The following is a 142,721-nucleotide window of genomic DNA, read 5'->3' as shown; positions in this document are numbered from 1 at the left end:
CCTTCTGTATGTGCTTTTCTCACTGTCCTTTATGTTTTTGGGGACATGAAAGTGGCCTTTAGTGGGAAGTTTAGGTGGGCCAGCAAGTGGCTGAACTCTCAGAAACTATACTAATACTATTATTTACAACCCCAACATGTTTACAAAGAAAACACTGCTCAAAAGGCAAGAGAAAGGCAGTGAAAAGCCCTTGGAATTAATGCGTAAATGTTCGAGGAGTTACGGTCCAAAATAGTTTGGCATCCTGTTTGCCTGTTACTTTCTGTCGCCAGCGACAGGCTCCGTACTAACATTAAAGACATCTCTATTTAACAGATATTTCCTCAGACCTGCATGTGTGACAGCTTTGCACCTTTGTACAGAATGAAGCTTGGGTTTCTGCTTCTGTGAGCTCAGCCAGTGCAGATGATACAACACAGGTGTCAGTGCATGTTCCACCTTTATAACACAGGTGCACTGCTTAAAAAGCTTCAAACATTATGTTGTCTCAAATTGGCATTTACTGTGACCTGCAACACATTGAACATTTCTGGGACCTCAAACTGAAACATATGAGTAATTAATATATCAGCACAGTACTTGTGTGCTGTATTTCTCAAAACTAATCACACTGGGATTTCATTTTTTTCTGTGCATTCGTAGCACACAACTATGATTTACTGCAATCAGTTGTTTAGACCCAAACAATGAAGTGATGAGGAATACATTAGAGCCGTAGCATGCTGCTGTGACTGAACATGGCAACAGCGAAATGAAACAGAACCCCCGGGTCAATGAACAATGATACATTTAAACAGCATCACATGTAATTACAGTAGATCGATTTTTTTCTATCACTGTCAAAATAAGAGACGGTCAATAATGGATATTGCTTGTGAGAACAAGCGTTTTACTCACAACAGTGTTACTGCCTCATGACAAAGGCTTCTCAAAAATGACCTCATGTGAGGAACACGACTTAAAGTTATGCTGGAAAAAATGAGCTCATAATTCGATTGTATTACAGCTTTCATTATATTTGAGTATAAAGACTATTCCCCTTTAAATAAATCCGCGTGCAAATTGCATACTACAATGTGTATGCTTAAGTTGAGTTGATATACCTTCATTAATTCTCCACAGTCCGGAATGTGAACTCAGGTCCTCTGTGCAGTTGGGTTTATTCACGTCGATAATGTACCAGTAATCAGTCCCAATAGCCACTGCGAGGAGGCTGAAGCTGAGCAGACCTGTAAACCCAGCAGCAAGAACCACCAATCCGTACCTCATTGTGCAGTCCACAACGCAGAGCGCACTTACTCTAAAAGTCTGTGCAGTTTCTATATATATATATATTTTGTTTTTACTGTGTCCTGTACCGACGCTCAAAGATGTGCGATGCGTAAAAGCTCTCTCCTCCCCGTAGTGCTGTGCTCCATGGCAAACACGGTCCTGAAACGTAGTTTAGGATGGCAACTGAGCAAAACGTAATCCCGGAATTTTTTTTACTTAAAAAGGAAAATGGAATTAAAAAAAATAATAGAAGACATGCAGGTACATATCGAGCTCACCACGGGTTCACACGGAGGAGCCTGGAGGTACAGCGCTCTTGGATTGATCCACAATGTCCAGTTAACAAAATGAAACGGCACACTTGCGGTGTGGAATTCCAAAATAAAAGCTCGATCGCGAAACATCTGTTGTGAAGGTGTTTGGCTTTTTCTTACATTTATTTTTTTATACAAACTAGTCCACATCCGGCCAAGGTTCATCTTATATTTGCTTGACTCTTATCGTAACTTAATTGGAGACTATTTTCAGAGTGGTTGCTGCCAGAGGAGCACATTTGTAGTGAAAACGGCGGCATACGATGAGGTGAAATAAAAAACAATATAAAAAAGCTGATTCAACAAATAAAAACATTTATGGTGAAGCAAATTGCGTGTACTTACGCCTACTAAGAAAATGTAAAAGCTTTAAGATGAAAACATATACGATGTTAGTTTGCATGGCATCATGGTTCCAACAACCAGTTTAAAATACTTTATGAGCAGGCATTTAGAGACACATGTCATGTCGAAGGCTCCTGTGGGCGGGGCCTCTGAGATAATTGACGCGGTAAAAAAAAAGACAAAATACAATAGGCCTATGCTGTATCGGGAGCTTTGCAAACAACGGATGCCACCAAGCTTTTATTTTGTCACCGACCCACGAAAAAAAAGTCTCAGTTTTAAAATGTAAACAAATTGATATACATCAAGAAAAACAATTAACATGGCAGAGCCTGCACCGCTCTAAATCCGAGCCTGGAAGTCTGTGATGTGGATACGGTAGGTATTTTAGCTTGCACATTTTAGACCACCAATTTCCCCATTGTACCGTGTAAAATGCCCAATTTCTGTCAAATGTCATGGGTACTGTGAGTAAAAAGCAATTTCAAGTACTGCAACAAAAAAAAAGCTCAATTGAAGTGAGAACTTCGCCAGAGGCCACTGCTCCAGCTGTATTTTGGAGTACTCACTGTGTGTAGCTTTATGTTCCCCCCCTCGACACGGCTTCCTTGCACACTGCAGCAGCGTTTCCTCATTCTCTGTGTTCACCAGCAAACAGCTATCGATGTGTTCCATGTTTCAGTTTGCAGAAATGTATGGATGGTCGTTTGTTGCGGTGTAAAAAACAAACACTAAACGATTTGAAACAGAATGGGGAGCCTAATTTGAAGTGTAATGAAGAAAGTCTCTACTTAAAACTAGGGTGTGATAGGAACCAGTTGCAGATTGTTTTGCAAATGGCAATTACTTTTATTGGATGAGTTAATCAACTGATCAGAATCAGAACCAGAAGCATTTATTGCCATGTATGTTTTTACTTACAAGGAATTTGTCCTGACAGAGTGCAGTAAATGGGAGCATGACATATACATTTAAATCTACAATAAAATTAAGATAAAGTGCATAGACGAAACATAACATTTAACATTTGTTGTGACGTTACATAAAAGTCACATTACATATAAGTCATCCCTGCACACAATTTGTGTCATCCAAAGTGAGAGTCAATGGGGCAACTGGACACGGCAGTAATTGTAAGAGGATGTGATACCATTATAAAGCTAAAAAAACGATGTCCTGCATAGCCTCGTATAGTCTTAATTTTGTGAACTCTGCGTTATAAATGAAGGTAGGTAGAGGAGAATATGGATGTAACAGGTGTAGGAGGGGAAATTGATGGGCTCCTCTGGATCACTGCAATTTTCTGATCCCTCAAAATCTGTGCTGGCATTGAAATTTGCACTTGAATTGCATTTCAGTTTCCACAGATGGATCTGCTGCAGCATGGAGAATCAGAAGCGTACACTGTAACAATTAAACTGTCTACTGAAGTAGAATTAATTTAATTGCTTGGTTTAGTTCATAGCAAATTAACAAACCCGTGTGTGAGATAATCAATGTCATCTTCTCAGGTCTCCATGCACATTCTCTCTTTGGGAGATTTATTTTGTTAATTATGTGATCTTTTAAATTGCTCGCAAGTATTTTGACCCAGAACATCAGTGACCTGTTAATGTTTACATCGTATTTTGCAACCTTCAGAAATTAGCTTTTTACCTCAGACAATATTTTTGCCATTAAATTATCAATCGTAGAATATTCTAGCCATATTGATTCATGCTTGATGTAAGCAGGATAACACCTAGCTTACTTTTATTGGCAAGATGACTTGCCTCTTGAATTTGAAGCACAATTAATATCTCATAATCTCTGCAGAGGGATTGCTTTGACTAATGTGAAATAACATGACCCAGTTCACGGTTCACCTCTGCTCTCTCACAACATCTGACTTTCTGACATTGAAGTTTTCACACCATTTTTCCACACTCGACGTCGTCCATCAGCATGTTCTACACATGTCACATAGCACTTACAGTACGGTTGAGGAGGTGGACATGAAGTTGGAGGTTTGTCATTTAGCTTTTGTTCTGTTTTCATGTTTGCATGTTGTGCTGCAACAGTTTGTTCAACTAACCTGATGCAATCAATTCATTATTGGTCTGTTTTTGCAGATTCATTTACAGAATGCAGGAGGAAGGGACTCAGTCACATGAATTTCAAACTGGGAGAGGCAATACGAAGATGCAAGAGCAGCGTGATGAACCAACACAGCTTCAGAAGGTAGGACAAGTTCAAAGTTAACCTCTCCTTGTGTCAGTTATGCCTTTTGCAGGTTCGTGTATCCACCAGTTTCAATAGCCAGATTGTGGTCATTCATGTATTTTCCATTGATTACAGTGACCAGATTTTTCTCTGTATTAGCTGGTACACTAAATAACATTTAAGTTTACTTTAAGGTCCATCTAAAATCTGCAGTGTTTGATGTCCTTGTCTTTGGCTATAAGTTGGCCGGTCTAGTTTTTGTGAGGTCTGTACACTGTAGATGAGAGAAGCAGCATTCCTCTGAAATGGTAGGAGCTGGACTCATCGGCTTTATGTTGTTTGTGTTGCTCTTTTAAAAAAACAATCCTAATTAAAAGTGGCACTTAGTCTATTTTGGCTCGGCTTCGATTGTGTGTTTCTGTGGACTCAACACTGGGTGTTGAATCCGTTTTCAATAGCCTTGTTTTGTCAGGGTGTTTCCACACATCACAAGCAAAATGGTTCAGTTATAGATTTTGATTTTTGTAGCTAGGTTCAGGGTGGTCCTATATAGGTAAGTGGCCAGATTGTCTGGTATATAGTTTTTCTATAGCTATGTTGTAAACCCTTATTGGGATTGCACTGACATTTAGGATTTTTCCTTGAAAATAATGTTCTTGCTCCTTTCCAGATGCACTGCCAAGGTTCTGTTTTGGCAGACTATCTGAAAAATGTAGCTATGGTTGTACAGTAATGCCTTTTAAAATTTGGCTGCAAAATCAGGTACTTTGCAAACAAAAGTAAATATTTCAGATTTTCGAACAGATGGAACAGGCATCATGTTAAATTTGTTTTGCAGTTGGTTGTTAAGTATTCAGTATAATCTGTCATAAAGCTATTTACACATACTATGCTAACTTATGTCAAAGTTGTTTCCAGTTTTGAAAATTGGTATGGCATTGTTGTGGAATTTCTTTTTTTATCTTATATTTCAGTTAAATACTCTAACTTAAGTAAAGTATGTACAGCAGTACATTTGATGTAATTATTGTGTATATAAGTACAAACTATTTTGTGTATTATTCCTTTACAAGCCAGTGCTGCAATACAACACACAGAGGAGAGAATCTTTGCCAGTTATACATATTGACCTTTGGCCATCCATTCTCACCAGAGATCTACACTTTTCTGCTTCACATACAAACAGAAAGGGGAACTCAGGTTAAAATAATTTATTACTTTATACGAGCAATGAAAACTTATTTAGTTTTATTTGGAGTTTTTTTTGCTTTGCTCAACTCTTTGGCAATCTTATTCTTATGCATATTTGAATGCTTTGCCAAAGCCAAAGCGAAGTCACATTAGACCCACGTTTTAACATCTCCAGTTCAGTGAGTTGTAAAAGCTGTAAAAGACTTCCTGTACATTATGCAAAATCATGTACTGTTATCTTTAAGTCAAATATGCGTTGTTTGCTGGAAGTGAGAGCTGATGTCAGTACCAGTTAAAAACGTGGAGTCGTTGAAAGTGTGTGAACAGATGCAGGTGCAGTGTGGGGAATTGCTAACAGGTGTTGTGCTTCTTGTGATTGCAGCAGGAAATGTTACTTTCACAGCACTTGTCACTGACTATTACTCTAGCGGAGCATGAGCTGAGAGAGGTACACACTGCCATCCAGTGTAGTGAATGAGAAAATTCTATTAGCAATACCACACTGATCAAAGAGTCTGCTCTGACTTGAATTTAAAGATGAATGCCGACAAGCTTGGCCTGTGCGTTTTTTTTAAAATTATTTTCTTGACAGAGTAAAGGCCATGGGCAGAAATATTCTTGGGAGTTACTGGGCTTTGTGTCGCAATAAAAGCAATTAATAATATATCAGGAGCCTGGAGCCTGCCCACCTATATTGAATAATATTTAAGTTGTTGTCTTCAGTTTATTAATTACCTTTCCTTTCCTACTGAGCCAAAATCTGTCCTGTTGGGAAAGGCCTTCATTGCTACCTTTATTGCCTAAGTATATGTACTCGTATCTACACACGTTTACAAGGAATTTGACTCAATAAGCAACCATGGCATAAAATATAATCTATGTGCAAATTGAGTGTTCTGGAAGGTGCAAAGTGTACAAAGAAATATATACTGGATTGATTTACATAGACTGGATTACTATGTACATGATATACTGAACATGTTAAATTGTCTCCATACATACTCATGACGGTTATAGTATACCTTCACATAATAAAAAAAGTTGCATTAAAAACTGCAAAATATAATCTGTAATGGCAGCAATGGATGTTTTGGTGTTGAGGGTTATTGACAGTGTATGACCAATGTTAAGTGTTCAGAGTGACGGCCTGTTGGAAGACAATGTTCTTGAGGATAGGCTGGCACCAATGATTTTTTTTTGACAGTCGACTCTTGTGCCGGATTAGGCCGGAACCGTTACATTTCAAATATGACATTTATTGTCAAATGATGTGTCTATTTCAAACACCGCGAGAAAAGCAAAGGTGATGAAAATAATAATTTTGAGCAACAAATTACATGCTTCATGTACAGAACGTCATAAATAATTTGCGCGCAACAGCATTTTTTTTCTCCCCATGACAAAGTGCCCTTAAGCAAGACGATAAACCCGACGCTGCTTCCCATGGGCAGGCCAGCCTGGCAAGGCAGCGCTGGCCTCACAATTTGTATAAAGTGAATGGTGAATTATTTACATAATGTAAATCACTTTTGTTTAGGTAAAAAGAAGCTTTGTAAGTTGTATGTGCAGTCCATTTACCGGCCCTACAATATTGGGTAAAAAGGTCTGCTATAAAAATGGCCATTGAGGCATCTGATCATTGATGGATAATAATGAATAATTCATAGTCCTGGATGTTCTGGACATTACGTTACAGTTGTTTGCTGGAGCCGGGGTTGCGACCCCCTCGACCATCTGAACTACTAAACCACAAATTCCTCTCCTGCTTTCTTACCTTGGCATACAATCCTGGTCCCAAGTCAACAAAGATATTGACACGTTTTTATTGTTATCGATATTTTCAAAATTTATATCATAAAACAAATATAATAAAACAAAACAAACATTTATATTTTTGTTATATTCTAAAATATGGCTGGGGGGCTGATACAGGGTGCATAAGTGACTAAGCCTTTTAGACCCTGCTTCATACAATGGCTCTCTAGTAATTGCAAATTGCACACAACACAAAACCACTGGTTTAGAAATTACACTTGGACTATTGCAGATTGTATTTCTTCCTTGTATATAACACAACACCAACATCTGTGCCAATAACGTTTCGGCAGCTTGTGCCATTGATGGGTGTCAGGAGAATTTAATTAATTCAGTGAGATCAAGATACAAAAATGTCCTTGTTAAAGGTCTGTAATGGCTAAGGCGCAACTACAGGCTACAGATCACATTTTACAAAAGCAGTGTTTGGTAGATGACTGACAGCAACCGTCCACCATTTCTTGAAATACAGTTGTTTGCTGTTTTGTTCAGTTAGATGAGAAGATTCATATCAGTTCCAGTGGGATGTTCTTGGTCTAGCCAAGCACGGAGACTGGGCACATTGGAAAGACAGATATCCCAGCTTTGTGAAGAGTGAAACCTAACATGTTTTCCAAAGCTGAAGTAGTAGTTTGCTGCCAAATTGGCTCCAGGTTTTGACGAACACCACAAACTCTACAGAGCACTCCCTTTTTACAGTAGAAATTCACTACTCTTTCTCATCCGACTGTGTGCAAACAGATGGAAAACAAATGAGCAATATTTTGAGATTTATATTCAAACACATTTGCTTTTTTATTATGTAATATACGAAGTCGCTGTTGTAATTACCTAATGTATTCCAGTAGGATTTATTTTTCAAATCTGTTATCTAAACCCATTATATTTTCTAATCATACCACCTAACTCTGAACATCAGAACAATGTATAAAGGGATAGATAGTGCAGTATTGTTTAAGGCCCCTAGGCAGAACACCAGAGAAGCATTTTCTGAGTCCATACCTGGTACATTAAAATGATGTATAGTCCATTAAATTGCTCTAAATGTGCCCTGATATGGATATATGGCATTACTACTTGTCCCTGAACATGTCCTGTCTCTGTATTTCCATATGTGTTACACAAAAACATATTTCAGTGTTTGCAGTGATGATGAGTTAAGTCCTCTTAGGATATTGCTCCGTATTGCAGTGGTGCCTGAGACAGTACAGTCTATTTGCTCTAGTCCACCCCCTTTACCTCATAAGGTGCTGTAAATGGTCTATTAAGATAAATGAAAACATCATTGGCACCAGCCGTCCGCTGTCCTCAAAGAGTGATGTCAATGATCACACCAATACAACGTGTCAAAGTGTTGAAATCATTGGAAATCTGTAAACAAGCCCAGTAGGATTATTAGTAGGATAGAGGTTACGAAGGTATCCTGATAAATATATTGAATTAAGGTTTTTTCTATAAGTAAACATATGAATGCAGCCACACTGATCCTTCCTTTTTCATTGATTTTCAGTTAACATGTGAATGTTGTTCAGGACCAATTTGTCCTTCTCTGCCAGATTTTTAACAGTTTGAAAGACAGAGAAGTCGTCACATGTTTGGAGGGCTGCACGGTGCTGTAGTGGCTAGCACTGACGCCTCACAGCAAGAGGGTCTGTGGTTCGTGAATGTGAGAGTGAATGGTTGTCTGTCTATATGTCTGCCCTGTGATGGACTAGCGACTTGTCCAGGGTGTACCCTGCCTTAGCCCCTTGACAGCTGGGATCGGCTCCAGCGCCCCGCGACCCTAATGAGGATAAGCGGTTAAGATAATGGATGGATGGATGGATGGAGGAGCAGAGGGATTAAATGTCCCTAATGTACCGAGTGAGGCAGCAATATGCTTTACAAGCTACAACACCTACGTTGATATTATTTTCACCTTTCAGTCAAAATGACGAAATGTTGTCATTGAGACACCCGCTGCAGCGGGAACTACCGAAGAAACAGTTTTGAGTATTTGCCAGGTGTTTATATTTATGTGTACAGGTCTTGTGACCGTAATAGCAAAGCAACTGTAGAAGATGCAGTAATGCAACTTCACATGTTTGTAGCTGAGATCCAAATGGAGGTGGAGTCGAAAATGGATGTGCCTCCCCAATTTACGCCTAATTAACATTGCAGCTGGTGATGATTATTATTTATTTTTGTGCATAGACTGATCAGTGTGGCTGCCCTCAAAGATAATTTGGTTGTCGCTGCACCTATATTGAACAAAGTGGGATGGAATTGGGACAGCCTTTGTCTTATTCTGTATTTGTGAATTGACACTTTTTCACACTGTAAGTGTTGGTTGATGCATTGTCATTTTAAAGACAAAACACTTACAGTGAAAAACACACACATCTTTCTAATGTGTTCACGTATTCCCAATAAGAACAAAAAACAAAACAAAACAAAAAACAAAACATGGGCTTGGGCACCTGGCAGCTAGTATAAAAAGTCAGGAAAATGTTACCAGGTCAGTCCTCTTCATTTGAGCTGATAGAAGCGGGTCCTACTTTTTTTCTTCATCTTTGAGGACCCTGATCAAAACTCCCATAGAGAAGATACATCAACAGTTGTACCGCCACCCATAAGCGTGCCTCCCTGGTCTCCACGGAGGTACTTGCCATCAGAACCTTTGATGGCGACGCGTCCATGCTCCAGGAACTCAAGGAAAAAGTCCTCTGGCTTTTCTCCATCTGAGCACACAAAGCCACTGCTTGAGATGTACCAGAACTTTCCATTTACACCTGCAGAAGGATATGAGTAGATTTTATGTTAGGTATTTGTTTGAATTGATTTAGTATATGCTAAATATATCAACACGGGATATGTGTATATACATTTTGACTGTGTTATGCATACATGTAGTATGTTGCGACGTGCACACTGACTTTTAATGTTATAGGCGCCATCATTGAAGATCAATGAGAAAATGTCATAGACGGATCGATTGGCATTCAGAGAGTTGGAGTTCTTGTGATGACACACAAAGCCATTCTCTCCACAAAGGATCAGCATAGGGCGGTTGATGAGCTTCATCAGGAATAATTCATCATCACCTGCAATGAGGAAACACATGCTGTTCTTTTCTCTTTTACATGGGATAATGAAGCTGCACCTGTGGCTCAGCATTGAATCTCCAGTGTCTGGCCTGGAAGTTCTTACCCACGGTATCGCTGACTGCTGAGAGCTGCCCGTTCTTCTTTGTACAAACATACTTTCCATTACTTGCTTTAAGTGCCACCCTTTGTCCTCGCCATTCAATGTCAAACATTGTGTTGACCTCGCTGGGAACCAAATCATGGAGAGGTTAGTGAGAGACAAGTTAAGAACAGAGATGAAAGCTCCTTTTTGAAAGCTATGAGCTACTTACACTTCTGTGGCAGTGGATTGGATCTCCCCGTGAGTCACGAGAGTCCAGTAGGATCCACCATTGGTCCTGAACATGGACCTTTTGCTCTCCTTATCAATCTCCATCTGGAAGGTCTCCATGTCTGTCTCCACGTCCTGATTGGCTGAAATACTCACTCCTGGCGATAAGGGAAGAAAAGACAGCAATAAGTATGCCTTTGTTCAATATAAATAATGGATTAAAATGTTGGGTAGCACTTTATAAAAACTACACACTATTTAGCATTAATAAAGCATGAATAAAGCCATAATTCATCATTCATAAAGCATTGTTACAACATGAACACTTAGGGTAATAGACAAAACACAAAGTGATAAAGAACATTAATATGATGGTGATGGGGGGCAATGCCCATCAGTGGCACGAGTCTTTCATAGTTTGCTGGCTCATTATGAGTATCTAATTAGCTAGCTGTGACTTGTTTGCCAGGTAGCTAGCAAACAAGCTAGCAAGCTTGAGGTCCTGAGACATGTTAGCCTCTCATACAATAAGGGTTTGTCCATGTATCAATGACCTTCATTTATTTATGGCATTCAATCAGACTAATTACATCATGCTTTACTGTCTGTACAAAAGTAGAGTTTCAAGAACATTTGGAGACTGCAATGTTTGCTAACTTTTAATCTTTCGATATTAATCATTTATTGAAAATATGTTTTCCTAAAATCTATCTCTAAAGTAGCCTAAAAAACATTCACTCCAGCTAGATTTTAAAGGGTACGATTTTAAAAAAAAAAAGAAAAGAAAAAAAAAGTGTTTTGCCTCATCATGTAGCTGGCTTTTCCCTTTCATAATGTTGAAGTGGATTATACTACAGAATGTCCATATCGGAATATATTCACGTTGTGTGAGTGTTTCATAGAGTTTATGCAGAAGATCACTTTAAACAGTTAACCTGCTTTCTGGGCATGGGTGAGCTTTGGATGGTCCCATGTGCCACTTTGTGAACTTGTTGTTCACCAACCAAAATCATGTGATCAACCCATTGCATACAAAAGCAAGTGTATAAGTAAAGATTGACTAAACACATAATATCATCAAGAATTTGCATAAAAGTGTGCCCATCTTTTCTCTTAGTCAGTTAGTGCTTTGAACTTCAATCACAACCAGCCCATCTCGTGTTGTACACTTAATCCACATGTATTAACTCTAACTGGTGGGGCGTGTCAGGCGACAGAGAATACTCAGACATATAGCCTATAACTGAACTGTCTGCTGTAGTTCAAATTAGATGCCACAAATGTCCTTCAACCTTTCTCTTAAGCTTGTTACAACTCTAATCCCCCATAGTCACCCCTCCACCCTTCCTGTTCATTCGCTTGCTGTAATTCCCTGAGTGGTGAAATGCAAATCTGCACTGCAGGGCCCACTAAGCAGCTTTCAGTGCCTTGTTCCTTAAAAAAACATGGAACTGCCACAAGGCCAAACACTACAGTTAAAAGTGTAATTATTTGCCCTATACTATGTGAATAGAGTGCTAAGTTGTTGAAATATTTCCTTGATGGTGACCTTATTTTTAATTAATGCAACATTCGAGTCATGCACAATCATGGTGAGTGCAGTCTAACGTTAGTTTGAGAACCTCGTTCCTAAAATTTGCTCAAGTATAACAAGAGCACGGTGCAACTAGACAAGGCTGTTAGTTGTTTTAATTACATTTTAAAGCTTAAGAAATATGCAACAGAACACAATTTGCTCCCCTGTCCTTCAACATTGTTTGCTTGAATAATTATGCAGGACATAGAAAAGGACATTGCGTAGGCTGACTTTGTAACTCATCTGTGTGGTAAGGCCTGACTGTAGCTCTGTTTGGCTGCCACCTCACTGCCACACTGGCTGACCATGAAGCCACACGATTGGGAGAACTTCCCTCGATCGTTGAGGGTAAAGAGTGAGTCGCCAAGGCTTAACGTCCATTCATGGTAATTGACACCCGTTGGGCACAGGTCTGCCCTTAGGTATTTGCATGCTGCTTAATCTTCAATGGACACACAGTGGAAATGACAAAGCCCATTACCACAATTACCACACTATGGCTGTCAACAATTCTTGATCCAGCAAGTAGACAAGTAAGGTAGCACTTTCCCCTATTCGCTGCCTAAGCTGCAGAGTTTTTGAAAATGTAAACATTTATTCAACAAATGAACTGTATTTTTATTTGTCAACATGCTCATTCTGCACTCCACTATGTGTTTGAACATCAATACCTAAACCTGAAACATGTAACATCGGTTTTCTCCTTGTTCTGTTTTTAGTAGCTTTGAGATACTCTTGTTGAGATTAAACTGAGAAATGCAAGGAAATCAATTACTGAGAAAATATACACAGAACAACTAATATGACATTAACATGCTTGGAAGATGACTATTGCATTTAACCACAGACAGTGAAGATAACACCATTTACCCTACCAAGTGGTTCGCAAAGCGTCGTTTAATGCACACACTATTTTAACAAAATATATTCTGCACTGCTCTGTGAAGGATCTGAAAATGGTCTCACCTAGGCGCTGACATTGGTAAAGTGCACAAGGACGTTAGTCACAAAGTGATTGCAAAACTACAGTGGTGGTAATTACTGTGTCTGTCTGTCAAGATTTTCTAAATCAGTTCTTTCCCCACGTGTGAACTCAGCGTGGAGCCTCTGAGAGGACTTCTAGCTATATTTAGCTCGCTAAATGGCCATGCTGATTTCATTCCATTTTTTTTAACTATATCAACACTTTTACTTTGCCTCCTTTTGAATAGATTTAAGGTTCTTTACATGCAAACAATCAAATCTCATCCCCTGCTCTCGATGATTGTCAACAATGAACATAATTTGTACTTCAAAGTTCCTTTTTGATGGATTGGGAACATAATACTGTAGGTGCAGCACTATTCAATTTGAGATAATTTTTGTTTTCTCTCAAGACTGCAACACAGACTGATTACCTTGCTTGACCGAGACAAATCTTTTATTGGCGGCTTGAAAAACTACTTGAGGATGACTCTCCTCAAGATCAAACAGCTCATCTTTTCCCGGCTTGGAGCATCGGCCGGACCGCAGCGTCCCTGTGGGACCCACAGGGGTCAGATATTTTCCCTCACAGTCCTTAAAGGCCAGCTTGCCAGATTTCAGCTCCAGTGTGAAGCTTGTAGTATTGGTGTTCTCTTTCACCAGTTTGCCATCATTTCTGAGGAAACGGCTGTCACAGGTCTTCAGGCTGTACTTGCCATCGAGGTATACCAAGGTGACCAGAGAGTCCACTCCCCAGGGAATGTTGCTATCCACTGAGATCTCTCCGTCTGAAGCAGACAGATGGGCGTAGCGCTTACGGGCCACACTGAGCAGGCTGGCCTGCGGGTGTAAAGCTAAATGGACGGCCCAGAGCTCCTGTTCCCCAATGGCTTGGGCAAAGCAGGACAGGTAGTCAGCCGAGCCTCCGAAGTAACGCAGGTAAGGCTCTGACTGCAGTGCCCAGCGACCATCAGATTGAGGCACAATAAGAAAACGGCAGTCAGGGTCAGGCTTCTCTGCCCCACATGTGATCTTCCCGTCTTTGTCGGAGGCAAGATAGCGTCCCAGGTGGCTGCGGAGGAACACTACTTGGCCATCTTGCTCGTCCTGCTCAAGAGTCCAGATCTGCTTCTTCTTCATGCTGACGCCTGAGGCATTCACCTTGAAGCCGAAAGCCTCAGCCGTCAGGTAGCGGCTCTCGTAGTTGATGAGACCAAACTGCAGTTTCAGGGCCCTATTTATTCCGTTGGTGGGCATGCTTGAACAGGCCAGTCGCAAAGCAGGCATGAATCTGAAAAGAAAAAAGAAGATGCTTGCTTTCTATTCTTTCCCGTTTTTAAAGCTGTAAATTACTCTCTTGGTGGAATGTTTAGAATTGGTTTCTTCTCCCGTCACTTTCCCTCTTTCCCCTGAGGGCTTGCACAGGCGCTTGCTCTCTGTTCCTTAATGAGTTAGGATTAAAATCAGCAGGACAAAGCACCTCAATCCAACAAGCCGCTGACGTCATATCTCAGTGCACCAACCGCGAACATCCCCTCCTCCTTCACCTTCTCCAGTTCACGCTCAGACTCCTTCTCTATCTCTTCCACTTCTGCCCCTTACGCTCATGTCTTTCTTTTTCCCTCGTCTTCCTTCACTGTAACTTACACTCGCGCACTCATTTGTGAAACCTGACTCCCTATTGGTTAATACATTCATATTTAGGTTAATTTACTAGTAGCCAGGCCACCCAGGCCTAGGATTATCCTGGCTTTGATCTGCTGGCGAGCCACAACCTATTTGGAACATGTCCAGAGAAGTGCTTTTGGTTGCTCCCCATTGCTTCTACTTTTCTTTCAAGTCCTTTCAAGTTGTTCATGGGTCAGCTTGTGTAAATATATGTGCATTTTTATTGACATTTCCTATGCATGAATAAACCTCCTTCTTGTTGACTCGATTTAAAGATTAAAACCATATTCACAAAGAGCCTCTGTCACATTGCATTGGACCAAGATTAATGTACATGGCTGATTAAGAGGCAGAGTCTTAACTCCCAAACTGATAGAAAGGTTTCTTTCTTTCCTCTGTTTCCCACATGCAGGTACAAAGGAGCTTCATAGCAACGTTATATTTGCTTCAAGTCTTTGGAGATATTTAAATTTGTAGAAAGCTTAGCTTAGAGGGATTTGAATATTACATATTTGAATATACACGCATTGCCCTTTTTCCTTTGCTCCATTTCCACCTTAGTTGATTCTCAAATATACACATGACAAACTCTTTAACCACCAACTCTTTTTTTTCTCTCAGTCAATTGATAATAGATGGCACAACTCCATAACCTTTGTTTCAGTGCACACCAAGGGCAACCTTTTGTAAGAGCATTACCACCCGCTTTTCCTGAGGTTCCTGGAAATGTTCAAGGTAATGCCAAGGAGAACAAATGGGAAACCACGAGTGTGTTTTGAACACTATAGCACAAAGCTAAATCCTTGGGGTATTATACTTGATACTCTATAAAGGTTCTTATCTCTTGACTTGCCAGATTAGAGTAATTAGCATTGTGATCCCAGACCACCGTTAGAGGTTGATGTTTAAAAGGTAATTTAATGACAGAGGTTGGTAAAAGCCCAAAGCTAAAAAGAAGCTGTTTTTGGAGCACAAACATTTGTACATTGATTTATTGAGTTTATGCAGGGTGAGGAGCTCAGGCTCTCAGAAGGAGCTTTGAATAAAACTTCTGCATGAATCAGTTCCTTTTTTTTAAAGATGCTAGTTTACGTCACCAGATTTCCTCTGTGTGCGTGTGCGTGTAGCAGTGTGTGTGAATATAGACTTTTCATGTGAAAAATAAAAAGTCATTTTGTGAAGGATTAAAAAAGGGATGCTTGAGAGGAATATAAATGGAGATGATGTCACTATCGTATTATGAAATGTAGTACAAATTAAAGCAAAATATTCCTATACAGGCATGTGCACATGTGTAACCCTGCTGTGGTTTTGCAGTAGCTCATATTTCCTTCCAGCTCGGTGTTTGACATATTGTTGGATTTTAAACTAATTGAAGTTCATCAAATACTTTTTGATCTGCTTTTATTCGCCTTGAATTGTGATTAAAACATCTCCACATTAACGCCAACCCATGTTCACAAATGCAGTGTACATTATTTATCATGCGTTTTCACTCTGTGGTCACTGGGGGGCGGCATTGCCTTGTACAAGTACACAATAGTGGTTTACTATTAAAGGTAGATGCAGAGTTACCATTAATATAGGTCTAAATTACAATGTAATATTACTGGTATAAATGTGTATAACTATTTCAGAAATACATTTCAGCGTCTAGTTGGGAATATCCTAAATTCATCCATTTGAACATGAATTTTCTCATTACCTAGTGTGTGAGAATGGAGGTATTGCTAATTGTGTCACATAAGGTTGTATAACTTTATAACAAATGGTTTGGCAGTCCATTCATATTAGAATATTTGCAAATACTGGCTGAGCTAGTTGTTTCATAGGGAAAGCAAGAGCAGACTTTCTTAAAGGGCCGGCCACTCCACCAATTTTACATCCCAAAGTAAATTTACTGGGTACATGCTGAGAGGAATATTACACAATCTGTGAAGACAGATAATGTATTTATTCTCTGACTCTGCTTTCTCAAGTCTTGGAAAAATGTTTGCAGAAATTAATTAGAATTTGAAAACTTTGGCAAGCAGAGTCTAAAGGACACGGGTTTATGATCCATTGTGTGTTAAGCTTCACTTATAGTAGGAAATACAAGTCAGGATATCTTCTCAACCCGTTTATTTGCCAACAATGACAATTTTAGGATAAATGGAATAACAATCTTGGAGAGGTGTAGAGATGTTGCGTTATTCGTAATACCAGAGTGTATAAACAATGCAATTGACTGGTGAGATCATAATCAATACTGGAATGAATTTGAACCTTAAGACACTTTAAGTCCCTATATGAATAATATTTGCTTTTGGCTGGTGATTAAATTATCTATTTTGAGACAAGGCCCAACCTTATTAACTTACACACAGAGGCGCTTCTGTTGTTGGTACAATTCTTCCATCTCCAGTAGATGGCAGTGTTGACTATACATTAAAACAAATGTGTTTTCTCAAATCACTAATATTGATTTCTGTGTTCACTAGATCATGTTGTAAAATGAGAATCATTTCATAAGAAGACTGTCTCATTTTCTCAAACATCCTATTGGCGAGAAGTCGTTTGTCGTCAAAAGCAAAGCAAAAAACACAGCAAAAGCCTTAGTTATTCCTGACAGACATTTCTGAAAGTGTACAAAAGATGTCTTGCTTTTCTCTTCGATGGGCCAGAGTCTCAGTTAAACAATGTATGCACATATTCATCAGTCTGAAGTCACTTGAGCAATTGTATTACACTTTAATAAATGGTAGGCTAGTAGAACAGGGGGAAATAGATGATTGGTAGTATTGTAACATTCTACAAATGACTGCTTACACTATTAATGGAGATAAAGGAGTAGTACATGGCCTGCAAAAACCATGGGGAACTGTTGAAGATGACGAGCAACAATACGTTGTAAAATATATAGAGTTTAGATTGTCATTAGTGTCCGGTGTATCGGTCCAAAATATGACAGTAAGAAAATTTAATGTCTACAGTCACATAAAAGATCAAAGAAACCGTAACAATAGACTTTCACAATCTTTTGTGATGCAAATATTATTCAACAAATAAGGACAGTCTCTATCCCGTCCTCAAGAGGCTCCCACTCCCTTGCAAGTCTGGGTTGCATCGCACTCCAAGAACCATATGAGCACTAACCGTGCGTCATTTAGACTGGAGTGGTCCAGTGGGTGTGCCAAATTTCATATTGTTACTTAAATGTCTTTAATTTCTCTCCCTCTCTATCTTTCTTGGTTGTGCTCCCGTCTTTCTATCTTCTCTTTCCACTATTTCTCCCTCCGCCCTCTTCTCACCATATCCCATTATTAAGTTTCTGGTTAAAAGCAAGTCAGAAAGTAAAATGAAACACTGTTAGCTCTAAAAGAATACGCATATGCTGTATACACACTCACACACAGATCAAATGGCGAGCAGAGGTCTCCCCCTAGGGCATGAACATGGATTAATGTGCCCTGCGCGATTATTTCATTTATAACTGTACTGGACCTTTTCAGATAAGACCATTTTTCAGGTTGCCATCCACTAGCACCTTTTAGACTGCATCTATTAGCCTGCCAAGCACTCAGCGCTCAGTTTAAAGGGCCAGCACCATCCCTGTTTAGCTTACATTGGAAATCCTTTTCAGAGCGGAGTCAAGGTTGTCTCGTGGCGATGAACTCCCAAAGGACTGAAGTGTAAATGTTTTAAGTAATTAAAAAAAATGACACCCAAGACACAGGGTGGACGTGAAGACAGTACCTCTCTTCACTATGATATATTTATCAGAAAGGTGTATCTGCCAATTCAGGTCTCCTCACTGCCTGAAAAATTAAATAATTTTACATTGTCTTTCTAATTGCAGAAGTCAGCATACATTTATGGTGTCCTTGAAATGGCTGGTTCATAAAATCATGACTGTATGACTAGTACCCCCACTGTCATGTCCTATATAAAGTACACAGATCCAAAAATGTCCTTTCTTTGCTCTCTTGTACCTCATGGGACCCTCCGGCTGCCCCCTCTAAAACCAGCAGAGGAAAACGGTCCATGAGACGTGCAGTAAAAGTAAAACGTAAAATGGCTGCCTTGGCTGGGATTCTCCTTTCTCAGCAGCTTGGTGTTCGCTGACCCATTAATCCAGGTGTTCATTCATCTACAGGACTATCCTCCCACAGGCCGTTAACGGCTCACCCCACTCTGTTTGCCCGGCCCCAACCCAGCCCCGCCCCGGCCTTCGCACTCCTGCTCTACCCAGTGTAATGGGGGCTGCCAATGAGCTAAGTATGGGCAGCCATATAAATGAGCCTTGGTAAATGTCAAGCCTTTTAATACTCAATTGTAATGCCACATTTGTTTTGTGGGCTGTCATTTGTTTTTAGAGTGAGCCAAACCCCGCCCATCCTCATTCCCCAAGGAGTAAGACAGGGAGCTGGTCACGCAGAGGGAGAAGGTTGTATAACTTAATTGGAGGTTACATTGCTGTCAGTGCAATACTTTATTGACAAAGATATGTTCACTCTCAGCAAAACCAGCCTGTAAACAGGTAAGCAATAAAATCAGTTTCTCATTGATTAAACTGAAGTCTGGTGGACACTGCTCACAGCCATGCACAGACTGAGCTCTTGTGTCGATGCAGACAGGGTGAGCTTTAAGGGACAGCAGCGCTCATGTTAATGTCATCCTTTGCTCAATGGCTCTGACAGCAGGGCTAATATGAGGCCTCAGCTTCTGCCATTCTGACAATTCCCTGTCTCTTTCATATAAAGAGAATGATCATGTGAATTGCAATGACAGGTGTGTGTGTGTGTGTGTGTGTGTGTGTGTGTGTGTGTGTGTGTGTGTGTCTCTGTAAAACTGTGTGTGTGAGTGTCTAAGTGGATGTGAGCTTGCATGCATAGCTGGTCCTTGTGTGTGTTTTTGTTTGTTGCCTGTGCGTGCGTATGCATGCATACATGGTAATTTATGTGCAAACACATGTGTCTCAGCGTCTCCAAATGTTGGTCTGTTCACTCAGAGGTTTATATACAAGCTCCATGATTCTGCAAGAGCCAGACATGGGGTGCGTTGCATTTCTTATCCCTCACTTTTTACTGCATTCCCACACACAGAGACTGTAAAAGAGAGTGATTTACACACAAGTGCATAAATACTGTGAGCTGGCGATACAGTCAATGCACTATACCCTTCCCCCTGCTGATTCAAAAGCTCCAGTTAGTCCCAGGTTCCTTTTTAAGAGGGTCAGAAAAGCATGTTTGTTTAGCATCCCAGCTAAATCTGTTCTTGAGATTGTTAACACAGTAGCCAGGGGGTAAGAAAAGAGGAATTATCTAAAACAGTGCAAGTGCAAAACCTGAGGGATCATCACAAGCGATTACAAACAGGGATCAAAGTCAATGATATGATGTCTACTTATGGCAAAATGTGAGGTCAATATTGATGCTGATATCTAATGATATTAAGGCAGCAGCTTAGACCAGCCGTTGGAATAGAGGGAACAATTTAGGGAGTAAAGAGAGTGATGGAGGAAGGAAAAGGAGCCCTTATTATGTATCGTGAACTCAGTCAAGCGTCATATCCAACGTCTGTCTCCATAAGCCCTGAGCACTTGCTGTGTATTCATCTATACAGAGAAATGCCATTTGCCCTAACACACACACACACACACACACACACACACACACACACACACACGCACACACACACGCACACACACCTCAAACAGACTATGGTAGCTTGTCAGACAAATTGAGCACATTTGTTAACCAGCGAAATTTTCATTGAGCGACTGGGTCTTCTCGCCGTCTCCTGTTGTTTCTCATTCTGAGGTTTCTTCCCCTCTTTCTCCGTCTGTGGGTAGATTGTTTACAGCAGGAAGTGCCTGGCATCCTCTCACTTGGCATTGGGAGACAGTGACTTGGCTGGTGCTTGTAGCCCAACATCATTCACAGTCCCAGCGCCTGCTTCAATATAATTCATGTGCGTTTGGGAGACATCCTTACCGGAATAGAGAGCATTTTTGTTGATTATTCCGTCTGTTTTTGATTACATCCTGGCTGGCCTCAGAGAGCTAGCGGGCAATTTAGCTATCATTGCTAGATGGGTTAATGGGGCCCGAGCTGGTGGTTTATGTTGGGGTTGAAAACAGTAGGTTGGCGGAGATTTTCAGTTGTTACAGCAATGATTACAGCACATAAATGTTTGTGTGGTATTTCTCCTCCATGCATGTGTGCATACTCACATGCGCCTAGAGGTTCACTTGTACAGTTCTGTAGTGAAAGGATTGCCATGGAATTTGGTACACATATCCATTTGGGATGAATCGTGATTATTTTTGGGGATCCCCTGACTTCTGTTTTTCTATTATACCATCATCAGGTCAACCGTTCAAGTTGCCCAATTATTAGATTTTTAGGAAAAAACGGCTCAACTAATCAGATTTCCATCAGCCTCGGTTGTACTTTATGTTTAGGGCCAATTAGCAGATGCCATGCTAACACGCTAAACTAAAATGATGGTCATGGAAATCAATAGACCTGAACAGTAAGTTTGCATTGTCACTGTAATTGTGTTATCATGCTAAATGTTATCATTTGAGCTTCTAGCTTGGCCACACACCCTTGTCTTATTTTGTCATCCCTTCAAATCATGACCACACCGGTCTGTGTCGTTCGTCCAGCAGAAATGTCGAGCACCCTGATATTGGTGTCTTCAAGGTGTAAACAAAGTGTGTGCCCTTTGACCCTTGAGATGGATGTAGCATGGTCTGAATAGTGCTAGCTCCTACATAAGTACTCCAATTGCTCTCTGTTGACGTGCTAAGCCTACTGGGGCTGTTTGCGCTGGGTAAGCTTGTATTTCCTTGAGCATGCACCACCTGTCAGTAAGCAACACAACTGTGTGCGTGCGTGTGTGTGTGTGTGTGTTTGTTTATATGTTCATGCATGAACCTTACAAGCGTGTCACAAGCCATGACTAGTGGGACAAGTCAAACCCATATGTTGTTATTTCGACTGTATAACAGTAAGAGGTTGGCACTCTTATTTTTAAGGAGCTTTTAGACGATGTAACTGTATTCCAATAGCTTGGGCTATTGTACTTATGTTAGTGCATGCAACTTTCCCAGGGGGCCACCTGATCCTATTACATTATCCAGCGCACATCAAAGGGTTAAGAGCTGTCTGGCTCTATAGTCATTAAGCCCTCTCTTAGCCACAGTAAATCAACGCTGTGCCGGCAACAGCTGCTCTGATCACCTATTAAAACTTCCATAATGTGCCGTGTGTACAGAGTGAGGCCTGTAAGCTGACACTGGTCAATAGACCCCCAAATAAAGGCCATCTGATGTGGTTCCTATGGTCAGGATAGCAAGGGAAGTGGATCCGAGTGGGAGGAGATGACAGAAAAGCCTTGTCATTAAGGACAACTGCCTCAAGGCTTGAAACCATGCAGGATACAAAACTGATATCCCCTGTACTGAAGACATATTTATATCTTAAGGCACCAGACTATCAGATCTTATCAAGCTTTTAGCCCAGTTGGTTGAAGTCTTTAAAACGTAATATATTCAAAGCTGGAGATTTCCCCGGCAAATGCCTGGTAGCAGCTGAGAAAATACTTTATCTGATGCGAAGCAAGCCATACATTAGAGCTCAGTCAAGGAATGCATCAAGCACATGTGACAAGGCAAAAACTATTGAATGTCAATGATTGACTGTAAAGAAACATGCAAAGAAATGAATCTAAACACAGCAGCTTTAGATATATATCTATATCTATATATAGATAGATGTATACGATGGATGGATGGATGGATGGATGGATACTGTATTCATCCTCAAGGGGAAATTTGTTTGTGGTAAGCAAAGTTACAAAGAAGACACAAACATATTAGGTATGAAAAATAGCAAAACAGCAGAGCGTATTAAATTTAAGAAAATTAAACAATATGGAAGGTGCAAAAATGCAAAGTATATGCAGTGTATATATATTCAGTCAGTTATCCCATTCACTGATCTGGTCATGGACATTGTGTGGAAATCAATAGCCGGACTAGCTCGCTGGACTCACTTTGTGTACAGAAGTGCACACTCAGGAGGCCCGTCTCTATGGAGACACAAACAGGGCATGATACTGCCCTTAGGTGAAATCTCTGTGTGGCTCCACCAGCTGAATTGAACCATTTAGGTTTCATTTTCTTCCGTGTCTCCATCTTTCTCTTTCTCTCTTTCTTTCACTTTCTCCCCTACTGAGCAGCAGCGGGCCCCGGCCCCGACTCTTCTATCTCTTTCTTTCACACACTCGCTCTCTGTTTCTCTCCCACGACAGGTAGCGGGGCTGAAATGCAGGAGAAGTTATCAGGTGAAATTGGGTCTCTGTACATAACTGTCACAGGCGAGTCGGAGAGGGTGGATGCTGATTTGCCTTTGCCAAGGTTGCAGAGATGTTTGTCAGTTGATCTCATAGCGAGGCCCGTTCATGCTGCGCTCACCTCTCTGACTGTTTTCTCTTTTTTTTCCGGTTTTCATCTCTCTCCAACATTTTCTTTTCTTCTCCTCATCACTTAAATACATATTGTTTTCCAGCCTTCTCACCTCTTCATTAATCAGACCATATATATATAGCTGTGCCTGTGTTTCCAGCCATCATAAGGTACATTTAGTGCTTTGAGTTTGTTTCGAATTTAGCACACCAACCCCAATGGATTTGTTTGAAGAAAATGAGAGATGTCTCCAAAATGTCTGATCAAAGCTTGGCTTAGTTGCCCAGGGGCTTCAACTCATGTTGATAAGATGTCAAAGTGCCAGTCACGGAGCTTATGACTGCCTAGTATCTAAGCAGATTGTATATTTTTAAAGTGCGAGATATATTCGAGGACGAGAGGAGAGCAGAGCCATCCAGGGAAAGGCATGGATGTGTTTAAGAGCTCTGGCAACCGGCACTGGGGGCCTGGCAGCTGGGCAGAATTATTTTATATCCCGCTATGACTGGCGTTTTTATACACACACACAGGCATGCATGAGTTCATGCTCTCTCCCTCTGCATGTCTCTCTTTAATACGCTCACTCACCACTCGTGTCATTATGCATGCTGATATCCCTTTTCATCGTGGGTGAGGCTACTACAGAGCAGGGCTAGAGTGGAGAAAGAGGTTCTGTGTGTGTGCGTGCGCACGTGTGTGCGTGTCTGTGTGTGTGTGTGTGTGTGTGTGGGGCAGCTTAAACTGCTGCACACGTGTCTTTATCGCTGTCGGAGCTTGCAGAGAGTGTGCCACAGAGCATTAGTTGTTTTAACCACCTGCATCCCAGGATGGGGGAGATTTTCCTCTTTTTTTTCTTTTGTAATTTTCTTTGCCTACTTTTAAAATCTCTGGAAGCTTTCATACCAGAATACAATAGATCAACCTAAATGTTAATCAAATATAGGATTGAAAAATCAGGATGCTTTAATGGTGTCCTCGTCACTGTTCTGTACAAATCCATGTTAGTGTATATCCCAGCGATCAGTGTTGTATTGGCTTGTGTGAAACATGATTGGTGTTTGTGGACCATGAACTGGTCATTCATGATACTCGGGTCACACTTTCTCGACATTGACATTACGTTGAACCAGTTCTTTCAACGTGTAATTTACTTAGTGACTGACATTTAATCAGTTTTATATTTATACTTGGCGAGATGTCATGCTTTATGAAACAAATCCTATCTTGAACACAACTTGCGAGAACGAGACAAGACCCCCCCCCACACACACACACACACACACACACACACACACACACACACACACACACACACACACACACACACACACACACACACACACACCAATGCCAAATCACACGTTTGCACTCGTATACACATGAAGGGACATATAGACACAGACAGGCCCATATTCCACTGGCCCCAAGCAGTAGCTATTGTATTGTGATGAATGGAGTGTCTCCTGTCCATGTAGCCACAGGGCCCTGCAGCGGTCCACTGGGAGCCTGGGGATGCTCGGTGGCCTTTCTCCCTGGTTTCCTGTCTCCTGACTCAGCACCAGCTGTGCATACCAGCAGGAAAAAGAACATGCAAAGGGCAAAAATAATTCACCGGAGATTCATGATATAGTATGACCCCTAAGGCAGTCGGTTAGACAATAGTCTTTCTTTTACCTGACAGCGAGCCAGGCGTTTCGGTGGAAGGATCATTCATACGCTGCGGGATAATAGCCCCCATGGATGATGTCATGGAGAAGCAGGATATATAGGGTACTCAGAAAATGCTGCAAAATGATGGAAATGCTGAGTGTTTTGTAATGACATACTAAAAAAAGCCCTGTTTCAGTGTAAAGATGTTCGTGGCAGTTTATTCTAGATCATCTGGATATGATTGCTGCTTGTTTAAATCACAACAGAACCGCATCCCGTACAGTGACACTTATTTCAAGCTGAACTTTGCAAATTTGTCTTGCGGTTTAAAGACAAACTCTGACAGTCGCCCCGGCTGACTCTATGCCCAGAAGCCACTTTGGCATTGAAGGAAGCTGAGCTTCACGGCAACAATGGCAGGCGTGCCAGCGGAGCCAGGCAGTCATCATGGTAGCGACCACGGTGGGTTGTCGGAGAGAGCTGTGTGGCAGCACTGTGTGGTGGAGACGCCTGCTCTTCCCATATTGGAACAGCTGTTTGGAGCGCGGTGCGCCTGGGCGCTGGAGCACAGAGCAAATAGAGGAGAAGAGCAATGTAAACAGAGATGGGATGGCGGGAGTTGCTTCCCTGCTGCCGTGAAAGGGGGTAAACACCCCAGAGAACTAGAAGGAGGGGTTGTCGACACAGGAATGCACAAACACCACTACATGGAGGGCGTGGAAAGAAAGGAGGGTGTCTTGAAGAAGGAAACCGTCATTTTCTATACCAGCTTCTGGTTTCCATACAATACCCAAACTGATGGTTAATTATGAGTCATACCTGGTACCCTGAAGACCAATCCCACTCTCTCATATTGGAAATCTGAATACTAGCCTATGGGTTAATTATCAACCACATGCCTTAATTTAATAAGATTTCGGGTGCAAGTGATTAATTGAGCTCACAGCTGATCGCCAAAGGCCTTTCTTTGTTATTCATGAGATAAAGACCGTTTCCAGCTGTCCTGCACTTAAAAATGGGATAGTGAGAGAAGGCATCTCACCCTTTTTATGACAGGCTGTAACTTTTCCTGCTGTTGGGTCAGTAGAGTACTGTGGACAATACTGCGGCTGTTGGCACACTTTCGTTTTGGCCACAGGAAGAGATTCATACATGTTGGATCAAACCCAGTTTCATGTCGGTGTTGAGGACAGACTTTTGGAAAACAAAAGAGGGATTTCAGAAAGAAGCAGACAGAAGGGTCTACAATATGAAAATTAAGGACATGTCCATTGTCCAGGATTCTGCAGCAAAAACAAGTTAAAAAGATAAAGCTTTTGCCTAAAGACTACATATCACAGGGTGAAAGTGTATTAGCAATCGAGGCAGGAGACAATTTAAGAACAACACTGTTCGTAGCATGGTAGGACTTTATTAACTGTTACAATCATCAAAAGCAGCATGTGTATACATTCAGTATTCTGCTGCTGCAAACAGACTCAGCTCACTGCTGTACTCTCCCCATCATTTGTCCTTTTTCTACAGCGAGGTGTGCACAGAATTTAAGCTCTTTTGGATTCAGAGACCCATTTACAGACTGCATCCATCTTCTGATTACGCAGTAATCTGTGATTGCTGCTAAACTGGGTAAATACACTATGCATTGCCAGTTTAGGTCAGACACATATCTGAGATGGTTTGAGACTGCATGGCTATTAAATCTCCTTTTTCCCCAAACCTAAACTCTTGTGAGTAAATTACCACCATTCTTCTTAAACTGTATACTCGTGAGCATGCTAATTTCTCCATTTTAAGCCTGTGCTTTCTTTTTGTATTTCATTTTCCATGTTTATTCATTACGGCGGAATCACACAACAGAAGGAAGGATATGGAAATATATTAAGGGGATGATTTTTCGATAAAAGGTGACGTGACACAATTTAATCCACAAACAAAAGGAGCAAAAAGACCCAGATGATGAGTCATTCGTTTGTTATTTTGTCAGCTCCATGTAAACAGAGTGGGAATATTACATCAGTTTGTGAGCAACATATGTAGCGAGGAGCAACAGTAATCCCATGTAATACTGTGAAAAGCTGCTTCAGCATAGCTGATACAGAATCTTTACAAGCCACTTATAATGAGCAAAAGAGAAATGGATTAGGGGTGGCACGGCTGGATCCGGGCCACCACAAGCGGCGCACAGGCAGCACAGTTCGTGATTTGGCTGTGAGTTGTGTCTATGCAACACAGGTGTATGCATTATTAGTCCAATGTATCCCTATTAGGAAGTGTAGGTATTACTATTTTCTAATGTGTGTGTAATTCCCTTATGTGCAAGTTAATATATCCAATGTGGTCTAGTTGTTGTACTTATTGCTCAGATTTAGTTTGAATTCAAACTCATATTATTTTATTTATTTTATTATATCTGACTGACAATGTAAGTGCACAAAGGATAACCTAATCAGCTCAGTGTGGCATACAGCACTTCTCCATCTGCACCATCTTAATCTTTTCTAATTTTATAAGCATGATTTATAACATCGAAATAAATGCTCAAAGGCTTTTTATGTATGTGCAGATATTTTTGATCAGCTCCATTTCCTCTTGCACTGCCTGCATTTTGTCATTACTCTCCATTCTCCAACAGCTTCAGCATGTGATCGTGTCCCTTCCCAACTCTGATCTCATTCACTTTCAAATCCTTTTTCTCCGAGGACACTGCTGACCCCACATGGTGATTCCCCACACATTGCAGGCCTGTTTTTCTTCTTCTTTGCACTCCTCCTAACATTAATTGTCTTGCCCATATCCGTCACATCTTCTGACTCCTTTACATACTGTAAACAAGAATTCAGGTGCATCACTAACTTTGAGACGGATGTAACTTTCAGTGTCACTGTGGGAACTGTAATCATTGTTTGGCAAGTGGAAAATTGCATTTAATGTGTTGTAGGCCTATAACTGATTTGGAGATATTTAAACTGGTATTTAAACAAGTACTGGGTTGGTTCTAAATAGGGCCCAGAGCAGATAAAGTAATGCAAAATTCAATGAAATGTATTTTGTATCACCCAAAATCACAAATTTGTTTGTGAGGGCGTTTCAATCCGTACACATACTCTGTCCCGGTCCTTGACATCTGCACAGAAAAGCAACCATGATACAATATTGACATTGCATTGGTCCAATGATGATCCTCACATTTCATCTTCAATACCTTACCACTGTATTGTGTGCAACGAACTGGCAGTAAAGCAACATATGCATAATGTAACATATATTACAAAATACATTATAACGTGTATATTGTGAACTACTTTTAAACACATATTTTACTTTCTTCAGATATACATTTCCATTTTTTTTGGAGCAGTTTACTTGCATTTACCAATGCAACAGTTAGCTTGTTGTAGCAGCTCTGAATGATCTGTTTGTCCTGCTCTCTTTTCTCAGCACCTTGTTAAGATCCAAGACCTCACCTCAACCACACACACACACACACACACACACACACACACACACACACACACACACACACACACACACACACACACACACACACACACACACACACACACACACGCCAGGCTGCCTGTCCCCTGTTCAACCCCCTCACAGTCAAAGGCCAGACAGGGTCGAGCAGAGGGCGAGACATTTATGAGGTGCAGATATTTGTGCAGGAAAGCATTCCTCCTGTTGACACTGAGCAACACAGTCTGGATGCTGAGCGAGTTGAACCAGACCGGCACTGAAAAGTAAGGCAGACCGATCTATTGAGTGAGAGGTAACACAAAACAGTTTACAGACTTTAAAATGAGGTCCAAATGATGAAAGCAATAGACAACCTTTGAGCATTGACTGTTTTTAGTGACAATATGTTTCCAGTGGATATAGCATGTTTGTTTGGCTTAATTTGTTAAAAATATCAACCTAAATTCTGCTTATTCGGTTACTTATGAATACTATCTTGACTGTCTGTATCTTAGCACAGACGAGTAATGAAGCAAAACATGAGAATCACCCTGAGACTGCCACACACCCACTCATAAACTCATCCTCCATTCCAGTGTTGAGGAGAAGCCCTCCTACCTCCTTGCGGATGATGCGGGAAGGGCCGTGGCCCAGACACGGGGCAGTGGCCAGACGACACAAAAGGTTGTGGTGGTAAACAGAGCTGTTTGTATTCACTGGGCCACTGTTGGAGATGACTGATGTGCCCATTAGACCCTGTCTGGGCATTAGGGGGAAGGGTGGCGGCACTCAAGCTCCATGCAGGACAAAAAGACCCCTGGGCCTGCAGAGAAAGGTTACTGACCCATATTGTGTCTGCTTTAGGGCCCAGCCAGTGGTTATTGAACTAATTCAGGTTCCAGAGATTGGCTTCGTCAAAGTTGATGAGCATGTATATGCAAAATGTTTAAACGCAGAACATTAAGAATGATGCTGTGGGATAGTGGCACGTACCTGCTGCCCCAGGCTCTGAATGAAGAAGGTTTCATGTGGCTGCTGGCATTTTGTGAGCTGTTGTAGACAAAGTAAATCCACAAGCTCGTTCTATGTAATGTAGTGTGATTTAACTTCGACTAGAGTGCCGTCCTTTACATCTATTCTTCATTTAAGAGAAGTGAAAATGCACTTACATCTCCCTTTATTTCAATGAGAAACCAACATTTATTTGAATAAAGTCTTACATTCTTTGTTATGGTATTTTTATTATATATTTTATATTAAAAGTATTGATCCTATACCAGAAACTTATTTGTAGAAAATGCAGCACAAATACAGAAATTACATATGTACAAATCTTGAGAACATTAACACACTCAATGCAGACAGATTTGTTGAAGGGCTTGGGACAAAATTGTAATTTGAGTTAGCTTTTTGGTGCCCGTCTTAAAGACGTCTACCGCCCCACAGATACAACGAGAGAGAACCAATTCATTGAAAAAGAAAATAGGCAAATTTACTTTCTCTTGAATCACAAAAATTCACATCTATCTCTGATCAGTCAACATCATATTTACAGAGCTTGGCAGCTAAACCCAGTAGGCTTTATTTGATGCTGTGACAGATTTGTCTCTATTTACTTAGCAACTCAAAGCTCACATAAACTTAGTTTAGCCAGAGACACTTACATCAAAGGATTTATTGCAACAAATAAAAGATTTTGGCAGAAAAAGGGCCGTTTGCTTGGGGTGCTTAACAAATGAATCCAAGTAGCCTCAATATTCGAAGGGAAGCACATTAATACTCCCTAATATAAATAACAGAGCCCAGCACGTATATATAAATGAGATATGTGATGTACATAACACAAAACAAGTGAAGAGCTGCCATCCTCTAATCTAGTAATAATAAACTACAATAGGTTGGGGGATGGTTAAGTTAGAAATCTGTCGTGTGATATAGGTACGACTAAACAGTAGAGCCAGTATCTGAAGAATTAGTGCAGAGTTGTCATAAAGACTCCTTGTTGACTCATCTAGTGAGAGTCAAATGCCACTAATAATCTTATGTATCTGTCTTGACTAGTTACTCCCATTTGTGTAAGATTTAGTTTTAAACTCACTTTTTAAAACATCAACCTGTGACAATTGTGAAAAATGCACCAGGTTAGTCTGTTCTGCAAAACATTGTCTCTTTGGTATAATTGTGTCTCAGTCCCATTTTGATGAGAACATTAAATGTATTCCGTCTTTCAAAGACAATATCTTGGTCAATAAAAAAAACAGTTTAACATAAATGTGTTGATGGAAAAAAGGCAGATGCAGTGAGATGAAGAGGACAGCCAGTATAATAGAATTAATTCACAGAGGTTTTCAGATGAGAAGAATCCAGTGTTGCTTTATTTCTTTTTACTAGATGGCCTCTACAAGACCAGTTTTTTTTTTTTTTGAAGAAATGCAAATGTGACATCACACCAAGAAAAACAATGTCACATTCTCATAAAGCGCTCTTGGCATGAACAAACAGCAACATTGACAATAAATAAAATGTTGGCGAACAAAATAAAACTTTGTGAACAAAAAATACTCAGGATTGCATATCAAACAAGACAAAATATAGACAAAATGTACTTGGCACAAATTAAATAAATTTAAGTAATTTTCAGATTGAGTGAACCTACTCTGTCCATTGCTTTGTGAATCTGATTGTCCTTCACAGTTAGCATTGAGTATGTGCGTGTACTGTACAAAATAGTCACAGATGGCTGATGAAACTAAAATAGACTAATTCCAACAAATTGCCAGAACTCAGTATCTTACTTTGTTAGTACCTTGACCTTCATAGTCACAGACCCAGGTGAACTTTTGCTGCATGTTTGCACGAAACAAAACTGCAGGTACATGTGCAAGAAACCATGGTCACAATGCTAAGCCATTATGTATGCACATATTGGAGGACAAGTATTCAATAAGTTACCAGTGATGTCTGATTTGAGTTCACTACAGGTGCTTGGCATGTGTTCAATTTAAAGGAAGGAAATAAAGAGAATAAAAGACACTTTGGTATTTTGTGGATCATGGTGTTGAACTATGCATTCTTTTAACACATTTTCAGATCCAGTCTTGTTCTAAATTGATTTTGGACATGATTATAGTGATGCCAGGACACTCATCACACACAAATATTGTGTCAAAAGGTTATACTTATATCATTGATCTTAAATTATTTTTGACCCGTGATTGCAGTCCAGTGGGATCTGCCTTGTGATGATGACCAACTGAGAGGTACATAAATAAAAAATATGTTTTTAAAATAGGAAAACAACAATGCAGAGTAACAGAACACATTTACAAAAAAAAGCCACTTGACCTATTTTTTTAAACAGGACAACTCCTATCTCTCAGAAAGTGAGTCTTCTGTTATAGACTTATAGACTAAATCCTTCTGTCTTTGTTTGTGCTCTGTCTGTCTCTCCATCTATCTCAGCAGGGCATATGCAGTGCAACACTAACATCTCCAATCTTGACTTCCCAAAGCAAAGGAAAAACGACGTAATGTATTCTACACCCATATAAAAATAAATCAATCGCAAACATGGAAAGAGACATCTCATATATACAATAAACTCCTATATAAAATAGCTTTTATGTACATATAGACAACAGACAACAATACAATAATTGACCTGTACAATGTACACCTGAACAGTTAAGACAGGCGAGAGGTACTGAAGTGTATGGCTTGATTGGGAACATTTTTTATATTTACAGACATCAACTTTACATCCTTTACATGTTTTCAACTTCCCTGGAATGAAGAGGTCTATGGATAGCTCCATGCCTCACTTTTTGTTTCCATTCCCTTAGGTAAGGCTACCTTTTGAAGAATTGGTCCGCAGAACATATTCAGCCTCATAATACTTTGCAGTCAAATGCACTCTCAGTTCTCCTTTGGTGACATATATGATAGGAGCAGGAGGCATGAGTCCTGAAACCATTTATGAAGCTGTCTATCACATGGATCCATTAAAAAGAGATTAGTTGGACTATCGAACTTTGTGAAGGCCTAGACTTTCTTATATTCCCCATGAAAGGAACAACCAGTTATGGACATCGCCTTTAATTCCACAAAGGTTAGATGCCAATAGACTCCAGTGTGTAACCTCAGACAACCCTGCTTTGGTGCTGACATTTAGTCCATCGGTCCTTGAGGCATACCCAAGGTGCACTTTGTATCTTCCCAGGCCGGAGGGTCTTGTAGGTAAAGTCATGGACTTTTATCCTTCCTCCAATGGAGTCCTTCAGTAGTGTCCTCGTGGAGGTTCAGCACAGGATGGAAAGCCCTTCAGTAGTGACCAATTGACCAGCAGTGGGGTCATACGTCCCTGCCAGGTAGTAGAGGTCTGGGGAGGTACTGTTCGGCTTCTGATTGCGAGTCAGACACTCGTACTCCTCCCTGCTCACCACCTGGCACTTATGAGAGATTGTCTGGACGTCATTTTCATCCTCATGACACGACTGGTAAAGGGCATGCTGGATAGAGAAACAACAGAGTAAGTTGCATCATTATATTTAGGATATTTAGAATATTGTCATTTGAATCCCACTGCGCTACAAATGACTAACAGTTCCCATAAAATTTTAACCTACATCACGGCTCACCTTCCCATCTCGATGCCTCTTGCCGAGCTTGGTCTCTTCAGGGTGGTAGAACCACTTGACTTTGACCACCATACTGGAGGTCCAAGATTCCCAGAAGTTCTCAATTCGACCTACGTATGGGAGGTTAGGACGTCCAGCTGAAAGGAACACAGCGCAATCTCCCACTTTCACCGTGTCTCTGCCTCGCTCGATGGCCTTATAAAAAAGCTTCCTGGCCTTGCCTTTTAGACCTCGCCGCTGTGGAAAACCAAACACTTTTCATTCAATCTTGTTTAATAATAATAATAATAATGATTAATGAGTATTACCTCTCTTGACTTCTAGTTTAGTATCCTAAGATAACTGCACCGATATTATGAAAGAAAAGGACAAATACAGTATATGCTACATTGATGCAGGAGAAACATGGATGATCTTACCTGTGTGGGGTTTCCTGACCACCTCCACATTTGTCGTCCTGCCATGAATGCAGACAGCTTAGGCCTTGGAATAAATGAGGTGTTATCTGGAAGCATCCTAGGTTTTTTCACACAATCCTTTGATGTTTTAGAGGAGGAGCTGGTGCATTCTTTCCTCTTCAGGGCCTTGCTGTTGGAGATCTGGTCAGAGGGGTCTCCTTTGGCATTGGCAACTGCCACAGCTTTGGCCACAAAAGAGTGCTGGTGTGACCTTGAAGATGTGGACGGTTCAGAAGGTTGAAGGAGGCCCCGGTGGGAAGACATACAACTCTGAAGCATCAATGTAGAACTGTCCTCATCCTCTGAGCTGTAAGAGGAATCATTATCCGAGGAGCACAAGCTGGAACTGGAGATAGACCCTGAAGAGGAGGAGCTTGAAGAACCAGAAGACGAGGAGGAGACCGAGAGACGAGACAGGAAACGGCCGGCCGTCCTTAGTCCTCCTGAGGCTGCAGCCAGTGCAGCCGTCCTTAGTCCGCCTGGGGCTGCAGCCAGTGCAGCCGTCCTTAGTCCCCCGGATGTTGCAGCCAGTGCATGCGTCCTTAGCCCTCCTGATGCTGCAGCCAGTGCAGCTGTCCTTAGTCCTCCTGATGTTGCAGCCAGTGCAGGCGTCCTTATTCCTCCTGATGCTACAGCCAGTGCAGGCGTCCTTATTCCTCCTGATGCTACAGCCAGTGCAGCCGTCCTTAGCCCACCTGATGCTGCACCCCGTGCAGCCCTCCTTCTCTCTTCTTCTTCATCATCCAGATCAGAGTAGGAGCTGTTACAGTCTCTGTGGGCGCTGAAGCCCAAGTCACCATATTCATCCAGACGCAGAGAATAGGAGGGCTTTCTTTGGGGTGTGGTTCCTTTCCGGAGAAGTTCTACTTTGGAGGCACCGCCCTTTTTGTTGTCTTTAACCAGCAGGACTGGGTGAGAGTAAGCCTCTGTCCTGGGCATGCCAACCACACTGGAAGAGCCACTTTGCAACAACAGAGCTTTGCTGTTCTTTGTCTTGGGGGAGGTCACTCCTTCATGATCTAACTTGACTAAGAACTCTTGTCCAGACTTCCTGCTTTTTGGCACAATAAGCTCATCTTGCCTGCGCCTCTGGCCATATGTCCCACCCCTGGGGGCCAGAGATAAACCTTGATTTGGCCCTGTAGACTGAGTACAAAAGGAAGAGTAGCCATTTGCAATGCTGCTGAAGGAGTCCACCTCAAAGGAGCTGCTGCTGAAAAGGCCTTTGGCAGGAGTGGAGGTCAATGGCTGGCTCCTAGCCAATGGGAACAGGTCATCTTCCGTCCCTCTTAAGGCCTTCCTGGGTGCCCCATTGAGCTCAAACAGGTTGTCGGACGACCTCTTCCTGGTGTTGCCCAACGAAGGCCAACCCACAAAAGGTGAAAGATTTTTATTGGCATTCTCAGCCTGCTGCTGCTGCTGCTTTTGTTTTTTCCCAGAGCCCTTTGGTCTTCCTAGAATGAACAAAACATGTCATGTTATTTTAGCAATACAACGCAAATTATGAAACACGTCTCATTTGCTCATACTGTGCACTGACCAGTTTATTTGATACATCTGTAATTCTTGTTGTTGTAAAAGTTAATGTTGACATTGTGTCAAAGATGTTGATTCGACTGTGTGGTGATTGTTTTCACTCACACACCTCATGCATATGCATGGTGTTGACGCAATATTATAAATGTCTCTCAATATAATGCATATATATGTCCAAAACACCATCATTAACTAAATATTATCACATAAATCACAACACTTCAAATAAACATCTTTAAACATCTGGGTTTTAACAAAACATTATTATAAACATAATATAAGATCTTTTGCAAGTCAAGTACAATAGTACTGGTTTGCATAACGGAACAATGTACACATTTTCAAAGAAGGCTAAAATGTTAGATTGAATCCAAATATATTTTTATATAAAATAACACCATTCCATTTGATGTAATTATGCAGCTATAAAACCATTTTTGCTTACATACTTTGCTCAAGGTAAGTAGTAGTTTTAAGGATTTGTTGTGTGTGATACTACACTTTAATCTAACCTTTGCAGCTTCGAGGTAATTTAAGGTAAAATTAAGAGTTTTATAGGTTAATTATTACCTGGTCTTCTTTTGTGAAGAGGTGGAGTTTGACTGTTGGTTAAAGTATTAATAATGTTGTATCTGTCAGAAGGCCTGTCACTGAGAGGGGCCTGCTCCAGACTCGAACTTCTCTTAACCGTGGCCTCGCTTGGTAACAGCAGGGGAGGAGATGACTCCCCACCTAAGAACAAGGGACATATCATTATTAACATTAACTTACAGGTAGACAAAACAGACCAATATGAAAGGGAAAATGCCCAGTTGCAAAGAGAGGAGCTACTCACAGTGAATCTGGTATCCTGGAGGCAGGAGCCGGATGTTTGGGAGCAAAATCTTCCCCCGGTCTCCATCATCAAACTCTATCATCACTCCTCCTTGCTTCCCTTCATCCGATGAAACACCTCCAAGAGAAATGAATGAATTTCCTTAGGTGAGCAGTAATATTAGCAAATTACAAAGATATGATAATACATAGATACAATAAGAGTAAATATGTCAATACAGAGGGAAAATCAGAAAACGGAAATAGACAGGAAGCTGCTGTCTCACCTCTGCGCACGTAGCCTGGGTATAAGCAGCGCGAGCGTTCGCTCCAGTAAGCGCACACTCTGGTGCCTTCACTAAGCATCGTCTCTGACTCTGGCCGTACATCCAGGACCTGAAGGCCAGACCAAAACATAATTAAGATTCATTACAGGCTTCACACACACACACAGACACATGCATGCACACACACGCTCACACACATACATACAAACAGTGTGAGAGCCATAGAGCATTGTGCATGGGCAGCCACTGTGCCACATTTCCAAGCGGCACTTATCTCATGCCAATGTGCCAGTCAAGGATGAAAAGAACGGAAGCCATGATGCAGTAAATCCTGACTTGCTGAGTAATACTAAAGAGGGCCTGAATAGAGGGGCTTGTGATTGCAGGTTGCCAGATCCTCCCTCCAACAATGCAGGCAGCCCCAGCATCCGCCACTCACTGGGGGCTCTTTCAGGTTGCTTTCATTTACTGTTGCCATGGCGAGGGACCCTTTGACTGATGAGGTGAGGATGTGGGTGTGGGTGTGGGTGCGCGCACGGCGGTGGGAGCAGGAGCACGGTGAAGATCTGGGCGTTGGTGTCAAAGTCAAATAAATGGCTTTGGGACTAATTTAAAGACAAGATAGTGGAAGTATGGCATAATTAGGACCAGCTGCTATCTGATCAGTGTTTAAATAAGACCAAAGTTAGCAGAAGTGCTTTGTGTAGCACTGACGGGAGAATGAATGAGCTCATATGCATGAGAGAAGGAGGAAACAAGTGATCAAATAGTAAAGTGATCAATATGTGTGAGATCTTCCGCTACAGAACAACATTCACTTGGTGAAGACTGGTCTTGTGGACACAAGTAAGCGTAAGACGTGGCCAATAAAAGGATATAAACGATAACATGTGCTCTTAGACAAACAAAAAATGTACACTGCGCAAAAGATCCGACTTATTTATAACTCTGTTGACTTTAAACACATGTTTCCTGTACGGTAAAACCAGGAAGGGTTTTAAACTTCCTCAAAATAATTACATAATATTTTATCCTGCTGTAATTGAAAACATAAAAGTTGTGTGTAGTAACTTTAAATGTATGCCAATTAAGTTAGTTTCAGACAGCTCACTTCCACACACGTGGCACTTCTGCATAACCAAGAGGAAAATCCATCACATGTAATTAATGTCACAATAATCTCTACTTTATCACTCATAACTTTAGATCAAATATTATCTCAAAACGATGCTCAAATTATTATGCCCTTTTGGCATTAGAATCATGTACATTAATTGATCCAAGGCAACACGTGCCAGTTGAACTCTTCTCTACTCCTCCGAGGTCATAATCTCTGGACAATTGAGTGCAAACACAACATCCTGCAACCTGTTTGGTAAAAGTGAAGACTTGTGTCCACAGTTGGAAAAGATGTGGGTATGATGGCTTTGCTTTAGTTGACCCAGCTGTTAGTGCCGTTAAAGCGTCCTCTCAGTAAAAAACTACAATGGGATAAAGTTCACCTGCTGCAGTAAACAAGAACAACTCCATTCTGGATGCAAAGCACACCAGGAGGCACCTATTACCTAAATGCAAATGAACACAGAATGTGCTGCGGTTTCTACAATGTATAATTATGTCTCTTTACTAGGATTACTTATATACACTGTAATTGTATCTTAACCAATGAGTGAAAATTACAGATTCAAACAATCTTGTGGTTTGGGTTAAAGAAGAAAAATCAAAGGCGTGAACACATTTATTGTGGAATATAGATAAGCATCTTATAATGTCGCTACTTTTAAATCATTCCAGGTCATCCACAGCTAGTTTCTTTTCATACATCATTGATTCTTATTGATCTGTGCCTACAAAAACTGTTACGAAGGGATGTGAAGTTCACATCATCTTCCAGTTTAACTCCAAAAAGTGAATGGATTCATGTGTTCGTGTGACTATCAGACCCACACACAGAGCTGGGTTTAACAGATATCCACAGACCCGCGCCTCCACAAACCATATGTTCATATGCATTTAACAAGTTTAAATGGTCTCAATGACCCTGAGAGACAGTCAAGGGCTGTTTGAAAAGATACAAAACGAATAACCTGGCAGAGCTACAGAGAGACTGGAAGGCTATGGAGAATTGTAGAGGGTGAGAAGGATGTTTAAGGGGGAAAAAAGTGTTGAGTGACCCCGAAGACCAAACAACTGAGGGTTTTTTTTTCGTGTAACAAAGAGTGTTTTAGTGCAGTGAGGTGAACTTACAGCTTCCTGTAGCAGCTGCTCCAATGAATAGATTCTTGGGCGGTTTCCTCTTTCACCGTAGATAACAATGCTAAAGCTAGAGGGAAAAAGCACAGCAGAGAGAGAAAAATATATTTTCAGATGCTTGTATTATGCTTGCCTGGCTCCCATGTCATGTGTTACTCCCACTCTGCTGTTGTTAAAGCATCTTTTTGCTGCCTGAGCTGGAGGGCCTTATTGATGGTCAGAGCTAGGAATGGGACGATCTAGAGTTTGTAAGGGAAGGAAGTGCTAAAGTCCTCTTTTTTGTGAGCCCCATTACACCATGTATGCAGGATTTCTTCTGTGGTGTGTGTATGTCTGGAAGAATGTGCTAGCTTTAAGGGTTTTTCATCCATTTGAGTTCCCACCACCCTTAGCCAAGCCGCAGCTCTCACATGGCAATGCTACTTTATTCAAAGTTTAGCTCATGTGCAGAATGAACACTGACAAACAGATCTAAACATATCACTGTGATTTGAAAGAATGAAGCGATCCAAGAGCCTTTTTACATCTACCTCGTTTGGTCCAATCCGAATGTGAAACAGCCTTAAATCTGTTGTATCATCCTCAGTTTGATTTCAACATTAATAACTAAAATTCTCTGAAGGCAATATATGACATAAGTGTGTTAAAAAACACGCTGACAGATCATTTGGACTACTGCTTACATGTCTGGTATTTCCAGTGTGTGGACTCTGGCAGCGTATAGAAGCTCATCATCCTTAGAGATCAGCACCTTAAGTCCATCGGTTAAGAGTTCTTTGGTCACGGCACAGTTAGGAACTGCAGAAGGAAAAAAACAACACATTTAATATTTCACAACATCACTGTAACTATCTGCTTCTTGAAACACTGTTACAAGATATCCTGTGTTATGTCTGACCTTCGGGGCTTTTGTTGCTGTATGAGCGGCTGCTGTCTTCCTCTTCTTCTGAGAAGCTGCTGCCGTCCATCTGAAAACCTTCATCGGCCGCAAAGCTCTCCAGCAGCCGACTGACGGCTCGTCCCTTTGGCTGTAAAACATAACAGACGGGATGCAAAGAAGAATAAATGGATGCAGGAATGGATAAGAAAATAAATGTGGCGATGGCAAGTGTGATAGAAGAAAGAATAAACTGTTTAGCATGCTACTCAAAGTAGCAATTAACCGCAGGGGACTTCACAGTGGCTGTACAATCTCCGATCAGTAGCCATTTTTTCACTCCGTCACAGCAGAAGGTGCGAGCCACCCCCTTCCCACATCTTTTCTCCCATCCTCCCCTAAGATTACTCAGCAGGAGGCTGAGCTATGTGCAATGTGCTAAGTACTTTTAATAGTTCTACAGTAACTGTCCTCAGGGTGTGAAATCTAGGACAGTAAGACATTACCAGAATTTTTTATAGAATATATGAAGCCATTTTTGTAGAACTGTATTCTGTTTGGTGGTAAGGATTGAGTGGGGTTTTTTTTGTATTCACTGTGTTCACTAGTACCTGCTGGTCCTTGTTCCTTCGTCCCCTGTTGCCCTCCTCACTCTGTGAAGATGGACCCCCAACTGACCAGCAACTTCTCCTCTGTTGAAGACGATTGAGGGTGTACAAGATGAGTGGTAAGAGTGTGACATAGCTTCACAGGCATTCTGGTTATGGTCCATTTGTGCACAAACATGATCAAAGTTTAAAGAATTCAAGTCATTTGAGGGTAAGAATTATGAATTAGTTGGAAAGTGTTAATGATAAAAATTATTTATATATATTAAAATACTTTTGGCTCACCTTATTGATTGCTCCTCTCAACATGGTGCTCTTGCGGGTCGCTCTTTTTAGCCTCTCACTGGTGGTTGGGAAAGTGGCCAGTCCCATGCTCCTACGGTAGCGGTTTCCTCTGGTCCCAAGACTGCCCCACCGAGGCTCTTTAGACCTGGGTCCACATGGCCTTCTAACCCCCTCAGACCGGTGATCTTCACGACGGCTTTTGACTGCAGTGGCCAGGCCCAGCCTACAGGGGGGCTTCTTCCTTACTTTGACCTCCCCTTCGGCTCCAGACAGACTCTGTGAGCCTGTGCAGTTCAATTCAAGAAACAGATTTAGACCAAGCTAACAAGCCAGAAGGAGAAACACAAAACAGATGCTTCCCATGAAGATGTGAGGCAGCTTTGTTGACTTAAGAAGCAGTTTCAAAGGACGGTCTTACCATAAAGCTCCTGTCTCTGTTTTTTGTTCCTGGCTTTCTGGTTGGCCTCCAGTTTTACAACAGATGAGGGACTCGGACCTGTCACGGAGGAGCTAGAAGTGACTTCTCTTGGGGGTTGGGCTCGGTAGTCTTGACCTTCATCAGTATCATAACTGCCGTCTTCTTCTTCCTCTTCTAATAGAAATAGCAAATAAGTCGTTACCAGCCGGTGAAGTTATTTAACATACTACTTACACTCCATCATTTCACAGGCACTTCATTAGCATTTAAGTAAATTGTTTAACTGTTCATAGAGATGATGTATGAAGTGCTTTGCCTCGGTGGTATTTCCTGGTGTGAACCCACATGCTTCAGAGCTAATGTGCAAGGGAGTTTGTGTGTGTTTGTCACTGCACTTTCTAAAGCAGCTTTTTGACCCTGTCTGCGAGTCTCTCGGGCTGTCAAACCCCCTCACAGGCAAGTGTCCACAGCTGTGGCTGCACATCCAGCCCAGAGCAGCCATCAAGGCCAATCGCTGCGGTGGCGACTATCAATGGACACCCCTGTCCGTTGAGTCAAAGACATTTTTTTATTACATTTTTAACTTAAAACAGGTCAAATGTGCTTGATGCACTGCAGCCCTTACTTATTCACATTCTGTAGCATTTTATGTCTATTTAAGGTCAATAAGTTTTTTCATCCACCAAAAAATACACTCGACACGTGGCTGTTCCATGATACAGATAACGTTTTCATAGCTGGCGAATTAGAAGTCCTCAGTTCACCTCACTGTCTTTGTTGGAGTAAAAAGGAGAGAACACAACATTTAACACTCAATCACACCAAGGTCTTTCTTACACTGAGAGCCTTATTAGGTTGCTGTGGCCAGTTTCATTACCCATCACTGTGTATGTCTCATAACCAGCTCTTTGTACTGGCTCACCTTCATCAGAGGAGCCACTCTCTACAGGGGAGCTCTCTTCCTCCTCCATTGCATCATGTCTCTGGCGGTGATCTCTCGCTCGGGGCTGGCTCAGACGGGACGAGCCCTGTGTCAGGGTGGGGGATCCCTTTTTACGTCCACGGTGCAAAAGTCCAGTCCAGCTGTCTTGGGGTCCACTGTCCACACTGGCTGCTGAGAAAGTTAGCAAAACCGATCACACATCTATGTTAAGAATAGTATTTTATGATTAAACTGTGCGAAAGTGAAAACTAGGGATGCACCGGCACCAATACTATCAGATGTCAGGACAATACAAACAGAAATAGCTGGATTGGATATTGGTGACAGTGTTTAAATCAGGCCTAATGTTGCCTCACACTTAAAAGAATGAACCTCGTCCCTTCCCCACAGTGAGGCATACTATTTTTTCATTTAACACTTGTATTGGATCTGTATTTGATATTAGATATATTAGATTTGATAGTACAGATCCCGCTATCGGGACTTCAAAAATCTGATCGGTGACCCTTAATGAAAAAACAGCATATTGTGCTAACTAAAACTCAACTACACAAGGCACAATCAATGCTGTGATTGCCATCTCTACCTGTGTCACTTTGTCCCCCAGACTCTCGCCTGGACTCGACTTTGCCTGTGCACTGGTTTCTGTGTCCATGCTTGGGGTTGGAGTTGCAGGGCGAAACCTCCTTGTCCCTGGAGCCCGTCCCCGAGAGAATCTTTTTACACTGGCCTTTCTGTTTGAGCTGAGTCACATCACCGGCCAGCTTGGAGCTGAGCATGCTGTGAAGACTGCTTTTTCTGCAGCCCTGTGCTTTTATCTGCTGCAACAGAGAGAGATGAGAGAGCCAGTGAGAGCCAGTTACACTCCCGGTCACAGCAGCCGCAGAAGCATCAGAACGTCAGAGGGAGAGGGCTCTCGTTTGCTCACACAGAGAAGAAAAAGGAACAGTAGAAGCCCCAATGAAAAAGATATTAATATGGAGAGCAGTGGATTTGACTCCTGAGGGGTAACACCTAATTAGAAATAGTGTGCAACAAAGAAATATATCAAACGCAAAGAAACAAAGAGTGGTCTCTTTCATTTCTAGATGCATAGAGGACAAAAGGGAGGAGGACAAGGGGACCCTGACCTGTGTGCTGCTGAGCCGCTCAAAGCCTCGACTGGACAGCCTCTTCTTCCTTCGCTGGCAGTCACCGCCCCCTCCTAGATCCTCAGGCGACAGTGCAAGGCCCGCCCCCAACGACCTGCCAGTCAAAACAAGGGAGAAGCATTCATTAGAGAAGAATGGCGGTGGTTTAAAAGAAAAAAAAGGGGGGGTAGGACATCACAGGGGAAAACAGAGTTGAGTCACCTCTCTGTGGGATCTAATAAGTCTCCTTTCTATGTCTGATGAACAGAATGATAAAAATGGACACGGAGAGCCCAGTGTCTGAACCACACACTTGAAAAATTGTGATCTAACAAGGAACCTGGGATTGTTTGAGGGCAGTGTGGCATAAGAAGCCTTAACGCTTTATCTAGGGAGTGTCTGTGCAGCCTATGAAGCACTGCATAGCTTTGAAAGATACACTGAATGGTTGGAAGGCATTGCATTTGTATGCTGCTCTATTGTTCTCAGTGAATATCATAGCGCTCCAGTTGCATTTTCATATCACTGAGGCACACTCTTTCCCCTACACTGAGCAGCATCACAGGCCAACCACTCCAAATGCCCTTGAATTTCCCTCTGGAAGTCTGCCCATAGACCACACCGACGTGAGCCAGGCCATGCTCAAACAAAAGATTAACTTTCCCTCTCCTAGTGTGCGTGCAGCCAAGGAAATCATTCACATTTACACAGTAAGCACGGTTTAAATGTGAAGTAGATAAATAAGGCACATTCAATGTTCCATGTTGTTCTTTGTTGGCATATTCTACCACATACAACTCTGCAACTATACACATTGTTTGAAATTCCGTGTGTGCTGCTTTTTTTATTATGTAAGCCTTGATTGTGTTTAAATCTCATCAAGAGAGTGTCGGCGTGCATCTGAAACACAATGAAGGCGAGAATGTCGGGCAGTGGGACCGTCTGCCCACTGACTGACAGAAAAGTGACAGAGGTGGCAGTGTGAGTTGTCCCTGTGAGGCAGATCCCGCCACGGCTTGCTTTCCACTGCTGACAAACACAATATGACAGAGGCCCCCCCCTCATTGGGCGGCTGCTGGGGCTGAGCATACAGTGACTAATTAAACAGAATTGATTAGCAGGGTTTGCTGGCTAGCAGCAACTCTCTCCAGCCTTCCCCCCCAATCAAAGCAGCACCACAAAGGACCCCAGTGCTTTACCCACAGGAATAACAACGCACATGCAAAACAAACAATGGCTGCATAAATGCTCATAAGCACAGCTGTATCCATACCTAATTGCTCAGATGCATAGAATGCGCAGGCAGGGAGGCTCGGATTTATCGCCTACTGAAGCACCACCACACACACTCCCTGTGGTTCAAGTGAAATTAGGAAAGGAAGGAGACACTATAAAGGCTGGGCTGTTACCCACTGACCGACTGGCCTCCACCATAGCACCCTAGTGTCAGTGTCTTGTAGTGGCATGAGTGGCAGGTGCGGTACATGCTTTTACGTAACCCTGCCATGTAACGCAACATGGGGCTAATCAGTCCCCAGTCCGCCCGTTCCTTGTTCAGATGTGTCATGTTATTCTATGCTGCACAACACACACACGCACACACACACATACACGCACACACTGTACACCTGGCTGCCTTGAAGGAAAGTACTTGAGCTGTGGCTCAAATTTTAACAGAATAGAGCTGTGGTTCCCAAACATTTCCTGCAGGTCCCCTGTGTGGCCCCTGCTGAATCATGCATCATATATTTCATCACGTTGCGCCACCCCTGTTATTGGTTTGGGACCACGGGAATAAAGAGACAGACAGCGGTTTACTGTACTGTGGCCTACAGAGGAACCCAGAACCCCCCTCCCTCCATGTCTCGACCTCCACCCTCCCTCCATTGCACTTTGCTGCAGGGGCCCGGCCCGTTACCCTTTCATTTGGGTGTCATTGTCACCCAGCATCAGCGTCCCCACTCCGATCAGTGCTGGCCTGGCAAGGGGGCAGGGGCACATGGGTGGAAGGAGAGTAGAGGTGACACTGCAGAGGGGCAGCTGGGAACACGGTGGACTGTTGCCCAGAAACCACAGTGAGAAAAGGAGGGAGAAGAGAACATGGAGCGAGAGGGAACGTTGCAAGGTGACATTTCGAGCTCTAAGCCCTTCCAAACCCTGATGACAAGGCTAATTGAAGCCTGACAGAAAACCTTTATCCTTCTGACCCTCTTGGTTTATCAGCTCCCCCACCTCCACCAAACAGCACAGGCACCCCTGTTATGACAAAGGCTGACGCTCACACTTTTTAAAATGTCATCCACACATTTGGAAATAAAGTAGGGATTCTTGAATACCCTCCAATGTGTATCCTTGATTATCTGTCTCTCCCTCTCTATTTTCATTCCCCGAGTGCCTGGACTGTCTGACCATCGTGTTATCCTTTGGACCCCTGGTGACCCTGTGAGGCTGTAATGGCAGTGGTGTGTCACATCCCTCCTGCTGGGACAGATTACAAGAGAATTCACAGTACTCTAATTACATCCTCTGCCTGTCACCCCCCCACCCCTCCCACCACCCACCCCGCGCCCGGCCAGCAGCCAGCTCCCTCCCTCTGAACCCAGCAAAGATAAGCTCAACATGCACTACAGTAATGCCACTGAGGTTTAAGATTACCGGTGTTGAAGCCTAATCAGACCGGTGAGCAGTTTTCTATGTGTAGTCCATGTATCAAGCGCGCATTAATATTCCGTACGAGCAGACCTACACACAACTGACCCTTATTATGCCGTCATACATTTAATGCCAGTGTTGATTAGATTTGAAAGGGTTCAAGTTGATGTCGTTGAATGGTTCAGCTGTGTGTTCTTCCATTTCCTGTTCGTCCCTATGAGAGGACGTCCCTGTATGTCAGTGATACAGAGGGGCTTATCAGGCAAGATTGGACTCCAGCCAGCCAGGAGAGATGGGCTGAGTGATACTCACTTGACTTTTCTTTGGCCCTCAGATGAGGACACTGGACCTGTGGTGATGGTGGGTTTCCGCTTCCTTGGCCGCCCCGGTCCTCGTCGAGCAGGGCTGCGAGGTGTTTCCTCCTTCCTGCTTGCACACGCAGATGTAAACAGACAAGCAGAGTGAAGTCTGAGATTCTGCACATATCTGAACTCAAAAAGGTTGTTGCAACCAAAGAATACAGAAAGAATACAGAAAGGAATTACATTTAGATTACTTTTGAAATCTTTGAATGCAAAATACGTGAGTATGACCTTATGGGAAAGGAGGATAAGATCACACTCACTGATGATCGTGCTTCCTCTGAAGTTTGGCCAGCTCCTTTTGCTTTTCTTTGTAGCGACGCTGCAGCTCAGCCAGCTTCACGCGCATTGCAAGCTCGGGGCCGTCCATTGTCTCCATGCTACCTTTGGCCGGGCACACCTGAAGCATCATTGGTAATTAATTGTAATATTATTAACATCCTCAAAACAAAAAAAAGCAAGAAAAACACATTCTTCAGTCGCTTATCGATTTATTTCAATGAAAAAAAGATTAAAACTCGATAGGCACTTTTTGTTTTGAGTAATAACACAACAACACTGCGGTCTTACTGGTTCATTGCGAGGTGTCCAACTGCATTTCCTACGTAAATTGAGGATCCTGCGGGCCGGGAAGTGTTGCCCTAAACCCGGACTGCTGCTTTCCTGGGAGTCCATCTCCATAGCGCGGGCTGTGGCCAGGGTAGCGAGGCTATGGAGGTCAAACATCAGAAACTCCTCTTCTGTGACGGGATCAAAATAATTGTTTGGTTAATGTTGTGTACATCCATGCTTGATTTAAAACACACTACAAATTAACTTATTCAAAGTTGTCAATAGAAACTCATGTCTAAGTGAACAACAAAGATTGGTAACGCTTTAAAATAACTACACACTATTTAGCATTAGTAAAGCATGAGTAAACACTTAATTCATAATTTTTAAAGCATTGTTCCAACATGAACACTCATTTGTAACTCATTATGCAATTCATAATGTATAAATTATGTATTCTTGATTAATACGCTTGACTATTTTGTGTTTCACGATTGGGTTTTTATACTCTATGAAGCAAGTATTTATTCATGCTTTACTAATGCTAAATAGTGTGTAGTTATTATAAAGTATTACCCAAAGATGGTGTACATTTAAATGAGCATGTGTGGCTTATTATGTCAGTAGCATATTGTGATATAGTGAGGGGGGAAGAAAGGAATTTAAGAAAAAGGGCACATTAAACCAGTATGAGGATGCAGCAGCATATCGTTTCAGAGGTCATATCAATGTGGACTCGCCAGATGCTGCTATATTAGTGGCCATCTGGGCCAACCTCTTCATATATAGCACTACCTGCCTGTGGCACTGAACAGACTCTCTGACCTTTGAGCTAAAGGCTGAATACCAGAGGTTGCAGTTTAGTCATGGAGAAGAAACACACAATGTTGTATACAAAGAAACACTTTCTTACATCTTTACTTATATAAATATATAACAATACAGATTCTTCCTACTTGTTTTATTACTTGTTTTGGTGAAGACTATTGTTGTGACTTGACATGTGCCACTTCCTTGTGCTGTCAACAATATCGCATCACAAAGACAACATCACTGCCTCTAGGATCAGTTGATGATTCCCTTTTTATAGAACCCTCTTTGGGGAGCAGTTAAATGCATTAGGATGCTGTGGTAAACACAAAACATCCTTTTGCATGAATAAAAAAAAAGAAATAAAAAAAACACGTGGCGCTTTGAAAAACAAGGAAGCTTTTAAAGCCACTTTAAAACAATGGGGTCTAATTAGCCAGGCAATGCTCCAGGGTGCTGAAAACATTGACTGCTTTTGTGATTACACACTAACTTTCAGTAACGTGTGGGAGAGAGAGGAAAGCCAATTGGTGTCTCTTTTTTTTCCCTTTTTGTTAAAATGTGTGTATTTGCAATTGCGTCTGTTTCTTGATCCATGTGTGTGTTCGTGCACATGTGTGGAACAACCGCCAGCAGACTGGAGAGACAGAGAGACTGCTCCCCGAAGGAAGGGAAAGAGAGGGAGTGAGGAAGGGAGGTGTACAGCCCTCACTAGTAGTTCAGCCCTGTCCTCCTGCTTCTTCTCCCTCTCCTGAGGCCTTTGCATCGTTAGAACAGCCTTTTAGAAAGTAAAAGTGCCTTTAACACACCAAAGAAGAGAAACGGCAAGCGGGCATGCAGGCAGCATCTCTGGGGACGTGTTAGAATCCACCAGAGGCTCTCGAGACCAGCAGGAAGAAAGGAGTATCTGGGAGGGAACGCAGAGTGACGGAGGCTAGGCCTGAGGAGGAAGTGGGAGTTTGTCTCAGTGGACAAACGTGAGAGAGAGGCTAAACTACGAGATAGTTTATGAATGTGTTTCTGTGTGCATGTATGAGTAATGGACGACCCTCTGTCCCTCACCCTGACTTTTCCCACAGGTGTGCTTTTGCTGTTGCAGCTCCAGATCTGCCAGCTCACTCAGAAGCTCCATACCCTGGTGCGGGTTGGGCTGCGATGGGGCAACTGATGGGGCGCCAAGAGGGAACAAGGGAAATGGAGGTACGTCTGTGCAGAATGCAGCAGCAATCAGCAGCTCCAGACTCCAGTAGCAGGGGACGAGAGGTTTGTGGGACACGGCAACAGTTGCCTGGTTTGGGCTAGGGGCAGATGTTGCAGCAGGGGAAAGACACACAAAATCCACTGAGGCGTCATCAGGATTTATCGCGTTCTTGTGCTGCTGCTCGCTGTCCTTTGCTTCCTCAAGGGACGGGGGCCGAGGCTCAGGAGCTTCAGGGGAAGCAGGGTCAAGCTCGATGATGGTGGGCAGCTCTGGCTCCTGCTCTGCAGGCATGTTGACCTTTTGAGCACGATCCAACTGGCTATCCACTGCCTCATCATCCGCTTCCTCTTCCAAGGTGATGACAGCTTCTGGCCTTTTAAACTCCTCTGTTGAAAGGGGGACTGGACAGGAAGCAGCCTCGCACACCGGGCTTTTAGCAGGGGGGCAAACCATCACCTCTTCCTCAGCGGGCCCCTGCTCCTCCACCTCCCTCTCTCCAGGCACATAGGTGGCTGCTGTCACCGCTGCTACCTCCACTTCCTCCCTCTGTTCCAGGACTCTCTTCACCACGCTTTCCTCCTCTTCTTTCTCTATTTCCTCAGATGGGAGTGGCTCTGGGAGGGGCCTAACCACTGCTTGGCAGTCGAGCTCCTCCCCCAGACTGGAGAGAGACTGAGGAGCATGCTCAGCAGGCTCCACTTGGACTGCTTCCAGGTCAGCTGGCTCAGCCAGTCGAACATCCTGGGGGGAGGGCCCGCTTCTGTAGCCCATGGCAATAGCAGGGTAGGTGTATCCAGGGGGCAAGTCTATAGAGAGAAAGAAATATAGATAATACAATCATCAATTGTCAATACCGACTAATTGCATTAATTTCTAAGTGAAATTGTGGATGAAATACAACAGAAAGCCCAATTTTATGCAAATCTAAAGTCCTTCCATATTAAGCCCATTCTAAACATTATTCCCTTGCTACCTTTGAGTTCAAAAGGGATTAGACCCAGGTAGGGGAACTGCACTCTGCCTTGATCTCCCAGCAGTAGGATGGACAGAGGACCACACGCAAATGTGTCCGTGTATTATTTGAAGTGGGCCAAGCTTTGGTTTATCAGAGCACCTGACACAATTCCTCTGGCGCGCGGCCGCTGTTAGCCAGACATTAATGATGATGAAGAGAGTGTGGGGCTTGTGGGGGTGGAGGAGACGTGAGGGCTGCTATTGAGGTGTTTCTCGGTCATTACCGAAGTAACGGTAGTGGAAAGCCCCAGCTCAGCCGGCAGCCATTTTCTGCAGCCTTGAGCTGTTCAGTCAATCAGGTTCTTGCCAACAGAGCCACCCACACATATTAACACAACATCAGCAGACAAAAAAGATAATTTACAACAGTGGCCATTGCAATTACCACCGGATATAATGTTCAAGGTGATACAATAATGCACTGTCCCTTTTCTCTTGCTGTGTCAGAGATGTTTGGCTTATAATGTGTAACTGACGGCATTTTAAACCGATTATACTTTAACAGGATTTCATTTGATGTTATCAATGTAGCTCATACTGAAGCCATTGCATGCCATGCAACGTAAGGAGTCTGTAAAACCTTTTTCTCATGCTTACCAGGCTCCAGAGACTGTGGGTAATCCTGGGGAGGCTGTCCCTCTCCTCGCTTGTCCTGGGACTCAGCCCCCTTGAGCATCAGAGATGGAGCAGGGCTGATGGCAGGTGAGTGAGGGGCTGCTGCGGCAGGGCTGGGAGCAGGACAGGGAGTAGAAGGAGTACTCTTGGGATGTGGTCGTAGAGACGGAGACTGGCAACAAGGGGACAGGTGAGCGGCACAGGCCCCGGGAGAGGTGTTCCTCTGAGATGGGTTGTAAGAGTAGGGCTTTGCAGGTTTGGATGTTCTCGGTTCAGAAATTAGTTCTTCTAGTTCAACAGAGGGCTCATCCGGCCTCTTCTGCATCTGTGGGAATACAATTAAGTTATTTTCATTTCTACATTTACAGAATAACCTCCAAAAAAAATCTGGGAGATCTCAAGCATGTGAATTTCTACATTTGCAATGTAATAACCAATTAAAAAACAGCTACTTGCTCCGCAGCCTATATTCAGTGATTTACTCCATCCTGTGAGAACGTCAGCATATCCCAGAAAAAAATATTAGGGGAGTTAAAAATAGAATAGTCATGTGAGAAAAGCTGACTCATGCACTCTGCTTTTTCACTTTTGTATGTGTAGATAGCTACCCAGTGAGATGAAGAGATCTAATTCAATCAAGCTCTTCTGAAATCTTGCATATTTTGAGCTGTGATCACCTGTGAATTGTGAGTGGCGTGATGTTGCATGTCCATGCCATGCACAGCTCTGTGGTGCTGCTGTTGCTGCTGCTGGGTTTGAGACTGTGGTTGCTGCGACTGGTGGCTCTGGTGCTGATGTTGATGCTGATGCTGGAGCTGCTGGTGCTGCTGGAGAGCGTACAGCTCCTGTTGCCGTAGAAACTGGGATCGGGAGTACACAGCAGGATGCTGCATGTGGGAGGCTGGGCCCCGAGCGCCATACACAGGGGGCCACAGCCCTGGCTGCTCCATCACATCTAATGAGAAAAAGGAGGAGGAATGTGACAAAGGGGGCTACCTCAGAACAATAATAAAAGCATGCACATACACACTTTAGCAACCTTTCCCATCAACACACTAGAATACAACATTGTGTTATCCATATCCAGATGCAGTCATTATCCACATCCCACACACCCATTTCAAAACAGAGAAAGCATTATGGATCATTTAAATGTCATTGTATTCAGAACTTATACAGACGACAGACAAACGTCTTTCAAAATACGATTTTGGGTTTCACAGAACAACATCTCCCTAGGCAGCAGCAATCCCACACTCTCCCCCCTGAAACAGAAAGCTCTGTCTCTTAAGAACTGCCTTGAGAATTATCTGGAATGTTGGGGGGAAAGAAAGTCAATGATGAAATGCGAACAGATGATGATGGCTGTAGTTTGATTAGCGGTCAAAATACTGGGGGCTGGAAATACGGATGTGTTTGTCTCGCTGGAGCATTCAGAGCGGACTTTCCGCCAAAAAGTCCCACCTGCTTAGCCAAATCGCAGGAAAGGGTCTGCGAAAGGGCCCAGCAGGAAGCTTAGTTCCCATATCAGTGGGTGGAAAAGCTCTCAATCCTTGGCTTTAAAAGACCAGTAACTTGGTGTGGGTGATGTGCTGTGACAGCGGTCCCACTTAGGAAGTACTGGGCCCAAACTGGAGGAACCTCAAAAACCTAATCTTGATTCTATTCTCTCGCCCTTTGACATTGACTCGCCCCTCCAACCCATTTCTCCTAGACACACCAAAAATCCTTGTTTTCAGCGACATAAACTTAGATGTTTCCTGTGGGAAAGCTTTTTTTTGTGGATGCACTTCCTTTCCTGGCTAAAACTCCTGCAGAGCACAGAAGGAAACGTACCGTTGAAGATTGTGAGCTAATTAAATGTCACAGCCTGCTCACTGAAAATGCGTCTGCAATGAGTTTTGAGAAGTGATCTGCCCCTCACCCTCCCACTTTCTCTTTTTCGCGTGTGTGTGTGTGGTGGAAGTTGCACATACAGTATAGCTTTGGATAAGCACCCTAACCCGTAGAGAGCCCTATTCCGGCTGAACCGAGCAGGTGGTGTGCATAAAATCTTGGAATTGTGATGTGTCTCTGAATGAGTCCGTTAAAGGGAAATCAGCAGACAGTTCCAATACTGTAATAATGTCCATGAGGCTGTACACATGTGCATATACATTCAATGTACTTTTTAAATAAACTTGACAGAAGACAAAGAAAGGGTATGGCATACCCAGGTGATGGCTTGCAGGATGGGCGGGAGGCTCAGTGGGCAAGACCACCAGCTGGGCAGAGGGGTCCTGAGGCAGAGGCAGGACTGGCTGCAGAGGGCCTGGCATAGCTGTCGAGAAACCTGGGGGCAGATTCTGGTGCAGGGCTGTGTGGCCTATACCTGCTTTACAGAAAGGATGTCAGTTTAGATTTTCATATATATATATATATATATATATATATATATATATATATATATATACCCATCACATATGTTAAACACTGCTAAAAATATACAACAAATAGCACTCAAAATCATGTCATGTAGTGTTAAAGCGCTTTGAGTGGTCAGAAGACTAGAAAAGCGCAATACAAGTACGGGTCCATTTACCGCCTTTGTTTATTGATCCGTAACATTGTAATAAGTCACACAGTTGGAAAGTATAAATGCACTCTTAATTGCTAAAACGATTAATATTTTCTGACCATAAGAGTGTCCTGTCATCCAAAGGGATGGGCTTCCAGTTCTTGGCATCCAATGATGGTGAGCAGAATGTGCAGCAGGATCTCCTAATTGGCCAGACTGGAGGGAAGTCCCGCCTGGGACCATGAGATGAGAGGTCAGGTCTCCGTGACAGCTGTTGGAGGGGTGGATTCTTGCAAACTCCACCCTTTCCTTATTATCCCTGTCATCAGGATGAGACAACGGTAAGGAAATGCAAAAAAAGGCTACTGAAGGTTTCTAACAATAACATATTAGAAATACATAATGAGCAGTGGCTAAACAGGTGCTTACCTGATATATGCATCTCTCTCTCTGTCCAAGCAAGTCAGACCTATCTGTTCCCCACTCATCCTCTTTCTCTCCTCTTCGGCAGTAGGATCTGAAGGATACATGGAGCGGGGTGGTCCTGCGAGACAAGCATTATCTTAACCAATAGCTCTCACCTAGTGAGAACATGTTCACTAGTCTCTCACACTTTCTCAAAAACCAACCATAACTAACAAGAGTATTTTGCCCCACTAAAAAAATGCTTTTTAATGCTATTTGCACCAAACTAAATGTCATACTATACATGAGTCTTAATCCTTTAATGCATCTTCAAAAAATAAAGGTTTTTCTCGTCACTGGAAACAATGTTCAGTGCCACCAATATGTTTTCACCCCTTTTTTGTTTTGGTTTCACTGCTATGTCATCAACAAGTGACAGATAGGAAAAAAAGGTCTGTGTTCCCCGCACCTCTGTTTATGCGGCAGTGACCTATCTGCTTACCTTTCACTGAGGGATGTACCCTGCCTTGTCGGCTGTTTGGATGACTGTCTGCTGAGCGACAAGGTGGCTCCCTTTGTCTGGCCACAGCCACTGCAATTCCAACTGGTGGCTGCCGCACCTCACTTTCACCATGACCTGCATCCCCCATATCCCGGCCCCGCCCACTGTAATCAGGGCGCTCATTTTCATTGGCTGGGCCCTTTCTGGAAGGTAGAGTCTGTTTGTTGCCCTGCAGGGCACAGCTCCCCCCAGCAGCACCTGATTTGAGCGTTCCCAGCCCTCCAAAGGGGCTCTTCTGGGAGAGGAGCAGTGGCTGTTGCTGGTTGCTGTATTTTAGTAAGCTTTTCATGGCACTGCTCTCCCCCTGAGTTGGGCCCTGGGGCTCTGGTTGCTGCTGTGGCTGCTGACTGATGGGAGGTGCTGAGGGAGGCTGGGGAGGTGGCAGGCTCATTCCCGACTGCTGCTGCTGTTGTTGTTGTTGTTGCTGCTGCTGTTGCTGGGAGTGTTGCAGACCAGTACTCCCTAAGTCCATGTAAGACTTCCTCTGCTCCTCCTCGGTTTGTGACATGTGGTGGGGAGGCCTCATGGCCCAGGGTGGCACCGGGGTCTGCTGGTGGTGGTGCTGCCCACTGCTGTTGCCGTAACCATATGGAGACATCTCCATTTTTCTTTTCAGCTCCTGACTAGTCCCTTGGTTCAATTCAACAGGAGAAGGAGCATCTGGTCCCGGTCGGCCATGTTGCTGGTGGCGTATCCTGGCTACCTTTTGGCCATCTCTCTGCAAGGAGCAGCTAACGGCAGAACCAGGGCCATGGGCTACTCCAGTGCCACTATGTTGAACCATGCTTTTACTTCCAAGTGGGGAGGAGTTAGGTTGGGGTCCTGGATGGGAACAATCTCTGTACGGAGACGTGTTGACAGAATGAGCAACAGAGTGTCCAGCCTTTGGCCCCTGGGGCATTGAGGGTCTAAACACATCCATGTCCACACCACTGTTGATACACTCAGCACTGCGTGATCGTACAACCTGATGCTGCTGTTGGGGATGTGGAGGCGGTTGTAGTTGGGGAGGTGGAGGAAGCTGTGAGGGCTGAATGTGTTGGTGGTGGGACTGCATCCAATCTGGAGCCTTATCTGTCTTTCTGTATGGGTGCTGTTGTTGCTGCTGCTGCTGCTGTTGCTGCTGCTGCTGCTGCTGCTGTTGTTGTTGTTGCTGCTGCTGTTTTCTTTGCCAATTACTATGGTGCCCGCCACCTCCATTCTTTTCTATTACCTTATCCTTGTTATTGCCGCCTCCCCCTCCACCGCCCACACCATGGCAGTCTGGGCTACCAAGCTGGAATGGACCACTAGATTTGTCCCCCAGGCCCGCGACAGATGGCACAAATGTAGGCCCTGTGATTTTAGGTTCTCGTCCCACATTGGCCGTCCCCCTCTCATGTGAGGCAGGGTTGACTAAAGGAGCAGGAGGGGGCGGGCAGAAGAAGTCTGGATGGTGGTGTGTATGGTGGGAATGATGTGGATGGTGTGGGTGGCTTGGGTGGAGCTGAAGACAGTGGAAGCCCCCTGAGTGAGGATGTGTATGGGGGTGAGTATGAGGATGTGAATGGGGGTGTGCTCCTCCAGCAGCAGCACCCATGTGTAAGGGTGGTGGTACAGAGTAGGACAGCGAGTGGTGGAGTGGTGCCTGACCCCTTTCCAGACAGTCTGAAGGTTGTTCACTGATCCTCATCTCCCCACTTATCCCCTCTTTGGTACAGCGACTACTAACGCTGGACCCCATATGTCTAACCTGGCTGCTGCCTCCACCCACCATGACCCCAAGGGCCGTGCCCTCCCCCCCACAGCTGGGCATGGAGTTCTTAGCCCCTGCTCCGGTTCCTGCATCTCCGTTTTGCATCTTGCCATTGTGCAAGCAGGCACTAAAGGGCTTGCCCATACTCTGAGGGTGTTCCTTGTTGTACTCCATGGTAAGGGATGCCTTGTGCCTCTCCAGGGCCCGACTGTTGACCTCCTCCAGAGGTAGTGGGTGCTGTGGATAGTGTGGGTGCTGCTGATGGGAGTGGGAATGGTGGTGGTGTGTGGACTGGGGTGGCTGGTGGTTGTGGAGCTGTTGCTGTTGCTGCTGCTGTTGCTGCTGCTGTTGCTGCTGCTGCTGCTGTTGCTGCTGCTGTTGCTGCTGCTGTCTCTCCTTTGCCTCTTGTTTGCTACTGGACCTCTCCTTGTCCTTTACAGGTACCACTCCTCTCTCCACAGATGCCTCTTTTAGGCCTTTATGTAGACCAATGCCTATTCCTGGATCTCTGTCTCTGCTGCAGGACCCTTGAGAGTGTCCTGAACCTGCCCTGGACATTGGAGGCAGACTGTGATTGGCAGAGATGAGAGGTGGCTGGGACGGGAGACCTCGAAGATAGAAGTTCTCTGAGAGGAAGAAAGGCCGGCCAGTAAAGACAAAAGCATTAGTCAAGAAAGGAAAAGGTGACGACAAAATTAGATTATTCGGCTCTCACGTTCGTGTCCCCAGGCATCCTTGTATCAATAACCCACAACACATTAAACCATATATGTTGTATGAATTGAATTGTCTTCTTTCTGTCTGATTGACTTTTTAATAATCTCATGCCTCACCTTTTTGCGTGTCATAGAAACGGTGCTGCCCGTAGAGAACTCCACTGTTGGCATGGTGATCCAAGTGGCTCATGGGAAGGAAAGTGTGGGCCAAACTCCCTGAGAATCGAGGATACCCTGGAGCTGCTGAGATGGATAGCAGAGAGAGAGAGAGAGATGGAGAGAATTGATAAGACAGGACAATAACCTCCAAGATGCAGTTATCCAGGCTAACCCAGCATAATCCTTCTGGTCCAATGCAGCTGGTGGTGTTCATACGCAAATAAGCGCTGGCTCTGCCTGTCGTGTTTGCCTTTCCTGCCTGAATTTAGAATGCAAACAATACATGACAAGCTTGGGGATTGCTGTAATGTATGAAATGTGTCTCTGAAACATATGGCTCTTTCTTTATCTCTCTCTCGGAGCTGGCAGTGACACCACTGTCCATTTGAATGAAGTGGAGGATGGATTTGAAGCTTGTGTTTACAATGAAGAAAAAGTTGAGAGGCCTGACCTTAACTGACATATATCAAAGGTAAGAGGTCATTTGGAGGTTGGAACTGTTAGGCGGTGCACCTTGGTTTACAGCATCAAGCCTATATGGAGGACATGGACACCACAACCAAACCATAACTCATTTTGCATTGGGACATTCAAAAACTCAAAGGGCTTTGAAGGTGGAGGAGAGAGAACATTTAATTGGATTGAAATAATTGACAAATAATTTCTGACAACCCACTTTCATGGCAAACTTAAACTTATACTAATCTGAACAAATCAATGTAAATTGTATTTCTCCATCTCTAAAACTGTACAACTAGTTATGCTAGATGATTGCAAGAAATACTTTTAGTAAAAAGTGTTAAGTGTGAACCAAAAAAAGCATAGTGAACACAGCATGTCATGTGATACTGCCGTGATTTAACCTGTGTCATCTCCATCTACTCCATGCTACACACAGGCTACAGAGATATTAAGAAGAAGAAAAAAGTAACCTATATGCATTATCACCATGAGTGAAAACGCATGTCAGGGCAGGACGGAAAGAGAAGGAGGTGGGGAGACATCAAGAGAAGATACTGGAGACATGCTGTGTTAGTGCCACTTTCCAGACAGCACTTCTAACGTCCACCAGAACCACAGTCAACCATCTCAGTGGCCTCTGAGTCATCTAGAGAAGTTCAGGTGTTTCACATCTCCTTTTCCCTGCTTTTGCACCTGCCGCACCCTCCAGCCTCACAACTCCCAGACGGAGTGAGGGAGGGGAGGGGGGATAAAGAGAGGAAAACATAGTTCAAACTAAATGAAAGACAGACGTATTTGTGTTGGCAAGCGTGCGACTTGATCCCGGGAAGCGCAGATGCAGTTCCTTTGGCCCCGGCCAACACAGGAGCTCCGAGTGTTGAATGTCTCACTTTCTGCCGGTGGAACAATAGGGCCGATGCTGGGAGCCAGCTCTGGGGAGGGAGGAGTGTTGTCGTGGGCTTAATGACCTCGTCTCAGAGCGGCCTCCGCATGCTCCCATCTTAATTAATGAAATGCAGAGAGGGCAAACAGTCCTGCAATAACACTGGAGGTGCTGCTTTCTGAGGAGAAAAATGTGGTGATAATTACATGCCCTCACTTTTTTTCTATTTTACCTATTTCTCTATCTCTCTCCCTTTGTCTGACTCTTTGCTGTCATGCTTAATAAGAACACACATTTATGCCAATTCATCCACAGTGGGAGGAGGGCGGATCCTTTGTTTAAGCAAGACATTTTTTTTCTCTGATTTTGGGAGGGAGAAAAGCAGAGAGCTGTTTGGCAGTCTTTATCCAAGCCGGGAGAGGGGCTTTTTTTCTGCGGCAGCATGTTGTTTGTGTGCGTGACGATTGACGGCGTAATCCCTTTTCACAGCGTGGTCTGGCTGTGCCCGATAATGCCAGCCCGCTCAGTTTCAGCATGCCCTCCAGTGGGGCGGCAAGAGGGGGCCTGCTGGGCACGCCAGAGCCCATTCAGCCATTAATCTGGCCAGGACAAGGGAAGCTGCTGCTGCTGCTGCTGCTGCTGCTGCTGCTGCTGCAGGCGACGTGAGCAGGGTCTTAGTGCAGTCTGCTGACTGCACAGCAGCCTCGCTCTCTTTCCCTCCACACACTCGCATAAACAAGTCAGCATCGGCAAGTGAATGACAGAGGAGAGTTCACAGCGCATGCCCTCCTTTCCAAGGGCGGAGCAGGGGCGAGAGGCAGAACAAACAGAGCTGCAACCGAGGGAGGGATTTCCAGAAGTTCTGAAGATATTTCTCACAGCATGGTGGGTTGAGAGAAGCGGGCCGACAGGGAGGACAAAGAAGGGGGCTGGATATAGAACAGCACCTAAAGGCAGTAAGGAATTAAGGCTGCCGAATTAGAGGCAGGCGACAGAGTGTTTCTTTCCCCTCTCTTTTCCACTCAGCTATACCTGCTCAGAAAACACAAACCGTTACCATTGCTCACGAGGGTTTCTCCGCTTTTGCTGAAAGGCAAAACAACATTAATGTTGAATTGTATATACTGTCTTCTGGAAAACGGCTGTAACATTTCAGAGATGGAAGGACACAGAGAGAGAGAGAGCATGGCAGAAGAAGACCTAAAGGAAAGGAGGAGCAGGTTGAGCTGCCTGTCAGGGCCGCTAATTGAGAAAAAGTGACAGAACCATCAAGACACCGAAAGGGAGGAGGAGGGGCAGTACTGTGGTGTATCTCTTCGGGTTTGACTAATTGAAAGGAGAGGGAGGGAGGGAGAAAAGGAGAGAGAAGGAGAGAGAGGGAGAGAGAGGGAGAGAGAGAGAGAGAGAGTCTCGCTCTTAAATCCCATGAAAGGAAGAGCTAGCAACTGCTCGCAAAAGGAAAGATGGACAACTGAAGATAGGCTTGGAAAGACGTATCAAACAGAAGTGGATTAGACAGGTGTGTGTGCAAGCAATTGTGTGTGCGTGCGTGTGTCTGTATGTGTTGACAGAGATATGAGACTGCGATTGTTTTTGGCATAACGTAAGAAGTAATTTGGACCGCAGCCAGCTGGCCTCAGGCCTGTGAGGAGCCCGCAGGTTTTTTTTGTGTCCATTTTTCTTCTTTTTTTCCCCACATGGTTGATTCAGGGGGGGGGGTTATTCATGGTTTATATAACGGTCTTACACATGAAAACAAATCTTCCAAAAGCTCATAGGGCCTAATCCATTTTACCAGGTGTTGTGAAAAACATTTTACATTACATTTATTAAAACGTCCCTATACGCTGTTTTACTTTTTTTTTCCTGTCTCCTTCTACCCACAATCATATAATGCCATCCGTCTCTGTCTATCTCTGTCAAAGTGAGTGAGTCCACGTCTCCGTTCGGCAAATTAACAGAAAATCCCACGTGTGATACACACAATGGCTGTTACTGTAATTGGCAATAAATCTGAAGAGACTATCTGAAACCAAAACCTTGTTAAATTCAAGCTACTCTCTGACATCATGAAAGCCAATAGTGGTTGGGTTATTGTCACCTCTATATAAATATGCCAACATTTGTAAGACAATATACTGAACACTTTCGTTGTCCCAACACAATAAATCGTTATACAAAAATCAACACAAGACTTTTTTGTACCACACTCACCGAATCCCTCTGCCAGAGTTATCTTGATTCAAGGGACCAAACAACACTGTTGTGTGGTGAGGTTATTTATAGCTTTGCTTAAAGTGTCACTCAGCTAATGGTTTGTCACTCATGCTCCGAACAGAAATGTGGTCTGTGCACGACTTAACTGGCCCTCTCTAAAAATGCTCCACACTAATGTCCGCGCTAATGCGGATTAAGTTGACAAACACATATTTTTTTCTCTCTGGTTTTGCCTTCCAACCCCAGAAACTGAACTTTAAAGCTATTTCAAATTAGGAAAAATGTACCGAGTATGATTGTTGACTGTTTAATTGTCAGCTTGTATTTCACAGACATGGTTAATTATTATCTTTCTCAATACTTCTTCTCTTCATAATCCATATTTAAATACACTTGTTTATAGTACAGTATACTATAGTGTCTAGTTTGTCTGTGCACTGTTTTATATTCTATTGTAAATTTTATATGTTTCTATATCTTGTGTTAAATTGTTGTTTGTCTTATGTATGCAGCCCCCAAATTCCTTGTATGAAAACATACCTGGTAATACATGGTTCTGATATTGTTAATATAGTCATTATTATCCTTATTGTTATTACTATTATCTTCACCAAGGAGCTTACGTTTTTTAGGCTTGTTAGTTTGCAAAATATCCTCAAACGTGTCAACACATTTCTTACTGGAGTAAAAACCAATGTCAGCCACGTGTATCTTTTCACTGTCTATTACTATGTGCATTTTGTTGAAGGTCGAGATCATAGTGAACATTTCTACCTTTTTTATTCTGAAAATAAAACATCTGAGTGGTTTCTAGATAACACACTTTATTTGACTTCTCCTCATCTCCGCCATAATAACATTTCAAAAGTGATAAATATAAAAAAATATAAATTGTTTTTAAGAGCCTCATAAAAATAAAATCTATGATTAAGTCTACTCTTTTAGTAGACTAGGACAGTATTTATCCAGACTATTACTGGTTAACAATTGACTAATGAGATCATTGTCATCTATTGCTCAATACGTGGTCGATTTTAGCTCTTTAATCTGTGGCAAACGTGTCAGAAGAATAGCAGAAACAAAGACATCCAGCACCATGACAGGTATATGCCAGAGACACGAGGATCATACAGTAATCTTTGAATACAAATGTGAGCTGCTATGCTTGGATTTGCATGCAAAACCGCCACTTTAACAACACACCTCTCTCAAAAAAAAAAAAACCCAGAGAATATCTTTAAGGTTACAAGTGACACACTAATGCGCCGACACACAAACACAAGTCGGTGCCTGCTCTGCTGCTGGTGGGGTTCTGCTGACACCCGGAGAGAGGAGGCGAGAGGCTGGGTAATTGTGCCGCTCATTTTGATGACTTGCTTTTTATGCAAAACAGGAAAAAGACAATATGCAATTATCTTGAGGAGGGAACAGCTGAATGTGGTTGATGAACAGTCTGGATTCAATCATGCTCTTAGTGTGTTAGATGCAATTAAACTGCAATAGAGATAATGGCCTCCATTGCCAACTGAGTAATAATCCCAGTCATAATCACCTCCATTACTTTTATTAGGCTTGGCATTATCATCATCACTCTTATTAATATTATTCTACTTTTCCACAAGAAAAAAATCTTTGACAATGAAACCCTGAAACCATAAAGGTGAAAGGAACACCGATGCTTACAAAATGAGTCTTCCACTGAGCTGATGCCAGAGCTCATATCTCATTCAAATGCATTTGTCCTGTCTCCTTGTACATCTGAAGAGTGCTGGGGGGCATGCGATGGCTTAACAAACTCTCATCACGCAACTGGGGCGCCGCTGATCAGTGACCACAAATAACAAACACTCCCCACTGGCGTACCCCCGCGCACCAACAGCTGGGCTATTCTTAGCAAATAAATAAATACAAGACCACTGAAACACAACTTCAAAGACTGTAGTTCACCAGATGGCATTAAGGGGCCATCACATCATGTAATTAGCAAAAGATTAAGAACGTGTAAATCTATAAAAAAAAAAAAAAAAAAGTGACAGAAGTGAAGTCACGGGTAAAGCAGACCTTGCATAAATATATGAGTCGGTGGCATTGGAGGTCTTACATTTATCTGTCGTCCTTAGCATTTGAATTCCTGAAATACCCAAGCAGATTAATCTCTCTACTTTATCCTTGTGTGACTTCCTGGTTGTATCTAAGCAGAAATGTGAAGTGTTGAACTGAGTGTGTTTATATTCTCCTGACTGCGTGTGTGTGTGTGTGTGTGTGTGTGTGCCTGCGTGTGTGCGTGCGGTCAGGGTTTTGTAATGCTGAGCGTCGTGTGGGAACTACCCTATTAAGCTGTGATGGAGACACCAGCTGAAAGCTCTGCAATCACTGCAACTTTTTTCTTGGCCTGCGATAGCGGATGCTGCTTTCGAGAGCGTTGAGTGGCATTCCTGCTGACGTGAATCGAATACCGCAAGATTCCTCGGCTGAACTCTTGACCCTGTGTGTCCTCATCCAGAAACCATGGCACTGTGCTCCATCCCAAACATGCTGGGCCCGGGACTATTTCGGTGAACAAATAAAAAGGGTGGGAGCCTGGCTTTTTTTTTTGCGAGATGATTACAAGCTGTGCTTTGGTGGAAACCTAACACGGCCTAAAAATACACAATATCAGAAAAACAATACACCCGACAAAGCTCGGTCCCCAATTCTGCCAAGACATGAATACCGCCTCATGTGGTCAGATGAGGGGTGTGTGTGTGTGTGTGTGTGTGTGTGTGTGTGTGTGTGTGTGATTGAGGTACCTTCATGTGAATGGGGAAACCAGATTTGCGAGGCGCTGGAGTGAGGTCCTCCCCGGAAGGAGGGTGAGGAGGGCGAGGAGGGCGGCCGGGAAGAGTGAGACGGGTGGGAGGGGGGCGAGCCCAGACTACTCGCCAGAAAGGTCCCCATGAAGGAGGCGGAGGAATTGCCCATCAATCCACTGCCTGCAGACCCACAGGGAGAGAAAACATAGTTGGAATTGGAGGATTGCATGTACACTGTGACTATGGGAAAACAAACCAGATGTAGATGTAAAGGTATGGAGCCCACTGGCGGCCTAGGTGGAATCACAAAGCCAAGCCGATTTGATCGCTGCCCCGGGGACGGGGTGAGAGTGTGAGACTCTCCTCCCCCTCACTGACAGCAGAGTCCTCTCCCCTCCTCTCCCCTCTCCTCCTCTCCTCTCGCACAGCCTCTCCCCATGGGCAGACAGAGGTCTCATCTCACAGCTGAGTACACACTTTCTCAGGCTCTCTCCCTCTCGCTCTCACACACTTTTGCTCCCGCTCCCCAGTGTCCCTTTCTCAATTTCTCTCCCTACCCTCCATTATCTTATACTCTCCATCTCTCTCTTGCATGCCCTCAATCTCTCTTATTGCTCTGCTTCATTTCACCTCCTCTCTGTCTCTCTTTCTTCTTTTCTCCCTGCATGACTCTGACAATCCTGTGCTTTCTTTTGTTTCCATTTTGGTGTTTTACTCCTTTTTCCTCGTGCCTTCCGCTTTGTCACAGTGGCCCTTTCCTCTTTCCCTCCTCTGTCCCATCATGACGAGCAGAGAGACATAATGTGCATGCCTCTCTCCAACCCTCATTGTCTCTTATTTCCCTCCCTATGCCCCTTTTCTCTCTGACACGTAGCATTTCTTTGCTTTGTTCTTTACCATAATGATGGCACCAGCAGAGTAATCTGTCCCTGGCTGGCTGAACTGTGTGTTTAACAAGACTATGATGAGTAATTGACCATTCGTAGCAACGCCCGAGTGACTGGGGGCTGATTGTCTATTATGCTTTGCTGGGCAAGCTGGAGAAAACACACTGATTAACCACTGCTTAAATTGCATTCCCATTACGCGCTCGCCAGTGCACTTGAGCGAGGGGCCCGGGTGCCCCACTTTTTGCACATCCATTTCCCCCAAGTCACACTGAAGTCTCATGCATATGTATGGTGCCAGGGTGAGGGCACGCGTGCATATACTTGCACAAACTCACACACTGGTGAATCCTGCATTGTGCGCACAGGGCTGGCCGTGAAAACATTGGGGTGAGCAACATGGTGAAAGAAATAATCCTCTCACAAGGAGCGCTAGGTGATTTGATTTTCTTTACGCATGAATCAGTCCAAACATGAATCGATCCTTTTCTGGGAGTGTGAAAACAATTGCGTGGAAGTCTTAATCAGCCAGGTGTTGAGAGAGCACATCCTCTGGGCAGACAGCGGGGATAAACCCATCAGTCTGCCTGCTGCTCCTCCTGCACCGAATAGCCTGTGGCTCATGGGCCAGAGCACAGGAGCATGCAGAGGCGCGCGCACACACACACACACACAGAGAATAGGCATGGGCGCGTATTATTGCACACATACAAACACATCTCGATGTCACACTTTTCACCCCAGACAGGTGGAAATCCCCCACAATCCCCAACCTCACACTAGCTCGAAAAAAAAAACACGTTAAAAACCACCTTAAAACCCACCTTGTGTGTGTGTGTGTGACGGTTTATTACAAACTCACAAAAAAGTTGTCTCCTAAGCAGTATTTGACGAGCACATTTCACACTGCAACAAAAAAAAAATCCCTTAAAACCCGCCCACAGGAAGAAAAAAACTGTTGAATGTTCCTTGTTTGAGTATTAATGCATCTTTAGTTGTTGTTTGTTGCGTTTCATGGATATTACAACAGGAAAAGCTGTTTAAAGGGGTCATATCACGCTCAGCCCCCCTTGCTCCGATTGTCTTGCGAGAAAAAATGGTGCACCTGTGCACAGGTAGTTCTCATCCTTTTGAGTCAAAGTTAGCAAGCAGCATCTAAGATCTGACGCAAAATATAAAGCAATAGAACAAAGACAACCAATAATATAATACATCATATTATCACTATAAACATTTAAAGCATAAAACTCAGAAATGACAAGTAAGACTTTAAATATCTTTCGGAGGCAGCCGTGTAGGAACGGGTGCCATAGCAACAACATACATGCCAGTGGGAGGTAGAGTGATGGCGTGCTACGGTATCCATGCTTCTCTCTTTTTCCCTCTCCGCTGCCACCTCCCATCACCCCTGACCCTGCGGAGCACTTCTGGCAGAGCTCTGTGGAGTGCAGGGTGGAGTAAAGCCAGCGTGCCGCTCGGCACACATCCAGTCCCCATCATCCAGTAAACCCAGGGCTCCTGTATGGCACCGCCCTCGACATTGCACACTCCTCGGCCCTCTCTTTCTGCCTGTCGCCTTCAGGATCCCCAGCTTTCCCCGGCGCCTCCAGCTCACATAAATCAGCTAATCCTCCTGCATTATTAACAGCCTCGCCCCGGAGAGAGAGATAGGGTGAGAGCGGCACAGAGAAACCGTGAAGCTCCTCTTCACACAGCGAGAGAGGAGAAGAGAGCCTCTGCCAGAAAGACAAGGGGGAAAGGGACAATACATAAAAAGGGAATGTCTAAATGTTAGGCAAGGGAATCTTTGAAGTTTACGCTGATGTTCGGGGAGAAGGAAGACCTTAGGAGGGTCTTGGATGAACTCCTACACAACCGGACCAGACCGCTAGGGGATCCAGTGTGGCCACAGGGTCGGTGCAGGGAAATCTGAATTGTGGTAGCACAGAATAACACTGCAGAAGCTTTCTCCACTGTCACATTGGCACTTGCTGACTCTACAGTGTGTCACTCAGTGAGTGACCCCTCCCTCTGTGTTGTGTCTGCCTCCTGCTGAGAATACAGCACAAAATGTCTCTCTTGCAGTTTCTCAAGCGTCCTCACATCACTGTTCAATCTACCACGGGCATTATCAACACGCACACTGCTTTAATATGACGCTCTGCCTAAACTCATTCAGGGCCTAATGAATCAGAGGTGTCGGTGAGAAAGCACAGAGGTTATTAAAGCGGGCTGGTCTGCTACGGTGTCAGGGCAGTTCCAGTTTAGGTACCAACCAAAGCAGTGCAGAACAAGTGAAGCAAAGGTCCCGAGGCATGACAGCATCCGTCCTGGACTCACCGTAACTGTTTATATAGCAGCTTATTAAGTGATGACATGGATCCAGGGAGCCTGGTACCGCTTCGCCAGCTCCTTGTAAAAGTTGTGTTTCCTCTGCCTGCATTTTGTTTTTAACCCTGTTTATTTATTTCTCCGGTTCTGAAGTGGTGCCAGCAGTGCGCTTGTATGGGCTCTTAAAATACCCGGGTCATGTGCATCCTAATCAGCGCCGATCCTTGACAGCGATGAAGATTAATCCTATTAAATTAAAGCAGAAGGGAGCATTGGGATGGGTGAACCCTACGTCTCTCATCCCACCCCGACACCCTCACTAGCACAGCTGCGTTCAAACGGGTTCAAACGTACAAACACAGAAACAAACTCACAAACATCCAAGAACCTCTGGAGGTGGAGGTGTCAAGTGCTACTCCACCCACACTGCAGCGTGGGTGTGTCGGGTGAGGCAGTCCAGTTTGTGCGCAACGACCAAAACACAGCGATGTGGGCCCGGGCACAGGCCCTCGTGCACGGCACGGAGTGAGCAGCAGGCGGGGAGGCGGCGCAGCGAGGATGAAGGCCCAGTTGTCATGGGAACGCAAGAGAAACAGCGCTTGAGGCACGGAGAGTAGCCATTACAGCAACAGTGGGCAGATGCAGTCGGTCAGTGTGCTGCTCAGCAACAACGGCCTCTTCAACCGACCTCAAAAGTCCACCAAACATGTGCAACTCCAGAATTCTCCAGAATTTCAATTGTTGGCAGGTGTCAGAATCTTTGCCCCGACTTATTAATGTAACTCAAGGGTGAAAAGTTGTTTGGTGTCGTAACGAGGAGTTATACAATAATAGGATGTAAAGGGATTCATGTGAGCCAAGCAGTGATGGAGCGCAAGCTGGTGAGACAACAAGCACCCACCGACAACACGTTGTTCTTTTCAACGCTGGGAAGCAGATCAAATTTTCCTCCTGGAGAAACACACCAAGACACTTGCATGTGTGTGCTTGGGCAGGCTAGATCACACACACACACACACACACACACATACGCAAAAGCTCAGATCTGTAACTATACCTAAGAGAAGATAAAGTACAATTATTTCACTGTGCATCACGTTTCCCTGTTTGCTCTTGAAAAGTGAGCCAGGGGAGGCTGCAGCTCTTCGTCTTATCTGCAGACGGCATCCTGAAGGGACGGATGGACGTGTCGTCTAGACAAGGACAGCAGACAGGCGGCGACAGATGAGAGTGATGGTGACAAGAGAAGAAGAGAAAATTGCAGGTCCGACTGCATCAACCTGTTCTCCACAGCTCAGTGATCAGCCAGCGCCAGAGAGGGGAGGACAGAAGAAGAAATGCCCGGAGATAGAAACACACACACACACAGAACAATTCAGTGAGCAATAGCCGGCTGAAGTTGCACTGTCAGCGGTCAGTGCCATGTGCAGCTCCTAACAATGCACCCTTAACAATCCCAGCGCGTATACTCTCCCTCCGTCGTGTCCCGGGACAAAACACCCTCTTTCCTCTCGTCTTAAAAAAATCAAATCAATACCAGTAAGAGTTGAGAGACGATCAAAAAATGTAACTAGAAACCTTTTCTTTTTCCAAGAGCTTCTTAAAATCCAGCAGCTAGTTGAAGTAGCTGCTGCTGGCACCACGTCTACGATTAGAATGGGATTCGTGATTTCTGACACGTTCTTAATGTGGCCTGGTTTGGCTCTTTAACACTTGAGTGGGAAAGAACCTGAAAGTCGCGACAGAGGCGATGAAGAAATAAGACATTTCGAAGTTAACTTACCGAGCGAAAACATATTGAGCAGGATGCGTCTTTCTCAGCAGACTTCCCTAACGACGAATTTCCATGTTCTGCCCAGAAATTCAGACGCCCAAAAAGAAGCCAGCCAGACTTTCCACACACATATTCACTCATAAACACATAACTCAGTTTCTGTGCCTCTCTAGCAACACGGGGAAACTGGATTGGATCGGGCAACCGTACACACCGGCAGCCCCAGACAGACTGCACTGGCTACCCTGGAGGGCCGCTGACTAACCCAGCGACTACTTCCTCACAATAAAACACAGAAGGAATTTCAAATGGCTACTAAAGAGGGGGGATTTCCTTCAAACAGTCACAGTCATCTTGAAAACATTAGCACAACTGGTAGCCAAATTCCTCCTCTCTTCAGAAACAACTGGAGCGGGAGTTGTTGTTGTTGTCGTCGTTGTTCGCCCCCCCCGCCCCTCCCCCCCCCCCGCTTCGCAAACCGCCTCCCTGCCTTTAGACATTCTGAAGTGAGAGAGGAGCGCGCAGGCGGTCCAGTCCTGGATCCGGGCCATGTGCAGAGGTGGGGGAAAGTGCCAGCAGCGCACACGCCTCCGACACTCTCCACACTGCGTGCCTGTGGAGTGAGTTTAGTGGATGTGGTCAGCGCGGGGGTGGGAGAAGTGGAGAGGGAGCGGAAGGAGCAGTTGGGAGAATGGATGGAGGAAGAGAGGGAGAGTACAACGGGGCAACATCCAGAGGAGGGGTAAGGGGCGAGAGTTGAGACTACAAGTGTAGATAAGGGTGTGAGGATAACTGTGAGAAACTTTGAGAGCGAAAGAGCACCAGAGAGTGTGTGGGAGTGTGTGTCGCCGAGCATATGCGCGCCTCCGTGTGTGCGATTGTGTGTGCGTATGGTGGTCGTCTCGCTGAAAGTTGACAGCCTGTGTTTGTAGAGTGGCTTCGTGGTCAGCCACTTGCTTGCGATTGAAGCGATGGTGGGGTAAGATGGAATGATTTCTTTTGGAGTACTATGCAAATAAAATTGTCTCGGGAAGGTCAGCCAAAGCATCCCGCACACTTCACCCAGCTGTTTATACTATGCAAGTTGACATGATAGGGATAAGAGATTCTAATCCTAAACAAATTAGTCCAACTGGCTCGTCCTGGCTTGGCAGGGATCCTGAAATCAACAATGGATCTACACAGGCTGTGATGCTGCGGAGAGAACAGATAGGGGGACATGTCTCTGAGGCATATTTTGTTCTAAGAGGGGTGGAGTGATGTCAAAGAACATGCACACATCCCACCAATATGTTTCCCTCCATCGATTCTCCATCTCGCCCGCTTTGACTATTTGTAGAGGTGAAGAAATGTGTGCCGCGACCTGGCTGACCCTCTCAAGCGGTATTCCACCTGAGCTTGACTGCAATTAATTATTTATAAAGGGAGAGGGTAATCAAAGCAACAAAAAAAAAGGTCTTTCACCACTAATCCCATCACTCCTGTGCCAACAGTAGTGTGGAGGAGGGCAGGGGGTAGCTGACAGGAAGAGATAGCAATGTCTGGAAGAGTTCCTGCTGAAGAAGTGTTTTATGAGCACAGTAAATAAAGAGCTGGACACACGGCCCCGGCGCAGCTATTTGCAGACCAGGAAGTGTGTTGTCTAAGAGCTCTGTAAGAGCTGGCGCAGGGGTGAAGGCTACAGGGTTCGAAGGAGCTGAGGTACGGGTAAAGAGGTGAAGGGTAAAGCACAGGGCAGGACATGTGGGAATGACTCTCACAGACTAGAAAGAAACTGGACTAGCTGGACATGAGTGTTTGGACAAATGCTGAAGGTAAAGATAGGTCTGTTATAGGCTCTGTTAGGTTTGGGCTCGTCACTCAGACCTGTGTTTCGGCGGTTCGCTGTGATCCGTGTGAAAGTGCAGAAGTGTGCTGAGTCACTGGCCTCCTCTGTGCAGAGCAAGCAGACATTCCAGGCCGGGACACAGAAGGTGGGAGGACCAATTCGAAACAGCAGCAGGACCGGGCCGGTACAAATGAGTTCAAGGCCCATTACCTTCCTTTTACACCCACCCACACATGCACACTCACGTTCCCTACTCCCTGAACACAGGTTCGGGCTATTTCAGGCTATTTCACAACACAAAATCACCAAACTCTGCTTTCAATTCCTCCTCTGAGAAGTTAAATGTTGATGGCGTAACAAGAAGTGCACATTAGACCAGGCTCAGAGTGTTTTCTCTCCAAGCACCACGGCGTTATTTCAATCAGCATTTCACTTTATTAAACTCCCTCCACGCTGCCTAATAAAGCATTTGTGTTTTTGTGTGTCTTGGTTTAAATGAAATGCAAGTGTTTCTTATGGAATGGTCAATAAGGGCCTGACATTATGCTGAGCACTCGCAGGGCCAGAAGCATTTTGTTCTTTGCATACTGGGGCGCTACACACTCCTCAAGGAGACCCATTTGTTATCTGTCCAAACTTTGGTGAGTGTGCTTGTTAACTGACCCATTGTTACATGAGGGTGTTTCAGGGCCGTTTGCTGCGTTCCGGCTCTTTATTCTTGAGGCATGAAATTGTGATTACCATAGCGGGGCTCATCCATCCCATGCTCTCTTCCACACATGCACGCTAAATATCCACATTTGTATTTTGTCTTCTCTCTTCCACTTCTTGTCTCTCTCAATGTGATACACACACACACAAACACACACACACATAAAAAGAGCCGCCCACAGCTGCGTCAGGCCATCTCTCTAACAATCCAATCTGTTTTCTTTCCCATGATGTTTCCCATTGGCACAGGGAGGAGAAAATCAGATTTACTCCCCCACAGGGCCCATGCAGTTGCACTGATATGGAAAATGATTTCAGTGCTGCTTGAGCCCATAAACATTATTTTGGTCTCCCCTGTTAATGACACATTTCTTCCCAGCATTGTGAATCTCACAGAGAAAGAGATGAGTGTAAAGGGGGGTTGGCGAAGAGGAGGGAGAGAGGAAGGGGGGAGGAATCCTCCAGGGCCTTTCGTTCAACAGGGGAGACCTTCACCCCTCAAACTGCATCCTGACATGCAAGCCTTTCTCACCCTCTTCCTCTTACACACACATATGTAGAAACACACACACACACACACACACACATACACACACACACGCACGCACACACACACACAGCTAACCAACCATGCAGGAACTTAAATAGTTACAGCCCTTATACAAAGCCCCAAAAAGAAAAATCACAGTACAAAGATATCGCTGCTGGAGTCAAAGAGGGATTACTCACCTCTCTCCCTCTCCTCTCTCTCTCTCTCTCTCTCTCTCTCTCTCTCTCTCTCTCTCTCTCTCTCTCTCTCTCTCTCTCTATAGCTGTCAGACTGATTCTAAACACACTGCATTTGGCTCCAGGGCTCAAAACAGCCCCACTACAATTGTGTCACACAGCCCACATATCTTTTATTGGTGGTAGCAGCCAATATAGCAACCGAACCCCCTCATCCTCTTGAACACAGGGATACAATGTGTACTTTTAGTGGTAAGTTACAAACACTCTCTGCCCGAGGCATATTGTCAACGAGAGGAGCGCGCTGTAGCCTCGAGTCCTAAACACAAGTCATTTAACATGATGGCGTTAAAAGGAGACTCCAACAGGCCAATGGCGAGACACTAAACCTCCCATTTGGCATCCATTAATACCCATCTGCGGGACCAAGTACAAGGAGGCGAAACCAGGAAACGGTCATGTTAAGTCGGACTAAACACTGTTCTCAGCTTTTTAATAATCTCTCACAGGTCTCTCAATCTTCACATGCAAAAATGACGTGTTCATGGTTCTCCTGTTCCTCTGGAAAACATCACGTGGAATGCTCGGGATCTGGTTTGTTTTACAGCTGATGACTGATCTGTCTAAATCCATTGGTTTTATGCTCTGGCCAAAGGGATGGATGGGTGACTAACGGCGGATTGCGTGCCATGTTTCAGCCGACGCAGCCAAAGCTCCGCCAGCCAGGTCATGGACACAGACATGCCTGGTAGTGGGAAAAAAAGCAGATTAAAACAAGTGCTCAGCACTATTCCCTCTAATTAGTCCCCTGTTAACTTTTGAACTTAATTGGTTAATTGAGATGTGGTAAGACTGGGCAGGTTTCCCCTCCCTCAGGGTGACCATACGGCTCCAGTGTTTCAGCCTGGCACTGCCTGGCACAGGAGGTAGCTCCCTCTCCCTCTCTCTCTCTCTCTCTCTCTCTCTCTCTCTCTCTCTCTCTCTCCCCCTCTCTCTTTCTTTTTCATTTCTAGCATCCCACCGCTCCAGTGACGAGGAGTAATGATGCTGCACAGGAGGCAGTAAAACAGTGTTTTGCGAGTGCGTTTTAGCAGAGATTGTGCCCATGCACTGCACATATGCTTGTGCCACATCAAAGCAGCTCTCTGACTACCCAGTCCTGGGTGGTCCAAACCTCGATTTTCTCTACCAGCAGCGCTAGATAGCTCCGGGAAAAGTGAAGTGTGGATGTGGGTGGATGTTACCTCACCACAGGCGAGTATGTTCTGTCGAACTCAGAAGTCAGTTTGCTTTGGAGGAGACATGAACAGCGTGAGGATGGAGAATAAAAGTGCGGTGCAGTACATACACAGATAAACACACAAAACCCCATAGGCGTCACATTGCTCAAGTCTCCCCATCTCCTCTGGTTGATGTATAAGGATACCCACAACACCACATAAATCTGCAGGCAGCTCGACTCATTGGGGCAGATTTTGCCTGCCGTCTTCCCTTTTTCACTTTCATCCCCTCTTCTCCCTTTGCTCCTTTGAGCCCCATCACTCATTCCCCTTTTTGGTTTTCCCTTTCCGGCCTAACACCCTCTCCATCATCCCTCCATCACTCCCTCTCCTTCCCCCATGCTGCTCAGCTCCATATTTCTGTCCTCTCTCATCAAACCAGCTCTCTTCCCCCAGTTGCCGTCTTCCGCATGGTTCAAAATGGAAACACTTTCTCTTCATTTTCTGACTTTTAAAAAAAGCGCTTTCCCTCCCACTCCCTCCCTCATCACACTTGCGCTCGGTTTCTCTGCTCTTGTTTGTCCATCAGTTTTCCTGAGACCTGGGAGGGCAATGAACGTCTTGTTTTATGGGGAGTCAGAGGTTCACCCCTCCCTCCGTCAGAACCGCCCATAAATCAGCATCCCAGCATTCAACTGGCAACCAGGGCTCGTCGGAATGTCCTGTTCCTTTTCTTGTCCTCCCATCCTCTCTTCCTCCCTCTTGCATCTGTGGCCCGGCGCCTCCTTTAGGTCACGGGGAGCAGTGCTGGACTCGAGGGCCCTTGTTACAGAGACTGCTTTGCCGCTGTCCTCCGAGTTCTCTTAGATTGGCCTGTAATATGATAAAGTCCTGGAGTGATGTGTGTGAGAGAAACAGAAGGCAGCTCCCTGCTCTGGCTTCTCTCCGTCTGATGTAGCCTGTCAGGGGCGCGGAGACAGAACAGTGCAGATAACAGAGCAGAGACCAGCCGCACCAGCCAGCCAGCCCAAGGTCTTTCTGCAGCCCTGAATATAATTTGCTGCCGGTTCACAAGGAGAACAAAGGAAGAATGTTTCATTCTTGTAGCGTTAGCCAAGACAAATGCACACATTTTTGTTCTGATAACCTACAAACATGAGGAGGGACGGCACCTGGGTAGCCAAGGCCAGACGATATACAGTAGTACCAGGTTAAGTACACATTGTATAATATGTGTGATTCTCCTTGATTTCTGTGGTTGCAAAGCTTCTTAGCCAGAAGGACAACACTCCAGTTGGCCCGGACGGATAGCCACCTTCTTTCACTGTAGCAGCCGACATTGTCAAGCGTGTGCAAGGTCATTCATATCACACAGTACGTTATCTTATGAAATACGTCTGACAAACTGGGTTTTAAAGATCAGATATGTTTCCCGACTGCTGATGCTGGTCATCTATGGACTGCTAGGCCGGCTCAACATCTGCAGCAACACACTTGAGCAGAGATGAGTAAAATTAGGAGCATTTCCTGCAATCTGAGCAGAGGATAGAAGGTCATCCTCATCCCAACATGAGCAGATGAAGTGTAACATAGAGCAGGGCAGCCATGACATGCCTCTCCTCTCCCTTCTCCAGCTGGTCAGCCTGATGTAGTCTTTAACAGCTCGGAGCAGGAAAGGCACAATCCAAGGTCAAACCAGGGAAACGGAAGGGAGGGATATCATCTTGATCAACTGCCCATGGCTTGTCTGTCTGCTTGGTTGGCTGCAGAGCTACCATTGCTGTCATCCATCTCCTTTGTGGTGATCACATGGAGTCTGCAGGACAGGTGGGCGGGCCGGGCAGTCACGCGTCATCTTCCGCTCACCCTGTATGTGTCTGCAGGTCGTATTCAGCAACGGCACAGAGGAGGAGGGAGGCCTCGTGGGGCTACAGAAGGCTCGCGGCATCTGATCGAAGTTAACAGATGTGCTGCAGCTGCTCGTTTTGTTTGACATAGCACATCCTCGAACACACACAGATACACACCCACTCAAAAGGCATACAAAAATGCCCCTCTATGTTCGAAGGATAGAAATTGAAATCATATATTCTCTGACTGCTCAATGGAACTACTGGCAGTGTTTCGGTCTCAAATAAAAACCCTCCATCCCAGAATAACCATCAAACCGACTTTGATCAGTGTGCCTATGAGTGCACATGTTGGCTTTTCTTATTTTTCTTTAATATACACTTTGCTCTGCTGGCCATAAAACATGTCAGCACATACGCATTGGGCCAGAAAGCCGCAAGCTATGGGGCGAGCCTGACCAGGGAAATGATTTGAGGAAACCGTGGAATGAAGACGGCGAGTCATGGTTGCAGAGTTAAAGGGAAGAAGCACGAGGGAGAGGCAGCGCAGAGAAACCTCAGCTGGGTGTCCTCGTATCCACGGGAGAGCAGCAGCTTTCAGCAGGTTATCGCGACGCCAGTGTGAGCCAAGCTGAGACTAGACCTTGCAAAGGCCATAATGGAGAGAAAGGGGGAGGCGGGGGAAGACAGGGAAGGAGAATAAAGAAGAGTTATTAGGGTGATGTGAGGCAATGAGGGGAAGAGGGCCTGCTGAAATGTTTTGACACAGAAAAATAGCAAATGTGACACAGGTACTTAAACAACGGTTTGAAAAGCAAACCAGCACAATCTGTTTTTTTTCTCTCCTCTCGCTCCCCTTTCTTTCTCTCCGCTCAGCTTGACACACATACGCGCAAGTGATAGCTGCGGCCGCAACTTCCACAAAGTGCTCGACGAGCCGGCCCCATGACTCAGGCCCGGCCTTCATTCTTTGCCGGGTTGAGCGGCACGAGCAGAGTCTAGGTCCTTCACCCAGATTACTGAGATCCTAAACACCCCATTATTTCCATGAGCTCGCATGAACACCGGGCAGTCTGGTAGCATTAGCAGCCCGTGCTGGGAGCGCAACTTGATTACACTTCTGCTGGAAGGGCCTGCTTTATCAGATATACGTTGTTTTGAGCCATACTGACGCCGGCATCGGCCTTCACTTGTAGTGCCATGCGACACATTCCCTAACAGCCAGTGTGTGTGTGTGTGTGTGTTGGAGAGTGTGGTTTCTATCTTCTTACTGTATTTGTTCTGGCACAGTGTTCTATTGTGGGGCTTGGCTTTGCGCTCCTCAGATAAGAGAGCAGTTATGTCAACACTGGGTACTGTGAAGGAGCCGCCTGGTCCTGTTGACATAATACAACACTGCTTATTTACTCTGACCACAGAGTTCAGCCATCATCTAGCCTCTAATGTACTTATGACCAGAGGCCTCCTGGGGTGGAGCCCCTTCCTGGCTTGGTCCAGTACTGGCTCTCTTACCTTGTCAGGTAAGAAGAAAGACGAGGGCGTCGGGAATAACTATGGGTTGTAAAATAAAACAACAACCAGAGTTTAAAACAGACTGCCAGCAGATTCTGAAAGAAAGGGTCGACGAAAGCTTCTCACAATACACACAAGCCCTCGCAGACGCAGGCGGCATGAGTCTGCATATTGAGCTGAGCTGAGCAGCCCTATCAGTAAAGAGCCAGTGGAGCAAGCCATGCATAATTATGGAAGGGGGGGGGGGGGTTAATTGACTTCTTTGAGAAAGATCCTGATTTCTATCAGCCCGTACCATAATCATGTGAGCCAGGGCTCTCATTAAGCACCCTCCCTCATTTATCTCTCTTCCCCTCTAACCCGGTACCCTCGCCCTCCCTTCCTCTCCTCTCCTCTCCTCCTTTGCTTTGAAAAAGGGTGAACTCCCCCAACTGCTCCCGCTGAGTCCTCAGTGGGCCAGGAAAGGGTGAGGCAGATTTATAGCTAGCAACTACAGTGAGTAAGGTGCACACTGACGCATAAATACACGATGAGTGCACATTCACGCACACACAGTAGGCTCCAGACTGCAGTTGACCTGACTGGGACCTCAGTGCGGTAATGTAGAGGCTAGCAGGTAATAGCAGCAGACCTGTGTGTCCCTGTGGAATAGAAATGTTCTCCACACACACAAACATTCAGACATACTGTTTGTACCAGCCGCGACGACGACGCTGGTATTGTTTTTTACCTTGTGAGTGTGTGTGTGAGTCACCGTGGCAATATGTGGTCCTGGAGACTCCTGGCTATCACAGGAGCGCTTTGGAGCACTTTGTCAGGTGTTTACGCCTGTGGACAGAGTTTGTCACCGCTGCAGTGGCAGAACTGTGCAGGATGCTGTCACGAAACTTTGCAACCTAACTGAAGGCTGAGTATGCTCCCTCCCTCCCCCCGCAAGATGGCGTCTAGTTATTTTCCTGTTTCCTACAATGATGCTCAAACCACAGTACAGTGGGAGCAGCATCACAACAAGGGCTTTGAATTATTTACAAGCAGAAAGTACACACTGCCTAATGACCAGCATCCTTAGCACAAACAAAATACATTACGCTGGCATGTCAACACCTGCGAATATTGACTAAAACATATCCACTAAGAGAACCGTTTTGTTCCACATGGTTTTAACAAGACATAAAGAAAGCAGCTCCCTCCCCGTTCCTGTTCCTTTTCTCTTCTGCTTCCTTTCTCCACGTTTCTTCTACGTCCTCTGTAAAGCTGAATTCCATCGAGAGAAGGAAAGAGAGAGAGAGAGAGAGGGAGCGAGAGAGAAAGAAAAAAAGGATGACGTGGAGAGAATAGATGAAAAGTGACAAATGGGAGATTTCCTTCACAAGCTCATAAATCAGTTGACGCGGGCAGGGGCAGTCTGAGGCCTCCCTCAAATTGTCTAACTCTTTTTTCCCCCCTTTCACAGCCAGCGCTAACCACCCGTCTCCCTCGTCGTGCACACAAACACACAAACCTACAGAAACACATGTGCACAATCACACACACACACACACACAGAAGAACGCACACTGTCTCCCAGATGGTGTGTGCTGGAATGGCATCCCCACCGCTCTCCTCCCAATCTGCTTGTGGCTGACTGGCACAGAAACACGTCTCGTAAAATCACTTACAGTTAGGAGTGGTGTGCCCTTCAAAGCGGCGCGCCTTCAAACCAGCCCTGTTAAAGGGTCCAGGCATGTGTGTTGAAATAAATCCTGCTCCTTCTGTCACATAAAAACAGGCCGGGCGGAGGGCTGGGTGGTACAGCCGGTGCTACAGGTAAGCGGGACAGACAGACGACGGAAGACGAGGGAAACGAGCTCTTCGGAGCGTTTCCTTTACGCACAAAGCAGGGTGCCGCACGCCGGGTGAGGATGTGATCGAGCAGGGCGCACAGGCGCCCCGCTGGGTTTGGAGGGATCTGCTGAGTTGCTAGGGAGCAAAAGGAGTGAGCAAAGGGGGCCAACTGCCAGCATCCCTTGTTGACCTCCGGTGTTTGTTTGAGTGAATGTGCATCGTTGTTATCGATTAAAAAGCGCTGCCGTTAAACTGGACATACGCGGGCTGTGGAGGGAAGGAAGGCAGCGGCTACACCCTTGTTGTGGATCGGAGGAGGCTCGGTCCGCGCTGAGAAACTTGAGCCCCGCGCAGGACGGTCCCAGAGACCGCCGAATTGATGAAGATCCAAAAAGGACTTAGGATCTGCTTTCATTCTGAATGTTCACCATCTGCTTGGCTGGAAAGAGAAGCCACGGAGCGGGAGAAAACTCTGTCAGCTGACAGATGAGACAGTGAGCTTAAAAGTGTGTGCGCGTGCGGTGTGTGTGTGCGTGTATGCGTGTGTGAGTGTGTGTGCGTGTGTACTTGTGCAGACAGTGTGTCAGTATTGATCATCAAAGCAGCTCCACTTTCTGAAAGGAGATCTGTCAGATGGGGATACACACGTTCACACACATACACCAACAGCCAACCTATATATATATATATATATATATATATATATATATATATATATATATATATATATATATATATAATATTCAAATCAAACGTTATGTTAAAATGTTAATTAATTCCGGACCTCATAGCTTTCTCTAAAATAACAGACATCTGCAGCATCACATGTTCCAGTATGTCTGACCGTTCTGTCCCTCCCACTCGGCTGCATAGTTTACTCCACCTCCACCATTCCAGTGGTATTGATCCATCCAGTTGCCATGTGCACAGACGGCTCTGGTCATGCCACGTTACCAAGGATGACCGCTTCTCTCCTCATACTTCACTAGTCTGTCACACATTAGCCGGGAAGTTACAGACCTTCCACATCACCAAAAATAAACGGAACACACGTCCCAGTTTTGTTTCCTAACAACCGCACACACAAATCCACATGTGCACAACTACGTCCATTTATGATCCCTACAGCAACCACGGTCTGCTGCTGACCTCCAAAGGCCCCCTGCATGAAAATGCCTCGTGTAGGTTTCTTGTGAAATCCCCTGAGCAGTCGTTCAGCCTTTCTGTGACCCATGACTAAACCAGGAAGTGATCAGCAGAGATGCACAACAGGATTTCTGTTTCAGTGTTCAACATGCTCTCTCTGGCCACATGACCCCACAGCAACTGCAATGTTATCTGTATTCCTTATGTCCAGTTAAAAGAGAGCTAACGCAGGCCTCGGGGTCTGATGAAGAAACAGCAGACACACTCCCATAACTGTCATCCCAGATGCCGGGAATGCGATGTGATTTACCGCAACTTGCCGGCAAAAAGAGTAAACCCCACCTTCTCGCATGCGTGGGCGTCTGCACACCTAAGAGCAAGCTGTTCCACCAGCAAAACGTGAGCAATTCAAATTATGGGGTGAAAAATTAACACAGCTCCTTAAAAATTCTTCCCCCGATTACTTATGCAAGAGATTCACAGAATAATTCTGTGTATGAATCCATCTGCGTGTGTTATTATTCTGATTACTGTCACAGATATCTCGGCTCATCAACATTGTAATTGAAGCAGGTGGATTTACTGCGTCCACCAACAGCCCCTTGCAGAAGTAGAGAAGACAGAGATGGATGGAATACAAAAAGCCCAGGGCTGAGGTAGAATTAGGCACCTGCATCAGCCCCCCCGTCCACCCTCACATGCTGCCCTCTCAGCTGCCTGCCACTCCGTTTCCTCTCTCTCACTCCTTTTATACAATCTCTCCACCACACAGCTCCTTTGATTGCGCTTTCCCGTGGGCATACACACACACACACACACACCCGCACACAAATACAACACATGCGTAGACAAAAGCTCAAGCGCACAAAAACACACACTTCTTCTGTACTGTACAGAAAACAGTTGCGCCAGCTGAGTTTTGATTTGGGAAGAAAAGTTGCCTCCGCTACAAATCACGACAGGCACTCAAAAAACAAGCAGAGCTCAGTTATCGCACGGCAAACACACCCATAAACACACGCGCGCGTGTGTAAGCAAAATGCATAACTCACAAAAACATGCAAAAAGCACAGGAAACCACTTTTAAAGGCAAGTGTAATCACATATACACACACAGGCAGCCACCCATACATAGCAAACACACACACACACACACACACACACACACACTCACACACTCCCATTACACTGTATAACCAAAAGGCATTCAGCCATTTCAGCAGCGTTCTGAGCGCCAGCCAAGTGAGAGGTCTGTCAGTGCATTAGCCAGCATGTAATCATAGCCCAACCTCACTGCAATTAGAAGTGGTTCTAATTCTTCACTGGAAACACTGCCTTCTCCCATGGCTAATAGTTTACTTTACTCCAACAGCTGACAGACCCAACCCTGCATCTCGCTTCTGCTTCCTGCACACACATACACACACACACACACAGCTGTAGCTCATCCGTCAGTATGGGAGATCAAAATGGATCCTGGGAATAGTCCCCCACCATGCCACATCAATCCCACGAGTCTTTAGGCGGTGCCACAGTACACCTATGCAGCAGAGCTCTGTCTGTCTGTGACTAAAGACCTTCTCTCTGCCTTCCCTCCCAGCCACCTTCAATGGAAACAAAAAAAAAAAGTCCTATTTCACCAAACATGACAGAGAGAAATGACAGTGAAATCATGAAACAATTGCAAAAATGTAAAAAGCTGAGAGCATCCTAAAGGCTCTCTCTCTGTAGATGAGGCGGGCGTGTGAGGGGAGGGTGGCTAGATAGCGCTGGGGAAACGTTAGCTAATGAAGACCGAGGAAGAGGGAGCTCACCCTATACTGATGGTATTGCTATTAGCCTGTGAGCCGGTGCACTTGGGTGTCACTTCAAAGCATTCCCCGCTATTAATCAGAGACTATACAGCCCTCCAGAAAGGGCCCTGCTGGCTGTGCCGCTAACTACCCCCCTCAACATCAACACAATAGAGCCATCATTATGGCCGTTACGCTACGCCTCGGCCAGACAGCGCACCTTTATCTCTGCATATACCTTACATACTCGAGGACAATTAATTTACCTGCCATGTCTCAGAATAAAAGGGGTGGACTGAGGGTGGACTGGGTGGTGGCAGTGGGGTGTATGCAAGCACACATTTCCATTATGTAGTGGTTTACGTATTTGGGTGGGGGTTGGGCAGCACCTGGCTCAGGTTGCATCCAGCGGGCTGAGCTTCAGGCCTCGGGGGCTCTTTATGAAAGCACCTGCAAGAGGCTGCAACCTGCCTGGCCCAGACCCAAAGGTCCAACCTTGCCCTCCTGATCTGGCGTTCACCTGGCAAACCACGGGCGGGCCGACAAGGCTGACAGCTTCTCCCCTCCAGGCCCCCCGGCTAACAACAGCCGCTCAGCTGGATATCCGCCTCCAAACTTGAGGATTAACTACTCTCTTTAATACTAGATATATTTTACACAACGCTAATCCCTAACATACACTCCTTCTTCCTTTTGTTTTGAGTATCGTGATGGACAGCACTTTCCTCCAGGTCGGAGTAGGAGCCCACGGGGCAGGGGCGAAAAAATGATTCTCTATTTTTTGCTTTCCTCATCGTGAACCGAATGTATCGGCGAGGCTAATGGGGAAAATATATGGCCTTGTTTGCCTTTTGCTCGCTTCTTGTAAATGTGCACATTCATGTTACATGACGATGAGAGAATACGATACAAGACACTCTCCCCCTCCCCCCCCCCGCCTGCTGTTGTACTGTACTGGGAGCCTGCAGACTGTAGCAGCGCTGAGGGGATGCGATAACCATTCACCATTGTGAGAAAAGGCTGTCAAAGCGTTGTTTTTTTTTCCCCTCGCTCTCTCACTTTTCTCTCCCGCTCTCTCTCCCTTCGCTCTCGCCCTCTCGCGTAAGAATATAAAAAAAGCTGGAGCAGTGGTTGCAGAAATAGTCCTGTTTCTATAATTAGATGTAAACAGACGAACCAGACTCTCAAGCTCACTCTGTCCCACTGGCCCCACGGCCTCCTGGGAAGCAAGATGTGTGAGTGTGTATGACGTGCCAATGTGTGTGCGTGTGTCTGGGCCTTTGTGTGCGTCTGCTTGCAATGCACCAGTAAGTGTATGACAGCATGTGACACTGTGCATCTACTCTTGCTGTTGCTCTCCTCCCTTTCCCTCGGCCTGTCTGTCTCTTTCCCGTGCACAGACACAAACTCCCTCAGTCCCCTCCCCCACATTCACCAGAGGGTAGGTCAGTGGCCGGGCGTGCGTGGCAAGCAGAGAAGGCTAATGCATACAGCACCAGCAGACAAACACACATCTGTTGCTGAGGAGCCAGTCATTTGCCCCATATCCTCAGGACACATACTGTGTCAGAGAGGAGGCAGTGTAGCCTAGTGGTCACACCAGGCAGAGGGGACAGAAAAACACTGGAGAAAGAGGTGGAGGGCAGAGATGGACCTCTCGAAACGTGGACACATAATATACAAGAGAAGGGTGGGGGTGTGTGCGTGCGTGTAGGTGTGTTTGTGTGTGTAGGTTTGTGTGTAGGTGGGGGCAGACATGGTATAAACATGGAGGATCAAAGATAGACACATGAAAGAATTTGTGGTGTAAAACAAATTTGACAAATATAATGGAAGGGGGAGAGAGAGCGTTTTTTTTTTTTTTTTTTAACTAATCAATGTCAGAAGGAGCACAGGAAATCAATGCAAGAAAGAAAGAGACAAAAAAATGAGAAAGAGTGAGAGCAACAAGTTCCCGTTGGATTGAGGACCAGGCAGCTGGTTGGACGTCTCAAGAGACTTATTAAAATGGAATTCCTGATGCTAATCTTTGTTTTTTTTTTCACAAAAAAGGGCTGACACATCCTTGAGAGGCATGCTGCATCTCTGCATATATTTAGGAGCACACTTCATTGTTTGCTACTGTGTCACCACTGCCCACTGTTCCCGCCAACAGTCTCCAAAATCGTGGGCCATATTTTGAGTGTATCTGCACCTGATACCGTCTAAATTTATGGATCATAGTCAGCTATTTAAAATGGGGATGCCTACTATTCAGAAAGAATGACGTGCAGGTAAACAAAAAGAACTGCCGAGTTGTTAAATAGTTTTTCTCGTACATTACCTTACATGCTATGGCTGAAAAAGAATTGTGACATTTTAAAACTGGACTTGCTCCCATGCAGCTAAACTGCCATCTAACAAATAAAGAATTGGGATTTTTTTTTTTTCCAAAACTCCTCATAAGTGCACAAAAAAAAGTGGCAACACTACACAATTATGAGCATGGAATCCAGGAGCACCAGCGGAAGATCCAGAAGGGACAGACTCAGACGTTAGAGGGTTAACAATGCACCTGTCTGGGCCTCACAGTCAACCGCAGGGTGCCTCGGCTCGAGTGGGGGGGTGTCTGGAGAACACAGCCAAGCGCACACACGGAGAGAAGAAGAAAAAAACACCCACCCACCCAAACATAACCACACACGCTCCTACACCATTGTCACTGACCACAAATCTGCTCACTACAATAGGGCAACGGCCCTTTTTTTGTTCTTTTCACTGGACGATTACAATAATAAAATTTAAATTAAAAAACAAGTAATCTGGATTTTCTGCTTGAGCCGTTAATAATGTCTAACAGCTGTCACATGCAATACGGCCATGCGCTGAGGTGGGCCTGGGGCTGCCTGATGAGAGGCAGCCCGATACTGGCAGAGGAGGAGGAGGGGGGGGGGAGACGGGACGAAGGGGGAGGACGAGGGGGAGACAGAAAGCACGAGAAAAAGAGCCGAACTGAGATCCAAATCACAAACAAAACAGCAGCGGTTGACTTTGGGGCGAATGTATCAGTCTATTCAATCTTGCAACAATACATTTTCAGTCCAGCTATTTTTTATTTTTTGTGCGTGAGTGTGTGTGTGTCTGTGTGTGTGTGTGTGTTCGTCATGGGAAGTGAACAAAAGACTTCCAAAGCCTCGTTGGATTCTTAATGCAACTTCTCGCTCCCTCGTGCAGAGTGTAAAAATAGATGGGAAGGTTTGGAAACCCAACGCGCTGAAATCTAATACAGGAAGGTATTACCCTGCCCGTCACTCTCACCCGTGGGTCCCCTTTGTGTTTGTCCTGTGTACACGCCCCATGCTCGAGGCGAGGGCTCTGTGGCACCGTGCCACACGGTGTAGTGTGGGTGGCGGTCTGTTTGAAGAGCCCGTCTCAGGAGCAGCATGGCCACTCACGAGCCAAATTCCTCTCGCGAACGCCAGAACACTCAACCGAAGCCTTTATTGTCTGTGGGCAGTTTTTGTTTGTTATTTTATTAAAAAAAGAAAACGCAAAGAAACTGATTCAATCACTCATCAAATTGATCATTTCAGCAACCCGAGTGAAATTCATTCCAGATGATGTTACTTATTGTTGACGACTGGTTACCGGACACCTGGTGTGACGCTATAGCCGCCACAACAAAAGGCAGAGTTTAAATGACACCGATGCCAGAATCTGTTTGAAACGAGAGCGTACTACTCTTGTAACCAAAAGGTATTATTAATATGAAATATGCAATAGGCATACCCTTTTAAATTCAATCGACTGCCCTTGCAAGTCATCTGGGCTTCCAGTGGAAGCATCAGGGGACGGGGGACAGATGGCGGCGGCACCGGGCAAGGTGCTACTTCAGCCAGATGTAGGATGCCAACTAACACCTCTACCATTCAGGAAGACTGCTGCGACATTGCGTCTGACCCGTGTCATCTCACAACAATCCACAAACGAGCCTGACAACAGTCCAAGGTTCTCTCTCTTTTTAGAGCCGGGGCGAGCGAGAGAGGGAGCGTGAGGCCTTAGTAAATGGCACTTGGCCTGACATCCACATTCTGTTGCAGCACTTCCACCGTGGCTCCAGGATGCAAACCGCTTTTAATGTAATATTTAACATGGGTAACTCAGATTGTACACTTTATTTTCACTGGAATTGTTTCACCAAATGTTCACTGCACACATCTGGGCCTATGTATGTGCAGTAAAATCCTCTCATTACTTAAGCTAATGTTGATAAAGTTTTGGATATTGCTATGGGTTTTTTTGCACATTATCTTTAGCTATCTCTCTATCTATCTATGGGAATATTCTTGTTCTCAAGACCAGAGCGACAAGGTTGAGAAGAAGAAGTCACAGTTCTCACAAACAAGCCACTCACTGACTGAGCTCTATTCTTTTAAAGACCCTGGTTATAACCCGTCCTTTGCTAACTCCACAAAACACCTGTGTTTGTCTTTGAAGCGTCTTCTCAACAACCACAGACCCATGGGATATTCCAGCAATGAGACGTTCAATAAAAGTCTCAGTAAAGTTATTTATTCCCCTTTGGAGAAAAAAATGGGTGAAGGCAGACGGCATAGCTAACCTTTGAAGGGGGAAGCTTCTCGGATATCCAGCTAGGACATAAAAACCAAGGGAATGACAGGGACATCCTACCAGAAAACAATAAAACGGGTGGAAGGGACTGTTTTTTATCTTTAACAGCAGCCGTAAAAACACACCCAAAGCTGGGATCTGCAACAATGGCCCGGGGCAGGGGAGGGTGGCTAAAACAGAGGTGGCAGGAAGACCACCGCTTCCCAGACACAAGTGTCTTCCTGCTGGAAAGAAAGGAGCCGGAGAACTAGAGGGGAGGAGAGAGAGGACACGGCTTATGGAAAGGGAGACAGGAGGGATGTAAAGGAAAAGGGAGGTCGAGCCAGCGAGATGACACAAATGTGACCTTTGATTACATGGAGTGTTTAGAGCAGAGCTCAGCTGTGAACAGCCTCTGAACCCCCGCTGCTTTCACACAGCCACACCTCAGCCAGAGCACACTGATCAGAACAATATGGCTGAAAGATGAGCCCCCAACCATAAATGCCAGCAGTAAAGACAGCTCCACTGTGTCTCCTGCTTTGACACTATCCAACATCTGAATCCAGGCCTCACAGCCAAGTGAAGATTGTCTCCAACTCCGCGCCGGAGCCAGCAGGAGATACAATTACTATTTCAAAGCCCTTGTAAATGGAATGGCTGAATTAGACTGCATTAGATGAGTGTGTAGGTCTTTGTCTCAGTGTATCAGCAAACACACAAAGAGAAGTTGCTCCTATGTCACATTCCCAGGACACAGTGCATGCACAAAGTATAAATCCGCCACCTGACGTGCATTACAAACGACTGGCCCGTAGTAGGTGAAGATGGACGGAGGCAAATGCACGCCGACAGAATGTCCACCGGTTCCAAGTTAACACGCTTCATTGAGGAAGAAGGGAGGGACGTGTGTCTGTTGTTGCCTGATTGCAGCTAAACTCACCAGTATGTGTGGGCGAAAAGAAAGGAGAATTCCTCCCAAAATATGGTGTAACTCTGTAACCCGGCAAGGAACAATGCCAAGGCAGGGTGTTGCAACCGCCATCACTCTTTTCAGCAGCGAGGGTAAAGGGAGCCCTCGCAATAAATACCTCTGCAAAAGTCAGAGGAGCCTGTTTCGAAGGAGCCACATCAGAAAACCTGCCTCTGAATGCATTTTTACATCAACCGTGAAATATTCATGCTCTTTGTAAAGTATTCATGTGAACCAGTGTGCACGTTAGTCCCCAGGGGGAAAGTGCAGAGAAAACTGAACAGATCCAACACACTCAGCAAACAACATGCTCAGCTGTGCTAATGTTGCTAGCATACGGGACACTTGAAGGGACACTAATGACCTGGCCTGTCAAGACGAACAACAGTCGAGGGGCAGTTTGGTCAGACAGCGTTTGACTGCTCGTACTAGTGGGACGGCCCCGTGCTCATTTGGCTAAACGGACTGGGAAAAAACACAGATTGAATTCACTTGAACTAGGAATTAATTAAAGCATTCTCTTTTAATTCTTTGATTGATTTTGATTTTAATTATATTACTATTTAACTATCTTGTCTTAAGGAATTAAACATTTTAAAGTTTTTTTTTCTCATGTCAAATGTGCCTTTGTGTGCTGTTTTGACGAATTACCATCTTTAAAAATATATGTCATGAATACATGTGAATTATGCCTCACATCTCATCCATCAATTTGCGTTAATATATGCTTGACATTTCCAAATATTATTAAGATAATAAATCAACGATGGTACATCAACGGAGCACAATCACCAAATAATTCTAACAGCGCCTTGAGGGGATTAAGATATAATGTGAACCCAAATGATTCTCCATGTTAATTCAATATAGTACCTGAAAAATATATAATTAAGTCATTTTCTAGATCTTGAGGATATTAGATAGACTTCTCCCCCGTCACGCCCATCTGTTACTGACGAGGCTGGGGAGAACAATAAAGCACCTTTGCTGCTCATCGAACAGTGATGACATTTGGAGGGTTGGTCTCCGTGTTGGTGCGGCACAATAATACAACAGAAACCCCCAATCTGGTAGTGGAGCACCTGTACCCTGTCGCCAGCAGTGCTCCTCATGCTCTCAGAACATTCACGAGAAGAAAATAAACATACAGAGGCAGGCTCTGTGTGTGTGTGTGTGTGTGTGTGTGTGTGTGTGTGTGTGTGTGTGTGTGTGTGTGTGTGTTGCCAAAAGCAAGCATGAATGGTGAGAGATGAATGGTGAACAGTGCCCATGAATTCTCCTGAATGACTAATTAAAGCTCATGTTTATAGCATGATTTTTGCAATTGAATTCAGAATCTTTATAAAAACACAAGGAGTTTGAAAAAAACAAACATATTTAGTTGGCCTCTCACAATATTGCCTCTGCACAGTAGAATAGTTCAATATGATAATAAGAAACAAATAAACAAAATGAAGAATACAAAAAAGAAATGTCAGTGGTGACTTTGATGCTGTATTCAACCGCCTACAACAACCACGCACACTGAACCCATATCATTTCAGCTGATACGTTACATAAAATGACTTTAAAGGGCTAAATGTTCATGCTTTCCAGTGACCCAAGATTCCTCAGCCAATGCATCATACACCTGTGTTTTTTAAAAGCCACATTAACATTTTTGTCAGGGCAGATGGTTTCAGAACCTTTAATGCAAAAAACACAAGACCACTTATTCAAATCTCTTTTGTTTTACTTTGGCGGAGAAAAAAAGCAGCAATGTGATCAATTCCTGTGAAACATATATCAGTCTTCATTTTTAAAAAAGACAAACATATTTATTTCATTAAATCCAATACATATGAGCTGGCGCATATATTGCCTCAAAGAATATCATAAATCCAAAACACCATTACACGCATCACGGTTTTGTGTTCTCGGAGGGTTGTATACACGTCCACACCCATACTTTAAAAATATCAGCTGTGATAGATTATTCTCCATGTCTTTGATGTGAATTATAAATTGTGTCTGTTCAATCTGGAACTAAATGTGTGTAGCCTATGTATGAATGTAAAGGTGCACATTTGAACACACATTTGGACACAAGTCACTTGTTAAACCTGATGCATCCACTGTGAAAACATTTGCACTTCGACACTTTGCCCAATATAGAAGCAGGATTTCTCTACTATGGCTTCCTACAACCACCATACACTGTAAACCCAGGCAGACCTGTTCAGCCAGCCTATTCATTTGCTGTATGGCTGGAGGTATGGCCTTGGGTTTTCTTCTTTCTTTTCTTTTTTTTTTTTGGTTGAGCGATTGCTCTGGTGTGACACTTATCAATTTAACGTGAAGTGACAAAATCTCATTTCATATTCAGCCCCAGAGCCAGTGAAACCAGCGCCAGTGTGCTCCGTCCAACTTCCTATACGTGCAAACTAAAACAGATCTCAAATGCCATTTTAAATACCGTGGCATTTACCTAACTCATCAAATGGCTATTTGTTTAACTAAGATGTCTTTCGTACCGTTGATATATTTAAGCTATAAATGTGGATTCAGCTTAATCAAAATTCTCGATAGCCTTAATCAAATTTCAGCTGATTTATTAGCTGATATTTGAAGAGGGAAACTCTGTCAACAGCCACACCTGATCAGCCGTTTACTTTAAACACAAAGCCCCGATCTATTCTTCTCTTTCGTGCAAAAATAATAATCTGCTTTGCCACACCACATACACATACATACAGGCCACAGCCCATCACTCACATTGATGAATGCACACACGCTTTATAGCGCAGCATTATGGAAAGAGCGTTTGAAACAACAGCCAGCTTTAAGGCGGATAAATATTGATAAAAAAAATAATATGTTAGTCGCTACATTGGTACGAGACAACAACCGACGCGCGTGTTGGACTGACCTGAGTGGGGAGCCATCGGTATGTGAGAGGGGTAGTATTTCCCCGGCGTGAAGTGACCGCCGTGCTGTACGGAGCCGTGGCCCGAGGGAGCGATCCGAGAGGCGGCTCGGTGCACCAGGGTGCCCCGCTCCGAGAGGAGGTGCGCCGGAGCAGCGAAATCCCGTCCTTCCATTCCGAAGAATGTCGAGTAATCCGAAATCCGGATAGGGGCAGGTCAGGAAAATCAAATGCAACCCATATAATAATCCTTTCCTTCAGATCTTATGTGTTGCATTCAGTCGATCGCAGGCTTCCCCAGCCAAAAACGTAGCCCCCGATCATCTTTTCTGTCAAAGGAGAAATCCAGAGCAAATTTCATTATCAAGGAAAACAAGGAAGCCCGGTTAAGAAATGACACGATGCAAAACAAAAAAACAAAAAACACTGACAGTGCAGTAAAAAAAATGTAAGAGAAAACAAATCATTAGTATCGCTCCAACGCTTTTCGCGGTAATACCTTTCTGCCATATATCAAGGATTCACTCCCATTTAGCTGGAATAAGACATTTCTACCTAAAAGTGATGGCGCAAAACAAGCCACCGCGGAGAGAAACGACCAGCGAGGCGTCCAAAAGCCCAGTGAGCCTGGCTCTCATTCAGCTCTATTGATCAGCCTGGCTGGGGTAGCCTGTAGGCCTAATGTGCATCATATGGAGAAGAGCACTTCATATTCCACAGACACGGGGTTAACGCGCAGATGACACAGTCAGCTCTATGTATATTTTCCACAATGCTCATATCCTACAATATTTGATTCAAACAATTAATTCGGCTACCACGTCAGCAGTTGCTAGCTGTCACTCTCTCACAAAACAAAATGGGAAGCTTATTACCATGCAATATATTATAAATATATATTTATGTATTTATTAAAACGTGACGGCTGGAAGACTCAAACGCCTCTTCGCTATGTTGGAGGAGGAAACGTGTTGTCCTGTTTGGGTGGGTTAACATGATGGAAGCCTTCATCTCAAGGTGAACAACGCTGCTGCCTTCTCCTTCCTGCTCGTCCTATTGTCTCGGATTGATACAGGCGTGTTTCTGCCTCCAAAACCTGCAGCTCTCATTACACCTCACACTATATTTTCACATTTTACACCACAGTGATCTAAAATTAAAAAATAAATAAAGTGTCATCATCCCAGCAATTAGATTATATTTATTTTGCACCATCTGTAAACTACAAAATAACCAGTTTTATGATGAAACTGGCAATTGCAAAAATACATCATGCATCGGCTAATTTGCACAAGAAGGAAACTGCACTGTCAGTTCATGAAGTTTAGAAACAAATCATAAAGAAAGAGGCATGATATATAAAAGAAGACTATAATTAAATACCACTCCACAACAGTGATGCATCAGCTCCTGATAGACATGGGCTCTCTCTCTCTCTCGGTGTGTGTGTGTGTGTGTGTGTGTGTGTGTGTGTGTGTGTGTGTGTGTGTGTGTGTGTGTGTGTGTGTGTGTGTGTGTGTGTGTGTGTGTGTGTGAGAGAGAGAGAGAGAATAACTGCACTCTCACTGTCTTCATCTGCCTTGACCTATTTCAGGTCAGGTAATCAAATGGAGTTGTAAATACATTATAGACTACATCCTCAGTCATACCACAAAAATAGCATTATGTAGTTGAGATTGGGGGAGAGAGAAAAAAAAACCCATTTGAATAAATCAAAATTAAATATCACTGTTGAAAGATACATTTTTGTCTTTACAACAACCATCCAAACGTGACAGCTCATTTCATATGCCTCAGTGATGTCTGTGAGCAATTAAAAACAAAGCAGGCAACCAGAAGGCAGCTTAATTTTATAGGTCCAAATTAGAAAATAAATAAATCAATCTTACAGGACTGAATTTTCACAGTACAGTAGACTATATGTGTAGTTGTATCATCTCAATGTGGGGTCCATTCAGAGTTTCTGGAGGGCGTTGCAAGGAGTAACCAGCAAAATAAAAGCAAACATTAAATTACAAAAAAAAAAAAAAAATCTACATTTTACAATGTGTAAGAGTGGCATCTCATATATGCGATTTCCCTCTCAGCACTATTATCTCCCCATGTAGGCAGTTACAGCTGAGACCTCAATTCAGTGCCACATCAACAACAATAAAAGCCTTCCATACGAAGGGCCCTGAGACTAAAACCTCACCCATTGGAGCTTCCTGGGCTAACGTGTGTGCGTGCAATGTGGGTTCTTTGCCCTGTAAACGTTTAGGTAGCCTTTCTGATGCACACATGAGAGCAGAGGCTCCAGCAGGAAGACTGTGTGGAGATCCAAGGTGAATGGCCGCCCGTCAGCAGGACTGCCTTTGTCTCCACACTGAGAGAGTGCTTTGCAGTCAGCCATTACCTTCCCCCTCGCCATGCTGTTGCGTTCAGCTCATTCTGTACGACCACTTGCAACCTCGGAGGGAAATTAGTCAGTGAAGACACTGCTACTTTGTGAAACGTTGAAAAAAAAAAATGTACATTCACGTGCATTAAAACACGCGCGGTGGTTCTTTTTTCATGGCAGCGTCCGGATGTGCCGATTCCCCCCTTCGCCAATATACGCGAGATTTTTTCTTTAAAAAACCGTTCAAATGATCGACGCCTCTAATGCAATTCATTAAGCAGCTGTCAATTGCATTTACGGAATCCAATCGAAAGTAGAAACGCAGATAATAAATCAAATTAGGCTGTGTAGGTCGGCTCGCTGCGAGAGGCAGGCGGCAAACCGCGGCAGAGCAGGCGGGCATGGAGCGCACCTCGGTCGGCTCGAGGCACGTCTCCCGTCCTCTCCGAGCGAACTACACCGTTTAGAGTTGACTGCAGCCGGACTAAAAACCACAATCGGCACCCCGTAATAATCTGGAAAAAAGGGCTTTAGCCTACATTTTTTTCTCCACAATATATTTAATGCTCTTAAATATAGCCCAATTGCAAAAATACACTGTACGGTTCTAGGATAATTAAAACAACCAAACAACATGCAAATAAGTCGTTAACCAATAATTAAATAGTTAATCTAATTACCAAAAAATCCCAGCTCACCAAATAAAATCAAACTATTAACAATATTAATAATAGATATATTAAAAACCACAACAGTAGCAATAATAATATTTAATCACAACAATTTAAGATGATTCACTTTTTTTTTTGTCAGCCCCAATGCATTCACTAAATCAGTTAATTCCACGTAGGATACACCTTACACATCCTGTTATGATATTTTGTAAATTACAGCACCGCACGAGCAGCGTGTCACATAGAGCATTTTGGACCAGAATGCAGCCTCTGCCATCTCACATCGAAGACACAGACCTAAAAATATTTTATTCCTTAAAAAAAATATAAAATGACTACTTACTGGTGTGTTAAATCCTTGCATAACAATAAATTATATGATCACAAAACACAGGGTGGGAAGGAGCAAGGCCAAGTGCGACGCCCATTTAAAATAAAAATCAGAAATGAACCATGTGGCTAGAGTGAAACTACAATATCTCCATCTGAGGCTGTGCAGTAGCCTGCTGGTTCATATGGAAGCAGTGGGACTCGGGCTTCCGGCCTGGCTGGATCGTGGCTCGGATCTCCGAGCAGCGGTTTCTCTCCCGGTGCAACTGCGTACCTCGCGTCTCGGGGCAGGGTAAACACGCCTCCCATTGGTTGGATACCTGCATGTTAATTAGCTCGTGCCGCCCGCCCGGAGATTCGGAGGCCTCTGATTGGCCGGCAGAGAAGGCCAATGGTGTGGTGACTGGCAATGCTAAACAGAGAGAGAGGCGCCAGATTTAAAGCACGGGATGGTTCAAATCACGTACAAAAGAGCTCAGTGCAGCATGAGCACAGCTTACAATGAACAGGGCCCAAGCAGATAGCCTGATGAAAGATCTACAGCGACTGATCATAGAACATATATAAACACACATGCAATGCCAGAATTGCAATTCACTTGGATAATGCTCCAAATGTATTGGAATCAAACATATTTACATACCCGCAGGTGTGACATACAGAACGATCTATATAACAATATGAATAGTCATAACAATACCAAATAGGCCATGCTCTTTAGAAGTGCAGTTCCATGTTTGTGTTTTTTAGAAGATCCCAATTTAACTAAAACATATTTACATCTCTTGAATATGCCGACAAACAGATTTACGCACATCATAAAAAAGTCCCCAAATAGACAAGGTGATGGAAAATAAGAATACAATGCAACATATGAATATATTTTGTGATATAAAAAAAAAAACATTTTGAAATTTCCCAAAGCTGAATAAATTATATATTGAAACATCAAATTAAGCTATGTATTTTTCAGTTTTCAATAAATATAAACTAAAACTTAAACACATTTTGCTTTCAATTAAGGGCACACTGTCTCTGTTTTCCTTCTTTAGAGCCACCAGAGTTTTAAAGCCAAACTCTACACTGAATCATGCAGACAAGACAGTAATTCCAATATGTCTTTCATGTTATTACTATAGACTTCGCTTATTACGTTATGCTAAATGTTTACAAATGAATCCTCTTTGTATGCACGCTTCTGATTGGCTGGCGCAGAGCCAGATCATTGTCAGTCACAGAGTGTAAACAAGACTCTGATTGGCTGTTGGCCAGTCCGCATTGGGCTGTCTGAAAAAAAAAGGCAATAACTGGCCCTGCGGTTTCAAGGCGTCCCGGGTGAGATGATGAAAGGGGATAAGAAGAGGTGGTTTCAAGGCGCCCCAAAGGCGGACCCCCATTGGCCCTGGAGCCATATGAGTCAAGCGTGAATCAAAGGGAATAGGCTACTGCAGAGAGAGGGGGAATTATATGTTGGATATTTAGAATAATCGAGGTTAGTTTTCGGATAAATGTGTTCCGGCGATGCCTAATCATTATGAAAAGTTATGAACACAAGTGAAACGAGCCTCGACAGCATGCAGGTTAAAGACTGCACGAGAGGGCGAGAGGAGCGAGAGAGAAAGGATCGCCCTGCCGAAGTCCGCTTTAATGGAGCGAATCTGCATGGAGTCTCTCACCATTTTAAAGTGTGGCTGCGTGAGGTTTGTCGTCGCGGGGTTAGTGCGGTTATAAAAAGTAATTTGTTTGAAATCAAATTTGACTTTGAGTTAATCTGGTGCACACATTTCATGTTGTTTGCAATAGCTGTGGTCTAGTCGCTAAATTCAGATTACTGTGTAAAGCGTTCATGGGTACAGGAGATTAAGACGATCATAAATGTGTTGCAACCGAAATATTTGTATGTTGTTAGCCTACAAGGTGGCCATTTATCTGCATTTTTTTCTATCACGTTTTTCTTCTTCTTCTTCTGAAAATAGGCTACTTCTGGGGGGGCTCCCTGTTTTTTGGGGTGATTAAATAGCTGCCAGTGTCTGATCGCTCAAGGCTACAACAACGTAAAATGTAATGTTTGCTTTGTAATAATAATAATAATAATAATAATAATAATAATAATAAAGAAGATAATTGTCCTCATTTACTTTTTATCTTGTTTTTTTCTACATTCAGATTTTTCAACTGTGCATTTAAACAAACACAAGTCACATTTTGTATCGTTGTTTACTCTGCAACAAAAAATACTGGGCACATGTTTTATTTAACTGTCAGATCACAGGGAAATAAAATATACAACGAGGCTATTAATACCCACGACCACAAAACAAATATCTATGTTAAATTATTAACACATTTGTGTGTGTATGCAGTGACCCCTGACCCACGTAACATTTTGTAGATTTTTTTGTAGATTTTATTTTTAAACTCTTCAGATGGCCTGACGTAAATACAATGTATTCTATATTTTTATGATTTTATTCATGTGTTTCTGGGCAGATGGTACTGATGAAACTGGCTCGATGTTAAAAATGAATGTTTTCACCTAAGACCCCTATCAATAAATATAAATAAGCTATATTATTTGAATTATCGTCACTTGCACACACTAACATAGAGCATAATTAAATGGGTTTCTTTGCTGTGTGTGACCATAATGCCATTTGCCATAGCTGACAATCATCTCACTTTGCACTGCCCTGCTTTGTGAGATGGCACAAAGGGTCGGCTGCTTTACACGAACACGAGCTTGTATTTGAGCAAAAGGTGTTGGAATTTCATCTCATCGTGGGCTCCCCTCGAGTGAGTGCACGCAATGTGAACTAGTCAAAGGTTAGCTGCACGCGCACGAGCACGCATGGTAATACCTGTCTGGTGATACGTTGCAGTCTCTCACTCTCACGCGCACACGCACACACAGGCAGAGTGATAATTAATACGGAGTGAGGGATTTCTTGAGAAAAAGACCAATTTTACGAGGAGGATTGTCCTTGATCAGTGAAGCGTTGATGATTGACAGTGTGTGCGTCCCACCCACGTCTACAGCCGGAGAAAGGGCCCCTGGATATTAAGAATAGACAAACTGATTGTATATGCTTTACTCCACACATAAAATTCTATACAAGCACGACGGATCACCCGGAACATCTTGCAGTCATAGGGATATTTTCATCCTCTGAAAAGATTGTTTTTTATGAGACCAAAAATGACCACAAACCCAAATATCTCAATATTAAATTGTATCTTAAGTGTGTTGAGTAGATTTTATTCATTAGCTAGCTGCATAAATGTTAAAAAATTCTCCCTGCAAGAACTTGCTATTTAAAATAGAATTGAATCATTCAAAATGAATGAACGCATGACCGGATTTTATGCGTTTAGTTTGGTCAAGTTAAGTCATGAAACCGAAATAATTTGGAGTGGGTTGACAACGACAAGCCTTGACCCATGTGTGCGCCCGCGCACGCGCGTATGTGTGCATGCGTGTGTGTGAGAGCAGTCTTGCATGCGCCCATGATCTGATTGGCTATCACTCGATGTATTAATAAAGCGTATATGAATCATGGACTATGGTTTATTTTTATGCATAACTTAACATTTTTGCAACAGCTTGCATTTCGAGAGTTTTCTTAAGCATATAAATAAATAAATATGAAATATGTGTATGCTTATCAGAGATGAATTGGCATAATCGAGGTGGAGATGGACGCGTGTGGGGCTATGTAAGAACTGCTTGAATTGTTGTGGCATATGGCATAACCAGAAGGCCACTGCAGGCTGGCGCTGCAATATGGATCTCTATTCACTCCAAGGAGAGAACTACGATCTTTATTCACCACAATGCAAGTATTTGTATTTTTTGTTGTTGATAATTCTCGTCAAGATCTAAGGTGGCAGCTCAAAATAAAAATAAAAAGTAATACTATTTTTAAAAGGGAATATTTTGTGCCCCTGACAAAATAATAAAATAAATAAATAGACAACATGGAAAAGACCCTCTGCTTCAATGATCAGCTTCGGTTCCAAATATGGAAGATCTAATCATTTTCACTCACCTACAACCTGACACTATCTGCCACCTTTGCACTTATTTACCTTTAAATTCACCAACCCAGGCAACCTAACATCCTATTTTAACCCCGTCATTACCTCACGGGTCCAGGAGCGTTTCCCCTGCAGCATACAGGCCCACAATGGAAGTGACAACATTTCTAAAGTTCATTGGCAGTTGGAGGCTGCTTATGTCATTCTACGCTGATACAAACAATCTACCAATTCCCCAGCTGTCACCGATCTAAATATATGCCAATCCAACCTATTTTTTTTCTTATCTATGGATGTGTACATAAGCATTTATGTGACGTTGCATTCAAATACCAAGGCACTGATATTCAAATACATAATATACATATTAGATGAACTAATACACAGCTTTAGTCGTTTAAATACCCTGATTGATCATTGCCTCAGACGGTCAAGTCCTTCTGGTTCTTGACCAAGTCGTGTGAATCATAGATGTCTAACACAGCTGTTGAAGCCTTAACACAAGAGCAAAATTGCGCCTCCATTATTAAATTCATCAGCCATGTTGTTATCCAACATCTGCAGAGGGGTGCTGGGCGACACGGGTGGGGGAGGGGGAAGGGGGGTTGCATGATGCTCCCAGGTCATGTGACCGAGATGGCTGTTGTAACTAAAACGCTCTTGTTTGAGAGCATAAAAGAGGGTTTGTGGTGGAATTGATTTCTCCCCCAGCTGCAGGTTGGTGGAACATTGCATAAGCATCACATGACTGAACTGGGCAGCGATCATGTAGATCAGTTCAGGGTCCCACACACAAGTCTAGTATCTCCAAGACCCAGGTCTTCTTCCTCTATTCATCAACAGACAACTTTGCATTCCTTTTACGCAACTCACATCACTCTAAACGCTTGTTAGGGCTGATTAAATAAGATATTCAGATTCATCTTGCCAGTTTGATGGATAAATAACACCATGGGAATTCTGTTGCCAGTGAAATGGTGTAAGACGATGTATTTGTCCTGCTTATACAGTGAAATGAGAGAGATTGTGTTATGCTGCAGAGCCGGCTTCAAGTTGACTGTTAACAGACTGCTAAAATCCTCAGCAAGCAGATAGACGTTAGAAACCAGACAACCAGGAAGTATGGAGACTGAAACGTGTGTGAATCACAGTTTACATTCCCATGACTGTAAATTACAGCTACGGTGTCATGTTATTTGATATGGAGATAATCACACTGGATGATTATTTGCAAAGAATAATACATGCGCATATGATAGCTGTTCCAATAACATAGAGGCATGATCGACAAAACCGGTTTTACACATGAACAAACAATGTTAAAACTTTGCGACCAAACCTGTGTGTTGGAACCACCCAGAGAAATCACTAGCGTAAACCAGAGTTGGAAAACTTGACAGGCACACGTTTGAGACCAGAAAATGAACCCAGAGTATAACCATGGCAGCATCCTCCGATCGTCCGTCTCTCTGTAAACTGAGTGAAGAAGGTGCTGAGAGCAGGGCTACCAGTTACTGATGATTGATCAATGATCAATGGGGACTCACCGATTCAGGCCTCGCAGCACAGCAGGCCATAGCCCTAACTAATGTGTGGCTTGGTTAAAAAGCCTTTGTTGATGTATAAGTATATACAGTAACGACAACAACAACAATAACAAGCAGGAAGCCAGCATGTTAAAATGGCTTCTGACAACAAGCAACTTTTGGACAATCAGAGTATAACTGAGCGGAGCTTCACAGTTATCTGATGTAGTGCATCGATTGTAAAGTAATAATGACAGTGCACAGCTGTCTGCATGCACTACTTTCTTCTTCCAAGCATTTCCCTGTCTTTCTCCCTATGTCTCTTTGCTTGTGGTCATAAATCCAACTCAGCCATTATACCAATGAATAAGTTGAATCATGACATGTATATGGTTTTTTATATAAAATGCCCAATTAAAAATGTCCTCTGCAAGGCTCCAATAGTTGTCCTGCTTCCCGTTGTGCCCCCCTATGGCAGATGGCCCCTCTGTCATATTAATTTCGGTTCCCAATTGTGGTCCCGACATAAAAGTCATGCGCTGTATTTCAGTGTGCCGGCTGAGACAACACCCAAAGATATGAGAGCCTTTTATGGATCTTTAAAAATGCAGTTATCGCTCTTGCTGCCCACCTGACAAACCTTCAACAGGTGCGAAAGATAAAAGTTGAACAATTCCAGATAATTGCAACAATGCTGTAGGAGAGAAAAGATGCAACAGAGCGGACACAGTCGGTTCAATGAGCAACATGTGCTCCATAGAAACCCTCAATGTAACCCTTCAGGTTGAAAAATTGGCATCATGCTCCGACTGTTCCAGCTTTTCACAAACATTGCTTTTTAAAACAATTGAGGCTATAGTTTGAATGTTTAAATTATATCTGACAAACAGATAGACCGGAACAAAGCAAGAGACAAAAAGTGTGAAAGATATACAAAATTAAGAAAGATACGCCATGTCGCTAGGCTCCACAAAATAAATCTGCTTTTTTTTTTCTTTTTCTTTCTGCGGGTCATAACAGGTCATCACATTTGATTAAAGCATCAGATAGGTATTGAGAATTATTTGCCAACAAATATAGAACCAACTAAAAACTACAAGAGCAGTCTACAGACAGTGTTTATCTGCCTTGTAATATTTCTTTCTTACATCCGTTTTTCATTGTGATTTTTTTCTCCAGAAATGTAATACCTTTGTTGTTGTTTCACAATAAGGGTTAACGTGTTTATATGCCCGCGTGCCAGCATACTTGCTCCTCTGACACAGATATTGCAAAAGATATAAGCTAATATCATTGTTTGGCTGAATATGACGAGGGCTCCATGTTCTCCTGTCCTCAGTAGGACATGAGACATGGCCTAGGCCAGAGGACAGAATAATGTGTGGCAGAGTGAATGGCCGCATGTTCATTAGTATCATTAATCACCAGGGACAGAGATGCCTAATGATAGAGAGAGGAGGGACTTCACAGAGGGAGGAGGCGAAAGGATATGACAGAGATGAAGGATTCCTCAAGAATATTAACATTTGTAAAATATAAGTCGCTCTCTGATTCATTTAAATGTATCTATTTTAGGAACTCCTGGGTCTGGCAACATCACAGGGATCGCTTGAAACAAAAGGAACAGTGTAATTAATACAAGGCGTAATTGTCACTCTAAATTGTCATATAACTCTAATTTAATGTGGCAAAAAAAAGAAGATCTCTGTAGGGATCAAATGGGTGTGCGACATTTTCTCACAGATGTTTGATTTCCAACTGATGGTTTCCCCTTGTTCCTCTTATGGGCTGCTTGGCCGCTGGTTGCCCAGCGTAGCGTGCAGCTAATGGGAGACGCGGAGCCCTGAATCGCATCCCAGCGAGGAGAATGTCGAGTGGAGCCTGTTCGGTGGGAGCGGGAGGCCCTGAGTCTGGCCGTCCCTCTGCAGCAAGCCGAGGCTCCGGGGATAGTCGTGCATGGCGAGGGCAGGCTGTTTGATCAGCACATATTTTTAATTGGCTGCGGGCACCCTGGAGTGTCAGCATTGCCACGGAGTAGACTCCTATTGCACCTTTCCTAATTAAAATCATTACAAATTCCAGGCGCATCATAAAGGATTAAATGAGACTTGTGTGTGTGTATGTGTCTATGCGAGTGTGTGTTTTACCCATTGGTGTGCCTGTGCATAGATGCCTTGTCTCCTTGATAGCTAACATGTATAGCTTAATTGTGTTTCTTCTCAGTAATAGTAAATGAGGGAGGGATGGCGGTAATACTGGTCCATTAATCAAATTACAAGAAAGAGAATATTTGAATATGGAGGAATATGTTTCTATATGTCTCTGAAAGATAACTGAATTAATAAGAGAAAACAACCGAGGGAGTGGTTAACCTGCAGTTTTAGTTATTGTATTGAATATTCACATCTGTCCTGCTGTGTGAAGGGTTTAACGAGAGTAGTTTGTCTTATTTGAAATAATTGATGTCAGACAAACTGTGCAACTCCATGGAGATTTATTTTTGAAAGGCTTCCAAAACAAATGTTCTAAAAAAAAACTTGTATTTAACTTCAGTGGATATGTTATTCATCACTTCTTTCATGGAAACAAAACAGTCTTCCTCTGTCTTAAATCAGTTATAAAGATGATGAAAATATTAATTTTAGCGCTTAAGGATTTTGCTGTTGCATTCTTTAGAGGGCCATAGGGGGAAAGTGGCTTCAGTCCCCTAAACAAAGGAGGCTTAAATCCCTTAAACATCTAGCAGTACCACTTTGCCCTGAAGGAACACTGAAACAAAGGTTTCTTTGGTCTGATATTAGAAGCTGGAGTTCATGAAGGCAAAATGCAAGCAATGACTAGATATATGGAAGGACTTTTGGTGCTGGCTCTGTTTAAAAACATGCGCCTAAACCCTCAACATCCTGACAATCATAAGGCATATGACAGAGAAAATTACCACAATCTATAAAGGTAATAACCATGTCTGAGCAGAGTTGAAGATGAATATCTCAGTCGTGAGCCATTGTGAGGAACTCTCCGGCGCACAGAGGCAGAAGCCTCAGAGCATAAGTTGTAACCGATGGTTGTGGCGATTGAGATTGATTACGTCTCTCGTGGAACACAGTGGGACTTCTGTTCACGTCAACGACCCAAAAACTACAGCAACTCATATAATAGTTAATGGGCTGTATTGTCCAGAAGTGAATGGGCATGTTATGGGTAGGCAGACACAACAATTGACAGTACAGACGTCCAAAGGTTCTCTGTGTCTCTGATGGTTGTGGATGTGAGGTAGACGCAGATCAAATAGTGTAAAAATGGAGAGACATAACGTTTTTGATGCTCAAAACTGGAAAAAGTGGGACGCAGAAGAATGAAATATAACGGTGATTGTGTGAATTAAGTGTATTTAAATGTTCCCTTAATCCATTCATTGTTTTCATTTCCTCAGTCTCGCTTCAAACTAGCAAAAAGGACTTATTACAGAAAACAGTTGGTCATTCGAAGCCATGAACCAAATATGAACCAAATAAACATGCAACCAAATATTATGGAGGGCTATATTTGTGGAACAAGATCGCTCGTCTCCTATTGACTCAAGAAAGGACAGACAGCAAAGAGACGTGGCAGAGGAAAGAAAGTGAAAAATGGATCGGAGTGAGAGTAGGGTGTCTCTTCAGCCACAACGCTTCCTGTCCGGAAAAGTCCATTCATCATTTTCACGTCTTTGTATCACGGCTTACTTTGGCGATAGCCAGCAGTGTGGCAATGATGACACAGAGGATTGATGAGGTGCAGGCGGGGGTGGCTGGCAGGGGTTTGGGTTGGAGATGGTCAAACCAGATGTTTGGTGAGGTGGGGCTGGGATGACCACGGAGGGGGGCCTGATGAAGGTCATGATGTTACTCATTGCCCCCATTAACCATATGCAGACACACATGAATGTAGGCCACGTACAACGCCTGAGTTCTGGGTCATAGTCAAATAAATCGTCAAAAATCCTCATGCCATTACTCACCAGCATACAGCAACATTTCAGTCAAGACATGGACACCCATCTGCAGTAATCTATGACACTTCAACTGTATCAGAAAGGCTACATACGTATTTAAACAAATGAAAATACTGCTTCCATTTTTTGCAAGAAATTACACGTTTAGCCGCTAGTCTTTGTCCTAAGCGAGCAGCTGCTGCCTAATATTTACTTTACATGACATGACAATGGTCAATGGACAATGGATCTTCTCATCTAACTCCCAGCATGAAGCGAATAAACACTTCCCAAAATGTCCAACTATTCCTTATAACAAGAGACTGCAACATTCAACTAACTATGATCGTTTAAAACATTGATGTTGTGTCATAAAAGATGACGTGCTAATTATTAGGAACATTGTTGTCACTGTGCACTGTTCATAGTAAGTGCAGTTTGTCAGTGTTTGTCATACTGCAATAGTTTGAATATATCAAATACATTGCAGGCTTTTCTTTTTCTTTTTATCAACACACCTGCAGTTTGGGTTAGTTGTCAGTTGTCTCACGATGCTTTAAAAACTCAAAAGTGTTCATTGTCAAATTTTATTAACCAGCAAATGTTGAGGATCAGCCTTCAAACTATTATTCCACACCTTTGTAGCCACATTTAAAACATTAATTAAGGAATGAATGTACTAAAGTATTTTATTACGCTAGTTGTTACAGTGTTTTGCCAACCCCCTGTGAAGGTTTTGTGTGACTAACATGTGGTAAGCATTAATATTCTGTCTAATATTAAATCAGAAAAAGTCTGTTCCGGATGTCACACTGTACTTTGAAGTCTTGTAGGCGACAACTCAAATGTATGTGTTGTACAGTAGATGAATGCTGGCAGGTCCACTTTAGCAGACACACTTACACATGGGTTGGTATTGCTGGACTCCCTCTGGTGGTAAAATATTACACAACTGGAAAAAGACCACAGTCTGCCTGACTGATAGAGGTAAATGGAAATGTGAGGAGGTAACTGAACTCAAAGTGAATTAAATTAGAGCCAAGAGTAATATCAAAAGGTGTTCAGTCTTCCTCCTCTCCCTCTCACTTTGCTCTGCAGCGTATCCCCTGCTGGCATCAGGCGTACTCCGAAGAGCGTGGTTCTCCCAACTCAGTAGCTGATCAGAACCAGGTGGTAGGCCTCCATGTGCTTTCCATTTGTGCAGGATGTAAATGGATTCAATTAGATCCAAATGCACAACCTGTCAGCCAGGGGGAAGTGGCAGACTTTCAAAGGCTATTAGGTTATGGACAGGATTTGGAATAAAAACTTCACTGGCCCCGGATTGTGCCATTAAATTGGTTGATGTGAAACTATTGAAGTGATTTGAACTTGCTTGCTGACTGTGCGCTATTCATGTGGGTGCAAATTCTGTCAAAACACCCCCTCCCAAATTATCATTAGCACCCCCGACCCCTTTTCGCTTTCTTTCGAATTCCATGTCTCTCTTTTTACTTGCACACGCATACAAATGCTAACACACACACACACACACGACGTATTGCCAGTGGCCTTAAAAACTTGCCGGCTTTACAAACAGTAGCTCTTACAGTGTTAAAGTCAAATGGCTCCATCAGTCAAGGCTGTTAAGAAGCCCAGCAGTAAAAATTAAAGACTTCCAGCAAACTGACCAACTGCAACACGTCTCCTTTGTTTTGATTGGCTGGAATAATGTGATGTCTACTGTTAACATTCAGTTTCACTCATCAGTCTCAGTAAACATGTACAATATTGTAGGGTATATTTAAGCCTGTTGAACACAACTTTACAGAAATGTTAATTTCCAGGCCAAGCAGACGAGTTAACTAAAAACAGGTTCAGTCATTGTGAAGCGGAGCAGAGGAAGGGCAGTGGAGTTGATAACAAAGGACTAAGCGGTAGATGAGAGAGAGTTCAGTTCACCTATGAGTTTAATGCAGAGGGCCTTTACTTTACAGGCCTGATATAGAAGTGAATCAATGGGACATTTCTAAGCCATTATTATCAATCACCATTGCTTAAGACACTCTAATGAGCTCATTAGACAAGATGAACAGCAGATTGATTGCAAAATGGGGCAAGTAAAAAGTAAGATGTAGAGTGGTAGAAGGTGATGGAGGAGAAAGGAAATAGGTCTCATGGATCTCCAGAAGAAAGAACGGGAGAGTGACATTAAATAAGTAAGTGACAGGCCATGCGTCTCGTTCTGTATTTTGAATTTGAAATTCAAATTTTGTGCATCTTTTTCAATCTATTTTGCACCTGCCTTGGGTCTAAAAAGAGCAATGAGATATATATCTGTTTTACAGAGATGCAGAGGTGGTTTCGGAAGGCAACGTGTCATCAAAATGGCCACAAACCTTTGCAGCTTCTGAAATGATGACTTGGCGTGTCTCCCACACACACACACACACACACACACACACACACACACACACACACACACACACACACACACACACTCATGCTGATCTTATAGCTGTCTGGGGTCTGCAGAATGAGGCAGTTCAAGACGCTTCACCAGCTGCCTTGATAATATGTAACATAGGAAGGAGGGAGGCAGAAAAATAGAGAGCGAATAAAGAAGTAAAAAGAACAAAGGAGGAAAGTCAGCAAAGGCTCAGAAGCAAGAACACAAAGGAGGGGAAACGGTGTGTATGAGAGTGTAAACGATGTGATTTGGGCAGACATTTGTTCCCCTTGGGCGAGCGCGTTTCCATTCTGAGTCGAGGGAACATAAGAGAACCACGGTGCTGTTAGATTCAGGCTGCTCTGGTACTACAATGTATTGAAAAAGTGAAAACATTTAAGAGAAGGTCAGCATTAAAGCAGCAGTAACCCTCTTTGTTTCTACCTAGGACTCAACAGATGTGCTCACAACTCCAGCTGTCGCCAGATGTGGATACAGGACCATCTGCATGAGCTATTTTTTCATGTGCGTTTGTGTGACTGTTTGTCAAAAATAAATGAAAGGCATGCGCTGAAAGCTGCAGCTTAAGAGACAAATTGAGTAATGTCACTATTTTTGATCATTTGATTCTTACACCGTCCCAATTCCACCCCTTGCAATCCTGATAGCCTCAAGGTCTATGTAGCCTGTTTTATGGGAGGAAAAACAGCTAAATGTTTAATTACTGGAACATAGTTTGAAGTGTGCACATAGACTCTCGGCATCTTGTCACACTTCTGCATTAAAAAAAGCCGGTGATAAAATGCTGCTGCACAAACACACTTTGATCTCATGTGTGGTCAATTTGATCATGAAGACCGACTCTATTCCATATTGACACACACACACACACACACACACACACACACACACACACACACACACACACACACACACACACACACACACACACACACACACACACACAGTGTTCAAGGCTTATATGTTCATTCATTTGGCTGGAAATATCTAAGAACCCAACAAATACGTAGTGTGACTGAACAGCGTAAAAGAAAACAAAAAGAAAAAAAGAAAGAAAAGGAAAGTATTTTTTTTTCTATCATCCGAGAATATAAAACTTGATGAGACATAAAGCCATAAAGTGATATGAGACCCCGGGAGATGGCAGATTAAAATGTGCAAGGGCGATTTCCACCAATAAAGGTGGAGACAGCGGCAGGTCCAGTGCTGTGCTCTGCTCCAACAGGCAAAGAGAATGGTCTGAATGGATTTCAGCAACCTTCATGAAGCGAGGACTAAAGCCACTTCACAAAAGGGGAATAGAAACCAAGCCAATCAATTAATGCCCCCCAACAATGACAAGCACAGACAGGGAGAAATGCTTTCAGTCCTGCTGTACGTTTGAAACTTGCTTGGTTCCATCATCCTGTGGCATTGAGCAGGAGAGTCAGGGTCTACTCTCTGCATGTTCACGGCGGCTTTCTTTGTGTGTGTGCATACGTGTGTGTTCTAATGTGGTTGTGTATGTGTGTGTGTGTGTGTGTGTGTGTGTGTGTGTGTGTGTGTGTGTGTGTGTATGTGTGTGTGTTAAAAAGCTCACTATTGAATGACTACATTCAACAGAGCACTGAGCTCTTTAAATGCCAATGAAAATAAAGAGAGGGAAATTGTAGGCACTCTGAAGCAACAGGGAAAAAACCAACAGAGCGAAACAGAGAAAGCAAAACCTTACAGCGCCAAGGGAGACTTCATAAGGTTTAGCAGCCCTCCACTCAAATAAATGGCAGCCATAAATCCTCCACTTAATGTCCTTTGGGCTCCACTTTTTATGGGTAGTGACAATGACAGTGAGTGACTTCTTTTTTTTCTTCTTTTTTTAAAAAATGTTAATGAACACAGCAAATTTTCAACGAGGCTGTCTGGGTAAACAAGGTTTAAACTCTTTCAAAAACTCCCAGTCCGGTAATGAACGTCGACATTACGCTCTGCTGCACTACACAAGACGTTCAAAGGGATGTAAAATATTACGTTTCCACTGAAGTTTGGAAAGAGTGAATTATTGAATAGAATGCAGACGGCCCATTACATGTTACTGTACTGTTAAGAACGCCACATTTGGCGGAATAAATGTGTGTTAGGTTTCATTTTGGTATTGTTTCCGCACTCCAATCGACCATAAAAATGACATTCATAGTGACAATGCAGATACAACATGAGAAAAGGAGTTTCAGCAGTGAAAAAGTATAGACAGTGCTCCATGTCAGGAATGGTCCTTTTCAGAGTGGTTTAATATGAATAGACAAATGTTGTTTTTACAGTTATTATATGTTTTTTTTCATTTGTAACAAACAAACATGATATAAAGTGTAAATGTGAGCGATGTAGACATTCTAGAAGGAAGATTTTGTACTTGTTTGACCATGTTTTTATCTGTTTCCTGTCTTTATGCTAAGCTAACTGGCTGCTGACTGCAGCTGAAACAGGTTAATATGAGAGAGGTATTGATCTTCTGAAGTGTATTTTCCAAATGTTAAATTATATTTTAATAGTGATATTCCAGCTATTTGTCATTGCACCTCTACAAAGCTGGGGGACTCAGAAGAGGTATAATTTATTTTTTTAGTCTCTAATATAGTTACATTACCCATAATGTAACTCAACACTGTTCATTGGAAACCCCATGATATCATCAGGGGTGTTTCATCACACGTTGGAAAGGTCTTTTCACAGCCTCAGACATCATGAAAAAAATCATCACTTACAAATCCAACACAGTATCAGTCTTTTTGTGGCATATTTATTGTCTTTCAAAACAATCACTCTCAAAATATTGGAAATGTTGATCCTTCTCTTTTTGTGTGCACTATTAAAGCTCCAACCATCAAGGTTCTGTGGGTGAAAAGGCTTGTCTTTGATAATGTTCATGAGAACTTGTTTCCCTTCTGGTTTGATGATTACTCATGTTTTCACACCCCCACTTTGTAACTGGTCCAGCATAGACAAGTACCATCATTCACCGTGGCATTGAGGTGTTTCAACAATCATGTGCATGCCCAAACAATACTCTGTCCAATGATTACTCACTGTTTTCTTTGGAGAGACAGTTTGTTTTTCTACTTTGTCCATATATCCATGACTCCATACACCCGAGCTCTGTCATGTCAGCCCTTTCTCTCTCTGTTTTTAGGTTGTAGACAGTCGATCTTGATGGCTCATCAAGTTGTCATGGCCTTCCAGCTTTTACGGCATTCCTTTCTTTATGTCCCGAGCAGTGCATTTCTGTTTCATCAATGCACACTGACTGCGCTGGAAAATAATGCCATGAGCAGACCAAAAGCTTTGAGGTGCACTCAAGGCCAGGTACGCAGTGTTGATATTGGAAGAGCCCTGCCTTCCCGATGAGTGTGATGCCACTTTGGGCTTGGCCTCTCTTTTTGGAAGAACAGTAGGAGGCTGCAAGTCTTTGAAAGTCTGCTCTGGGTTTTGTTTGTCTGAAAACAAAGGGACTTGTGCTACACGAGGGAAAGCTGTGTGGGAGAGAAAAAGAGAAGGAGACAGCAGAGGAAAGTTTCATGTTTAACAGAGGAGTGATCATCAATGGGAAGAGGAGGAGCGGTTGGTGACTGAGTGACGACTGGCCCAACAGACATGATGGATGACTTTAATAACCTCTGGCTGCTTTTTAGTGTCCTCCAGGATTTGTTGTTATTAAGATCTAGGCTTATTATGATGACCACCTCTCTCACCGACTCCCACATCACGCTGGGCGTCAGTCCTGACAGTCAAAATAAACACAAAGTCAAAAGCCCCCCTCTCTACTTGTGCTGATGTGGCACTTGTTGATGGTGCCAGCATGTCAAAGTCCCAACCAAGGAATATGTGGCTTTACAATAGTCAGCAGTGAGAAGGAAACAAAACACCCTGCTCAGTGATCACCTGTTGGAATCTGCACATTGAGGCCCTGTGGCCACTGATCTGACATCACCACGGTACACACTGGATTGCAAAAGCATGTTTAGGTAAAAGGCATTTGATGGTTTGAATAAGCGGTTCCATTACGAAAAGGAAGGAGGAAGGAGGAAGAGAAGGGTTGGGACTATGCGTAGGATCATGGGAGCCATAAGAACGCATTACTGCTGAAAAACTAAATGAGAACATTTTATTGTGCCTCCATTTCTTTTTGAAAATAACAATCACAAACACTCCATCCTTTAGTGTGTCTAAGTAGCTCCAAGCTTCATCCCGAGCATAGATTTGGTGAGGGCCCATGTTTTATTAATTTGCAGATGAGCTCAGCCATTGATGGCGCTGGCCGCCCATGGGTTCAATTAGGATAATACAGGGAGAGGGGCAGATTATGGGCGGCTATTTAAGTGAGGGTGTATCTCTTCCTGACAGTTATAGTCCAAATGCAACAAATTGCACCTTGGTGGCTGTGAGCGGCGCCATATCAGTCCTCTGGTGAAGAAACACGCGTGTGTGGCGGGTCCGCCGTGTGGTCTCGACACCAGGCTGTGTGAGCCATGTAGCCTGTCCTCTCTGAGCTAACAACACTGGCCTGAGTGCAGCCTATTCCCATTGAGTTAATAGGGGCCATTTAGAAAACAGCGGTCTATATGGTGGAGCGCTGAGTGCATGCTCTACCTAGCCAACCCTAAACAGTCCCACTTAGCACGACTCTCTCCAAACTATTGCACTTCTATCTCTCCGGCAACCTCTGGGTTGAAAGCCTGTTAATGTTGAGGGGAACGGGGAAAAGCAGAACCACGTAAACATCACGTTATACAAATACAAGACATAGTGCGTTCATATTCCCATGAGAAACCATAAGAAGTGGTGGCCTGCATCCCAAACTGCTCGCAGCCTTTCTCTCTGTGTACTGGGGTGAACATTTATTATGATTGATCGGGGCCTTGACTGGTAACTTTGCTGTGCAATGAAAACAGTCTACTGTACATTGTCTCTGGAGCGCATTGTGTGAAATTGAATAGGGAGGCCATAAAAGTGGAACCGGAGACACTGACCCGAGCATGCCGGGCTGTTGTCAGTTATCTCACTATTCAGTTCAGTCCGTTCAAGTCAATGCAACGGCAGATATAGCTCTACAGAGAGAGGATGGACTGTTGTGCTGTCCCTTTCTTAGGAAATGACTCTCAGCTGCATGTTTAGGCTACAGTCAGCGAGATAACCCATCGTCCTCTCCACGCGCCGACAGCAACAGTTGGGGCAAAGCGTCAGCGCTCACAGGAGCAGCGTAGACTGGCTCAAAGATAATTAGGTGATGATCCTCTCCCGTTTTTGTTTTTACTCAACAGCAGGTCATTTCAGTCCAATGCTGTGCTTCACAGCCGTGCATTTTATGTTCTAACATCTGCCCTCAACTTGAGTAAACTGGCTTGCCGACTGCACTTCCACAGAAAACAAAAAAAGAATTTCAATAAAGCTGCATGAAATCCAGCACTTGCTTAATCTATCCACATGGCCTTAAATGGAATGTGAAAGGCTGATTGCAGGATAGAAAGGACTTGAACTGATGCAGTAAACATCCCAATATGAACTGAATATCTACCTATCTTAATTCCTTTATCGTTCCGTCTCCTTGCTCGCCTGCCACAGCTTTCCAGAGTCCCCGCTCCAGCCGGGCCGGACCAATAGGGCACCGCTGATGTGCTCAGTGGGTCATTAATTCTTCGGACGGCCGTGGGGGCAGCAGGGCAAATGAGCTGTGTTGTTTGATTTCGAGCGAAATAGTGGTGGGGAAGCAAAGCAGATGTTTGTGTTGGCTGGCGAGGGAAAGATGTGAACTTGATGCCAATCCAATCACCATCTCATGCTAGGCAACAGCTGCCCAAATACATTTCAGCCAAAGTCTGGCAACGAGAGGGAAGGGTGACCACGTCAGCTTTAGCTTACTTTTGCTCTTTTCTCTTGTTCTTTCAGCCTTGCCATAATTCATATTTTGAATATACCACTCAGCTGAAGAACTGTCCTGTGACCAGTTTGTCTTTTGCTTTCCGAAATAATCATGAAAGTAAGATTACTTAGGTCTTGATGCTGAAGGTGAACCAGACACTGATGAATCTAAAACACACAGTAGTTTGTCTGCTTGTCTGCATTTGTTGTGTGGAGCTGATGTTCACTGGGCCTTTTGCCTTTGAGGAGAGATGGTAATCTTCCCAGAGAGGACACAAAGAAAAAGAAGCAGAGACTAACCCAGATTTTTTCGCTGGTTAGGTAAAAATATAACAATGTATGCGCATACATAGACCCCAGAACAAGGACAGTTCATTTAACTCTCTCCTGCCTTTCCACTCAACTGATATGAGCCATTCATCACCGCCCACCTTCATATCTGTGTGTTGCCTGGAAAGGATTGTATGTGAGTGTGTGAGTGTGTGTGTGTGGGTGTGTGTGTGTGTGTGTGTGTGAAAACAGATTAAAGATAAATATCTTCTACGTAGCCCACATGTTCTGACCCTGTTGTAGAATCCCCTGCTTTTTCTTCTTTCTTTTTTTTTTTTACATTGTGTGTCCAGCTAACACTCAGAGTGTGCTGCCCTCTACTGCTCCTTCCACGAACATCTGGACTCAGAATATCAGCTGTTCAGAAAAAAAGACAATGCCAGTGTTTATGCTTAAGAAATACTGTGCTTGTATCAATTACTTTTGTCCTGTATACATAAAAACGTAAAGTTATTTAGTACATCAACACTTCTACAGATCAACAGTTCTACATATATATATATATATATATATATATATATATATATATATATATATATATATATATATATATATATATATATATATATATATATATATGTGTGTGTGTGTGTGTGTGTGTGTGTGTGTGTGTGTGTAAAATGAGCAATTTTAAACTGCATGCACAAGACAATTTAAATGTTTTATCTTGAACTTTAAGGCAAGGAATCTCTCTCTAGCTCACTTGGAGCTGTAACGCAGGGAGTGACTAGTCGAATCTGGTGCAATTTAGGCACACAACCCATTGAAAGTTTGCACAAACAAGCGCACAGCCCCGGGGTCGGAGCTCCAGGGCTCTGCAGAGTCCAGCATGTCTTCTGCAGCAAGCCTGCACTTATTTTGGACGCCGGCTTTGCTGGACAATGCCTGCTAATGTCACAAGGGTGCTGCTAGATGTATTAGCGTTAAATTGATGATGGATAAAAAGTTACAACTGGACTCTTCTTCACATACTTGCAGGCAACACAACTCTATAACCAACAGGAAGTAGAATCCAACTCGAGCATATTGCACCAATGTTGCTCAACTTGAGTGTTTTTCCCAATGAGAAAGGCTTTATTTCCCTGATGACCTGGTAATATCTGATTACACAGATAATGTTATCGTCAGCAGAATACCTACACTAATTGAATCCATGCTCTACTTTTTAACCGCAGTGGTTATTTTAAATCAAGCGACTAATGCACCTATTTGGAAGTTCACTTCTCCAGTGTATTTCACCAAGTAACTGCGACTTGGGTGTATTTTTAAGGGCCAGTTTTAGTTTTTTGGGGACCTCAGACAACCATCTCGCCTCACTTTTTAATCTATCTCTGGAGAGTTGGTATTTGCAGTGATGAAAAGATACTCAAAACCTTTTTTTTCTGAGGAAAAGATATTACCTATTGATATTAAAACTATTAATGCCGTACAGTATATGTCCTACATTCAAAATTGTTCTACAAGTTGAGAGTGAAGTGACTGCATGATACTGCATCCTACTTCATTTGTTATATTTTGTGAGTCAAATATGAAGCTGCAACACAACCAGGAACATTTCTGTCAGATAAATGAAGTACTACAATGTTTTTCTCTATAGTACAAGTATACAGTACTTCTACAAAAGTAGCATACAGATGAGTTGCATATCTGTTATGTGCTTTGTGCTCTCATAAAAGTAATTTGAGGGTAGAGGAGTTAGAAAAGTAACACAATTAAATACTTTTATCTAAACATCATAAAAAATCTATAACATGTTCGGGGCCCAAGGCAGTATTGTACCTCGCTGAACAGTGAGGTACAATACTGCCTAGGCCCCGAGGGTGTAATTCACTGGTGTTTCTGGCCATGATTGGCTGCAACGTGAGTGTGTGATGCACACGTCATACCAGGTGCATTGCAAAGTGTCTACTGCAGCGTTGTTTGTGTCAACGGTACACCTGAACGCTGCCAGCAGCGAGACCACAGACCGAGCCCTCGGTCCGCTTCGAACAGGCGTGTTATGAAGGTATACTGCACAAATTGTTTATACAAAATTAAAAAAGCTTAATGGAGTACTTTGGTATTGTCATTTCATTTGTATTTTGGGGTAAAGCATTTCTTTAATATAGTCCCCGATGTTTTTCTCAAACAGAATTTTGGATTCTCACCAGGAACATATTTATCCAAGAGGCCGCTAATTGCATCCGCAGCACCTCAATTACACAGCACTTTGTTGGCTCTAATGGGACGTTTGCTTCATGTTACAAAAGGCTGCCTTAAAGAGGCTTACCTCAGATAAGATGAAAGGTTCACTTACGACTCATTAATTGTCCCTCTATACATTACTGTAGTGCACGTTTCAAGATAATGAGAAGGCATGCACCTGAGAAGAGAGCTACGTCGTCAAGGTGCAGGAAGATTGCTAATCCGGAATTATCATTGGCTCATTTGTCATCTCTAACTTAGTGGAGGTAGCGCGAGGGGAATCAAAGGAGGCGAGTAATGAGGACCCACCGTAGCTGGCAAGGTAACTGTGGTTACGTGTGGTGCATTAATGCATGTAATCTGTTACTGTGTCTGTGACAAGACAAGGACAGACAGTGTGCTAATTAAAGAACCTTTCTCTGCTCCTCACTATGACACAGGTCATATCTCATTAATGATGGCCTCAATGCATGGAGTCATACATTAGGATGAAAAGGGGAGGATGTGGGATGGAGGGATTCCTGTTTACACATACAGCACATATACAAAGCCAATAGGAATTTTCTCAGAGTAGAACAGCATGAACAGACCCAGATCCTATACCAATTTATATGCTGTATTTTTTGTAAAGGGCCAAATGCAGATTAACAAAAAAAGGAGTAAATAAATGTTCAAAACATTAATTTTTATTTTCAAATGAAGGGGTATTTACAAGAAGAAGAAAAAAATAAGTCAATGGCAAGGCTAATGTAATTTACAATACTAAATACAAAAAATATATCATTGGGAAAAAAAATAAACCACATCTTCAAAATGCTTTAATTTCTGACACACAAAAAAACCCCGCTGAGCTTCCTCCTGGGATGAGGCTTCAGCAATGAAACCAATCCTGGTTTCAGAAAAAGGAGCGAGGCACAGCCTTATGGTCAGTGCTTGTACCTGGATGTTCAGTGCACAGACACACACACAGACACACGCACACAGACACACACATGCGCGCACACACACACACCCCATCAACTGGTAGTGCACAGGCAGAAAGGCTTGTCTGCAATTAAAACAGCTTTTTAGTGGCTCCAGTAATATTGCAAACAAATCCTTGGGAATGTCTTTTTTTGTTCCTAAAGGCTGTTCTGTATCCCCCCTCATACCCACACCCACAGACAGAAAGAACTACATTTTCCAACACTCTCAAATGCCACATTAAACAGCCCTCCATACAATTCAAAAAGTCTAAAGGAGTATGGAAGGTTGTTCATGGGTGTAACAATCGTTGTTTTTACTTTGTGGTCATGAGAAAACAAAGCTGGTCATGTTGTGATCACTACATTTGTCCATGATCACAAGAAAACTAAAATACTCTTAATTGCTAAAATGATCTGACCTAATCTACCGTAATCCTAATCAAAATATTCTAAATGGTTCTCTCAAGATTTTGACATAGTAAGCTTTGTTATCGTGATCAATTTTGACATTCATCAATGTGTACTCATGATTATTAGAAAGACATGCCATATGTTGGTATTTTCTAATCCATAAACATAAGGCAATCTCTCCCTGAAATTGCTTTGTGTCAAAGGTCATTATGTTGTTACATAACTGTTGACAACCACATGCCATCTCTCTTTGGTTGTCGTTCATCAGTTTATAATAATACGGTGTATATTTCTGATGTCAAAAATGAGCAGTGGTATTTGATTATGCCCATCTCGAAATCTACAGCGTTATTATTCAATGATCATGAAAAGACGAGATGTTATGTCAAGATCACAAACTTAAGTGATCACAAGAAAACAAAAAGACGCTTATGTCGAGATCATGAAATAATTAATCTATTCCATGATCAGGAGAAAATAAAACTGCAAGAAAGCAACACCTGTGCATACCACTGCTAAGACTGCACACAATTTTAATAATCAACTAATATACAATTTTAATCCACATCAAGAGCAATACACATACTGTGCTTAATGCCCCACATTTGTTCAGCATGGAAATGCCAAAACATTGGCACAATAGTTCAAAAATTCCTATCTTGCAGTGTTATGACGTCCTTTAAAAATTGTAAACTGCACTAAAACCAAATAATTTATTCTCCACTAAATTTACCGGAAGTCTAAAAACTCTAAAAACTAACAAAACAAGGACATAAACTATAAGGTCATTGGCCAAGTTAACACCCATGGCTTCTACAGGTCCTTGTTAAGGGATCCCTGCCTGAATATGAATGCAAATGAGCAGTCCAAGACAAGTGCAAATCCTCCCTGAGACTGGTCCATGTACTCACACAGACATCAGATTCAGCATTATACAACCCAGGTACCCAACTACGAGACTAAACAAGTCACACTAACCGGCCTACAATTGTGTTTGGTGCCATTACTGCAGCCCCAGTAGCACTGTTTTCATACAACATTTAAGACAAAACACAAGGATTCGTCATCATCAGTCAGTCACAATAAGGCTCCAAGAGCAGCATGTTAACCAGACGGGTCAGAAATCAAGTGGCTCACAAAAAATGTTTGGGTTGATCACAGTTATTATTGCTAAAATGATGATCACTTTTGTTTTATTTGAAGGATGAACCCCCTCCAGATACCTGACCAGGAGCTGGTCTCCATCCATAGATGTGTAGAGATGCGAGACATCACAGTAACTGGAGATGGGTGGGAAGAGCTGAGTGAAGTGAATCAGCATGTGGTGCTCCGGTCCGCCTCAGGGACTTATATCCTCTGGTGGTTGACGAGGAGAGACATTAGGTCATCATGTGTTTATGAGCTGACATCGGCTCTGCAGGCTCTGGAAGTGGGCGTGCTTCAGGATGCGGTTGATCTGCAGGTAGGACACCAGGCGTGTAGGGCCAGCCAGTTCTGAGGATTCACCGGAGCTGAAGGGACTGCATGGGCCAACGACACATTGGCTGCTACAGCTGCCAGCCGCATGTTCTGGACTGCTGCTGGTCTCGCTGTAGGATGACTGAAATGCATATGCCAACATCAGCAATGTCCTCAACATCCAGGGTAGTTTTGTCATGATGAAATTAAAAGCCTTACAACGGAAATACATTAGGTAGACCATAGACATATGAAAAGGTCTCATAATACTTATGAGACATAATCTCATAAGACAGCAATATTTGCTGCATTTGCCAATCTTGTTCAGTTTGTTTCCGGTATGGAAGCTGAGAGACTAGAGGTCTACTACGAATCAAATTTGTGGTCTGACCAACCACAGAAATAGCAGATAGCAAATGTAATATGAATTAAAATTCTGAACTACAAGTAAATCCATCTGTTGAGAGAAAGAGCTAAGTTGATCTCCTAAACTATCGATTATATATTTAGGCAAGATCAGTTGGTAACAATGGTAAGGAATTAGCTTAGGTTACTATTATTGGTACCCGTAGGTAGACTTGGTTTGCAATATACGATGACTTCAACGTGTACGTTTAATGAAGAATACAGCATTTTCAATCATTTTTCTCTCCATTTGACATTTGAGATCCAGCTGCAGCAATTTAACCAAACTGGAGGTATCTACGTCTACTAAAAACGTCTGTTGTTTCTGACAGTTTTTTTCTCCAGTATTACAAGTATGTTTCCTTCCAGGTAAATGTCCGTACCTCATAGTCCCAGGCATCCCTGCCTGGCTCAGGAGAGAGAGGATGAGCTCTGTTTGGCCTTTTGGCTTGAGGCACGAGGTGGCCATTCTCCTCATCAGCACCGGTGCGCTGCCGTTTCCTGTTTGGTTACAAAGCACATAGGTTACACACACACACACACACACACACACACACACTCACAGACAATTAAAAACACGTACGGCATATGCCATCTCACGTATATCGTTACTGTAACAACCCATGTGTAACAACCACCGATCATTTATTACAATAAACATTGTTTTTTAAAATAACTGCTGCAAGTGGGTAAGCTAACGTCGGCCACTGTGACGGGACTCTCAACATTTTGTTTCGAACAATATCTTATCAGTTAGCGTTACATAGTGTGTCGTAGGCCTCGCTTACCTGTTTTCAGTCAACATATATGATGACACTAAATCAATCTCGGCGAGGTTCCTTCGTATTTGTTCCGACCAGACTGGAGGACCGGGGTTAACGATATCGACTCGTTTGCTCGTTTCTTGTCAGATAATGGCCTATCAAGCTAACCGATCTTAGCTAGCTAATTGTGTTGAATATCGACAGAAAACTACAAGCCATTTTGGCAACACTAAAAGAATGAGCCGATTTGATTAACTAATCGGACACTTTAAGTTATCGGCTATTTATTCTCGTCGGTTGACTGGGTGTTACCGAGCTAGTGTAAAGATAGCTCGCTCGGTTAGTAAAAAGCCAGTCACTGTTCTGAGCTAACGTCACCGCGAGCTAACCGTCTTAGCTCCTGATTAGCTGACTACGGGATATTCAAAAGATAGAAAGCCTAGGTAGTTTATTTGATGTCAGCCTAACACTCTCGGTGTCAGAGCCCGAGTGAAAATGCACCTATTTTAGTTCTACCCGGCTAGCTAGAACAGTCACAGCTAAAAAAAACCACAACCAACCGCGGCGGTTGTGTTTACATGGTACTGCGGCTGCGTAATGATGCCTTTAGGTGCTGTCGGAATATATTGCTGTATGATGCTTGATAATTCGAATATATTTTGGCGGTGGCATCGCGGATGTCGCAGAAGTGTAAGCGATCAGAATAGTCAAATTGAAGTGATAGGCACTATTACTTTACTGTAGTTTACACGTATGATCTGAAGGATGCAATTAAATTACGAAAATGTCTGAAGCATAAGGGGACGTACAAACTGCACTTAAAGGCAGCATACAATGACAAAGACGCACTCGCAGCGCACTCTTAGTTCGTTTCTGCCTTAAAGATGTAATTGATCATAATCAGAGACAAACATTTACAAATATTGACCACGGTATTGATTTTCCCTAAATATATCCTGTTTACAATACGTGTTTTTTTTTAAAAACACATTGCAGCACAATGTATATTTGCTTTAAGGTTTGAAAACACCAACTGTGCCTTTAATAAAAGGCATACGTAACAGGCCATCTTCCTATACAACGTTATTGTGGCTTTTTTAAAGTACTAAATAATGCAACAAATTACAGCCCAAAGACATAACAAAATTACAGTTGTTTATTGTTAAATGCAGAAAACAAAACATCCTGTCTCGCCGAGGGGTTTGCGTCTTCTCAATCCGGAAGTTACACCCTGTAGGAGTGCAGGTCCAGTCAGCCAATAGAGTAAAAAAACGCCTCCGCCAATGACTCAAGCGAAGGACGGAGGTGAGATTAACAGAGATCCTCAGCAGCAGCGGTCCTGTTAGTATAAAGGGGAATAATCGCAATGGGCAGCACCGACTCAAAACTGAACTTCAGGAAAGCAGTGATTCAGCTGACAACCAAAACACAGGTATATTCGCATCCATACAGCGGAATAAAGGATTAGATAAATACAGAAATGTGTCGATGAGCGCCGCTGGAGAGCATCACCGATGAGATGAGATAAAGCATATGGTGTGATAGCAAAAAGCAAACAGGCTCATGTTGCATGCGCGCTTAATAACTGTCACATTAATGTTTGCATAATTTACATGTTTATACGGTCGGTATCGAAAGACTGCATGCACTGTACTCCAAATATGTTGTATTTGTCATAGATTAGGTTAAATGATGGCCGATTCTTCGATGCAGATTTCCAAAAAGATGTATCCAGGCTGTAGATGTTTGGTTTCGATCATACAACACACGATGGCGGAGCAAAATCAAAACCGATGACGCAGGTCTGGAAATGACCACGTTTGCAGATGCGGCAGGTGGACTGTGCTGAGACCAGTGTGCCAGATAATGTTCCTAAGTGCTGCTAGAATACAGGCTGTGTTTACATTGCCATTAGGCAGGCCTTGTATGTACACGAATGACCAAACAACGATGTATTCATTATGATTCAAATGGAAAAGTATATTTAATTGCACTAGAAGATCAATCCAGCCATTGCATTTCAAATCTCACGAACATACAAATGCTTAATTTGGCTCAGATATATGGAAATTGAAATGTAAACACATTTTCTACAGCCAGTGGAGGCCACAGACGATGCCTTCTGGGACCAGTTCTGGGCAGACACCACCACCACAGTCCAGGATGTTTTTGCACTGGTGCCAGCTGCAGAGATAAGAGCTGTTCGAGAGGAGTCCCCCTCCAATTTAGCAACTCTGTGCTATAAGGTACACACACTGCTAATACATCTGTGTAATACAAACTTGTTTACAAGGCAAGATTGCAGGGGACACTCCCAACTGTGAGGCTACATCATGGAATAATGGTGTTTGTTAGAGCCCAACACATGTGTCTGTCAGCAAGGTTCTGCTTCATGCTCTCAGATGTGAATAAGTGAATCAACTCCCCTTCCTTTCCCTTTGCTTCCCGTCTCATACCAGCTTCCGTTCGAAGCCTATCAGAAACAAAACAGCCATACTGAGAGCAGTTACAGCCTAATTAAATAAAGAAGAAGAGACAAGAGCTCTTGAAGCTGAGCTGATTCAAAGTGGTTTGTTATATTGATGTGAATTCTGAAACATAGTGTTGATTAAATTTAGGTAATAAACCATTTAAAAAAAGTTATTCTTTGTCAAAAAACTACAACAACATATGTCCCTGTATCATGTATATATCAATTGTACTTCCCATTGGAAAGTATATTACGTTTACATAAAATATAAATTCATGAGCCTCAGCCTCATTTGTATTTACTCATAATAACATTTAATGAAACAAGTCTAAGACTAAATAAATCTTCTTTCGTGTGTCTTGGTCAGCAGATGTTTCCATACTGCACATCCTCATCCTCACACACCCCCTGATCATATCTCTTGTCTCCTCAGGCGGTGGAGAAGCTGGTGCAGGGTGCAGAGTCTGGTTGCCCCACAGAGAGGGAGAAGCAGGTGATCCTGAACTGCACCTGTATCCTGAGCCGCATCCTTCCTTACATATTTGAAGACCAGGACTGGAGAGGATTCTTCTGGTCGACGGTCCCCGGTGCTGGGCGAGCTGGGGTGAGTGCAGGTCACAGGAATGGGAAACCTACTGGCAAAAAGCAGGAAGACAGGTCTTTTAATCACTCTTAACACTTTTTATCTGAAAAATAGTAACACAAAATATATTGTGCTCATCAGGCTTCTCAGATGCACTTACTCCAGTGATAAGATATAGTACAATGAAAGTAGGGATGGTTTCCTCATTCCAGCTTTAAGGAGGTGTATTTCACTTATTCCCCCGTCAACCAGGAAATGTCAGCTGTACTGCACCAGTTCTTTCGAGCCAGGAACACTTTTCCCATGTTACCATTTTCATAATTTATTTCGGTGTATACTAGAGAATACTTGTTTTATCACATGGATCGAGTCTAATACATTTCTGTTCATCCTTTCCAGACAGAAGACCTGGATGAGGATGAAGGAGCTCGACCCCTGGCCGAGTCGCTGCTCCTGGCAATCGCTGACCTCCTCTTCTGCCCCGAATTCACTGTGCACAGCCATAGGAGAGGCCCCGTGAGTACCAGTGCCTCACCACCGTTAGGCAAACTTCATAATTGCTGAAGCAATACAAGGAAACTGGTTCACATGATCTATTGTGATTGTTGAAGATGTTTCCTTTTTCCTGGTCTAACGTTGCCCAACTAACCGGTCATTCCAGTTTTTTTGAAGCGAGAACGTTGAAAGAGTTCATGATTGATGAAACAAGGAAGAATTCCTCGTCACTCATGAGAAAGAAAGACATGTGGCACGACACACTGCAACTTTGTTGACACTGATGGTTTAAGCTTCTTCGGTAAATTCTTGCATACTATACTCATCATGGAAAATCTGCTCAAATAAAGTTCCTATATGGGTTTAGGCGAAAAGTAAGACTGTTCATCCATAATCTGGTTGTTTTAGCTCCCTTAACAATATGCTATGTGCTGTGATGTTTCACTTACAAGTAGCTTTGTTGCCAAAACTCAACCATACCTTAACTAGACGGATCAGAAAATACTATTGTGTCATTTGTAGAATACAGCATTAAACTGCCAAGGACTTGAGACAACAATTTTCGATGTAAACAAACAAATATTCAGAGGAATGTTAATTCTGCACTTTAATTAAAATAATGAATTCATGTTTTTTCTGACGACATCCAGGACTCAGTAGAGAGCATGCAGTCTATAGACAGCTGTGAGTACATCTGGGAGGCCGGTGTTGGCTTTGCACAGTCCCCCCCTCTCAACTACATCCATGATCTGAATAGGTGAGTCAGCCAGCTGTGTGCAGCTGTGCTCGGCAGCATGTAGCACGCACCTTTATTCTCTCATATTTTTTTTTCTGTCCACCTTTTTTAATTTTGTTCACTGATCCTCTTCAGGACAGAGTTGCTGAGGCTGTTACTAACCTGCTTCTCCGAGGCCATGTACCTGCCTTCTTCATCGGACAACAATGTCCTCAACCCTTGGGTGACGTTCTTCTGCTCAACAGAGAATAGGTAATGGGCTGATACAGGCACATCCACAAATGTATGGACAAACGTAATGTGATGATATGAACCTATCCGACCGACAAGCACATTTTTAATGGAATTTTTAAATGCCACAAGAAGTAAAACATTAATTAGTTGAGAGTAAATAGACTACGTGGAAGAAAAATTTAGCCATGGCAACAAATTCAAGAGGAGTTTGAAGCAAAAAAAAAAACATGAATAAATCTCATTCAAGTACCATTTACTCGGTCCTGTTCAGAGCTTTCAAATGTATTTCATGGTCTTCATTACAAGAGTTTGTGCAGTAATCAGGGAGATTGCTTGTGGGTCAGTTGTAAGTGAGATGTGGTTGACATGTCCCACAAAAAACTTGTAAAAGCACTCTAGGTTAAGATCTTTTTGTTGAACTTTTGTTGAACTCCTGCTCATTATGCTTTGACATTGTTTATAAATCTAGTTAAAGCCTTCAGCGTTTTGTATTAATTCAAATAAGAGACTTCAAATACAAGTTACAGGATGACTTTTATTAAAAAAAAAATATATATATATTCTTGCACCTTATTCTTATCTTCACGATTTTTCCCCCTAGACATGCTCTTCCTCTGTTCACCTCTCTGCTGAATGTGGTGTGTGCCTATGACCCAGTGGGCTACGGCATCCCATACAACCACCTGCTCTTCTCCGACTACCGGGAGCAGCTTGTGGAACAAGCAGTACAGATCCTCATTGTGTTGCTGGAGCATGATGGAGGGGCTCCCCACAGGCCCCCCTCGCCATCCAGCATGGAGGAACACGAGGTATAACACCGCCTCAAAGAAATCTGTCTGACGATCGTGCGGCCTGTGTTTAATGTCATTCAAATGAATCTCTTCCTCTCTCTGCAGTCTGCGGGCCCTGAGAATCTGTTTGTGAATTATTTGTCAAGGATCCACAGAGAGGAGGTATGCAGATTATCATTTCTATAAAATACTTGAAGATTTTCCCTGGAGAGATGTCCAAAAGCACACCTTCTGTCTGTCCACATGCAGGACTTTGACTTTGTGCTGAAGGGCCTAGCTCGCCTGCTGACCAACCCTTTGACTCAAACGTACCTGCCGAACTCTACCAAGAAGATCCAGTTCCACCAAGAACTGTTGGTGCTTTTCTGGAAGCTTTGTGACTTCAATAAGGTTGGAACAAATAACTAAAATAAAGAGTCTCTTTGGTTTAAAGTATATGTTTTTATTCAGCAAAATCCCATCTCTGTCTCCCCTTGACAGAAGTTCCTGTTTTTTGTCCTGAAAAGCAGCGATGTGCTGGATATTCTGGTCCCGATACTCTTCTACCTGAATGATGCCAGGGCTGACCAGTGTGAGTCTCATCCCAGTGACACTACCGCTTCCTCTATCGGCAAACGTTTAACTTCTGATGTGTTTTATGGCTGCAGCCCGTGTTGGACTCATGCACATCGGTGTGTTCATTTTGCTGCTGCTGAGCGGGGAGAGAAACTTTGGCGTGCGCTTGAATAAGCCCTACTCCGTCCATGTGCCGATGGACATCCCAGTGTTCACGGGGACTCATGCTGACCTGCTCATTGTGGTGAGTGTCAACTGCGTTACATCATCGGAAATGTTCTTTATTGCTGCCAAATTAAGATACAGTGCATGATCACAGCTGTCACCGTTTGTTTTCTAGGTGTTTCACAAGATTATCACCACAGGCCACCAGCGTCTCCAGCCTCTCTTTGACTGCCTGCTCACTATTGTTGTAAATGGTGAGTTGCTTTGGCGCCATCTGTCTGGCAATGCACATATATCTTTTGCAACAACAACTATTTAACAGTTTTACATCTCGTAACAAACAGATACCACTTAATCAAATAAAAATGTCTGTTATGTTTTTTAAAAAATGTTATTGAGTGAGACAGTCTTCTTAACATTTCTCCTTCTGCAGTGTCTCCCTATTTAAAGAGCCTGTCCATGGTGGCCGCCAATAAACTGCTCCACCTGCTGGAGGCGTTCTCCACCAGCTGGTTCCTTTTCTCCGTTGCCCAGAACCATCACCTTGTGTTCTTCCTTCTCGAGGCTTTCAACAATATCATCCAATATCAATTTGACGGTACGATTAAGCAGACACAGAGCAGAATTCTGCGCTTGCATGGATTTTGAAAACCTTTTTAGAGTTGCTGTCAGGATCAAGCTATTAGAAGGGACTTTGTTACACAGCTACTCATTTAGTAAATCAGTCCCTCTGTCTCTCTCACCTCCAGGAAACTGCAACCTGGTGTATGCAATCATACGTAAACGTAACGTGTTCCACCAGTTGGCCAACCTGCCCTCTGATCCCGCTTCCATCCAGAAGGCTTTGCAGAGGAAGAGGAAGTCTCCGGATGTCATTTCCCGCACCAGCTCGCAGGAGACTGTGTCCATGGAGGGCTCTCACCCTGCTGTGCCAGCAGAGCCCGGTACACTGAAGACCAGTCTGGTCGCTATACCAGGTACTGACTCTGTGTGCTATTTAGATGTTTATCTTTGAACGTTAAAACTGGCTCATTGATTAACTTAAATAAGTTGTGAAATTGACTGCCATCCATTGATTGTGGGGTGGATTTCTGTCCTGCACAGCTTACATGTTAACATTCAACATTCATGGTAAAGAAGAAAAGACGTGGCTCACGGTTATGTTTGTATGGCACAGAGAATAAGTTACAGTATATGAGGTTTTGGACACAATGCAAGTTTTTAATTCTTGGTTTTGGGCTTTTCATGGGAATTTATTAAAAAATAATCATACTTATCCTTCCTTTCCTGTCATTCATGGTTTTCTGCAGCCATTGATAAACTGACTGAGAAGTCCCAGGTGTCAGAGGACGGCACCATGGTGTCAGTTCCAAAGACAGGCCGCTCAGAGACAGCCCACTCAGACCAAAATGCAGTGGTTGGAACCAGTGACACAGAGTCAAACTCAGGCCGAGACAACGAAGTAAGTTTGCGCTCGAGTGTATGTGTTCGTTTAAAAGCATATGCACGTCAGTTAATGTATTTCTTCAAATCATTAGGATGTTTTCTACACTGAAGCAGAAATGGAGAGACGACCTTTGTCAAGCGCGTCTTCAACATCATTTTGGACTCCAACACCAGAATGGGTCGGTAACTTCTTTTGCCCTCTACAATGTTGGATATTTGTCAGAACACGTAAATGAACTAAATTTACCTTTTTTGTCCTAGGCCCTCTCCTGGAAATGTAAACTACCCCTACAGACAATCATGCGACTTCTACAAGTCCTAGTTCCCCAGGTGGAAAAGATCTGCATTGACAAGTAGGTTACTTAACTATTAAACGGCTTGTATTCCTTCTTGAAATATCACTTTTATTTTTTTTAAGTGTGCTTAAATATTTCACTGCAGGGGTCTAACAGATGAATCAGAGATCCTGAAGTTTCTCCAGCATGGCACATTGGTGGGCCTGCTGCCTGTTCCTCACCCAATCCTCATCAGAAAGTACCAGGCCAACGCAGGCACCGCCATGTGGTTTCGTACCTACATGTGGGGCGTCGTCTATTTGCGGTGAGTCATCCATAAGAGCAGAGCATTGTGCATGAAGTCGTCCATCAACGCTGACTCAACGCTAACATATTCTTGTTGTTGTTCTAGCAATGTGGACCCTCCTATCTGGTATGACACGGATGTTCGCCTTTTTGAGATCCAGAAGATGTAGACGGAAGACTAAAAATGGGACTATTTAACAGTTTCTCCTTCCTTCAGTATCTGCTGGTTTCCCAGTCAACCTCACTGTGTTTAACTTGCCTCCCTAATCATTATCAGTGCGTACACCACCTACCCGGGTAGGAGAGTCACTCAGATGGTTCTGGTAGAGAAACGTCCAGATTAAGATGGCGGATGATTGAACTATAATTTTTGTTCATAAATAACGGGGTTTGTACATTTAAGACCTCGAGACCATAGAATGTCGGGAGCGTTTCCTGAAGGCCGAAGCTCTTTTCTTGGCGGAATGGAAGAGTGAAAGTGAAGAGAAAGAGGAAACATTGTTAAACTTTGCAGCCACACTCCTTAGAGAAGATATGGTGCTTCCCACAGAGGCTTGTAACATGTCCTGGACGGCACAATATTGGTGTTTTACGTTATTTGTTGTACTCCATGCTTTAAAGTGCACTCTTTGAGTTGTGAATATGGTTGTAGTTTATGCGACAATGTAACTACAGGTTTTTGGAGACAATTATACAGATTGTATGTTTTTATGTATACAACCAGGTCTAAGTTTGTTCCTGGCTGGCTATGCTTACAATGCTTGATGTTGGAGATTGTATTTTACGTAAATTATCCTGAATATTTATATAAATATATCTATAAATATAGATGTATAAAGATATGCGACTGTGAATTCTGTGTTGATCACATTACTGAACAATATTCTTTAATTAATGGGAACTCTCTTTCAAGCAATACATATAGTTTATACACATATAATCACCATGTATCCTTTGTGCACCATGTGGATCCTCACCAAAACTATAAGTCAAGATAAATCAACCATCAATACCACCCATCCATATCAAGTGCAGAGCTTATTAGAATGTATTACTTTGTCCATCAGTTGCATAACGTTTGGCCACAACATGCTGCATAAACTCAAAGCTGCCCTACACTTCATGACCACTAGGTGTCACCATGGTCCTCTCCAGTGAACAATAACTAGATAGAGATTCTGCTTTGGGTGTTTTTTGAGCATCTAATTGCAGTTTTGCTTATGCTTAGTATGTTCTTGTCATTATACCATTACTATTTGATTTGTATATTTTACCAGCAATATGGTTTACAATTTGGGAATTTAGTTTGCCAACTAATGACAAGTAACACAATTTATTTTACGTAAACATTTATTAATATTACAAGTTAAATTCAAACATTTAATAAACAAAATATATCATAAAATTACTCTCAATTATGTTTGAAATTAAGTCCATCTAAGAGATAAAGTACACCTCAAAGAGACTGGCGACAGAGTGCATGCGGTAGAAGATTCCAAAAGGAAGTCCAATATTCACGATGGCTGCCCACATTGTGAATTTGTAGAATTTTATTTCGGTGAGATGATCAAACTGGGGACGAGCACCGAAGGCGGGCATGATCCACAGCTGTTAATACAGGGTGGGTGAAAAAGCAGGACACGTTCAATAGCAAAACATATAGATCTCTGCGTTGTTGCAATGATATTGCGATTAAAGAAATGAAAGCATAAATACAACTTACGATGATGTTAGCGAGCAGCAGAAAGGCACAGACCTCTTTCAACACTCTTCTCCTCCAAATCGGCTTCTCAGAAGTCATGGAGCATCTGGACTTGTGACGCTCCAGAACAACGCTCATCTCTGGATGTTCCCGGAAGGCGTGGGCATTTGTGTGCAGAGCGGCTTCCTGCAGCACATGGAAAGGCTCTCTATGGAGGCCTTCGACGATGAAGTAGTTCTGCAGACCGAGCTGGAGCACCGTCAGCACCGCCCAGCACAGGTTGAGGGCGTTCAGGTACCCTCTGGCTCCCGTCGCCACCGCCGCCACGATGCTGAAGTAGCTGATGATGATCTGCCCCATCGAGGCTCCCACCAGAAGCCCCACGTCCAGGCTGCGGGTGGGGTTCTTCTCCGACACGTGCTCCCTGTGGTCCAGCCTGAACACGATGCAGCCAATCACAGTGGAGAGACACATCAGGCTCGCTATCGCGATATTCATGACGAAATGAATCAGAAGGGCCTTGTTTCTGGTTTTCTCGTCTTCCGTCAGTATGTCCACCTCGTACACTATGAAGGTGACGAGTCCTGCCACCACCAGGAGTATTCCCATAGCGAGTCCCAAACGCACATCCTTTGGACAGAACTTTACGCTGTGGTGGCAGTGATCCCCCATAAGACGACCAATATTTTTCCACATGACGTAGGCCATGGCCGAAGCGAAGAGGCTGTATTCTATGTTGAAGGGGTACAGGTAGTAGAAGGCGTCTTTGAAGGTGTTGCACACCGAGTGACTGCAGTTACACTTTATGTCACCATAGCTGGCTGAAAAGGAAAGTTTTGAGTCCATTTTTCTCTCAATGAATCCATGAATTAATTGAAAACAAACCAAGGCTAAATACCTCGGTACATCTTGTGTGAGATATGGACATTTAGGTCCAGAATCTCAGTTTGGTGAATAGATTCCTCGGTCACAGCTGTCATCCACACCACCAGGTTAGTTGAAATCAGAAGAGTAAGACCACACCTGCAAGAGTGAAAACATGAGCATCCTGCAAGATTAAATAAGGTAAATGTTCTAGAATCGGAACCATTTATTTGGCAGGTGTGTTACACAAACGGGGAATTTGTCTTTGCGGGTGGTGCATTTATTAAACAAACTAGTGAGTAAAATAAATAATTTACCGTGTAAAATTAGTGTGTCGTTGCACACAGTCCTTTGCATGACACCACAGGAAGTATGTCTACAAACAGACAGGTTTTTGTTTAGTATTACCCTACTCATCCACTGTGCAAGTAAGCCTGCACATTATGCAATGCATAAGTCATGTTTTTAAAATGCAACAACCTGGACAAGAAGAAATATAGCTTGCACAACAGGGAAGGCAACTTTAACAGCAGAATCACAGGGAAGGTAGCCCACATAGGTGGCGATCTTAAAGATATCCATGAGGAAACTGAGAAACCCAAATAGCAGAAGTCCGCCTGAAACATAGAGATAAAACGGGATTAAGCCTTGAAACAAGACTCATTTAAAAACAGACAAAAAGCAAGTACTGACCTTGGAGCCACACGGGCCCCGCGTGGCTATCTTTAAACAAGACGGCTTGATCCTTTTTAGAGGTGACGACTGTGTAAAAAAGCATCCACGACATGGTGAGGAGGAGGAGAATGATGAGGAAGATTTGCCTGTGCACAGCAGTAATGGCCACGCTGTTGAAGGCACTGCCGCTCACCAGAGCGCAGCCCAGGATCAGGATGTTGATGCAGATGATGCCAGACAGGAGCCATCCACCACCATGGTGGGCCCTCTCCATCACTGCTTCCACGTGGTGAACGCTCTCCCGAACCTCCACATTGAAAGTCTGGGAAGGACCGGGAAGATGAAGGATGTTGTCCATCTGTGCTGCCGTCTCAATGTTGGATGGCCGGGCCTCCACAACATCCGTTGACATTTTTCTACCCCAAAAAATACAAGTCGTGAAGTGTTTCAGGAAAAACACGCAATAATCACACACCGTTTTAGTTAGCAGCTGCAAAAATATTTTTTTTGACCGCACATATTTTAGGCCAAGCTCAGTGGTGTACCATACACACTGCAAGATAAGATATCCCCGCCAGACACATGTTTAGGTTTAAGTATGACACGTTTTTTCCCCCCAACACTAAAATAATAAAAACAAATTCCTCTGTCTTTAAAATTGCACTCACTTCTTCTCCCTAAATGCATAATGTAAAAATATGCAAATATTTTCCATTTCAAAAGTTTAACCCATGGTAACAAGATGTTCTGCAAGTTTCCCTTCAAGCATGAGGGGAGAAGACTATTTGAAACACATTTCAATGTAATGCAGTCCAGTAGGCTACAACACTACAACTGCAACCTCAATGCATGTCGACGAGTGTCAAGTGAAGAACCTGTGTTAAGTTGGATTGCATTAAATTGTACAAAACAATTGGCTATGGCTGCATCCTGAAGTGTAGGTTAACATAACTTCACGGCACTCTGCAGTTGGTGGAAGATCACACATTTACCGAGTGAACATGTTGTCGCAGTTCCGGAACATCTGTTGAGCTATTGTTTTCATGGTGTCCTCCTCCTGCCCAACAATATGAATTAATAAATAAAAGCAGTCAGGAGCGGGTTTCAGGACACTGGGACATGTCTATATCATGGCGAAAAGGAAATGCATACGGATATGAAATGAAAAACAACGAAAGTGGAGGCGCAGAGAGGAGCTGGATCCCCGCAGGTCGGGTGCCGTAAATGAAGAGGAACAGGTGGAAATACTTTCAGCTGATTAGTCGCGTCTCCCCAAACCAGTATTGAGAGAGCAGCTCCGGTCGTTACGTCCGACTCAATTCCCGTTTGTCAACGCATTTAATTGATATTTTATGTCAACAACATAGGCCTTTACTTTTATAGACTGCACGCGACTGAGGCCCGTCATTTGGACACTGCCTCAGGGGACGACCAGGTTCAATGAGGGTGTGTGTTGTTGTGTCATGCATAGTCCTGGTACCTGTACCAGGAAACAGGATTACTGTGTTGTTTCATGAGTAAAGCCCTGCTGACTGGACATTTTTGGAAATCTGATATGTAGCTTGCGAATACAACGAAGCAGTTACATGAAGGTGTTAGGAAAGCAAGAGGAGGAGAAACGCATTCATGAAAAGAATAATCAAACACAACACAATTAAGAGGTTTTCACTGCAATGAAGTTTACTCAACGACACTAGAGACAGAAAATACGGAATGTGGAAAATATCCTATTAAGTTTTATATCTGGAACTGATTTGGATTTCATATTAATCAAGAGGTTCATTATTACATTTGCTTCCCTTAAAGGTCTCTGCATGTCTCTGTGCCAAACGTTGCAATTTAATGTTGTCATTAGTTTAATAGCATTCTTGATGTTTAGCCAACTTTCCATGCGGACCCGCAGGCAAAAAGAGCTCAGATGACGTCCAGAAGTTATCCCTTCAGAAAAGATTGTTCCTGCAAAACAATAATTGGTGCTGATGCCTGATGATGACCACTGAAGTCTAGGAAACCCATGGAAATGTCTTCTTAAGTGATCAGGATATATAATAAAAGATTGTTGCAGAATTGTAAATCGTTTACAGGTCACCTGCATTCGCAGGTTGATGTGGTGCAGAGCTCAGCAACTTTACTTGTAAGCTGTGTGCACTCATGTGCTAGTCACACTGTTAGAAGCAAAGGTCACCTTATGCTCGCTCAGTCCATCACAAATATTCAGGATGCTGAGAACACCAGACGTGCTCCTTCTCGTCTTCTGTCTTGTCGGGGCAGTGGACGCCCTGCACAAACAGTGGATTCCTGACACCAACTATGAGAACAAAACCAACTGGGACAAAGAGGCTGTTCCATGTGGCAACGACGTAGTTCAGTTTCTAGCCCAGAGGCAAGTGTCCGTGTTCGTGGAGACCACGCATGCTGTGCAGGAGATGAGGCTCCCAGTTGATGGGGAGTTCATCCTGAATTCAGGAGCTGGATTTTATGTTGTGAGCGGAAAAGATCCGGGATGCGGAGCTGGTGTCACGACCCAGTTCAGAGATTCGGAGTCCCTTCAGTGGTTCAACCCAGCTCTGTGGCAGGCAGCTGCAACTCAGGAAGACCTGCAGCGAGGAACCTTCTTATTCTCAGTGCACGATGAGAGCGTCCCTTGCCAGTATGATGATGTGGTTTTTAAAGCCCGCTCCTCTTTCAGGGTGGACACCAGCTCCAGTCAGTCGAGCATTCCTGTCAAATCAGTGTCTGTGCTGGGGAAGAAGTTTGATAGCGGATCTGAGTTCTCCCAGTACCTCAGCTCACGTTCAGGCCAGCTGCAGTTTCGAGGATCCTCTGTCGTCACTGTTGGAAACCCAGAGTGTGGGGATCCTTCTGGATGCGACTGCGGGAATTCTGCAAACCATCAGCGGATATGTAACACTGTAACATGTGCCTCTCTGAGCTGTAAGAAGCCTCTCCTCCCTGTAGGACACTGCTGTAATGTTTGTGGTGCCATTGTCACCATTCAGTATGCCGCTGGTTTCAACCTTCAAACTTACAGGCAACGAGTCCATCATCTATTTCTTATCTTGCCAAAATACAAATCCATTCAGCTGGGCATGTCTAAAGTCTTCAAGTCACAGCGGTTGATGGGGGTCATCCCTTTTGGTACCTCACCTGAGATCCAGGTGGTTGCTGTGGATGGTGAGAAGGGATCGCAGTCCGAGGATCTGGCTCGGGACATAGTGAACGATGCCCGTACTCATGGCTTGGAACTGGGGATCAGTGAAGCTGACTTTGAAGCCTCCTCCGGGAGCAGCAGCGATCAGACTGGAGGAAGTGCCGGGATGGCGGTCGGAATTGTGTTTGGAGTTTTGATCATGATTACACTCATCATCATTGTGGTGGTCCTGATTCGTAAGGGGTATGTTAAAATGCCATCGTCACTGCCGTCGCTCCCGTCTCTGAGCAGCTTGAAGAGAAGCGGCAATGTTGCAGACCTTGACGGGCCTATTGACCACGGCTTTGACAATCCCATTTTTGACAGGTCCAACATGCTGCCTGATATTCCTGGTGCGTATTCAGCTGAAACTAATCATGCAATCTCCATGACTCAGTCCGGTGTGCACTTTGTAAATCCAGTTTATGACGAGAATGAAACAGATTTTAATGCCTGAAGTTGACTGTAATGGACTTTAAGGAGGTTAATGATTTCCAAACGTACTTTTGTTATAATTTGATGACTTTACAGACCGTTCATGAACAATAAATCCTCTTATGGGGTTATAACGATTCTGCAAATGCATTTGTACAACAAATAAAATAATTATTGGCAGACTATGTTATTTTCTTTTCCTCCATCATGTCACATTCAAGAGTAATATAGTTGCAATAAAGCTGCAGTAAAATCCTAACACGCTTACTGCGTCACAGGTGTCTTACATTTACCACTAGATTGTAGTAAATGTAACCTTCAATGTTTGTGAAAAAATCCTCCAAATATACGATAACTTTTATATACCTTCTTATGTAACTTCAATAAACCTTTAAATACAGATACTGTATAAATAAATGCAGTGAAGGCAGATGATTATTTGTTACATAATTGTCTCTTTATTGAGATAAACTACATTGTCTTTTTTTGACAGCCAGGATGTAACATATAAGGGCTCTATAAAATCCGCCATGTACTTGTGGAGCAGCCTCATGGGACCGGTGGCATCATAAAAAGACACAGAGCCTTGGTGAAAGTCGATGTACAAGCCAAATCTTGTAATATCGGGGACATCCAAGGGCGTCTCCACACCAGCATGCCAGGCGAAGAAACCCCGGCTATTTCTTCCCACGCACCAGGAAAAGTCGTTCCCAGTGATGCAGCTGGTGCTTTCCTCTTCTTTACGATCGATGCTCTTGTACGTGACTCCGACATGTGCGCCCTCCCCTCTCAGCTCTGCTTCAATATAGTGCCTCCCAAGGTAAAGGCTGTCTGAAGTTATTGCCTGACGCCAATATTCGAAGCGACTAGGGTGGTCTGGGTAGCTGTGCTGCCAGGGGCTGGTGTTGGTCAGCTTTCTGTTGTCCTCCGTTACACGTAGGAAGCGATGGGTGGTATCTGGGTCAAAGGTCAAACTCCTTGTGTCTGCAATACATGGGCAGTAGAATTTGTGGGAGACATATTAATACGTATGATTTGACCTACAGGAAGCACAGAACATAAGACACTGTTACGACTGGTGGGGCTAAAACGCAGGAGCAGAGGAGACAACAGGAGACCAGGTATGGCAAAATCAAAATGTAATTTACTTAACAAAGTCACAAAACAACTAGACTACACTTACAGATAGAAGGTGGTAAAACATAAGGAATATACAACAAAAACAAAAGGAAGAAACAATCAGCGACAGCGCAGGCAATCACAGGGCCAAGAAGTGCAGGGAAACAGAGTATACGAGAGATAAGGACAACAAAATAAAACAGGAAACCCGAAACTGTGACAGAAACTGAAAAGTGTATTTACATTTCAAAAAGTCCTCTGGTGTCTCAGGATCAGGCTGGGGAGAAGGTTCAGATTCTGGTATGTGGGATTGTGTACCTACTCGCAGAGAGATTACTTGGTTATTTGATAAGACATGAGGATTCATTTCTACAAGTAAATGTGCCGATAAATAGAGAAATCTTAAAAGAATGGACCTGAGCTAAGAAAGATTGAGAATCTAAAGTTGGCGCAAACAAACAAACAAGATACACTGAAGAAAGCATGTTTGAAGCTGTTTTCTCAAGGGAGAAGTAAGGTAATGTGCATAATGTAATACTATAATACGAGTGTTACACTCACCACTTTTATAGATACATTTCAGTTTGTCCTTGTAGGAGGAGAGGATCAGGTCACACAGCTCCTGGGTAGAATCAGTCACTACCTGGATGTACGAGGTCAGATGGTCCATGCGGTTAATGTACGGACAGGGCAGACATACATCTGCCACGCCTTTCTTCCACTCTGAATACTCCTGGAACAAGCAGAACAACCGTTACAAGTATTTACGCTGCAAAATGAAGCTGCTAAATGAAATGCAACTACTATTTCTCAGATTCAGTGCTTTTCTCGGCCAAATAACTGCAGCGATAAAATTCCTGCTCTGTGTACACTGTCAACACACCGGCATCCAAAATAAACGCTGTCTCGGAGAACCTCATGTGTTAATCCAAGACATGAGATATGAGGCCTGTTTATTATCATCCTAAATATTTCAGATATTTTGTACCTGCAGGAAGTCTACATCAGACTTGCTCCTGGACAGTTTGTTCATTTGGGCCACAGTTTTCATCAGCTCTGTTTTCCTCTGCTCCAGATGTGCCTGGATGCTCTCTGCCTGTCTGAAGGCCTTCCTCTGCTCTTCCTCCAGCACATCCAACACCCCTTTCTGGGCCTCCTCCACGGTATTCTGCAGCCTGGCAAACTGCTGTTTAACAATAACAAAAACCTCCTGCACTGACGACTGGCAGAAGGGAAAGAGAAAGATTTTTTTTCCCTCCAAGAACCAAAAAACAGCCCATTAAGCATTACGTTAATGTACAAATGCATGTTAAATACCTTAATTAAGTCCTTGTTACTCTGTAGCTTTCCAATTGCTATCTCAGCTGCTGAGGCACTTTGACCGATCTCTTCTTGTTGCTTCTGCAGCTCAGTCTACAGCACAAACAATCAACACAAACATAACTGCAACAGCTGCTGCGAAAATGCAAAGCCATTAATAAAACATCTTAAATGAATATGTTTCCCTTTTGAGAAGCAAATGCAATGGAAAATAAAAGGAAATGGTTTTAAACCTCAAGCAAAGAACAAAAACATTATAAAATGAAGATGTGTTGCTTGGACCTCAATCTGTGTCCGTGCCTCCCCAACAGATGCAGTCGTGTGGCCTTCGTGCTCCTGGTTCTCACAGAGCAGACACACACAGCAGCCGTCCATCAGGCAGAAGCGCTCGAGAGGACGTTCATGAACCTCACAAGTCTGGCAGTCGATGTCGTGGAGGGGATCCACCAGGCGATGGTTTTTAAATCTGGTGTTCTCCAGATGGGGTCTGAGATGGGCCTCGCAGTAAGAAACCAGGCAGGTCCGGCAGGATTTTAGGGCCTTGCCGGGTCTGTCCATGCAGGAGTCACATAAGACATCTTGTCGGAGCAGTGTGTCGGACGTCCCGATGGCAGGATCCCTGGGCTCCTCCTTTACATCCATGTTGTGCTGACTCTCCTTCAAGTTCTCCTCATTGTTACTGCTGAGAGTAGCCATGTTTGAGAGTGGTCGCCTAGTCACATCAAACTTGATTTAGTTGAGCTTTAGTCGGTCACAAGTTACTCCACACTTATCGACTGCTTTTTCCTGCCTTTCCTGAGATCTAAGGACCACGAGGAAAGAATTGAAAACCACGCCCACGGAATTTTGTACTCAGCCAGCTGAAGCGTTCTCATTTTTCACCCCTCCCTTGTTTAACTTCTGTTCTCTCTGTATGCAACAAGACTGAGTTTAAACACAGCAGATTACTGAGCGAGACTTTCCATTCTCTGGGATATTTGGTTTAAAAAAAAATATTTCAACAATAATGGTGATAAAAAAACAGTTGTGTTTGGCTTCTGTCACAGATAAGAGAACTGTTTTATAAAACACGAGTATAGTCTACATAAAGTAATGTGTGCTTTACGGGTGCTACAGGACCATGTGGGTGTGTCACACTGTTTCCTCCTGATAACAATGTTATGCCAGAGGACTTCCTGACTCCGTGTACAGAGGCAACAGTGACGCTTGGTTTTGGTGTGTACGCAGTATGTGAAGATTATCACGATGGCTGAAGATGCCAAAACAAGTACATTCCACTCTCTGGGACGTCTCTCTCTCACCTCACGCACATACCAAAGTCTTGGCTAAGGTTTAAAATGATGTATATGTAAACAGGAAGCAACTGAGACAGGATTTACACTGACCTGTAAAAACCATAAATACATACAAACAGTGAATATAAGTTACACAATGGAATGAACTCAATGGATTTAAATGTTTGGTTTATTGACATGAGTGAGTATACTATATACCTTATAGAAGGGTTTTAGAAATACTGAGGCCAAATATTCCCAGTAGAATCCCAACCATCTAAATTTAGCTACCAACTAAACTATATAGAAATGTTCTGAATAGTTCAATTATTATTTTCTTTATACATACTCATATTTTTTTAATTTAATTGTTTCATTAGATTTGTATCAACCTACAACATAATCTAAATGTTTTTTCAGAGCCTCTTCCTGCACTTTCTTAGTTGTACTGTGATTCTAGTAGAAGCTATACTATACTTTCCTAAAAGGCTTGAAAAGCAAGTCACAATTTTGAACATTTTAAAGCATCAGAATATTCCTTAAAAAATGTGTAACGTATGTGTCATCACAGAACCATGTAGAATCATTAAATCTCTGAAAAATGTGATTATAAGACATGACCTCAATGATAACCATGGCCCTCCTTCATAGAGGCACATTGTACAGTTTGTTTCCAGTTTGAGCTAATCTGCAGATGAAATATAGTCAGTAGAGTGCAGTGAAAAGAGCAAAACAAATGGATCTATATCAGTGAATCAAGTAATTGACAGCATTAAAACATTAGTATTTATTGTTTAAAATCCACCTAATTGTTATAAAAATGAAATTAAAAACATTAACATATGTGCCTGTGCAGATGCTATTTTAAAAATATAAGATACAGACACATGGAAGACATATGGTCAAGAACAACATGAATGATATACAAAGGTTAATAAAGATGTATGGACTAAACATGCAAAATATAGAACTGCAACATGCTATAATGTGTATTATAATATATTGTGCTTTCACATTCTACAGTAAATCAGAATAGTAATCTCCATGAACAATTGGCCTGCATTGCCAGTGAGCCACACTTGGACTGACATGGCTTGCTGTAAACATTTACAGACATGGAATAAGGAAACAGTCGAGTGGCTCTGGGTGAAAATGTTGCTCAGACTATTGCAATTGGAGACAGTTAATAATAAAGTTACAATAAAGTTAATGTCAAAGGTATTTAGGCACGAGCAATGCAGGCACATCAGGTGGTAGGATTTACCCCACGGGGGCCAACAAATTCTGGGCATATGCCAAATGGCATACAGTGAACACTGCACTCTGACAATTGCCTTTCAGTTTGTTCAAACATGCAGTGCAGCGGACTCTAACCGACGCACACACAGATATATGTGCAGTGATCCTCCTGAGGCTAACAAGATGCTGTGAAAGGATCCTGCAAGGGATTTGTCTCACACTTGTCTCTTCCTGCTTGACATATTCCTCTCGACAGTGTCCTTTCTGCTTTGTTACCACTGAGGTACCGGGAGAGGCAAATCATTGCGCTCTCTCTGTCCATACGTGACATTCACTCGGCAATGCTCCACTGACCTTTAAGCCTGGATGAGCACATGGCAGGGGGGGCCATATCAACAGCAACTTGTATTATCTGCCGGACAGAATAACGACAACGAAGAAGAAAACCATGAAGAAACGGTTCGTAACTGAAGATGATTTGTGTTGAAGTGCAAACACAGAATAACAAACTATATGCCCAAATATTTCCTCACAACAGTGTATGACTAAAGATCCGGTCACTCACAGTGTTGTGTCCTCAATGCAGTTTGGGTCCTCTATGGTCTCCAGCCGTGTCTTGCAGGCATCTAATATTTTTTTCCTTGGTCCTAAGGGGATGCGGATACTCTTGAGGTCATGATCAGAACACAGCAACAGTGCTTCAAGGTCGATCTTCTCCCTCTTGAAAATGGAGACAAAGTCACTCATGCTCTGTGTGGCAAGGAAGACCTCCAGAGGGCTTGTGTCAGCTTCGTCATCATCGTCCAGCCCTAATTCGACTTCTTCCCATGGCAGCTCCTCCACATTCCTCTCTTGAAGGCTGCGTGCACTGCCGATGCTGTCTTCATCTGCGCTGGGGTAATGCTGCAGCCGACTGCGCAGACGCACATTAGTGCCTGACCGGTCTGCACTGTCCTCATCCCGACCACCGATGTCAAACATTCCCCCACTCACATAGTTCCTCCGAAAGACCATGGTGCCCAGACCGGGCCTATTGAACAGGGAATCATGTCCCGAGTCAGTGCTGATCTCGGAGTAGTCCACATCGGGCCCGTGGAGGTCCGGCTCACTAATGGCACGTGAAATGGCATCGTAATTTTCTCTGGGGAACATGTCACGGATATTGCGGCGGCCACGGTCCTTTAAGTTGGCGTAAGTCCCCTGTTTGACAAACATGACATCGTTGCCCAGCTGAAGTCCAGAGAGGGAGCGCACACTCTTCCTCCCGTCCTCGTAGATTTTAAATGTTCCGTCTCCTTGCTTCCTCTTCTCCAGCTTCCTCTGAATCTTTGTCTTTCCTCGGTTTGTGGCATGAAGGGTAGCCTAATAAGACATGAATAAATACAGTAATCAGGCACAATCTCAAACGATTTTCCAAACAAATCTCGTAACCAAATGTCAGGTTTCAATTCATGTCACAATGCTGGGCTGTGCTAGTGGGCTATTGGATGGATTGTCATGAAATTTAATACTGACATTCATAGTCCCCAGATGATGTATACCTACATTGGTGACTCGTCTAGTTCCCTCTATGCCATAATGAAGTTGGCATTCTCTTTATTAATTACATAAAGGACAACTATTGAATGGATTGCATTGACATTTTGAACAGACGTTCATGGTGTCCAGAGGATGAATTGAAGCTTTGGTAAACCTTTTACTTTTCCATCAATATCTCTCCAGTCACCTGTCTGATTTTCTCAGTTTATAAGCTAATTTTAAACCAATTAAAGGTTAAATCTTCATCAGACGTTAGTCGGATCCTCAGATTGGATTTCAGCCAATGCATTCCGTCTTTTCTAATCTCCACATGGACTGTTTACCTGCATTAAACCAAAGCCCGTTCAAACGTGATTGGTCAACAATACCACTCGGACTACAAGTGGAAATAGTAACCCTTCCGATACCAAAATTGTGTTACCGACAGACAACAATCCTTTCACCCTGAGCTGGAATGTGTGTCTGGTGCTTTATAGCAAACATGCCAACATGCTAAACAAACTGACCTGAGAATATGGCACACTGACTGTGGCTGCATTGAAGTTATGCAGCTTGTGGCTAATGGAGCTGCTGGTGTAACTGGAAAAGCTCATGACGTCTGACGCAGAAGCCTCCGAGGTCTCCTTGTGAAATCTCCGCTCCATGCGTTTGTGGTGTTTCTTCTGCATCTTCACACACTCCTTGATCCGCCGTTCAGCATCGCGGAACGCCCGGTCCTTCATCTTGCCGACCAGCTTTGTGTTGAGGCCCGTCTGCTTGGTGGCGATGGTATCAAGGTAGCGGACACAATCCATGTGATTCTTTGTGGCGGCCATGTCCAGTGGCGTGTGATAGTCGTTGTCCAGGCACCAAATGTTGGCGCCGAAAGACACCAGGAAGAAAAGGCAGTTGAGGTGACCATTGGCAGCTGCCAGGTGGAGCGGCGTGTTCCCCCATATGTCACACTTGTCAGGGTTTCCTCTGTGGGCCAACAGAAAGTTGTTAGATACTATACTTTGAATCAGGTGACTTCACATTGACTAAATAAATGTCTCCAGTTCTTGTTCAGACTGTTAGTAAGGTTATGATACCGGACCTCTGTTTAGATGACTCACTCATGAGTAAGCATATGATCTTTTGATTATGTTTTCAGCACTGCCCTGCCATCCGTGGGTTGTTAATGGGGCCTTGTTTAATAATTTATAGTCTGAATACCACATTTGGAAAACCAACCATACGGTAGATCTTATACACCATTCTTTCTTTTTTATTTTAAGGCTTTGACCATTTGGATAAAACAGGGTTTGATAAAAAAAAAGCAATCTGTGAAAGGAATGTACTTTTATGCAGGGGCCATAAATAAAACAATAAGCAATGTTTACCCTTGGCTGACAGTACACGACCTTAGAGTTACCTCTCTCTGTGCTACACTGTTGCTGCCTTTTCTGTAACATGACCACATGCTTGCCAGCGCCAATGCTACACTACCTGTATCCAGTTTCAGGGGAGGCCTAATAGGTTGCGCCTGACTCAAAAAGCACAACTGTGCATGGCTGGTGATGTCACGCTGAATTCCTCAAGTCAAAACATTGACAGTACCACAGCTGTTTGGATCATGTGGAGGACCGATGTGTGTGGAGCCTTCTTATTTTTCTTTCACATCATGAGCTTCACAAATTTACAATATGCCGGCTCACATGCTTACTTATTATTCTCAGTTTCAAATCTTTAGTATTCCATCAAGCGTCCAACTGATCATGTTGTTTGTTTTTTTAACAGGATGTATTAATGGTATAGAGCGTGTCTGTGTCCATGGCTACTAAATAATGTAAAAACGGTTTAAACGTTGTATTTATATTTCATCTATAAAGCACACAACCCTGAAATGACATGTTTACCAAATTGGCTTTTGTCTTGTCCTTGTCTTCCAATGTAACCCCGACATGTTGAATATTTGATACGATGGATGTGAAGCTACTGTCGAAGGGCAAATGTATTATTGATGGATTGCGTTGTTAGGTTTTTGCAGGGAATGTGTCAGATCTGCCGAGCCCAGCCTGGGCAGCGATTAGCTGTGAAGCTTCACTCTGATTTCAGCTCCCTGGCTTATTTGTTTCGTCTTCACAGGATTGGCTTCAACATGTTTAGAAAGCAAACCCAGCTTGAGGATCAGGGCCTTGAGTTTGAATGTATGAGGAAATGGTTGTCATCATTGTGCATGATGGACAACATGTTCCAAACAGCCCAGAAAGTGACAATAAAACAATAATCAAACAAAGGAATTGCACTGTTAGTCCTGTGCTGAAATGAAGGATCATAACATGCTATAAACTGATGATAAAGAAAGACAAACAGCAAATAGCTATTAGCTTTCATTTTGAGAAAAAAAATATTTATCACCCTCGGATTATAAAATATGCTTTTGCATTGGCGACCATCTAACATGACAGCTTTATGAGTCATAATTTATGTCTGTCCGAGTAAAATGCTGACTGCAGTGGTGCAAGTTCTCCCCACTTATCCCTCCCCTGTTCTTTATCACATCATGGGCTGTATCTTCACTTCCTATGACAGCTTGATGTTACTGCAGGTTGCCCGGTGCAATATACTTGTCATATATAGCACTGCATGACATCTTTCCCATGACATTGTCAAGCAGTATTAAACTTATCTTCATTATGTCCCAGGGTCTCACCAGTTTCGGGCCTCTGTGAAACATTATGGCAGCTATTAATGTTTAATTTTAATACCTTGTGTCAATCAGGACTTTATATGCCATCAACAGAGGCAGCAGAATGCCTCCTGAAGCTTGTTTGCACTTATTCTCGTGGGAAATAGTGAATTTAGAATTATCACGTAGACTGGAAGTCTTTCTTTGTTGCCTGTGTGTTTTAGGAAAACTGTTAAAAAAAAAATTTAAAAAATTAAAAAAAGTCCTCAAATCAGATATTTTGCATTCAGTAAAGCAAACACTGATGAATGATGGTGTCTCACATTGCAGTACGTCTCTCACACACTTTACTCAATCAAGCAGATTCATAATGGGCCTCATTTTTCTGGCTGACAGCAAACCAGGTCAGCCAGAAAAAAAGCAGGAACGAGCTGTTCGTGATGACCAATAACATTTGCACACTTTGCTGGAGCAGCATTTATACCATGCAACTCCTAAAATGACCTGTTGTTAATTTGGTGACTCGTTTTCTTTTGCCTATGATGACATCAAATTGGTAGTTAGAATTGATTAAATGAAATGCTTCTTATTACATAAAAGTTAATAATTCAGGAATGAGTGAAAATATATATCTTACAAGTCTCTTTATGGGACTGCATAAATGTTTTAGCTATTATACAGTAAAATATGTCACTGAATAGGACATATATGTCTGAATTGTATGATGCAAAAAAAAGCCTGGTCTCAGAAAAGGTGCCTCCTGAAAATAATGTGCTTAACTATATTTCATCTTGAAATCCCCACTCTCTAGCCTGAACCCTGGGTATTGTCCAGACATGCCTGAATACAACTGAATTGTTACCAAACTGGTTAGAGGCCACTTCTTGGCCAGACAAGCCTGAGGTTATTGTTGGTATCAGGGCCCCTATGTAAAAGTTTTAAAAAAAAGGAAACGTGTTGGACTTTATAAAAGGTGACCTACATTGTCACTGGTGTACAATTACTTTAGTTGCTAAATGTGTATATATCTATTGTTAAACATATTAATATTGCAATAATATTGTGTTTTATATGGTATTTGTTTCCCTATTTCTGCCCAATCTGACATCACCATTATTTGGAATAAGAAATAAAAATGTTTGCTCTAAAACGTTTAACCCAACACTTACTGTTACAGTTACTGAAGATGGACACCGTGTTACGCACACGCCCTACAAGTCACACAGCCGCCACTGTTTTCTACCCACCCCCTCGCTGCGATCAGCCGCAGAGCCTCCAGGTTGCCGTGATAAGCAGCCCACAACGTCGGTGTCATGCCATCCTCATCCTGCGCGTTGAGATCCTTCCGCGTCGCCTCCTTCAGCAGGTCCAGGTAGCCATCCCGGGCCGCCTTGTGGTACCTGTCATTCATGGTGCAGAATTAATCCACCCTGCTCGACTCCATTGCGTTTCATCAACCCCACCACCACCACCACCACCACCACCACCATCGTCGTCGTCATGCGGCGATGTAAGTGGGAGCAGACCGGCTGAAGTGCCGATGTGTCCCGCAGTTCCCCCGGGGCCAGTCGCTCCTGGTCTGTGGAGGAGCGCGTCACCGGTATCCAGGGACGCCGCGGTGCACTCACGCGGGTGGGTAACAGTGCTCCCCGTGGCCGAGGTGGACCTTCAATTAAACCACATAAAATACCTTCAAGAAAATCTAACAAATAGACAAAAAGAGTGTTTAAATATCAAAGATAAATCAATGTTGCACTCCTAACTGAGGAGTTATTTTAATCTAATTATGTCACCATTGCTCTCTCGTCTGGTGAGGCTCAAGAATCACCGTAATATCCTTATAAGCTGTAAAAACATAATATCCCCTCAGTTGCCAGTTTATCAGATCACATCCAGCAAAAAAAAAGTCATCTAATGCAACAGTGCTGCCATTAATCCTCCCTTCATTAAGGTGACACTATTTAGTTGTGCTGTTTTAGAGAGGTGTTGATGAAATGTCCATGATGTGGTTTGTACTTGTGTATTGCAGCTCTTTAGTCAAGATATACTGTAATGCAATCTGATGGAAAAACAAAATGTCCATGCATTTGGTGGAATATTTATATTTTATGTTTCTATTCGACATGGAAACATGTCTGAAACCTTTCAAACTCATCCATCAGGAAGAAACTGACACACTGCACTGAAGTTGTTATTTGCACAGATACTTGAGAACACAGGAGTATGTCTCATTGGGACAAATAAGAAAGAGAAGTCACTGGTGTATTTGTTTGTCAGCGTTTTTGTGAATAAACTATTGTTCTCGCTTAAAACTTTCCATTACTGCAGACAAACAAGACAAACAAGTCCATGGAGTGTTACAATGAAAAAAGTCCCTCACTCTCAGATCCACTCCGATGAAAAGGACACATGCAGCGACACTGAAGTTCTCGGATATATTTTGAAACTTGCAGAACAATAGGCACAGAAAGTGGCCAGGCTTTTCATGGTCGACACCTCAGGCGTCCTCCAGAGACAAGAAGCTCATTTCTTTACTGAGCCAGTGCATTAATGAGAACTGGGAGTAATCC

General features: G+C 43.5%; 9 protein-coding genes across 17 annotated transcripts in view; 2 read left to right on the top strand and 7 right to left on the bottom strand.

Moving 5' to 3' along the window:
* Positions 1-1,591, bottom strand: part of LOC137786793 (transmembrane protein 235-like) — a 10,457-nt gene extending 8,866 nt beyond the window's left edge. The window contains exon 1 of the mRNA XM_068578891.1: positions 1,104-1,591. Within this exon, the coding sequence (XP_068434992.1) occupies positions 1,104-1,269 (166 nt within the window). The 5' untranslated portion in view covers positions 1,270-1,591. The remainder of the gene's footprint in view (positions 1-1,103) is intronic.
* Positions 1,592-9,702: 8,111 nt separating this feature from the next.
* Positions 9,703-14,331, bottom strand: fscn2a (fascin actin-bundling protein 2a, retinal). Of its 2 annotated transcripts, none has more exons than XM_068579189.1 (5): positions 13,509-14,331; positions 10,537-10,693; positions 10,282-10,450; positions 10,055-10,247; positions 9,703-9,910 (listed from the first exon to the last, which is right to left on the bottom strand). In XM_068579189.1, the coding sequence occupies exons 1-5, from the start codon at positions 14,329-14,331 to the stop codon at positions 9,705-9,707; spliced, it is 1,548 nt and encodes a 515-aa protein (XP_068435290.1). In that variant the 3' UTR covers positions 9,703-9,704. The 2 variants fall into 2 exon arrangements, with proteins under 2 accessions (XP_068435290.1, XP_068435291.1); XM_068579190.1 differs by having other exon boundaries at positions 10,055-10,222; positions 10,329-10,450.
* A 16,325-nt stretch (positions 14,332-30,656) lies between these two features.
* Positions 30,657-91,919, bottom strand: LOC137786300 (BAH and coiled-coil domain-containing protein 1). 7 transcript variants are annotated; one of them, XM_068578072.1, is made up of 29 exons: positions 91,710-91,919; positions 88,316-88,641; positions 62,240-62,422; positions 55,847-55,972; positions 53,219-55,639; positions 52,741-52,855; positions 52,431-52,630; positions 51,967-52,128; positions 50,432-50,709; positions 49,737-50,079; positions 47,987-48,931; positions 46,133-46,302; positions 45,826-45,962; positions 45,513-45,626; positions 42,549-42,663; positions 42,005-42,239; positions 41,398-41,589; positions 40,476-40,649; positions 40,058-40,341; positions 39,776-39,856; positions 39,186-39,315; positions 38,971-39,085; positions 38,282-38,357; positions 36,035-36,143; positions 35,770-35,886; positions 35,505-35,666; positions 33,360-34,852; positions 32,941-33,177; positions 30,657-32,811 (listed from the first exon to the last, which is right to left on the bottom strand). In XM_068578072.1, exons 2-29 carry the CDS (start codon positions 88,485-88,487, stop codon positions 32,602-32,604), a joined length of 9,096 nt encoding a protein of 3,031 aa, XP_068434173.1. In that variant the 5' UTR covers positions 88,488-88,641; positions 91,710-91,919; the 3' UTR covers positions 30,657-32,601. The 7 variants fall into 7 exon arrangements, with proteins under 7 accessions (XP_068434173.1, XP_068434177.1, XP_068434178.1 ...); XM_068578076.1 differs by having other exon boundaries at positions 40,476-40,646; XM_068578077.1 differs by having other exon boundaries at positions 41,398-41,586.
* A 22,684-nt stretch (positions 91,920-114,603) lies between these two features.
* On the bottom strand, positions 114,604-116,673 carry LOC137786610 (uncharacterized protein LOC796453 homolog). The gene is made up of 3 exons (XM_068578602.1): positions 116,113-116,673; positions 115,708-115,825; positions 114,604-115,061 (listed from the first exon to the last, which is right to left on the bottom strand). Exons 1-3 carry the CDS (start codon positions 116,127-116,129, stop codon positions 114,849-114,851), a joined length of 348 nt encoding a protein of 115 aa, XP_068434703.1. The 5' UTR covers positions 116,130-116,673; the 3' UTR covers positions 114,604-114,848.
* hid1a (HID1 domain containing a) lies at positions 116,618-124,984 on the top strand. The gene is made up of 19 exons (XM_068578601.1): positions 116,618-117,520; positions 118,185-118,334; positions 118,992-119,162; positions 119,541-119,657; positions 120,287-120,393; positions 120,508-120,624; positions 121,208-121,415; positions 121,503-121,559; positions 121,647-121,787; positions 121,878-121,968; positions 122,045-122,196; positions 122,293-122,371; positions 122,551-122,715; positions 122,867-123,094; positions 123,428-123,579; positions 123,656-123,742; positions 123,825-123,916; positions 124,005-124,163; positions 124,251-124,984. The coding sequence occupies exons 1-19, from the start codon at positions 117,455-117,457 to the stop codon at positions 124,312-124,314; spliced, it is 2,403 nt and encodes an 800-aa protein (XP_068434702.1). The 5' UTR covers positions 116,618-117,454; the 3' UTR covers positions 124,315-124,984.
* A 597-nt stretch (positions 124,985-125,581) lies between these two features.
* On the bottom strand, positions 125,582-128,430 carry LOC137787085 (proton channel OTOP2-like). Its single transcript, XM_068579335.1, has 7 exons — positions 128,378-128,430; positions 127,404-127,801; positions 127,191-127,327; positions 127,028-127,086; positions 126,745-126,869; positions 125,868-126,667; positions 125,582-125,752 (listed from the first exon to the last, which is right to left on the bottom strand). Exons 1-7 carry the CDS (start codon positions 128,428-128,430, stop codon positions 125,582-125,584), a joined length of 1,743 nt encoding a protein of 580 aa, XP_068435436.1.
* Positions 128,431-129,490: 1,060 nt separating this feature from the next.
* On the top strand, positions 129,491-131,032 carry amn (amnion associated transmembrane protein). Its single transcript, XM_068579346.1, is given in 1 exon segment — positions 129,491-131,032. A coding segment is annotated over 1 exon segment (1,542 nt).
* A 420-nt stretch (positions 131,033-131,452) lies between these two features.
* On the bottom strand, positions 131,453-134,578 carry LOC137786463 (tripartite motif-containing protein 16-like). The gene is made up of 6 exons (XM_068578367.1): positions 133,732-134,578; positions 133,447-133,542; positions 133,118-133,351; positions 132,691-132,862; positions 132,373-132,447; positions 131,453-131,994 (listed from the first exon to the last, which is right to left on the bottom strand). Exons 1-6 carry the CDS (start codon positions 134,143-134,145, stop codon positions 131,453-131,455), a joined length of 1,533 nt encoding a protein of 510 aa, XP_068434468.1. The 5' UTR covers positions 134,146-134,578.
* A 448-nt stretch (positions 134,579-135,026) lies between these two features.
* ush1ga (Usher syndrome 1Ga (autosomal recessive)) lies at positions 135,027-141,595 on the bottom strand. Of its 2 annotated transcripts, XM_068579348.1 has the most exons (4): positions 141,399-141,595; positions 138,008-138,461; positions 136,528-137,324; positions 135,027-136,374 (listed from the first exon to the last, which is right to left on the bottom strand). In XM_068579348.1, exons 1-4 carry the CDS (start codon positions 141,560-141,562, stop codon positions 136,371-136,373), a joined length of 1,419 nt encoding a protein of 472 aa, XP_068435449.1. In that variant the 5' UTR covers positions 141,563-141,595; the 3' UTR covers positions 135,027-136,370. The 2 variants fall into 2 exon arrangements, with proteins under 2 accessions (XP_068435449.1, XP_068435448.1); XM_068579347.1 differs by lacking the exon at positions 135,027-136,374 and having other exon boundaries at positions 136,524-137,324.
* Positions 141,596-142,721: the final 1,126 nt, after the last annotated feature.

Source organism: Clinocottus analis, unplaced genomic scaffold (assembly GCF_023055335.1).
Source record: "Clinocottus analis isolate CAN_PGR_092001 unplaced genomic scaffold, fCliAna1.0.p SCAF_16, whole genome shotgun sequence".
Taxonomy (NCBI): Eukaryota; Metazoa; Chordata; class Actinopteri; order Perciformes; family Cottidae; genus Clinocottus; species Clinocottus analis.
The sequence above is the reverse complement of the archived record's forward strand: the minus strand, read 5'-3'. Positions and strand labels throughout refer to the sequence as shown.

Excerpts from the sequence above, each read along its gene's own strand:
- fscn2a (XM_068579189.1), bottom strand. The coding sequence starts at position 14,331 with ATGCCCACCAACGGAATAAATAGGGCCCTGAAACTGCAGTTTGGTCTC. Across the intron at positions 10,694-13,508 it reads ATTTGTCTCGGTCAAGCAAG|GAGTGAGTATTTCAGCCAAT; the intron begins GTAATCAGTCTG and ends CCTTATCGCCAG. Across the intron at positions 10,248-10,281 it reads GATTCAATGCTGAGCCACAG|AACAGCATGTGTTTCCTCAT; the intron begins GTGCAGCTTCAT and ends AAAAGAGAAAAG.
- ush1ga (XM_068579348.1), bottom strand. The coding sequence starts at position 141,562 with ATGAATGACAGGTACCACAAGGCGGCCCGGGATGGCTACCTGGACCTG. Across the intron at positions 138,462-141,398 it reads CGGCTGATCGCAGCGAGGGG|AGGAAACCCTGACAAGTGTG; the intron begins GTGGGTAGAAAA and ends GTTGGCCCACAG. Across the intron at positions 137,325-138,007 it reads TCAGTGTGCCATATTCTCAG|GCTACCCTTCATGCCACAAA; the intron begins GTCAGTTTGTTT and ends ATGTCTTATTAG.
- LOC137787085 (XM_068579335.1), bottom strand. The coding sequence starts at position 128,430 with ATGAAAACAATAGCTCAACAGATGTTCCGGAACTGCGACAACATGTTC. Across the intron at positions 127,328-127,403 it reads GGGGCCCGTGTGGCTCCAAG|GCGGACTTCTGCTATTTGGG; the intron begins GTCAGTACTTGC and ends TCTATGTTTCAG. Across the intron at positions 126,668-126,744 it reads CTCACACAAGATGTACCGAG|CCAGCTATGGTGACATAAAG; the intron begins GTATTTAGCCTT and ends TTTCCTTTTCAG.
- LOC137786300 (XM_068578072.1), bottom strand. The coding sequence starts at position 88,487 with ATGGAAGGACGGGATTTCGCTGCTCCGGCGCACCTCCTCTCGGAGCGG. Across the intron at positions 40,342-40,475 it reads ACAGAGACAGGAGCTTTATG|GCTCACAGAGTCTGTCTGGA; the intron begins GTAAGACCGTCC and ends TGAACTGCACAG. Across the intron at positions 35,887-36,034 it reads CCCAGGCTACGTGCGCAGAG|GTGTTTCATCGGATGAAGGG; the intron begins GTGAGACAGCAG and ends TTTCTCTTGGAG.
- LOC137786610 (XM_068578602.1), bottom strand. Across the intron at positions 115,062-115,707 it reads GGGATGCCTGGGACTATGAG|TCATCCTACAGCGAGACCAG; the intron begins GTACGGACATTT and ends TATGCATTTCAG.
- LOC137786463 (XM_068578367.1), bottom strand. The coding sequence starts at position 134,145 with ATGGCTACTCTCAGCAGTAACAATGAGGAGAACTTGAAGGAGAGTCAG. Across the intron at positions 133,543-133,731 it reads AGGCACGGACACAGATTGAG|ACTGAGCTGCAGAAGCAACA; the intron begins GTCCAAGCAACA and ends TTTGTGCTGTAG. Across the intron at positions 131,995-132,372 it reads ACCAGAGGACTTTTTGAAAT|ACACAAGGAGTTTGACCTTT; the intron begins GTAAATACACTT and ends CATGTATTGCAG.
- hid1a (XM_068578601.1), top strand. The coding sequence starts at position 117,455 with ATGGGCAGCACCGACTCAAAACTGAACTTCAGGAAAGCAGTGATTCAG. Across the intron at positions 118,335-118,991 it reads TAGCAACTCTGTGCTATAAG|GCGGTGGAGAAGCTGGTGCA; the intron begins GTACACACACTG and ends TTGTCTCCTCAG. Across the intron at positions 121,560-121,646 it reads CAAGGATCCACAGAGAGGAG|GACTTTGACTTTGTGCTGAA; the intron begins GTATGCAGATTA and ends GTCCACATGCAG.